This window comes from Myzus persicae, unplaced genomic scaffold (assembly GCF_001856785.1).
Source record: "Myzus persicae strain clone G006 unplaced genomic scaffold, MPER_G0061.0, whole genome shotgun sequence".
Lineage (NCBI taxonomy): Eukaryota > Metazoa > Arthropoda > Insecta > Hemiptera > Aphididae > Myzus > Myzus persicae.
In genome coordinates, this window is record NW_019102958.1 from 31,191 (window position 1) to 150,506 (window position 119,316).

At 32.3% G+C, this 119,316-nt stretch overlaps 2 protein-coding genes across 4 annotated transcripts; both read right to left on the reverse strand.

The window, feature by feature from the left end:
- Positions 1-7,509: 7,509 nt before the first annotated feature.
- On the reverse strand, positions 7,510-26,804 carry LOC111033497 (peptidyl-prolyl cis-trans isomerase, rhodopsin-specific isozyme-like). 2 transcript variants are annotated; one of them, XM_022314252.1, is made up of 5 exons: positions 26,432-26,549; positions 24,296-24,503; positions 12,763-12,882; positions 11,936-12,161; positions 7,510-8,313 (listed from the first exon to the last, which is right to left on the reverse strand). In XM_022314252.1, exons 1-5 carry the CDS (start codon positions 26,468-26,470, stop codon positions 8,202-8,204), a joined length of 705 nt encoding a protein of 234 aa, XP_022169944.1. In that variant the 5' UTR covers positions 26,471-26,549; the 3' UTR covers positions 7,510-8,201. The 2 variants fall into 2 exon arrangements, with proteins under 2 accessions (XP_022169944.1, XP_022169943.1); XM_022314251.1 differs by lacking the exon at positions 26,432-26,549 and adding an exon at positions 26,575-26,804 and having other exon boundaries at positions 7,511-8,313.
- Positions 26,805-27,488: 684 nt separating this feature from the next.
- Positions 27,489-58,726, reverse strand: LOC111033483 (zinc finger protein ush). 2 transcript variants are annotated; one of them, XM_022314237.1, is made up of 9 exons: positions 58,487-58,726; positions 53,597-53,657; positions 41,282-41,677; positions 39,779-39,880; positions 37,918-38,084; positions 33,024-33,527; positions 30,473-31,690; positions 29,832-30,062; positions 27,489-28,616 (listed from the first exon to the last, which is right to left on the reverse strand). In XM_022314237.1, the coding sequence occupies exons 2-9, from the start codon at positions 53,604-53,606 to the stop codon at positions 28,011-28,013; spliced, it is 3,234 nt and encodes a 1,077-aa protein (XP_022169929.1). In that variant the 5' UTR covers positions 53,607-53,657; positions 58,487-58,726; the 3' UTR covers positions 27,489-28,010. The 2 variants fall into 2 exon arrangements, with proteins under 2 accessions (XP_022169929.1, XP_022169928.1); XM_022314236.1 differs by lacking the exon at positions 53,597-53,657.
- Between the last annotated feature and the right edge of the window lie 60,590 nt (positions 58,727-119,316).

The window sequence follows — 119,316 nt, forward strand, 5'->3', positions numbered from 1 at the left end:
GAATCAATTATGTATAATAATTTTAATTAAGTTTTCAGTGTATATATTAATTAGTAAATCACTTAAAGTTAATAAAGATTGATTATATTTTAGATTTTAGTACGATCGACGAAGCTCCAAGTGGATTTAATTTACCTACTGTATCTACTATATCTGGTATTCGAAAAAAACCTTGAAATAAAAATACGGCAAAATAAACCCCAGTTATATGAAAATAAAGCCCCGGAAAAATTGCCTTCAATTATTTTATTATTCTATATTAGTTATTTTTTAATGTCTTATTAGGTAAATTAGATGCAATTTTTTCTTCGTAATTAATGATAAAATATCTGAACATAGTAATAGAAGGTAATTGGAGGTAGTACAACTATAATAAGCACAGCGCATTATAAACTTGCAATAGTATACCTACCAACCTAACCTGTCATCATTTCTATACCCCCACTAAAGTTAGCTACATTTATAAATATTAATTGTAAAAAATCATTTTATTTTTTCATTAATATCTGGGATTGTTTATTTGTTATTGTCTAGCTATATAATATTACCATTATATAATGTGATGATATATATATATGTGATAATCCTGTGTATGAAGTATCGTGTAGTGTATTTTTTACTAGATACTTAAATAGAAGTTGTCAATAAAGTAAACACAAAAATAGTCTTTACCCATTGCAAAAGAATAGACTCATGAAGTCGTGAGTAACGATTTCCGGACGACGATCGCATACTAATAACCGTTTTAGGGGACTTGCTAAAAACAGTATCTAATTGTATAATGTATTATTATAGTATTATCATTGCCCTTCGATCTTTATAAGTACAAAGATTGTGTCTGATATTTCTTATTCTGGTCAACGTCGTTATTATTATTATAATTTTAAATTCATTTTTTGTGTTTTCAGGATTTATTAAATATAAAATAAATCAAATAGAATTAAAATCAGAAATGTGGGTAAGTTAATCAATTATTACAAAAGACTAACAATTATCAGGGGAATTAAAAGCGGCTAAATATAGTATTGTTCGAAAATTCTGTTTTTCCAAATTCATTTAAAATGGTACATTTATCACTTTCTGTTCCAATAAGTTACACATCTATAAAAAAAAAATGGTGATAGAACATTTTCAGCAATGCTAGATCGTTTATCTAAGTTGTTCATATTATAGTTATTGAAAGAGATTTATCAAATATTCTAAATAAAAAGACATTTTAAAAAGATTTGCTAATACCAAGCGGAGGCTTAAACTGTCATGAATGTAAATTTTTTATAAATTTCACTTATATTTTAAGAAATTAAATTAAAATCTTGAATACATTTGTAACTAAAATAATATATTTTAATAAATTAATGTTTACCTCCTTTTTCCGCTTTTTTAAGATTCGTAGTATACAAACACTTTAAGTCTATAACAATAAAATAAAATATTGATCGTACATTTATTAACTAGCTGCGGTGTTACCCCGGCTTCGCCCGGGTTGCAACCCAATATTTCACTTTGAATTTTTTTTTCTTAATAAATGAAGAATTCAGTTTGGTAATGTTATTTTTTTTTTATTCTCTTAATAAAATTTTTTCATTGTTATGTTCGATACTCAATAAATTTCGCTAAAAAGTGGAATTGCCTTTAATGTATACTCTCTAAATTTGACTTTTCGTTTTTCCTCTTATATGAGTGTTCTTTTGAACTACTCAACCGATTGATATGAAATCTAACATTTTTCACCTTTAACTTTTTTTTTTGAAAAATTACTTCATCCATTATTTTTCCTTTTTTTGAACCATTTTAGCTGACACCGCGATTTTTCACTTTTCGCTATATTCTTTTTAAAATACGGAATAAATTGAACGTACCATTAAAAATGCAATATAACGATTTTGACGGTTCAACTTTAAAATTATTAATTCATAAATATTGTTATAAAGTTCAGTTGTGTATAATTAAAATAAGTATGCCATCAAATCAAGCGTAAAAATAAAATATGCTCTAATGATTATTGATTATTTTGTGTGTCGAAATTTCTAAATGAAAAAAGAGAATAAAAGAAAAAGACCGTAAGTATTTATTTTGAAAAAATTTTTTTTCGTTCATTGGAAATTGTTTCTTAAATGTATTTCAAATAAATATTTCTTATTTTTAGTCTTCCATTTTGGAAGTGCTTGGTTTCGGTTCAATTTTTGTTAAATACCAATCATGAAAACTGTAGTTTAATGATTAATTAATGATTATTTTTTAATTTCAGTGTTTTAATCGTTGGTCACAAATTTACCTTTTTATTTTAGAAGTTTCCACATGATAAGTTATAACTGACGATTGTATTAATGCCAAATTTATTTATTGATATTCGTTAACTCTCGCTTTTTCTATTGTTGCTATTGTGTCTTTTTCTGCAATAAAATTTTCTGCATCTTCATTCCATAAAGTCAGTGTAATCTAGAACATGAGGATTATTAATATTTTTAGTGATTTTTTATTCTGATATACACTTGCCTCATCACTATTATAAATTAGTTGTATCTCTTTTTTTTTAAATTCCCTTCCATCTTTTGCAAATACCGTATCAGTGTCTCAATATTTTCGATAACTGCAATGACATCTGAAAGAATTATGTTAAAATTTTTTTTTTTCTATGATTTCAACGTTTTTAATTTTTCCTATTTCTTACTTATGATTGTTTGATTTTCCAGATTTAAAATCTTTTCAATTTTTGTATACATTGTTTCATCTAATTCAGTGTCTTGATTTTATTCTTGACACTCTTCTCTTATTCTGAAATAATCATTCATTAATTTTTCCTATAATTTTTTTATTTTATTTATTAATATCATTAAATAGATTTATATATATACTTTATCGCTTCGGGAATGCCTGGATTTATCGATATTCTAGATGAATTGATTATACATGTGTTAATCCATTTCAATAATAGCTGGTAAATTTTTAGTAATAATTAGTTTCATTTACTTCAAATTGATCGTAAAATTTTTCAACCATGATGGGGCCAAATGCCACGCATCAAATTTCAGCACTTTCATCAGTTAAATCTACATTGAATACTTTACTCTCCCCTTTGGCATTTCTAAATATTCTGACGTTGGATTTATTTGTAACTCGCCCTTTAACTTTCCATCTAAATACCCAAAATTGGAGTTCAATGTAATTAAAGATTTAATAAACAATTTAATAAGTAAAATCAAACATTTTTTTATTTTTTATTTTTTTGTTCTTCGATATCGTTAAAATCATGACTTCTCTTCATTTTAAATATTTTTATTATATTTGTATTTTTTATTATACTCGTAGTGGCTTATTAACAAACAGTTTCCATAGAAACATAATAATTATAAAATATACATTAAAATATATACATGAAGTCGTCTCGACCTGGTGACCGAGAAAGACATCGAGTGGGGTTTTCATGTTGGTTCTGACCTTCCTCAGATGTAGCTGAATATCTATGTTGAATTTCAAGTCAATCAGTCTGGTAGTTTTCGAGATCATAAGGATAATAGAAACCGCCACTTAATTATATATATATATAATTAATGTAAAGTATAGACTATAGGGGCCAGGGGGTGTGAGGGGCAGAGACCCCACTTAATTATTATAAAAATGCTAGAGCTAAAGCCCCCCTCCCTAACTGTAAAGTATAGTTACGCCTATGAGTAAGTCTTTCGATATTTATATTTTATAAGTACCTTTTGTGTATTAATAAAAACGTATAAATGTATATCTGTCTTTCCTGAAGCTCTCTAGTTAGGTACTGTTAAAATATAATTCAAAGGCCTCTGAAAACCCTCACCAAATTATCTAAATATAAAAGGTTTCCCAACTTAATATTTTACCAATATTTTTTCTGAAATATAACATATTACATAGGTATTACCTATATTTAAATTAGAAATTTTGTCTTCACCAAATATTAAACCTTAAGTAGGAAGGTAACATACTAACTTATTGTAAGTTAAATATAATAGTACAATTTTGGTAACACATTCTATGTTACGATGTAAAAAAGTTATTATCATTTAAGGCAACATGGGTAGTGAAACTGGAGATTAAATTACTATGATATATTGATATAGATTTTAAAAAACAACAGAGTTACAAATAAAATTAGCAATATTAAAATGATTTACATTTTGCATGATTATAATAAAAAGTTTTTACCGTATAAAGTATGCTGGAATTATGACACATAAACATTAAACAGTGTCGTCTCATCTTGTATTCTAGTCGTATGACTAGGAAATTAAAATGTTAATGTCAATAACAGATCTAAACAGTAAATAAAGCAATTCAAATATTCAATAACTTGTAAATAAAAATAATATCCTGTTATTCTTTTAACTTGTAGGGCAGAGGTTCCTAACCTTTTTCGGCTCACTTTTTCTAAAAATCCGGAGGCACCCTATGACTACTTCGATTTTATTTAGTACCCAGTGCATATTAAGTACTTATAAACAAAAGTATTAAGACGTAGCTATATAGTATATACATTATACAAATATTATATTTTACAAAACAAATTCTACATTGGACATATGAATTTTCAGTTTCATTGATTTAAATATTTAATGAAATAAATTTCCTCAAAATAATAAATGAACTGCATAAGATAAAATATATACCAGTGTTCAATTAATTTAACATGCTTTTTTCATAAGTTAAATGAAGTTTTTTTTAGTGATTCTAATTTCTAACATAAGTTGAAATTCGGTGGAGGCTGATGCAGGGGCGGATCCAAAAATTCATCAAGGGGGGGGGGAATAAAAATATATCCATCAGATACTATTCATACCTACTTAATAACATACTTATTAATATAAAAATTAACTACTTATTATTTCCTTATTAATATTCACCATNAATAAAAATATATCCATCAGATACTATTCATACCTACTTAATAATATGCTTATTAATATAAACATTAATTACTTATTATTTCCTTATTAATATTCACCATTTAGAATTTATTCTTACAAACTGGTATCAATGACAACATTTTTATAAAATAAACGAAAAAATTCAACCAACATTTTTTTTTTTAAATAAATTTATAAAATTTAAGTATAATAAGCTCAAGGGGGGGGGGATATTTACCCTTTTACACCTCCCTTGGATCCGCCACTGGGCTGATGAGGTGTAAGGAAGCTACTCTCCTTCAAAACGTACAAACAGAGAAATTAGCAAACACAAACATACACTCAGTTTGTCACTAGTCACTATTACATAAATAACAAATACATAGGTAGTAACTTTGAATTAAAATATATTTGGAGAGCAAATAAAAATAAGCACAATTGTCCATTATACCAAAAAAATCTGTGATTAATACTGCTTTCATTTATCTATCTTTCTTATCTCTTCAAAGTAATAGATTAAAAATGCAAATATAATACACATGCATATTACAATGAACTCGTATGTCATATATGTATGATTTAGGATCTCTGAAATAAATGACACTTGGGTTTTTCGTGGTGTTAAAACTAAAATGATTTTTGCAAGCCTCTGAGAGTGACTTTCATATGCAATTAATGTATTAATGTATTTTTCAATATCATCCCCTTGCTCCTCTGCTTCTGCTCCCATTTCAAATTATATCTCATTTTCGTCTATGGATTTTAGCAGTTGTGTACTCTTGTTTAGTATTTTAATTTTTTTTTTTTCTTTATTTTTAATTTTTTTTCGCTAATCGGCTTTTATTACAATATCAATATAATTGTTTTAACAAAACAAAATGTTAAGGATTTATAATTAATGTATATGTTAAAAATTAGAATAAAGACGATAAGTGTGTCTATAAGTACAAAATTAATGCAGATAGTTATTAAATATTGACATAATTCTTGTTAGGGGTACATTTTTTTCAACATTTCTTCGGGCCTAGTATTGTATGTAAAAAATTCTTTATTTCGAGTATTACCAGGGATGCGAGTGTTGAGTTATTCCAGCTAACGAGGGGCATCGATGCTACCAACAATACCAATGCCTGATGAAAGCTACAGCTTGAAGCTAAATATAATTCGACGTTCAGTATTGTACGAATTTGTACCTAATATAATATTTTGTTCGAGCGATAGTGTGAAGAATGTTCGAATGTACATCTTATTTGTCGGGATATTGTATATCAATATTATCAATTAAAAATATTCCTAATGGCTAATAGAGAATATTTTATTGATTCTAGATACATTGAATGTATCTATTACATTGTACGACCTGACATGTTTTATAACAATCAAAGCAACTAACAATATTCTTTTTGGTAAAGCTGTGGTTCAAAAAAATACCGCACTTTTAATATGAAAATAATAATGCTCATATTTCAGTGGTAGCTCTGTTTGAACTTAGAATCGACTTTGTGTTTAATAGACATATTTTAGCTATTCTTCGTTACAGCCACTTTTTAATCGATAGATAGCGCTAAAATTACACTTCTATACATTTTATCATCTCTGTCCATATAAGTGAAATAATAAATTCTTCTTGAAGTATACTCAAGTTGTAAGTAACTGTCCTCATATGTGTCTACTGACCCAGAGTTCAGCTAAATCAGCGTACAAATGTCTATCGACATAGCCGTTCAACATGCATACCTACAGGCTACAGGTAGCAAAGTGAATTGTATAAAAGAATATTATAAAATTAATTGAGCCATTATACATCTACATGTATATGTATCTTTATATCTTTATCTATGTATTAAATATATATACTTACAATAATAATAATATGTTACTACATAAATATCAGTGTGTACATTTAAGGTTTCATTTCTTATTATAAAGCCAAGTTTTGTTTTCAACTTGGTTGTATTGTTAGATCTAAACTATAACCAATACATTAGTCATCAATTTACTATTTTTCATGACTACATACATAATTTTAATCTACATAATTAGTAAGCAACTTTTTCATTTATTTATTTGTATATTATATTCAATATTGCAATAAATTTTGCTTGGAATTTAATATCTATTTTAATAATACAAGTTAATCACTATTAAACTAAACTACTAATTAGATATAAAAATAAAAAACGTAGATATTGCTATAAATGTCTAAAAAAAATATTTTGTAATAAATGAGTTACTATATTAAATGAAAGTTAAGTAAAATCTATTAACTTACTATAGGTATTCATCTTCAGTTTGATAACAAACATTTTAATTGCAAATAATCAATAGGTAGAAATGTAAGGAAGATTAATGCAATTTTGTATATCAAGAAAAATGTTTGATTAAACGAAATGGAATTTGACACAAATCTAATGAAAATTCTAAAATAATACTTACTACAATTGCAATAACAACTTCATTTCCTCACATAAAATAATGACTATTTCAATTAAATTTGAAACAATTACTTACCTCCTTTTGGTTTCAGATAATCATTAAATAGGAACATTATTTTTACATTATTAGTGAATCAAATAAATTGTTAAAAGTATACCTTTATATATTTTAATAAAATTAAATCAAAAATGTGGGAAAATCTAAATAAATGTTTATTTTGTTGCCTATCTAGCACCTAGACACCTAGTGAGAATATTATATTCCATCACACAAAAAATGTTGGGTTTTGAACTGGTATATCATTATTCTCATGAAATCAATTTAATTTCCAAGGATGATTCTAATTGCTAACTAAATATAAGTATGATTTAAGCACATGCCTAGAATTTTTAGTACTAACTATGTAAGTTTATAAATACCTAGTAAATAAATATATATATATTATATATTGTATACATATTAATATATTATACATTATTATGGAATTAAGAAAATAAACTACAGAAAAACAGCGTTACATGGAAATATATTTGAATTTTAAATGAACGAAATACAAAATGTGTTATGCACATTATTATTAGGTAAAATATAAAATATAATATTAAGGTATGTGTAAAAATATCATTTGCTTGTTATTTCTGTCTACTCTTTGAACGTTTTCAGTATAATAGGTCTACAGTCGACAGATTAGGTACAATAACATTATGCATTATGGAAAACGTTTGATTTTTGCCCACTTTTATGGGCAACAATAAATAGTATTTAGTAGATTGTTATTGTATAATATTATGTAGATTGTTGATATATCATATAGGTAGGTATGCGTCCACGTGATGTATCTATGCCGCGTATTGTGCACTGGTATAAGTTTATTATTGCAGAAAAGCCTCATTAGATGATCGCTTTGTTGATTTGAGCAATCATCCACTGGAATAATAACAAAATAGCAGTGGACATCGAAACCGGCAGAGCAGACGCAATTATCCATTTCCAAACATTCGAACTGTAATGTGAATAAAACAAATTATTTAAATCACCTGCAGTATTTACAGACAACGCAGAAAACTTTATGAATTATGATTGATCGATGGTTCATTTCAGCCAATATTTTTCTTAAAAATACCAAACTACCAAACTATTTTTATTTTACAAACTAAAAAAATATACTCATGAAACATACATCTTAAAACAATTGACACTATTGAAATTGAATAAGCACATTATTTTATGTAAGATATTTAATTTAAAATTTAATTCATATAATATTTGATTTCTCATAGTATTTACTTGTATAACTTAATATAATTGTTGTTCATTATTAATTTTTGATGTTTTTTGTTTCTTATTAACTATTATATTTTATTTAATGCTAATATTTCTCTTATGTCATTAAATGTTTCTGTCATATAATTTCTTGGCTACCAACATGTACTTTCAATAAATAAAATAAATACCTAAATAATTTATTATTTTGAGTTTTTACCTATTTGAATCGTGGTTATCAGTTAATAATATTATATTATTTTGTACCTCGGTAATGTACCTATTTACCTATATATAATACTTAGATAACATTAAAAAAATATATATGACGAGGAATCTCCTTCACAATACTGGTAATAATCCTAAAATACCTGGTATCTATATCCGACATTTTCACTATTTACAGTTAAAATTAGAGAATTAAAGATCTATTTCGTAAAATGTATCTAAAAACAATTTATTTTTGTTATCGTAGACGTTTTGTATTTTAAAAATAAAAAAAAATGTTCAATTATACTATAGGTCAGTGGACAGTAGTCTTATTTATTAGTATATACTTCTCAAATCCGTAGTACATATTTCCAATTTCGGATTACACACTACTCTTATCAGTTCACTAAAAAATAGGGGCTGGTTCGTTTTTATACAAATTACATCAATAGATAATAATATTATATTGATAAATCTGTTGAATGTCAATACCGAAACAACTAAAATAAAGGGTTAGAATATTATAGTAAAATTGTATAAATCGTGTATAATGACATTGAAGGGATCAGGAAAAATATGTCCAAATAACCGATAGTCATGTTATCCGAAATTAAATCCGACATGTCGCCACAAAAAGTGTCATTATAAAGGATTACTATTGCATGTAGGTATTATTGATGTTAAAATAAATTAAATTAGACTATATTAAAGTTCAGTCATCTCTTATTTTTAAAATAACTTTCGATTTCTCAGTATAGTCGCATAGGCATTATAAATTGAACAATATTATAGGGTGATGTTTAAAGTATAATGTATACTATTGTGTGATCATACAATAATTGTATTAATTATTAATCTTTATGAAGTTTAACCATCGTTTAACCGCAGAGTTTCTTAGGCTAACGCTGAGTACCTATAACATTATGTTTTATGCACTTATAGGCATACATCGTTTTCGGGATGTGGGATAAAGCTAATAATGATTTATTTTCTGCTTAGCTTAAAGTTTAAAGTTTACAAGCTTTAAATTATACTTTATTCTCAAATAGTGTATACCTAATATTATGTACTACAAAGTGCTGCAGACTGCAGTAGGTGCAATTAACATTTATTAACTAAAATCACCGTCGCGTGTTAATGTAATTAATAGATCTGATTATCATGGGATATACTGTGAGCCAGTGTGGGGCCATATTATTTTAACGTAAATTGGTAAATTAGTAATAACTAATAAGTACAAAAAAAAAAAAAAAATATTGCAGTGTATAAGCCGAAACATGTACAACTTATAGTAATTTATTAGTCAATCCTAATTTATAGATATCAAATATCAAAATAATAGATTGTGGATGTAACACCTTCAATTCCACGGTCGACGGGTAGTCGACATCTATATAACATTGCTCTGGGCGCCGGTGTCGACTACCCGTCCACAAGTATAGTGTTCACTTTGATGGTTCATAATTTTGACTAGCGATGAGTTAACGTTTTCAATTATATTGTAGGCGATCGTCTACTGTCTCAAGAATCTAATGATATAATTGGTTTTTATTTGTGTTTACTTTTAGTGGGTGTATTTGCTTTTTCCCCGAAATGACGATGTCTTCAATAACAATAACATACCATAAATGCTAAATTTTTTTTCTCTTTATTGATTAAGCATCAACCACACAGGTTATTAGCTTACAAGTGTTCATTTTAACATTACAAATTATATACTGTTATACAAATTGAATTTTTTTTAATATGAAATTATGTTTCAGTATTTCGAGAATGGATCAATTATGCATCATACAAGCTGTACGTGATGTTGAAGTCTCTTCTGGATTCATTGAAGTTGGGGCAGTGGATGATTATATGCTTGATAGAGTAGTTTGTATTGCATGTTGGGCATAGGGGTGGATCTGCCTTTGCCATAAGAATATAAGATGTCCGTGGGTGAGTTTCGTGTAACCAATTCTGAGTCGATTAAAAATTACCTCATTTTTTCTCTTTAGATCAGTGTATTTCGGCCAGAGTTCAACAGAGTGCTTAATTTATTTTAATTTATTTTCAGTGGTCGTGTGCCAAAATGAGTTCCACAGATCTATACAATATTTGTTTACATTTCTTATTTTATCTACGAGTGAAGAAAAAGGAATGATTTCACTGTCTGGATTATTGATTGCATTTCTAGCAGCTTCACCTACCTTCTCACTAAATTATTGTTGTTAAGTCTGGATATAATTAATTTAATAACATTAATACATTTAAAACTTTTAACGTAACATATTTTCTGATGTATACAGAGTGTTCCTTCAATAAACAGAGTGATTGAAGAATATAAAATATTTTCATCAATAATTATTGAATTTATTTTTAACTTTTATTTTATTTACGATTATTTCTCCTGCTGGTGGTAATTCTTATTGGTGAGCGAACCAGTGCGTATGCCAGAATAACTATTGTACCACGAAAAATTAGATACAGAGGATATATACAGTTTGCCGAGCGAGAGTCGTCGGTTTCCACGCATAGTCGACCAGACGTATTTTCGGCACTGCAACACGGGCTACGCGCTCCGATAATAGCTACGGAGCTCAGCGTGTTTAGGTAGGTAATTACCAATCCACCTTTATACGTTATAGTTTTATAGTTTTACCTCATAAGTTATAATATTGTATAGTACCTATATGATGACAATAGTGAGAATAGTCATTTGATTATTAATGCAGTAAAATCTATTTTTAAGAAGTACATTTTCCTTGCCATCACCAGCTTTACAGTGAAAAAATGTGTTTGATTACCAGTCGGTCACAAATTTGTTAATACCTGTCACTGATGAAACATATTTAAACATTTTATAGAGTGAGGCCTGAAGCCACCACGTCCACCTGTATTTCTGTTCGTTATAAAGTACAGAAAAACAAAGTAAACACAATGGACCTGCACTATGTACTCTGTGGACATATACTCTATATTATACTATCGTAGGTAGAAGAGTGCTCAGGCATTTTGAATGGAGGGGAGGGCTTTAACTTTTTTCAATATAATAAAATCCATATACGTAATGAATTAAAATTATAATAAGATGTAAGAAGTAAGTACCCTCTCCCCTCCCCCTGAGCACGTCCCTGATCTTAGGTATTCGGATTCGGACCGATCTGTCTCACTTGCGGGGATGGTCGGTGACTTCGAATGGCGGCCGTCGGTTCAGCAAGCCGCATCTCGATATTCGTATCTCTTTGGTGGGCCTGCCCAGATGGTCAGTTAGCTGCTGTTCGATGGCGTGTATGACTTCCTGTCCTTCGATCACGATGCCAAACATTACGTGCTCGCCATTCAGGCTCGGCGTGGATCTGGTCGTTATGAAAAACTGACATCCGTTCGTGTCTGGACCTGCGCCGAAGAGGAAAAAATCTGTCACTCGACTACAAATATGAGTATATGACGTGTACAAGGGAATTGATTTGTTACAACTGTTACAAGGGACAAGGGCCCATCGATTCACGCTGATGAGTTTGCTAACATTTGATTGATTCTGAATAGTAATATTTCAAATCCCTTGAGGTAGATTGTCTAGTAACGTAACGAAAGTAACAAGTTATGACACAGTAATGTATAGCTACGTTACTTTGTTTGTGTATAATATGTTTTCCAATCAATGAAAATGTAATGGAAATTATTTTTGATTATTTCACGAAACACGACTAAACACCTTAAACTCAATAGTCCCACAGTCCTTCCCTTATCCTCTCGACGAATAATAATAGGCTGCAATCGAATGCAATGCAAGATAAAACTAATGAAGTTATGAGTTTATGACCAATGGTTTTTTTTTCCAGTTACTAAATATTTTGCAGCCCGTTGGTCCAAACTTGTTGGTCCACCCCGTGTGTACTTTATAGAGGCATGACTCTGTCATGTACGCCGTATAGTATTTATGCATATTATGTATTAGTTATTGTTATTAATTATATAATATTTTCGAATCACCCACCAGAATTGGCCATTCCCACAAATCCCGGTTTTGTGCCGTTCACTTTTAGATTTTCGTCTGGAAAAGTTTCGCCGTATATGCTTACGGACCCGCTTCCATCGTTATTCAATATATCTCCACCTGTGGACAATACATCATATGATATTAGCCATATACTTATAAAGTGAATACGCATCGTATATATTTATTTATTCGGATGGTTTTTTAAATTTCAAATAATCAATAATTTGTTAAAAAATAAATTCGTAAGAAATTGCCAACACATGAATCAATCATTTATTCATAAATAATACATTATAATAATATAACAACAATTATTTATAGGTATACCATAATACAATTTCTTATTGCATAATATGTTTAAACATTTTTTGTGCTCACAAAAATGTACTGTAGTCTGTTTTGCAAATATAGCAATACGCGTGTATTAAAAAGTCTGTAGTGTACGGTTACCACCAACTTAGACATGTCATTATTTTAACAGTATTATTATAGCCAATGTTAAATGCGTATAATAAAAAGGATTTAATGAAAACCTTTAAGTATTTTGTATTGATTTTTTTATACAAACAAATGAGTATATCATACAAATTATAGGGTTAAATAGTGTTATTGATTTTAAATTACCTGTGAAATATTTTAATTCGACTTATTAATTTATACTACACAGAATATATTTTTGTTGAAAGTATATTAAATATGTTTATACTTCATAGTAATTTACGATGTATCCACGTACTAGTAGTATATAAGCCACGATAGCGGATTAGATACCTATACCTAACACCTAAATAGAAAATTCACAATACTTTTCAAAATGATCAGGAAAAATAGAATATTTAAGCAATACCAGTTTTCAAAAAGAAATGTTTTTAAAGACTTGAAATATATTTCAAACATTTCTATTAACGTCTCATAGACCTGGTATAATTTTCAAAATATTTTTTGAAATTTGAAATGTTTTATTATTATTATTATTATTATTATTATTATTGTTATTTCTTTAAGTGTTGATTAAAAATTATGCGATCAGCTAAACAGTTTTAAAATGTAATATAAAGTTTCTCATAAGTTATTTTTATTGGAATTAAAAAAAAAATTGAGCATAAATCCGCAACAGTTTACAAAAAAAGTGTTTTTGAAATAAACTTAGATTTATAGGCTCACTAAAAGTTTCATCAAAATTGTTGTTCGTATGCGATGGCCAACTATTTATCATCAAAGTCAAATTTATCTCATACATTACACTATAACAGGGAGTTACTCAATGATGAGGTACCTACACTCGACACCGATACTGTTAGAGCTGGCCTACAGTAGACCTACTTTCTCCCTTTTTAAAACTCCAGTGGATTGAATTTTTTTTCTCAATTTATTTTATTGATATTCAAACAATATCAATCAGAGAGATTTAAAGCTTTTTACCGTCTCGTACATTGTATTATTTTCTATGCTCTATAATATTTTTTTTCATGTATCAATAATGATATAAATATCTTAAAAAATAGAAGTTGACACATCGTCACTGCTCAGAAACATTGAATACTCATATCATCAATGAATTTAAGTTTAACACATACATAACAGTAACTTCTAAACTTCTTACACACCGGGCAGTGGACACGAATTTCTCGGTTTTTTAAAGTTATAATTATAACATAATTATTTTTAAATATAGATTTCTGTATAAAAATAAATAAAAATAAGCATGGTAAACTTACGGTACTAGAACTATTTGGTATCAAACAGATTTGAGAATGCCTTGCGGCTACATCTTCATCTGTATTCATATTTTACTTGTCTATAGAAACTTTTTGTTATATACCAAACCGATCGAAATGAACTGAATCAATAAAATATTTTACGGAATATTAAGATATATATTATATTTTTTAAACTACAGTTAAGGTACTTCTAAAATCATGGTAAGTTGGTAATTAAATTTAATAACGATTGTAAATTTGAACCGTATGCCTACTAAAGTTTTAAAAGTTCAATAAGAATTTTTCACATATTAAAATTTTAGTTAGATGGTTTTTCCAATTGAGAATTTCGAAAAATTACCTCTCTAAAGTACAAATCTGAGACATTTTTTGATGTTAAGATGAGAGGTATAGATACATTTTTATTTCAGTTTATCTACTGCAGTCTTTCTCAAAGAGGTCGATGGCGCCCTCCCTCCCCCGTAGTCGTTGGTAGCCTCCAGGGGAGGGGGGGGTATAAGACCCTGAGGAATTTTAATTAATCACTGGTAATAGAATGCTGTCTATTGGATTGTGACGAAATAAATATTGACTAGCCATTTTTTTTTATATTTCCTTTTAACGCTCTAACACTATTTTATAAAATCCTTAAAAAGGCCTTTAGAAGGATCTAACACACACACATCCGACATACCCTTGAATACATCTCTAAGTCTACAGAAGATAAGTTTAAAATATTTTGGGGCGCTCTAGAAAGTTATTGATTCTCAAAGTGGGAGGTGTATAAAATAAGCTTAAGAACCGGAAAAAACGTGTACACAGAATAAAAAAATAATAAATAAATATAATTTTGAAATCAATATATGTCTCACACTCAGATCTAAATTATAATTTAATATAATGGACGATTTGATGTAAATTAAATTTAGGCATTTAAAATAGGTCCTTATTATTATTTTATTTTTTTGGAGATTATTTGGGAGTGACATGTCCCCTCTCCCCTGTAATCTACACTTTTGAGTACCAATATTAGGTCATATACCTTTAATAAAATATCGTATTGGTATGTAAAATTTTATAAATTAATATTTCGAATTCCAGTTGGAACATACTATAAATGTATTGGACTCAGGGTCAGGAACCCGCAAAAACCGAAGCGATTTTATAAATGACGGCGTTAAACACGCTTCGGCAATATAATTTATATCAAGGAATGCGCATTTTATAAACGATAGACATTGCCGGAAATCTCAATTTACCGTTTCGAGATTATTTCACAAATGTATGAGTAGTATATTGTAGACATATATAATATTAATACCTACGTATGCGTCATAGATATATAATAATATGATTATTATGTTCACTGCAAATACCTATTATATATCTGTTGCCACGAAATAATCGATCGAAAAGAGATAAAACGAGACGGAAAATAAAAAGGAAACCGATATTCGTTTCGAAAAAGATTCAGAGGCGTATTCGCATTATTATTATTACTATTACTAGCTATAACTACTTTTTCCCCAGATATTATTAAAAAAAAATAATGTATTCCTATTGCGATCGGACGGATTCGATTTAAATCGTTTTATTATGTCTCGCACTCTCGCTGCGTTTACACGCGCCCGATTGTCGTATACGATAATCGCTAGACGGTCCGGTTGTACGTATAATGTGATACGCGCGCATAATAATATTATTTCAGTATAATAATATGTATTATAAAAAATGAACATATTTATATAGGTACGTGTACATAGAGGGTACTCGAGCGTACGTATCGTATACAATATCAATTCGATATAACGTCGCACGAAATATAATAATAGTAGTATACTATATATCATACGAGGTTATTCAAAATGATTAATCTGCCATCTCAAATGGTTATATAAAATTGTGGTTTTAAATTTTAGTATCATAGGTGTGCGCACGAGGCGAGCCTGTCGAGCCCATGATCGACCTGAAAATTTTTAAGGGAATGGTAAAATTTGAGTACCTGAATATTTTATTGTAATAATGCATATAATAGTATAATATTATGTTCGTGGGGATCGTGGACATTTTGTTCATCGTGAAAGTGTAATAAAATCAAAAAAAGAAGGTAAGTGGATGGATGTCGGCTCTGCTGTACAGTGGGTTGCAAGTGGTTCACTGTAATGGATGGTGTTGAATTTGAATTCAATGATACGAAATCATTGCATAAGAAAAAAGATTCTGAGCGAAGCCTGAAATATTACTTATTAGTAATTTAATATATTTGATAATATTATTGTGATTTAATAAGGTTAAATTAAGTTTGTGTGTGTGTGTGTGTGTCTGAAATATTACTTATTAGTAATTTAATATATTTGATAATATTATTGTGATTTAATAAGGTTAAATTAAGTTTAATAAAGTAATTTATTTTAATATTAAACATTAGTACCTACTACAGTAGATAAAATTCATTTTCATTTTTGTTAACAAAAAAAAAAATACATTTGAAAAGTCATTGTGTGTATAAAATATAATAATATACTCTAAAAGTTTCAAGTAGGTACTCACAAATAATATTTTTCAATTACAACAAAATAACTTAAATCATTATTCTCGGTTATTTACTATGTAATTTCGTCCACATTAAAAGAGCTATAAAAAAACTTCGATTATATAATTTTAGATTTCTTGGTTACAGAATAACCTACTAACGGGGAACCTTGTTTTAAATGTTCAAAATTTGTCAAAATTTGAACTTTGAATGCTTATAAAAAAAAATCAAGACTGTATTTTTAATATTTTTTAAACTTATATTGTAACAATATATAAAGATTCTTGTATTAAATGTTCATGCTTTTTGACCCAACCAAATTTTATCTCGTACATGAATTAATAATATTAACATATTTGGTGTAAATTTCAAGTATCATCTACAGTTATTCGTTTTTGAATTACCTACAGCAAAGTAAGAAAATCTCTATATGAGAAATATCCATTTCACTCCAAAGTGAATATCCAATAATGTAAAAATATCAACTTCAAACACTCATAAAAGTTCAATTTAACTTTTCGGTAGAATTTTTTTTTTTCGATAAAGGTAGACAAACTTATAAGAAATCTTGTATAGAATTTAAAAATCTTAGATATAAGAAAAACTTTTATGAATTTCTAACTCCAAATAATTTTCAATTTTTCGTGATTATTATGAATTTTGTCAAAATTCTAAATTCAAACGCTCATAAAAAACGTGTGAACTTACGCACAACTTTTTTTTTAATTTCCACTAAAAACTACTTACGAGAAACCTTGTATTACATTTTCAAGTTTTTGATAGAGTAAACCTTTTTTTATCGACATTAATTTAAAAAAAACTAATAATAATCGAAAACTTTATTTGCTTATAATAATAGTTTAACACAAGTCAAAATATTTTGAAAATTGTATGGTGTATAGAAATGCGGATATAAACATTCAGTGAAAATGTCAAAAAGTATCAAAATAATTTTTTTTTAGAATTACGTCATAAACCAAAATCAATTTTGTCAATAACCGGGTTGCCTTAAAATTTTCCGTTTTTCCTTAATTGTTTGTTTGTTTTTCCTGCCGCTATTGAAAACAATTGGAAATTTTTTACTTTCGACCCCTCGAGTACCAACTAGATTCACTTTCCTACCAGAAAAGATACTGTTGAAGAAAATCGAAGCACTTTTTACTGCCTAAAAAAAAGGAGACAGACACAAAAAAAACCTTTGCTCAGAATCAAATATTTGTGTACCACTACGTGCATTTTATTCCACAACAAAACCATTGTACCTATACAAATGCATTAATTATAGAGTGTAGACATTTAAAGACATTAATAGGTTAATACATTTGTGGCCCAAAGCCGGACCCTTACCAGCTCGTGGATGCACAGGTCCACGGAAAAGTCTAAACGTTTATAATAAGCGGCTTTCGAATACTTAACCACTAAATAATCTAATTGATGTCCACATTAGCTTTTTATTATAATATTATAGTGTTTACTGTGTTCAGTAATATTAAGATTTTTGACGTGCACCGTGTCGTTACTCGTTATATATTAAGGGACGCATTATCATGATTATAATTAATTTTATTCCTATCGAAATCATTAACACGGTTATTCTTCATTTTTACAATAGATGTAAATGTTAATGTGTTAAAAAAAAAAATAGGGGCACTGACGAAGTATTAGCGCACTACAATAGTCATCAGTCATCACTATGATGTTCATCCAGGCTCGGCCAGGAATTGAAGTCCTATTTTTAGTATACTATTGGATGATTAATATTTTGAATAACTCTGTATTATTATTATTATTATTATTATTATTATTGTATACCTGTTTTGTAATACGTCTCCCGTCGCCCTCGTTATTTTATTTATGTAATAATATTTACGCATTACGCGTGTAGCGATGCTTGTCGTCGTCATCGTTGTTGTTGTTGTTATCGTCGTTGTCGTTGTTGTTGTAGTAGTTATAATATTATTGTACGCTATCTTTCGTTGCCGGGTCATTTACCCAAATATAGTAATACAAGGTGAAAAAAACTTGTAAACCCGAACGCACTCGTGTGTGTGTGTGTGTGTGTGTGTGTGTGTGTGTGTGTGTGTGTGTGTGTGTGTGTGTGTGTGTGTGTGCGTGTGTGTGTGAATAATATAAGGCCGACCCGGCGATTGGACGGTATCACTGACGGGGATCTGAAATTCAACAATAAAAACCGTCCGGCAGGAATACACATTCGGCGGCGATTTCGATCAGCGATAGTCATCAGAGTATAAAATGGCAGTCGGCAGAATATAAATTGACTAGATTTCAATCTGCGATAATCGTCGAAAACCGACTGCTTAGTTATATATACGAGTATATATATATATATATGTGTGTGTGTGTGTGTTATATATACATACGTACATACATATATATATATATATTTATGAATATATATGTATGGTTATTTGGCGGAATGAGAAGCAGATTTTAATCGAGCTGCAGAGATAAACATCACAGCCGAGTTTCGAGGCGGCGGCATACATAGTGGGTGGGTGGGTGTGCGGGTGGACAGGGGACATCAGATATTTGATCATAAAACGAAAAACGAAAACGACTGTGGTAAAATACAACCTGCGCCGTACGAATATTTGTATAATAATAACAACGAAATGTGTACCTAAATAAGCAATGCCGGCTCTATGATTTGCAGTTTATAAAAGTGAGCCCCCCCCCCCGCCACAGCCCAATGCGAAAATGCGAAGCCCTGTGAAAAGTTAGCATTTTCTACTCACAACCTTGCGCTGGCCCTTGGGCTCTGCAGCAATAAGAAATAACTAGGGGTACCCAAACTATTTATGTTTCAAATGAGTTGCACTCGTTGCGAAATTCCTATGTCTGACTAACGCGAGTTCAAGCAAAATGCTGCAACACACTTCCCTCGTGCTGTATGTCTAGACGAATTATCTGAGAGTGCGTCCAATTGAAGGGGTCTTTAACTTTTTTGATAGCAAATTTTAGAATTTTTTTTTAGAATAATAGTATTATTATTATACATTTTTGTTTATTATAGGGTTGCTATTGGTTACAAAAATTAATGTAGATGAATAAGAAGACGTTAGCAATAAATTGGTTATTATAATAATAGGTAAATCGATTAAAAAAATTCTTTCACCTATACATATAGCTAGAAATGCGAGAAAAAAATTGTCACTATAATTGACTATAATTTTGGTCTTGTATTACATATGATTGTGTTAAACATATTAAATGGTGTAAATCCACGGGGAATTTGTCGCAGAAATTTTAAAATCGCTTCTATGGGTTATTAAATGATGACGAATTGAACACACATTTTGAATCATATAGAGTTGGTATTTTCAACGGTCAACGAAGTGCACATTATCAACTAGTAAAAATATAAATTACTGATAGCCATATATTTAATACAATACAATATTTTTAAAAACATTATATAGGCTGACGCAGACCGTTTTGCGTTCAGAATCGTCATTCATCTTATACAATGATTTATCATTGAATTCAAATTTAAAACATTCACCTTACAATGATCTATTTAGTGACAAGGAACTTACATTTCACACCTTCCATATTATACAGCAGAGCGGCTTTCTTTTATTTTAGGTTTTTGTCTGTTTGACCTAGAAACGCGTTAACTTTAAACTCCAGTTTCCGACAAAATCTATTTTGTTTTTTTTTTATGCAAGTCAAAAACGAAAAATTTCAAAATTTCAGTACACAGTTACTCATAGGTTATAATACATACAACAACTTACTTGCATGTTCATACAGCGATTTTGTATTATTATTAATGATCGACTATTGGTTCATTCTTCACGAATCACGAGAAAATGAACATTTAAATTATTTTGACTATCTAGAAGGTATATATTAGGAAAGTAAAGTAAAAATAAGCTGAATTCTAATAACTGTAAATCTATTATGCGTTTTAAACTTCCACCTCTTTTAAGGCAACACCGTGAACGTAGATCAAGAGTATTTACGAGTATAAATATAATAATAGTACTCTCAACTATTGTTACATATTGGTAAGAAATAAATTATAATATTAAAGCTACAGTAAGTTCATTTTAATTCCTTAGATGTATCAAATGACAATTCTATGTACAATAATTTTAATGTATTGTGTGATATTGTACATAAGTACTCTGCAGTATCAGCGGTCTTTGAAAGGTCATTTTTGCTCGGACCCCCCCCCCCCTTACACGGGAATTCCCGCGACGTCCAACCACCGAATGTATAATATAGTATTGTAAAATCAGTGTATAATATTATAACGATACCGCCGCCGTTTCGGGTTTAGCGGTTTAGTTGAAAACGTAGAGAAAAAAATTCGAAATCACATCAGACATGTACCCCCCCCCTCCCTCGTACGCATACGAATTACGTGTGCATAATATAATCACAGCACAACTGCACAGAGTTTACGTTTGCAGTTCGCGACGCTTCCGTTTAAGGAGATAATATAATAATATAACAATATACAGCCACTGGCCAGAGTGTTATTGGGGGGGGGGGGGGGGGGGGGGGGGGGGGGGGGGGGGGGGGTCGACTCAGCGACTCGGGACGACTACACGGCTATAATAAGACGGTAATGGTATAAATGTATAATATTGTACAAAAAATAATATTATTATGAACTGGCTGTTGCCAAAAAAACGCAAGCGTCGAAAACCGAAGGCGATCGGAGTGAATAGAGCATATTACTATTGTGAATAAATAATATACGGTGGATGGAAATTGTTTTGCGCACTGCAGAAGCTAAACAATATTATTATGATTATTATACAACGTTGTACGCGTACGCAGTATCTATACTTCTGACGAGAAAACAATGCACATATATGTCACACGGGCAATGGTAATTTGCGAAGCCTATGAGCAGGTAGATATCATATTATTATAAAATATTAACATATTATGTATTTTGCTCCATTTCTTACCTACTCGGATGGTAATACTGCAGGGGGCCACTTTATACTCGATTTAAATTATTGCGATTTGCGTGGCATTGACAAATGAATTGTTATACCAACGTAGGAAACGGATTAATACGTAAGGGCTAGGTCAGGTTTATTCACCATGTACCAATATTTTCTACAGAAGTGTACACTTTCGTAGTGCAAACGTTTACACCACGGTGTCACCGTATTGTGAAATCTGTAGCCTAGATAATACTGGTGTATCTTCCTGTTAATATGTAACCTTCAAATAAAAGTAAATGTTTGTGCCTTATGCTTTTTGATAATTTTACCGATGTTGAGATTTATATAGCCCATTGCAAATTACGTGAATTTAGATTTTTAAATTTACGTTATTGAGAATAAAAATATTTTCAAAATGTTATTACGAAAAAATATGACAAACTAACAGATTAATTCTTTAACCCAATTTCTTTGATATTTACAAATAGTTTTTAAAAATAGATGTGCGGCTTAAACTACCCACATACATGGTTATTGGTCGTAGCAAAGGTTAGATAATATATTATTGATTTTCGGACGTGGCGCATATTACATATTTATAGGCGCTTTTTTAGAGTAATTTTTGGGCCAAATAACAAACTTCCATGCACATCACAGGATTTGCGATGTAAATAAAACCAATTTTGCCAATTATATTATGTTATAGCCGGTATCCGGCCAAAATAGCGAAACAATTACCGCGAATGTAAAAATCGCAAATTGATAATAGCGTAAATAAAAATAGCGAATTGTAAAAAAGAGCGAAAATACATAATAGCGAAGAGAGAAACATCTGTCTGATAAAAATTTGAATGAAATTTATTTCGATTAAAAATTATAATATCGTTAAATTCTTATAATAATTATTTATAGTAGTAATAATAATAATTTTAAATAAAATAATTATATTCAATTTAAATATAATTATGTCTAGGCATTCAGTGACAAATTATATGCTATACCTATTATGAAGTTCCTATTCTTATTAGTATTATAATTTGTAACTAATGCATGAATTCTTTTATTACAGTCCTTGTACTTTTTTTTTCTGTGGTTGTTCTCCAGCATTATACTCCTCTAATTTTAAGTTTCGTTATTATGCATGATCGCTTATTTTAAAATTCGCTGTTTTTATTTACGCTATTATCAATTCTCGGTAAATTGTTTCGCTATTTTGGCCTAGACCCGTTATAGCCATCGGTTCTGTCATCTGCAGCAGTACCTGTGTAAACTACATGAAGTCATTCATATTTAGGGGAGAGCAAAATATGTTGCCTTGGGGTGCAAAATGTTCAAATATAGCTCCAAGCTTACTAAATTGTCAACTTGACATCTAAAGCTAAACTAACACTAGTTGACTCGAGGATGATTTAAAATAACATAACCTGCTTGATAAGTTGTGGACTAGGATATTGTAGTAGTAAAAAACTAGTAAAATTGATGCAACATCGAACAAAAAAATACCAACAATCGCAGTAATTAAGAACAATGTTTTCCATTTATAATTCTCTATTATTCATTTATAAGAAACATTATTCCACTATTAATTTCATCTTTCTTTTTTCTTAAATAGTTTTTAAATTCTACAAAAAAAATTTTAAACGTTGTCTTAACAATCTAAACTGTACACCGACATAATTCAATTAGACTAAAAGAGTTTGTTTTAAACATTCATTTGTCGTCAATTTGAAGCCAATAATAAGTAAAAATATACGAAAAAATAAAATAGTGTGCACCAAGTACAATTATACAAACAGGATTCAAAAATTGTTTTATAAATGAGTAAATTCAAGAAAAATTGCTAAAAATTGCACTTAAAATGTTTAGATTTCAATTTATACTAACAAAAATAACAAAAAAACGAATTTAAAACTTGCTTAGCATTAAATTGCAACAATAGACGAAATGTTGCAGATGCAGCAACATCCTTCACTTATGAGTTTTACTGCAAATTGCATTGTTCTAACATCAGTAATATATTGATAATTATGCAGATTGCATGCTAAATAGAGTTTATTCGTATGCTTTATGTATGTGAGATTTTTTTCAAACCTTTACCAATATAGTTTACTGGCCGAATACGGACATATGGTTACTGTAAAATACAGAATGGCTTACGAAGTTATAATGTATACACACTTATATTGGCCGAAAATGGAAGAGATTATTTCAACCTAAGACATGTTCCGTCCGAACATATTCGGTCAAAATTACCATAAAACGATTGCATGCGGTTTTCTGTGCGCAATGTTGACGTGTATAGCAGCGCAGTATAGAGTCGCTTTACATTTTTCTAAATAATAACTTAACAACTTTTTAATCCAACGAACCTTGGATGACGAACTTGTTGTACACCCGATGGAATTTGGTGCCTGCGTAAGTGCGGCCCTCAATGCCCTCCGTCAGAATGGTGACAAAGTTGGCCACAGTTTTCGGCGCGATTTCGCCGAAAAGACCAATCTCGATCGTACCCAACTCGGTGCCGGCAACCTCCACATCCAAGTACGCCACGTCGGTCACCGTGAAAGTCTGGAGTTCCTATAAATGTAAATAATATTATGTGCGTGTAAGTATATCAAACGCTGTCGCCGTGCTTGGTGCCATAACTTGGAGGTGAATTTTATTTAGGGGTTGAATTCAGGTGTACCTACAACGAGTGTTGGCCAGAAAATTAACAGATGATTAAATAGTTTGTATAAAGACTTCAATCACGATCATTCGATTTAAGGGCATGCAGATTAAGACGATGATGTAATATTGATTAGTTAAAATATAAAAGGTTTAATATAAAAAATGTAGTTAGTAAAATTCATGAAACTCCGTGGATTCATCAAACGTTAACCACGATTGGTTTTGTTTAGCTTTATTTTTATTAGTTACACAATTATTATTTAAGTTTATCCAATGACATTCGTCCACTTTTATTGAAACGTAATTTATTATGAAATTATAGACAGGTCATAGGTGTAATCCTTATAAACTTTATAATCATAGAGTTGTTTGGCACAGAACTGTGTTCAATTTCCATACAGACCTTTAATCATCCCCGCTAGACTGAGCACTAGTATTATTTTGATGATTGCAGTAAGTTCGAGAAGGTGGGTACTATTAAATTGGGTGATGAGTTAAACCAAATCAACAATAAGTTGACTAAAAATTGCTTTTCGATAAAAAAAAGACTTCTATTATTACAAAGAAAAAAAAGTGTAATAATGTAACAATATTATTTGCAATTTTTGACATACTCTTTAACATTTTAAATATATTATAATATTATAATGTATGCATAAATTACAAGTAATTAAAATAAACAAATTCGATAAAATAATCGTTATAGTAATAATTCATTTTCCATAATGTATCATATTGTTTATTTATATAACTATTAAAATGAATAAATTATGTCAAATAATTGTCAAATTAATATTTTGTCAAAGTGATTAAGCAATGTTCATGCAGTTGTTCATCACAATCTTGTTTTTAGCTTAAATATTTACAAAAATTTCTAGTCTAGTAAACGTTTTGCGTTATTGTTCTTACAAGTAAATCGTCATTAAGACTTGTTAAAAAGTATAACTTTTGAACTCGTCACCCGGTTTTACAGGTCCTCCAAATATGTGTTGACATTCAAAAAAATATAAAACTTAAGACAGTGAAACGATAAAAAATTGTAAAAATGAAATTTTTCCCGATTATGTTGTTTCGCAATAATTTATTGTTTCAGAATATTAAAATTATGTAAAAATATTAAAACTTTTTGAGACAATGAGTGTTTAAACACTTCTTAAGTGGGTCACTCATTGTACAATAGAAGTTTATAACAACTATTTTAAATCGAAGAATATAATTGAATATATAGTCGCATAGAGGTGTGTGTGACAAGAGAGTCTGTAGCAATCGTTTTCGAGAGTAAAATAATTTTGACCAAAAAATGAATAGTCCATTTGGATATTCATTTATACCGTTTGGGCGAGTGAAATTATATCTACCCGCGTCGGCGATATACACTTTAAAGCTCGAGTGATTTTGTTATTTTGCAATGGTTCACTGTACACTATACTCCAATATAATACCACTATACCAAGATTACTTATTTTTGAAGCCGGAGTCCATAAAAAATTGTAAATTATACATATTGCATATGATTTTATTCTATTAATTTTTTACTTAATGTAACTTTACTATGTTACAATACTATACCTCCATTGCAACATGGCAGTATTTTTTTAAAGAAATAGAGTTCGTTATTAAGTATCGATTTACTATGGAATACTCAATGTGTTTTTCTATTATTACTTTTTTTCCCCTTTAATTGACAATGTACATTACTCTACAGTTTATCGTCATACATTGATAAACCTTCACCATACTCAGTCGACCAAACGATATTTTTGGCGCGGAATAAACACTCGCCCAAACAGACCACACTTTTGGTCGATTTTCCCAACGATAGTGATGCGACCTACCTGCAGACTACCGATTTTCGACGAGGCGAGAGTTTTCATACCAAGTACCGGTACGCACAAACGCCTTTTGAATAGTAGACGGACTCCGTCGGACCACCCTCAAGTCAAGCTCAGAGTTCATACATCGATATTATTATACTTACGCCAGCCCGGCATCCGCCGACGACGATGGCCACTAACGCGCACACGACCGCGGGGAAATTGAAAACCATCGTTTGCACGCCGCACAGACGACACCGATGCCGAAGGAGGAGACGAAGACAAAAACGACGACGACGACGACGACGACGACGATAATTATTAATATTATTATTGCAATTGTCGTGCACGACGTGTGCTGGACGACGGACTAGACCGAATGGGTCCGCGTAACGTAGGTTCGTGCAGGGTGCAGATTATCGTTTTTCTACGGATTCTTCTGTATATAATACGTTCCGATCGAGGGGATAGAATTACAGCGATTGGGGCACAAAATATAAGACGCAACACCGATACCACTTCTATACTGGCACAGCAACAACAACAACAACAACATATAACGTCGGGCACGTAAACGCATAATGCAGCAGGACTATTTATTATAATGTTATTATATTTATATACTTTAAACAGTCTATAGTAAAAACATCAAACGTTTTTTTTTTCGTTTCCATAATAATATTAATAATAATAATTATACCATAAAATAAGAACATAATAATAATCGCGTTGTACAATATATAATATAATATACGAGGATGGATATTTGTATATATATATAGTTACCGCTTATAACATAAATACTACTTTAACTCGTTAGAATCATAATAATAATAATAATAATAATAATAATAATATTATATTATATAGTAATAATGATAATATATGTAAGAAATAATATAGGTGTTGATTACTCTGAACAATATTAACTAAAAATAATAATAATAATAATAATAATAATAATAATAATATAATAATAATGCAAATAATAGTTAATAAAGAAACAAAACAAACACAATATAATATGAAAACAACGTTTGGAAATGATACATTTTTAAATTGTTTAATTATTCATATTAAAAAAAAAAAATTATACATTAAAACATGATCGATTCTAACATAATATTACATCGTATTACATGAACCTTCATTATGACACGGCATGTAATCGGTATATTATAATATTTAAATTTTATAGTAAACATATAGATGATAATAATCATGATAATTATCATCATCGTCATAATAATAATAATAGTTAATATATGGGGGTGTATACGAAGAATAATAGAGTAATCGTCTTGCAGTACGATAACCGTTTATATAAGTACAGTTTGTAACAGGTTGTTCGTCAACTTCGTAGTCATATTAATATTATAATGAATAATATAACAATATTATAATATTATATTTTATAGGATCGCGATCGCCGGCGAGTTGTAAGCATATATAATATGATAAATGATAATATAATAATAATAATAATAATAATAATAATAATAATAATAAATAAAAATAAAAATAATGATAATAATAATAATAATAAAAGTGTGGTACGACAATCGTACGATTTATAGGTCGGGAGCGAGTTACGCGTCACCTAGGTGACGGTCGCCGTCTTGGCATTTTCCGTGTTGCACTTGTACTCGGTGCTGTTCCGGCAATAGTACTTTTTGTGCGCGATGAACGTGGACAGATAGTTGAACGATATGTCGCACGCCTTGCAGTATTTCGCGGTCACGCCGGTCCGCTTGTTGCCGCCGGCGGTCTGCATCTGCAGCTGTGGCGTCGGCGGCGGCGGCGGGAGCTGTTGCTGCAGCAGGTCGTCAGACGGCGCCGCGGCCGGCAGTTCGTGCTGCTGCTGCTGCTGACGGTAGCCGCCGGTGGCCGGCTCGTCGGTCGTCGGCGGCGCGGCCATGCCGTTGACCGGTTCCTGCTTGACGACCACCAACTCCTTCGGCTCGTCGTTCACTACGACGGCGGCGGCCGCGGCTGTGGACGACGAAGACGACGACGGTGACGGCGACAACGAAGACGACGAGGCCGCGGCGGCTGCGGCGGCTACGGCGGTGGCAGTCCTCACGAGAACGGTGGACGGCGCGGACGGCTTGTCCACGGCATCCGAAGTGGTCGGCGTTTTGGCGCGTCCGTCGACCATCGATGATGCTGAGTTCTCGTCGATCAAGCACGTCACGTAATCTTCTTCCTGCGCAAACAAAAAAGTCAAATTTGTCAGACACTTTACATGATGTTTCAACAGTGGCGTATGCACATAACTGTAGGAGAAAACCAGGGCCGAATTTAGGGGAGGGCGCAGGGGCATCTTTACATAATGGAATTTTTTTTTTATGTCCTGATATATAACTTCATTAGGTACAGCACAGTTTTATAAATTTTAAAATACAAATAGAAATCATAATTATTGGAAAGCAATAAATGTTCAATCGCCCATCGTATTAATTTAGAGTTGTAATAAATGCGTAAAAATAAGTTTAAAAAAATGAGGTTAGTGGATGTCGCTCTACTGTACATTAGGTGTCTAGAAAGTCGCTGTAATGAATGGTATTCAATTTGAGTTCAATGATATAATATTATTGAATGCGGAAAACGATTCTGAGCGGTTATTATATGGTTTAAAAAAATGATGATACATTTTTCAATTTTAAAATCGAAAATAATATAGCTCTTTGGACAAACTTATTGGAATTTCATGACATTGGTTTCGCTCGGAGATGATATAATATTAGCGTCAGACAAAATAGACGGCCGCGTAAGACGATTTTTTTTTAGTGTTGCTACCTTAATAATATTAAAATGATATTGCCAGTTACTGGGATAATATAACATTAAACGTACCAGTTATCACGCACGAACCTATTGGCATATTTTTTCTCAAGAAATCATCTCTGATTATCAATCACATATTACATGATTATTGATTGGTACCCATATCTCAGATGATATTTTCGCAATAATTTGACTGACTTATGATCTATGAACTTGAACAATTATCGATACCGGATCAATGTTAAGTTTTTTTTTAAACAATTATGGCACATAAGATATGTATACTTATATAAAGTCCTAATAAAATAATTTATTTCTATATTATTATATGGAAAAAAAATGTCCATAGGGATAGAGATGGTGTACATCCATCCCTGAGGATTTCTACTTTAAATATGCGCATACAAAATAATATACTTATTTAAAGTGATTCTAATGTATTAAGCATATATACTAACGTTTTGTATATATAACGCAATCATATAGGGAGCGACAAACTTTATTTATCGCGTCGCACAAAAAATATTAGTCGCTAAATGCGGGAACTTGCCCAGTGACTTAAGCAAGTAAGATGATAATATATCATTATAAAAACGAAGCGCTCGGAAAACGGCTCGTTGGGATTATGGCTCACCATGAGATCCGGAATCATCCGCTTGTTGAAGTGCATGCGGATATGCGTTCTGAGACCCCTGAGTGTGTTGCCCTTGTACTGGCAGATGGTGCACACGAACGCCCTTATGCCGTTGTGGTTGTCCAAATGTTTCTGAGCGGCAGACGCACTCGAGCACACGGCGCCACACACCGGACACTTCCAACAGTTGGTCGGCTGACACTGGTGGTGATGTGTCCCGTCGACGGTCATCTGCGGAAAACGTCCGTGGTTAAAGCATGTCATACATACATAGATAGGTATTTTACTCAAATGGGTTATTTTTTTATCGTCATCTACTGTAGTATGCACCGTCCCAGGTCTTACTGTATTTAGTTAGGTATGTACACATCACCATATCAGGGATCACCAATGAAATTGCATTTAGAAATTCGGAAAATTCAGAAAACAACTTGTTCGAGGGCCTTCGGATAGAAGAGTCTACCCTCGCGAGCCGCCGCATCATGAAGGAACTGTCGATGATAAGCCCAAATTTACAACTAATGAAATACGTAATGTCGGTCCCCCGACGCAGACTTTGAAAAATTTGACGGCGATGGCCGTTCCCGCATTGTCAACCCCCGATCCCCATCCCCGATTTAACCCAAGTTCGACACACTTACTTTGCACTTTGGACACTTTGACGGTGGCGGTGCCACCTTATTGTCTGCCGCCGGTTCCTGCAGCGCCACGGCCGTCCTGTTCGGGCAGTAAAATGTCTGATGCGTAGTGAGATTGTCGAATGACGAGAACTTGACGCCGCACGTGGAGCATATGAACTGAATCATGGGCGGCTTAAGCACCGGCGTGGGGCTGACACTGTCCTTGGACGACTGTGGCGACGAAACCGTCAGCGGCTTTGGTCCGGGCGACCCTTCGGGACTCGTCTTGTCCGCTTCACCGTCCCCGCCGTCCGGGGGCGGGCGGGATGCGCAATAGTGCTTCTTGTGGGCCAAGAAGTTCTCGTACTTGCAGAACACAATGTTGCAGCTCTCGCACTTGGACGGGCCCTGTTTCAAGTAGAACTGATGGTGAGCAGGTGGCATGCCACCACCAGCACCATCCTGCGCCGAGTTCGGAGTCAGTCTGAGTGTCATGTCAGGCGCAAAGTACGGCAACACGGCGGCCGGGCTGAGAAGTTCGCTGATGCCGCGCGGCTGGACGCCGGGTGGCATCGGGGCCACGGCGCCTGAGGACAGCAGCGACTTGTGCATCGCGCTGAACCTGTGGTGCATCATGTGGTGCGGCGACTCACCGTTGTTGGCCGGTTCCTGCTTGATGCCATCCTGCAGCCGACTGCCGGGCGCGTGCAACAGACTAGATACGCTGAACTTTCCGCCGTTCCGGTCGATGCCTTCGTAAGCGGCCGCTGACGGAATATGTTTGCCGCTGTGCTGCACCATGCCGTTGGTCGGCGGCTGCAGCGGCAGCTGGTTGTGACTGCGATTGACGTGCTGCTGCTGTTGCAGTTGTTGGTGGTGCTGCAGTTGCTGTTGCTGTTGGTGCTGCTGTTGCAGTTGCTGGATGTGATGGTGATGGTGCGCACCGGACCGGTGTTGTGGGGTCCTGTTTCCGCCACTTCCGTCGCCGCCGCCACCGGAAGTCGGGGAGGACGACGGCGACAGTATCATGCACGGGATAGACGGCGCGCACACTATGTCCTCGGCGTCCGTCACATTACCATCGCTCCGCCTGTTCTCCTTTTCCTCCTCTCCGTCCGTGCAACCGGCGGCGTCCTGCGACGATTTTGGCACGCGTTTCAGCCGCAGGTCAAGCGGCGACGATGGTTGCGCCGCCGGTCTCACCTTTGTCTCCGGGCTGATGGACTCCGCCTTTTTGGGCTAGAACAACGACGACAGTGTAAGTCAATTATACACTTGTATCGAACACGTTTTTATATCCTAAATAAGGGTTGTATATCTGTTGTTTTTTACAGGCTCATACAGTACAAGGTCTCATTATGTCGATTATCAAGAATAGCAGAAATAAGTTTGAGACATCGAAACTTAGAAATGTTAAGTCGTTTCAAGGTGATATCAATCCCATTCAAGATAACGAATAATTTGACATAATAATAGAATTTTCTATTGGGCTGTGAATTGAATACACTAAATTATAAGATGCCGCGGTATATTAAATACAGCGTGACTTTCATAGTACTAAGTCTTGTGGGCAATAAAAAATTCATATTATAAAGTATTTCGTTATGTAGAATTAAATATATTTGGTTCGGATTTATTTTGGTTACCAAAAATATATCGTTCAACAGAACATTTTGTTGAAAATGGTGCTATCTTTGAGAGTATGTCCTAACCTAATTTTTGCATAGTTGCTGTCTGTTCAAAACATGAAAAAAAAAGTACTTAAATGCGAGAATATTTGAAGACAGTATATATTTATAGTAACAATTTAAAACAAATTTTGATAAAAACTGACTCTTTTTCTTGGAAAAAAAAATCATTAAATTCGCTGTGATATCGAGCAACATCGACAAGTATATGGCATTTGTTTATATTTCGTTTCAGCATAGATTTCGACTTCTCTTGCATAACAACTATTATAGGTAATAGAAACGCCAGAGTTGCTATGATAGTATACTTGGTTCTGAACTTCGTCCAACCGTAACGTTAATGCAATAATAATGATTAGAATATAATATTATAATAATTCACGTGGAAAACGATTTTTGTCAAGTTCTAATCGGGCACGTTTTTCGAAGCGAATCACAAACGAATTTACAATATATAATAAAATATCAGGTGTTATGCGCCACGCGCATAGGGCACATTGACCCTGTGTCACATATATATTATATATGTCAAAATGTTTTTTTCTCAGGTTCACAGCGAGGTTTGCCTAAAAATTAACTTTGTCCTACACGACACACTATTTTTGATGACCATAAGATAAATTCATAATATATTATGTTATACCTATATAATATGATGGTCTCGGAGACCCTCCACGGCGACAAAAAAAGTAAATAGCTGTACGCGAGTGTATGACTTGAAAACCATTCAAGTGGCGCTTTATTGACAAAACGTACCTATCACATCATGTATAGGGTAATCCATAAACTTCCCTACGTAGTGACGCCATATGACGAAAATTACGGTTTTTGTACTGGCACTCGACCTGATAATAATTAAGATTATCACTATTGCCATTACTTACCGGCGAAAAGAATTCTTCCGGCGGAGACTGAGAGTTGTCTCTCTGTATGTTGTCGCTGTTGGCGATCATGCCAAACTTCGTGGGCACCAGTGCCTGCGCGATGGGCTGCAGCGTGCCGTCGGACAGGACGATGCAAGCGGTGTCGGTGGGCGGGGACGGGCCTATATCAGCCGACAACGCGGACAGGACGCTTGCGTTTTGTACGAGTGTGTAAGGAACTACTATGACAGGATTAGTGGGCAGCGCCAGGTAAGTGGGCACCACGCCGGTGGGCGACGGGTTGTTGGGCATCGGCGAGCTGGACGGGGTCGGCTTGACCACGTGCCGCGTGTTGCAGTAATGCGTCTTGTGCGCCTGGTACGTGCGCAGGTTAGAGAACCGGATGTCGCAGTTTTGGCAGTAACGGTCCACCACCGACGGGTCCGCGTTGTCCGACGGACACGGTGGCGATTGCACCGACACCGGAGATATGGAATGCATGCGCATGTGCCTGTTCAAGCTCACCTGCGGAAATACGAGCAGACATTTTAATTTCGATTATATTATATCGCGAGGTTAAGTTCGCGAACCCTGTGAAAGCACTCAATATACTGTATATGATATTATATATAAAAGTACCCTCAAACTGACTTCCCACGGCCACGATATTATAATATTATTAATGTGATGGTCGGGACATGCATTTGTGACTGTATAATCTGTACAAAACTCTGTACCTATATCTAATGCAATAAACAACAATAATAATATGCCCAAAAAATATCAAAGCTTGCTCTTAAAACCATATTATTAAATACATGACATACTTTGAACGAATAATATACGTATCTATATACGACTGACACTACCTATGAGTATAGGTACTATAGGTGGAACTCAATTTTTAATATAATATAATACTACAAATTACAATATAATATGTATACAATTTGCTAAAAAAATGTCCTATAAAATAAAAAAATGATAAAAATTGCATTTATGGATAAAAATGCTATATTATAATAATATAAAGATATGTGAAATAATATTTAATTCAATTGTTGCTATGCCATACCAGACAAAATTTGGTCTACAATCGTCATCATTAATTTAAGAAAAATATATAAAAGTACCCAATATACAACACTATAAATATAGAAAAGTGATGTTTTTATTGATAATAATAATAATAAGTATGCTTTTTAATTATAGGAATATTTTGTCTTGATGAATTGTTTTGACAAGGAATATTTTTATCTATCCATTTTATAGGCACCTACTTTGAAACTATATCATTGATTATATGCATAGACAGGTTATGGTAGTAAATTGAACTTGTAGGTGATTTCTTCGTCGTGGATCAGGCAATAATAATAATTTAGAGTAAATATACAAAGATTTATATTTATTTTAAGAACAAATTTTGATTATCATAGAAAATTGTAAAAAAGTGTGTTTTTAAAAGTAAGAAAAATATCATTTATATAAATATTTAAAATGTCGAATTTTCTACGATATTGGCAGATCCATGATAAAACAATCACTCTGTATGCATGTATTGTGTAAGTGTGTGTATATGGGTGTGTTTGTGTGTGTGTCTGTGTCCGCGTGCAGGTTATTTTCATATAGCTATAACATAGTTATTAGTTGCCCAATTTTTACAACAGTTGTGTAAAAAGTATTATCTAATATTAATCATCCACTACCACGGTTATTTTTAGGCCGTGTTTTAAAATGTAAACTTAATTTGTGAATTATAATTGAAACATAATATCAAAAAAGTTATTCAGCGATTTCAAAACACGTGACTTGTATATTTTCTATAACGTTGACTAATTTAAATATTGATCGATTAGACATGTATTGAAACGTTTGCTAATATACCAATAACCTCATGCCAAGTCATCATGTCTCAGTTAATATCAAAATCGAAGATGATACCACCCAGGATATTGTGTTTTCTCTTTCACGCTCGTTATAATATTATGAACGTATGAATAAAATAAATTATATTATTGCTTTATACATTTATAATTTGTAGCTACTATTATAGCCACTTAACCGAGTAAACAAGTAAACACATTATTTTGATTTTGAACGAAAGCAAATATCAATCCGATTGATTTATGAGTTAAGTACCTATACAATAATATTATATGTAAAACAAAATCGAAAAATTAGTTATTTAGATACAATGATATAATATAAAGAAATAACAAAATGTTCACATCTCTGTGTGTTTTATAGTATGTAAATTGCTGTAATAATATTATCTTTAACTTATAAGCCTTCAGTTTTGGATTTACCGAACGGGATTTAACTACGTTATTATACGTGCGTGAGAAACAAAGATAACAGATCTTGGCATGTCGTCACGTATTTTATTTATCTCTAATATATATTATTTTCTTTGTTTTCATTTCATTTGTTGTGTTTCATAATTATTTTCGGGACTAAGCAAATCGAAGCAACAATAATAATATTATAATGGTCCACAGTACTGGCGAGCAGACTGAGTGTTTTTGAAATTATTGAGACTAGTAAATGCATAGCACAGCATATTATTATTGTTGTCTAGAACGTTCATATTATTATGATTTGTAAATTAGTATTAAAATATCTATGCATTTAACCGAGATAAAAAAACAAAAATACTTTATTTTGTTTGTTACACAAATAGGGGTGTTTTAATTAAATTGTTATCTACCATCAGTTTATATTTTCTCTATTATACATATTGTATTAAAAGGTAATTAATATCTACCCATAATGGTATACATATTATAATGTTTAGCTGGTAACGATATTAAATATGTATTTACTACATTTATCTCTCTTAATAATACAGCATTATGTAGAAAATACAATTTATACAATATGTGCTAGGTATGCCTAAATTCAATGTTTAAACGAAAATTATTTGTGAGATAATTGTACCAACATAACAATGTACAAAATATAATATACAGGGTAATAATGGTATGTATAATCAATTTATTTATTTTAAATTTCTAAATTTACATTATTGCTGTTTGAAAACGATTCAAAAACTTTTATTTCATTTGCAATTTGCATTTTGCATTTTGTAACACAACATTTCTAAAACCATAATATTTAGTTCAATCGTGTTGGTAAACGGAAAACTGGTAAGGTCTTTATAAACGCGGAATACTGGTACGGCCCGCAATAGTCAAGGTGCCCTAAACTTTTATGAAAAAAAGGACTAAAATATCAACAATTATTTTTAATTTTATTTCACCGACGATCGATGGGAAACTGAGATGTAATTATATGATTGTATGTGTACAGAGGATACAGCTGTAGCAGTCGGAAATTTTTCTTCGTTAAAACGAAATATTCGAAATTACCGCCATACCTAGAGAACCAATAAATTCTGATTTCAATATCTCCGAAGAGTGGAAAACTACAATGGGGGCTGAATCTATGTCATTCATAATATTTGTCAGTGAGCAACCTGATTCAATAACTTTGTTATTTGCTTCTGACTTTGCCATGAATATTCCAACAAAATCTGAATCATGGTTTATGGATGGTACATTCAAGTGTTCATCTAATATGTTTTTCAACAAATGTGGGTGATATACTAGGAGAGTATAATATAAGTATCTACTTGTGTGTACTCGTTTGTATCAAATAAGTAAAAAAAACCATATACAACTGTCTTACAAAAAGTCATCATTAAATGCATTCAAGTTCCTCAAGTTTAAAAACAAAAATATGTAATTATGGATTTCAAAATCGCTGCTACGAGTGCAACAAATGACCTGTTTGTTGAAAAAAAAATATTTTGCAAGACAATTACATAACGAACATGAGAGCTTCAAAAATAAAGAAATTCAAATAGAACAATTTTTAAATAATGTAGCAAAGTATATGAAATAATAATTATTAATCATAAATTATATTATATTATATTTATTGTACCTATATTTTATATTAATTTAGCTGCCGGCTACTTTGTATGTACCTATTTGTGTTTTTTGTTCATTTCGATTGCTAACATTATTTTTTTTTGTTTTAAGTATTATTCATATTTAACTTGTTGACGATTTTAATTTATCAAAATTATATTATTATAAACATTGTAAATATTTTAGAACCCCTGACAATTAAATTTTGAATAGTACCAGTTTCCCGCGTTTTTTTTTCTCTTGTTATAAATTGTATGGACCGTACCAATATTCCAAGCATCAATCGTGTTTTTCTATTTTGTATATTATGTTATATTCTTATACATAACCACGCGAACGATGTTAAAATATTTTAAAGAGGGAATGCAAATAATTAAAAAAATTAAATATTTTGAAATTTAGAGTATACATTTATTTTAGTAGGTATTTAGTATTTACATAAAATTTTAGTTTTTGAGAGAATGGCCCATATATTTATTCTCTTTTAAGTTAACCCTAATAATTGTGATTTGGTGAAAAAGCATATCATAATACATTCTAATTGGGAATAAAATATACAGTTGTTACTTTTGACAGAAGTCATTGAAGAAACATAAATTGATACAAGTTAGCTCGAATTTTTTTTTAAACATAATCCTAACAATTTTTGGGTGAATAGGTATCGTTGCTTTAAAATTCACAATACACTAGTAACCATAATCTATTCCACTATTCTTCGCTTAATAAAAGCTAAACATTTTTTTTTTTTTTTGCAAGAAATCGAGTAAAATCAGGGTACCTACCTAGATTTCACCGTTTCAAAGAAGTTACATTTCAACGTTATGGTTATTACAATAATTATAATAAGTAACTTATAACAGTGTGCGCATTATCATATTATATTGCATTGCATATTTATATTATCATCGAATAATAATTAATCGATCATAATCTCGTCCGTCAAAGTCACGAGACGTCAAGTCCAAAAATAAGTAGACACGTACTTTCTTGTCGGCGCTGTACGAACAGTGAGGGCACTTGTACTGTTTCCCAGTTCTCATCGCCTTGGAAGACGGCTCGACGGAAGACGGACGGCTATCCGTGTCGTTGCCCAGAGTCATTTCGTCCGATTCAACGGCCATCGGTAACTTGACGTCGTCCGACTCCGAATCTGTCGATGGTAAATAATTTATCACATAAGCGTAAATGTTAAAATAATATGTTATACGCAGTGGGGTGTCGTCGGCAATCCGGTCACGTGATAATCCGACAAGTCCAGTAATCCTACCACCTTTTTATTTCTTTACATAATAACTACCACAAATAGTTCAGTGACGTAGACGTGGTAGGGGTCTGGAGGGGGGAGCTGCAGTCCTCTTCGAAATTTTAAAAACTATGCTTTCAGAGTTCTATACATTACGCGTAAGCGTTGCAGACCAGGTATATTTAAGTTATAATTTTGTCCGGAGATTGCTGCAAAAATCTAAAATGTTTAGTTAATAAAGAGCCTTAAGAGTGACAAATTATCAGCAGCTCCTCTCCAAGAAAAATCATGGCTACGCCAAGTTTACAAAATCTATAAATTCAACCCGATAAACCGATAATATATTTTATCTGAGAAAATTTGCAAGACCATGTGACCAGGAACATATTGATACCGGGTAAAAAACAAAAAAAAAATTAGATGATTACAATACGATAATAATTATGGAATGTAGTATTTTATGATTAGGTACCTATAATTATATATTATTTACGATACGCACTAAAAATTTCCGTATTGTAGGAAGTTATTTTTTATATGAAACAATAATAATACGAGTATCTTTATGTAAGTAATTATTAATACATTTTAAATTCTTAGCGGAGCTATGGGGAGCAAAAGTTTTTTTCGCGATTTTAAGTAATTTATTATTTTATTTCTACACTTTTTCTATTATAATATGATGATGTCAATATGTCATTTTACGGGGATTTGATCCCAAATGTGTTCTATACCAAAATATACCTATAACTGTATACCAATTGTAGGTCATGTCACTGACTATCTTGGTAATTTAATAAAATGCCTGATATATACTTTAATTCGTATTAAAATTAACTTAAAAAAGAGTTAATAATTTTCATTTTTTTTGATATTGATATTGAACTCTTATAAACTCTTCAAATTGAGCTTTTTATGTTATTAAGAATATTTAAATGTGAATCATGTTAAACTAAAAGGTAAAAAAACTAAAGTCTATTTGAAATAAACTTCATACAAAATTAAAATATGTTTCTTGAAAATTTTCCCGGATTACTGTATATATAGCCTATATAGGTTATCAAATACAATTGACAAAAGATATTTCTATAGGCCCTCCAATTTATTAACAAAATGTATGCCTATAGAATACATAACGTCGTATAACTTAACAGCAATTGTTATATTGTTTATCATACCGAAGTTTGCTCAGAATTGTATTATATTACAGAATGCAATAAAGAAGTGCATCCGATAAGCAGTGGCCTATATACTTAACGATGGTGTAAGTACATTCAAACCCTACAGTATAGGTAGCAATTACTATGCAGCTGCAGATCGAGTATCCCGGTTTTTAATTTTTTAATAAAAAAATTCTAAGAATTCGGAAATTTAAACCTACACCAGTCCCATATAATAATATATTGGAATATCGATGTGATTCTTCCGAACCTACATACTGCACCAAAGTCCGGAAAGTCCGATAAATTTACGAAGACTCTGAAATTGCACCGCAGCGATGCACGTCTACAATATAGGTGCATTCTACGCGTTTCTACGAACTCAACGTTTTTTTTATTTTTTTTTTTCACATATAATACTATATATTATTATATTATTACCTTTTTTGTGTCTGCGCGAACAATAGTACGTCTGATGGGCGTCCAACGTGCTCAGCGAACTGAATCGTATCCCGCACGGATTGCAGATGAATATTTGAATTGCTGCAAACAAATACGCCACAGATATAATATGATATGTGGTGAACGTACGATTTATGATTATGATAATAATAATAATAATAATAATAGTAATAATAATGATAATAATGATAATAATAATAGGCAGGTATCTGTTACAAGCGCGGACGACCGAATACGTTTATATTTTAACGTGTGGTGACATTTTGAGACGGATGGTTTATTTTTATTAACTATTAGCTGAATTAGCCATTTTTCACCTAAAAAACGATACAGCATCAATAACATTTAGCTATCCGTATACTGACGTAGAGAATAATATTATATCATAAACGCATACATTATGTGTATACGCTTACATATTTTGGAATGCAACACGGCTTGCAGTTATTCTACATTTTATTTTATTAAAATTATTATTGTCGTTCGATGTCCGGGAATTTGGAAATAACTACTATACAATTTGATATAAATATGTTCACAAAAAAATCTAATATTTTACCGTTATTTTTATTGTAAATTCTAATCGAGCACTTAGTGTAGAGTATATCAACAATTCGCTGACTAATATTGTAAAAACAATTAGTTAAGAATACGATAAATCACTTCGATAAAAAAAAAATTCGACCTGGAAAATTAGTTTACCGGGTTAGATAGACATGTTTATAAAAATATGTGTGTAATATTATATCAGTACGGATTTTTTTATACAATTTTCTGTGTACTTGACCTAAGTATTGCGTTACTCTATAAATATACATATAGATATATAAGTACATATTCGATATGACGAATATGTAAATTATTAACATCTGTAATTTGGTTGATAGCATTTGGAAATGATAAAAATGTTTTTGAAAATATCAACAGTTTCTAAACAATGCTCTATGCTACTGGCAGTACCCAAAAAATTAAAAACCATCTCAATAAGTCAATTATATTTTAATGATATCGAGACTATTTCATATTGTTTGTGAAATCCGTTTCGCTCAGAACCACTCAAGACCAGGTTTAAATACGAGTATACGACAATATTTTGTGCATCGCGGTGTTTTTGTGATTTTGATTTCGTATTGACAAGAAAACGTTTTTTAAGTGTGTGAAACGTAACAATATTAACATTTTTTGTGTTTAATGATCATATAATATCAAAACTATTTTTGAAAGTTATAACCTCGTGCGTAACTACGTGACAGCCAACAATGGCAAGTTATGGACCTCAACTCAAGTAATAGTTACTTTAAATTAATTTTTACGTAGTTATACTCATACTCAAGATTTGACAATTTAATTTACTTTTTTCAAAACTGTATTAAAATTGCCTATATCAAACCCCTTAAAAAGCGGGTGGTTCCCAATAAAGAGGCGTTTTCAGAAACAGCAATGTTCAAAAAATGTAATATGTTGACCATAATTTATGCATACCTCTAGGCGCGGTAATTGTTACCACGTTATGAGTCGGATCGCCAATCGCCGATGACGACAGCGACGAAGACGAAGACGACGAAGACGACGTGGAAGATGCCGATGATGACGCGGCTGCGGCGGACGTTACTGTCGCCGTAAGCGGCGGTGGTGGGGGCGGCGGAGGTTCGGGAGGTGACGGCTTGTCCGCCGGAGACCATCTGGCCGGGTCGGTAGCCAAATTCGGATTGAGTCTTAGCGTTGGATGCGGGTTGCTGGCCGGTGTTGGCTCTTCCGGTTCCGGTCGCGACGGCGGCGACGGTTGCTGAATTTGTTCTGTTTTCACCTCACATTTTGCAGTCGCGTCGCTACCGCCGACCACTTCCTCGTTCGTCACCCATTCGCTGTCCTCGCCAGCTGTTGAAATCGTAAAAGACAATTTAAGATTAGTTGCACTGACACAAAAGACTGATATGGGTACTTATAATCTATGTATCCGCTGTCACTTATTTTGAGGGGAGGGAAGGGGGAAAGAGCGCTAATATCATACTAAGTAATTTTCACATAATATTCTTATACAACACCGAGAAAATTATATTGTCTGGAAAATTAATTTGGTGTTTAGTTTTATCCACGCAACCTGCATGGCTGCATGCATATGACTTCTACTAAATACTTACACTGCAAACATCAAAATGTAATCATTATTATTGCACGTTCAAACGTCTGTCTTCATATTTTGTGCAACCAACTTCAGTTTTATTTTAGAGGAGCGACAGAATTCACACAAGTATAAAATTATTTGTGAAAATAAAATGTTTGATCACATTTTCGTTTACACGATTATCATAATGTAATCGCGCAAATCATATACCTGCACAAGCCGTCCGCAGTCTTTAAACTTTAATAGTTTTCCAACCATATAAATTATTATATAGATCGTTTTGTGGAATTATACATGTATAGAAACCTTAGTAATAGCGCACCAACCTATAAATATATATTCGCGTCTAGATATATAAGTACAACTAACTCCAGATAGAACTTTTAGGTATATGTACCCACATTAAAACTATATAGTAATGCGGAATAATACGAAATAGAAGTCTCATAGAATTCTATTTTTACTTTGCTAATTCTTACGAATTCCACGATCTTAAACGATGTTCTTGGGACTTACGGAACGAATATATTATTATACTAGGCATATTATATAATAGTGCGGGCTGAAAGCTTCAACGGGAAATATTGGATTTACTATTGTATCGCGTTAGCTTTTGTTTCTTCCGTGGCTTGCGATGTAATAATATACCGTAAGAACATATTATATTGTTAAATTTGTATTGAAAAGAAATAATAAACGTCCAAGTGTACCAAAAAAAAACTTAATTATCGCAATGATTTTTTTTTTAAATTTCTTATGTCGATTTAAGACCGTCTAGACGCGTCTGCAGAAATGATCGGTGACACATAAAAAAAGTCACCACCCAAGGTGATAAAAAATGTCCCCCTGCCCCGTCTGTCGTTTGAGATTCACGCATCATATTTTATTCGATTACTCGACGTGTGAGATTCCGAACCACCGAAATAAAGATCGAGCACGACTTAAGCACACGTGATGATGATAATAATAATATTATTATTATAATTATTATAATAAACCGCGACGAAAGTTAAATAATATAATATTATTTTATTATTATTATTATTATTATTATTGTTGTTGTTGTTGTTGTACCTACCTGTTGTACACGCTGCAATCTGTTTGGTCGACAATTAGTAAGCCGTCGATATATAATAATATGTATTATAATAGGCACACGGAATACGAACCTATAAACCGCGTTGGCTATTGTCTCGAAAGCCATCCAACCGGTTTGGTATTCGGTTCGACGAGATGATATTTATCTATTATATGATATTCATACAAATGTTCGATACGCGAACGATAAGACAAAAGTTTACCGAGATTTTCGTTTTTGTTTTTTTCCACCCGTTCTAAACGACTCTAATGCCTATATATATATATATATTGTATTATGTACATTTTTTTTCTTAATAACGCGCAAAATCACATTGTGCCCGTTTACTTGCAATATGCCATATTATACCTACCGATCGTTCATATTTTTTTTGTTTTTTACCAAACGATATTTTCCGAGGAACTTGGACGGATCGTGATTGGCTCTCAAACAATAGCCGATTAAAAATGAGTGTGTGCGGCGAGATACCTACGACATACATATATATATATACATATGTATACATAATATTATGTACATATATATTATTTATATATAGTATTTAAGATGTTACTTAAGATACGCGACGAGTAATCTAGATGATGGAAACTATGCTAGATGCCGTTAAAACTCCATGAACAACTAATTAAAAACGAATTTATGTACACGCGGCACACGGTCGTATAGCATAGAATATCGTTTGGAATCTATATGCGCCTATAACGTGAATAATACAATATTAATCGTAAATAGCGATTTTCATTAGGCTAATGCGTCGCCGTGGAATTTTTTTCTATGTAAATAATTATTGGGTGCCATCAAACGATCGAAATATCATTAACGAAACATTTTTGTAATTTTTCTATATAGGTATTTGTGGTTAAGAAAAAAATGTATATTTTATACAGGCACGTACAACATGTTCACGTTCATAAGACTAAAAAAAAAAATATATATATAAGCCACGATACCACCAAAGTGGATATGCGTTCCCATTGGGGGAGGGGGGGGGGTGATTAGGGGCCCTATCCTTCTTGCACGAATGATAATAATGTGAATAATACAATTTGATTATACGAGCGTTATTGTAATATGGTTATTTCTTTAAATTTTTTTTCTGTATTTATCAAAATGCTTTTAGCTGTTTATACAATAAGTATAGCTGGTATTCATTATTATTAGAAGAAATGGAATGTAATTGCTTATTATTTACATTCGTATAAAATGTTGAAATAACACTAAACATATTTATTTAGTTTACATTGAGAAAATTCTTTTTTTTTTAGCCCCACGTCTAAAATGTTGCCTATAAGGACACCCATGATTTTGTCTCTCGAAATATTTCCAGTTTACCTACCTATATGAAAATATGGTGTGTGAGTAAAAAATATATAATATATTAATAATGTATGCATCCACACAACCCGTTAAATCAATATAATTTAACGTCTGATCAATAATAAATATCACAATAACGTATAATACATCGGATCGATATATAATAATGCGACGGAGTCGACCGCAACAATAATACGTGTCATCGTATTCATTCATCATTTCGTGTATTACAATTATTAATTTATAATAACTTATGTTTTATTTATAGGTAATATGCGCAAAAACTCTATACTAATCGCACTTTGAATTCGGGGGAGGGTTTGTTGCACCATACTTGCCTAACCGTAATTGAAATGATTGCCCGAGTTTGCAGGAATTAATATTTGTGCATTATATTTATGATTTTCTAATATTATTATTATAGTTGTGCAGCTGGAGGGGGGATTTGTTTAAATTTTGTTTTTAGCAATATACAATTTTTTAGAAATACTTCAGGCTTAGGAGAAGGAGGCGATCCCAAGGACCTTCCTTGCGCCGACTGGTACGCTTCGAAAGTTCGAATGTATTTCGTAAAATAATAGAAAAATGCGCCGATGAGATGCAATGGAGTGTATTCGATACCGAGCGTTTTTTAAGGAGTTTAATGTACATGCGCTTATTTAAGAAGATTTCACACTTAAGTTTTTTAGAGCAAAATATTAGAGCTATACACGGCGTTACTGACTTAACTCAACTCCGATGATAACTTTTAAAATATTTTTGGATTTGTTTTTAATTCTATCTTTTGAATCTTTAGAGAATTTTTTAAATTATTTAAAACTATATTTTTACATCGAAATTTCTAAAAAAAAAAAGGAGATTTTTTCTTTTTCGAAATAATAAATGATAAATGGTGTCTTGAGGGATCCCCAAAGTTGCCTATAAACGTCAAAATAAAATCTGTTTTCAAAACTACTATCGGGATAAAACTCGATTCGCTGTACGTAGGAACTAGATTAAAATATGCAAAATGGTATTTTTAAGTTGAACATCTCAAAAAGTGGAAAAATCATGTTCGAGTAGGTACCTATATAATAATAAATACATCAAACATGATGTTTTCAGACTTTGATCCGTGGTTATAAATTCTAGGATGGTATTGTATGACAAGTATACCTATACTAGAGTAATTGTCTCCAGTAAGTGGACAATATCGACATCATATTTGATGAGTGTGTTGGGGCAAAAAACTGCACACAGCCGGGATCGAATCTCCTACGTATACATTAACGCTCGAGAAATAAGGCCTCGTATTTTTGAAAAACTCTCGCACACGTGTGGGGCTCGCGCGACCTGTACATAGGTAATAATATCATATTTTTACGTGTCGACAAATTTGGAATTATTTTTTACCAGTCGATTCGATTACCCATTACGGAAACACACCTGTACCGACTGCTGCTGCAGATACACCAATTGCAGCCGGTGTTTTTTTTTTTCATTTATTGTAAACACGCGCGTATCGGCCATAAGACGACGACGATACACATTAAATATACCTACATATTATTATTATATTGTAAAGATAATAATAATTATTATTTTACACAGGTGGGTTGGGCGCGGGTACACACACACACCGAGATAAGATAACGAGCGCCGACCGTGCGATACCGTGTACGGTACAGGTAAACGCGTTAGCTATGGTATAGCACTAAACACAATAATATTGTAGATATACATTGTTGTAACAACGCGGCGTGTGTTGTATCGCTCGTACGGACTTGTAACATACGTTCGGTTTCAGACGTTTATTGTTTTTTTTTTTTTTTTAAGTATATTTTAAATTGTAAATTATATATTTTTTCAAACGAACATTATTGTTCTTTTGCCACCTCCGCTCCGAAACGCGCGCCCGCCAAACACGGTTTTTCTTTATTTTTACTTCGAGTGCTGGTGTTACTTATTATATTGTTTTTTTTTTTATTATTATTATTATTAATTTTATCTAATCGCGTCGCGTCGCGAACGCGCAATGATACGAGGCGGGCGATAAGCGTTGAAATTTCCACGTTTGAAAAAAAAAAATATACACGTTAGCTATTCGCGATTTTAACGGTATAGGTACACAGGATTGCATTAATAACAAAATGTTAGACATTAATATACATAATATGCAATAATAATTCACTAGCCGCATGAATGGCACACGGGGATGCAGGAGACCGCACTGACGACGGCCGTGAGTGGGACGATGTGGGAATGCGGTAGACGGAGAAAAAAATATGTTTATGTCAAATCGACTAATAATAAATAAATAAATAAAACGTATCGCAAAATGCTCGCGTCGCGTAATTCAGTATGTTATGCTTAAACAATTAGGTGGGTACACTGCAGCGTCTCTGTGTGAGAATTATCATATAATGGTATTATATTATTATATGATAATTCTCACATGGATAATATATATATATAATACCCCTACATCAGAATACGCTTTCTCATCGTTTTTGTGTCATTTTTTTTCCAAGAGAATACTACTATACAGCAACGCTTACCTACCTATATAATAATATGTGATATCCGAACGCATGCAATATAGTTGCGCAGGCTCGAGGACTAAAATCTGCGTCCCTGACCTACAAACAATAATAATATAATACGACCGTTTTGTGAGTGCTTGTAAATTTTTTTTTTAAACATAAATATTCACACAATACTTACTCGTATACAGATGGGGTAGGTATTAGCTGATTAGTGATTAGGTACAAAATGTATGTTATTATGTATACGTGCAGCGGCTGACTATGCGTTCGCGGTGTCTGTAGGGGTATTTATAATAATAAACCTAATATTATAATATAATATTATGTATAGTACTCGACTATCCTGGCAGGATTCGCCAGGAATAATTATTCCTTATCGCAAATGTGCAGTATATCTGCAAGTGGATAATCCTTGATGCTCGCGCGCGTACACACCGTTTTGCCGAGTCACAATCACTTTTCATCCCTATTATTTTAATCGGACCGTGATTGTTTTTTTTTTTTTTTTACTACCTACAATGTATTATTTTGTTAAATACGCTTGATATGGGTATTTTTTTTTTTAAGTTTTTTTTTAAATCGATTTCCAGTTGCAATTGATATTTTGCTGACCGAGCGGATATTGTAAAATATATTATTTCAAAATCAACACATTTTTCCAGTCTTCACATTATTATACTCGAGTTCTCGAACCGTCGTTATTAAATATTGGTTTAATTTTTTCGTAAACGAACCTCTTTCCTTATTTATATCCTAAATACTACAAATTGTAATGTAATATAATATGCGTAATTGCGTTAACTGTGCACACAAGTCAGAGTCATTCATATTATAGCATATAATAAATTGATTTATATCAATCGTTGGCGTATAATATAAGCTAAAAGATAATAATATTTAATATAGAGAGAAACACACAATTACACATATAAAAGTAAATATACGAAAGATGGGTACAATACTGCAGTCATTTTTCTGCTAATATAAATGTATACGTTTAATAATATATAATTAATAATTACTAAATAGGTATACATAAAGCTACACAGTAATATGAGTATATAGGTATCTCTGAAAAAATCTTTTTTTCTTGAAGTAGAAAAAAACTATACTACATATATATGTACCCAGAAGAACCTAGAAGTATAAACAATAGTTATAAAACTAACCGAACCCACTGATATATACTATTATATTTATCGTATTAAATTTCTCACGACATGCAGTATACCTAGTATACCTAGTACAATAATATGATACATCCAATATTGTCGACTCGGGTTTATAACACTACGTAAACTGAAATAATGACCAACAAACATTTTATACACTGTATAGCTATCACACACTATGTACGGTTTCTGTTTTACTATAAACACATATCATATATATATATATAGATGTGTGTGTACAATGGAAGATATTATTATATCTATTTACCGAGTACGATAAAATATATGGTACAGAGAAGAGCCAGCAGTGGAAACGTCGTTATATCCCCACCGCTCACTGTACCTGTATATTATACTATTATGTACAACCAATAGTATAATATATTATTGTATAATGATATCATCCACGTGTGTGTCACCTGGTTCATTACAAATCGTGTGGCTTTTATCATTTAGTTTTGGAATACTTAAAATCGAAACGAACCACCTATAAATCACGTCCGATGCGAGGAGTAAGGACCCGCACCACGGCGACTCGCCCACAGTGTATATGTGTATACATTCGTGTAAAATAATGTGTAATATATAGATATAATATATTATATGTTTAGTGTTTTTATATGGTGGCGACCGGCTTATCCAGAAACCGTTATCGGCGAGCGCGGTCCTTCTTCACTGCTGCCGCATCGTGATATTGGTCCGAGTACCAACCAAATATAAAATTGTGTTGGTTTTCGGGACCGGATTATAATATTATATAATATATCGGGTGATTGCCCCGAGGGAAAAACTACCATTTTGCTGCTAAAACCATGGAAATCGAGTTTTTTCTTCCAAACCACAGCCTACAGAGACAATCCGTGCAATATGAATATCTAATATTATTGTTGCTCTTGAAAAACATATATATTTATACATAGATATTATAACTATAAAATCAAACGGTTTTTTATAATATTATACAACGCGAAACACACGAGAGAAAATTTGTTTTCATGAAATGTTGTTCTATTTTTTACAGTCATAACATAACCTAATACATTGCATTCTACACGCGTTACATATTTTCTTCGACTTCAGTATTTGTGATTTTCTCTTTGTCCCAAACGACATATATCTATGCACACACATAAATAGTAAATAATCTGTGTGTCGAACCGACACGTGGGGTACTATATACTTATTTAAGCGTTATTATTGTCAAAGGTATAATACGATCTCTATTTCGTACGGTACGATGAGTCGATGAAGGTTCCAAGATATTATGACTTTGTACCCGGTCATAAACCATTATTATTATAATATTATAAGCCATGTAATATAGTGTGTGCACGCTTAATCAATATCTACCAAATAATGCACATATTATGAGTAATGCAGGCGCGTTTGGATCACAATATTGTATCGTAATACTCGGACACACGTTTATTATATAATATTATAATTACGTGTCGATGGTTTATGGATATTAAAAATATTATGTAGTGAGGGACACTAGTAGTGCAACACAAAATATAATATACTATATAAGTATATAACTATCTCAGGTGGTTACCGAATCCAAAAGTCGTAACATGTTATACAGCACGGACAATAGTTACAAAACAATATACTAACACAGTAACACAAAACAAATACCTATTACACGGGGACTTTAGGTTAAGCCGCAGAGGTATTCAAACTTTTTCAGCCCACGGCTCCTTTGAGTCTTCACAAAATATTGACGGCTAACAATAATTATAAATGACAAAAAAATCAATGCTCATATGAATCTAATTTATGTTTTATAATTCATACTAATTAATTATTTACCATATTACATGTATAAAAAAAAATTAAAGCTTAATTTAGCGAATGATTATTGTAGACAATTCAACGTTTCCCAACCGGTGCGTCACAAAGATAATAAGTAATAAACGTTTTTCTTAAAAATATTTATTGGTTTTCAATAACCGTTTAGGACTCTAGGTTAGGTTATACAGTACTTATACACTGACACATGGTGTCGCTAATTACTGACAAATTACTAACAGTTTGTGCTACGTCCATCGATAGTAATATAATGATATCGAGATATTGTTATGAAAAATCAACGAGCATTCAAAGCACCCACTGAAATAGGGTGTAAATAAAACAATAATTATACATTATATGTGTATTCATTATTCAACGAGTTTTAAATTTTTCTTAAGAGTACACGCCACACCCGCGGCACGTGTTGTCTCATACAAACGCGTACAACAAAACAAATATTAGTTCCGTAGAAACAATTTTGTGTTTTCAGCTGTACATATATATAGTACGGTTAATTATTATAGAGGAGTGAATCGATGAAACCTAAAGGTGATAAGGATAACAGATTATTTATTATAATCAAATATTTGTTGTTTTTTTTGTTGATTTGTTGATTTTTTGCAGCGAGTTGTGACATTGCAGTGAACATTTTTACATTGTTACGATTTACCATTATAGTTAATCATAAATCGTCGAGTTTCGTGTAATATAGGTCAAATCACAGATTTACAATGTTTATGATACATGGCGGATTACATATACAACACGTGCACAACGAGTGTGGCGCTTACTCTTGTAGTAAATATCGTACAAAAAGTGATGCCACTTAATATCTGGTCACATATAACATGCACACACAATTATTTTTATACTTGACGAGCCATAATACATTAAGTCGAAAAACAAATGTTTCTCCCAGCCCGATCGCCAGCGATGATGTGTACAAACAATTTAAATATTAAAATGTATGGCCACGCCAGCACCGTATGTGTGCGTGTGTATGTGTGTGTGTGTAGGCACCTCGCAAGTGTACGTAGTGATCGTGTAAAACAGTCATGTCGGGAGGCATATTGTACGCGTATGTACATATCATGTACAATATTATTATACACATAGTCGCCGAGCGTATGTATTTATCATTACGCACTGTGTAATATATATATATGTATATACGGCGAGTGGGTACCTATATACGCGTAATATTATAATAACATATATATATATATATATATATAAGAGGTATATACGAAACACGTTTTGCCGATCGCGTGTCCGCGTCCGCAGATAACCGCGGCGCGCATTAATTTTCGAATTTCCGCGCGCGCATTCGGGCGGCGGCGGCGCGCGGTACCGCGGGGTGAGAGAAGCGACGACTCCTATGTCCCGCCGCTGGCTTGTGTCCGCGGCGCACTCGTTAAACGCTGCGTATATACATATAACATTGTGCGTCGTCGTCGTCGTCGTCGTCGTCGTCCGCTTGTGTGCGGTGCGCTTGCAGGACGGCGACGGCGACGACGACGACGACGACGACGACGACGGGAGAGGAGCTGATCGCCGACGACCGATATCGGTCAACGGTTTTCGGGCTGCCGCCGCCGATACGTGCGAGAGATTACGGCGGCGAGGCGGCGGCGGCGGCGGTCCCGCAACATTGTTATATAACGTGTATACATATATATAATGCACTGTGTGTGTGTGTTTGTGTGTGTGTGTGTGTGTGTGTGTGTGTGGGTACCTCTTCGCTAACGCGATAATCGAATCGTGACAAAACCCTCAGTAATTAGCTCGGAGCTAACTATATACTTGTCCGCCGTGCGTGAGTGTGTGTGAGCGCGCGCGCGGTAGAAACGAGTCCTGTAATAATAATAATAATAATAATATATGCACGTTGTACTGCGGACTTGGTCGCGGAATACGATAATATACCTGATATCGTTGCGAACAAGGGGGAAGGGTTTTTCTGTTTGGGGATGTTTTGCTTGTAAACAGATGTATATACAATACACGGGGTGATTGGCCAAGTGCGCTCGCGAGGTGTTTATCCTTTAACAGTAGTACTTACAATATTTATGATGGTTATTGAATTATGAATTTTATTATTCACTTATCGATGCGCGTCTATTGAAATTTTGATTTTAAAAACGATTGAGTGCAGCAGCAACAGGTATATATTTTCAAATAATACTTGGACTTTTGCGTCTTAAACAGATAAAACAGGAGAATCCTGTGGACATATATTATGTAATATGCAAACTTATTGTGTTTTTCACAGTGAATTGTTCTTATATACTTATATTCTAAGACGATTTTTAAACATCTAAATCAAAATAAAGACCAGGAGTTTCTGAGTTATTACACTTGATGCGTACTAAATAGGATATACTATTAAAGTCTTTAATATTATTATAAAGGTTTTACATAAAATATTAATAGTATAATATTATGTGCTACTTAAATAGTTTAGTATTTTATAACCTCTGATTATTATTCTCAGATATTTTTAACAAATTATAAAATATAAATACATTTATACTAATTAGCAATATTTATTAAAATGTTCATATCATCATAGCCACGTCAGCAGTCCTACCCAATCTTCTCCTATTATCTTCAGACACATAAAACTTAAATAGGTAACTCAAAAACTACAGGTTTTCGATTTCGATAAGTAATAGGTCCATTTAAATCTTCAAAACAATCATCTGTTGAACGAATTACAGTAAAAAGAGAGGTATTTATTGGAAAGAAATCCAAGTTTTTCGAAAGTAATGTAAAAACATACATAAAATATAAAAATATCACTATGTATACAAATTGAATGCAAAATTCGAGTGAGATTAAGTGAGAATCACTCTGAATGATGATCGGCAGCAATTTTCATGAAGAAAAACGCGAGAGACGTCGACATTGGTAACTACAGGGCTTACTATAATATTTAAAACTTCTTATAGTTGAAGTTGTTTCCAAGCAATCATTTTACAAATAAGTACACTACGTAATTCAAATTTTTTGTTCCTAGTCTTAAGACAGATTGTGACAGTATAGTTTGTTTTTCTCGAGAGCTCTTTAACTATAAGAAAAAGCCGATAAAGAATAACATTTCTGCTGTTTTGAATTTCTTTGTTTTATCCCTCAATGCGTTTTAATATAAGGTTATTACCATCATTATTAATTATGTATTAATTTTTGTGATCACAAATAATTATAGTTTTATACTCATTTATTTCAGTAATAGTTTTAAATTTTTTAATATTATCCACAATTGCGTTTTTTTCATATCGTTTGTTCTATGTCAAAAGTACTTCATATGCCGCTGTTCATAAGTTCAAATAAATAAGTAAAATAATATACGATAGATATCTAAATTTCTTATTTTTTTAATTTGCACATGGATTCATTTTTTATTTTATATAATACTTATATATAGGTACCTACACCCATTACTGGAAAAATAATTTAAAAATATATATATTGAAGTCGTAACTCTTAAAGTTTATACGATTTGTATTGTTGTTCTAAAACTATAATAATAGATAATTATTATATTGCAGTGTATAGTCTAATACTGCTCGTATACCTATATACATAATAATAATATTATTATTATTATTATGATAATATGCGTTCACGATAGTTTGTCGCACTATAACATTAATGAATTTGCGACATTTTTACACGTCGTTCTGAGACGACAATAGAAAACATGACCTTACCCGCTGGTCGTTGCGTTTGTCGAAAATTATTTTCCGTCGATATAATAATTACCGTTTAGCATGTTGCTGATTACGTAGTGACGCTTAGACCGATAGGTACGTGAATACACAAACTGAAAATCATAAAAATCAAAGTCAGAGGTTACAGGGGGTGAAACGCACAATGATTTTGGTGTGAAGTATTTATCATCATCGTCGCCGTCGTTGTCAGAAGAGTTTTCACGGTGGCAGAAAAGACATTATACTATTACGATATAGTCACTGCTATACATTATACAAATATATCCCACTATTATCTTAGCTATTCAACAATATTACAGACACAACGTGTGCAGACGGGAGTGCAATTTCAATATTTTCAGTTGTAGTCGTGGATCGTTGTGATGGCCGACTTCGGCCACCTCCCTTCCAAAAACAGCATAAAAATAAATAAATACCAATTGAATAATGACTTTATATTAAATCTGTAGGTCGTGTTCATTTATATTATACATCGTGTGTCCACAAAAGTCAAAAACAGGGTACACTCTTTAACTTAGGAACTTATATTACTCGGTACTCTATAGGTATTAGGTAAATAATATTTTGAATTCTATTTGAGGAACATATGAGACTAAATTATTGGATCATAAATTCCTATGACTTTTTTAACGTATTTTGCACTTGGGCAATAACTTAACTTTTCTGAGTAAACACCCCGTTTTTGCGGATATACCGTAATTATATAAAATATAAGAACTAGTATTAACCATATAAATGGCGCGTGTTTATTACGAGGAGGCTAATTTTAATATCCCTTCCTTCCCTCCACCAAAAAATGCACCTATTTATTATAATATGTTCACGGGGCGTTCAAAAGTTTTTCCAAACTTTGTGAACACCTGCAGCAGGTTGTATGATAATATCTTACGTATTTGGGCATGTTTACGGTGTATAAACATATTGATAGTATCGGAAAACAGTGCATTTTTTCAGCGTTCATCATCACTCGCATAACACATGCAGTAGGTACATATTGCACGGAGACTGCGCTTACTCGCCATATTTGTGTACAATATATATATATATTTGTATATACATAAATATTATATTATGTACACGTGCGACACGCAAATGACATTCGATTTTCGTGACCGGGTCGCTATTATTTCGTTTTGCTTAGGTAATTGTTTATTTTTTATGTTTTTTTTTTCATATACATATGTATATAATATAAGCGAATTTTCAGACTTGCCCACAAGTCTGTCTGTTCGTTAATATTGTAAACCTATACTATATATACATTTATATATGTATCTAGTTTCACCGTGGTCAATAACCTACCATTAAACGTATGTAAGGCTTCAATTTATTGATGACATTAAATCTATTTAATATTTGACAAGACGAGACATTCGCGTGGCGTTCGATGGGTAGGTATCTATATAGTAACTATATATAATAAATACGAATCTGTATTAGTGCATAATATTATGTTTATATTATTTATTACCATACCGGACTTTTATTAACATCTTATATATTATTGAAGTATAGGGGTATTATCAAAATATAGGAATAATTAATAAATTGACGATTAATTTAAGTAACCCTGAAACATGTAAGTCTATTAATTATTTGTATTATGATATTATGTATTAATCGTTGTACAATAATTAGAGGTTTTTAATATGGTCATTGATTTAAACATTAATATATATATATATATATATTATATATATATAGGTAGATATGTAAATAAATTGTCGAATAGTTTGAGTTCTGAGATAATTTGTTATTATCAGACTCCGATAAATATTCATTTTTTTATTGTCATATTATAATATAAGAGGAGATAACGCTTAAATATTCAAGGTGAAAAATATAAATGTATGCAATATTTATAGATACATAATCCTACTATTATAAATACAAATTAAAATATTATATTATGTATATTGATAATGCAAAATAAAATAATGAATTGTGTTCCGAATTTCCGATCACTTTAATATTATATTATATTATACTAACAATATTATGTTTACACTAGGTACCCATTACACTGGCCATAATATTATATACCTAGATATTTAAATTAATTTAAAATGTAAGCGTTTTGAATTTCTTGTTTGTTTAATATAATATATATATATTATATTGGAAAATAAATTATCATTTGATCTCAAAATTCCGTTAGTTCTCGTGATCGTGACACCCACGCGTGAACGAAACCGTGATTATAATGAATAGGAAAAAATCTAAACGAATTTATTTTTAAAAAAGAGCACAAAGTGTAGGTACCTTAGGTATTATAAATGTAGGCACTTTTGGCGAATGCAGATGTGTAACGACGATATTATACGTTTCTAGGGTCAATGATTTATTCGACGTAAAATATTCGATGCACATACACACGAAACCGAGTTCTTATAATAATATTATATTATATACTATGAAACATTAAAAATATAATGGTTTTTTATTTATTTATTTATTTTTTTTTTTATCGAACTCGCAGCAGATAACAGGGAAAACGAAATGGGTTTCTCTTTAAAAGCTTATAATAATAATAATAATAATAATATCCTAATCTTTAGATTTTACGCGCGTTATTTGAACACCCTGAGTTTAAGGTTATAACAGGAAATTCGAAAAATTACAGACAGAAACTATGAGTCGGTTCTTCGGAGACGCTAATAAATACTTATTATCTGATCCCAATCTCCTGCTTACCGTGTTGGAATCCTTTCACACACATAAATGTATTATCGCCGTAGCAGTGCACAAGGAACGCACAGATAAAACGTTGGTTATCTAACTGTTATCTACCCTACTAAAATGGTGTATCGGACGTAGAAATGGGTTTTAGTTGCATTATGGATTTTGTGTGTGGCCATTACAAATGAAATGTAGTGGGAGACTATCTCACGTCAAAACGCGATTGGTATACACTAGACATTATATATTATAATGTGCATGTGTGTGTGTGTGTGTGTGTGTGTGTGTGTGTGTGTGTGTGTGTGTGGTGTGCGCGCACTACAGTCGTGTGTGGTGTAGATTATTTAAAATAAATGTTGGATTTTTTTTGCCAGAGGTGTATAACGATAACTCATAAAAAAAAAAAAATGCTAAAAAAAAATTAACGAGAAAAAAATCTATTCATAATTTCGTGATACGGGCGTGAAATCATTGATTTTCAATCATTACAACTGAGTGTAACGCCATTAAATCGATCGACAAAGGACTACGTCGTTCGGTACAGTGAAAAATCGTGTAATTATCACACACGCCATAATAATATAATATACAGATAATGAAGCCTAATATATTCGAATACAGATTACAGGTATGCATGACTACAATATGGGTCCCGCGGACCATAATCGCGTGAAAATAATTAATGCAAGTTGGACGGAAAACTTTTGTAAGCACCTATACTACATCGAGTCGTTGCCCGTCGTTGTTATACAACATTTATATCATTATTATAATGGATGACTATCCTACATGGGTGTATTATGAAGTTGTTTCGTCGAAACAGTGAAAGGTTTTCCGATTTGAACTCCGATGACTGCGTTTTGTCGGGCAAAAGTCGAACACTGCTTAAAGAATATTGCATCTATAGGAATTATTATTGATGATTGTTATCAGAGTTATGGCTACCTATCTTGACTCGACCTCGAAGCGTTATAATTTATATCGCACTAATCGGTCAAATCTTATCAGTGGCATTTGGAATTCGGCCGGCTGCCGGTGATATTTTCCACCTGACTTATCAGTTTTTTCCCAGTGATATAGTGGCAGCGGGAAGTGTATCGGCTGTCCAAATCAATATTAATAATCGACTTTATTATACATATTTTATACGCCTACCTTTATCAAGTCCATTATAGTTATTATTTTTTTTTCCGATTTTGTCTATCTGACAATTAAAAGTAACTATATGCACCAATTTGTTCACGTCCTAACGTAACAATGTGTACCTTATACGGTATCAAGTTTTCAGTATAACGCGTCCATATTGTACGTATAATATAAAACGTAATAATATATATGAATTGAAATGTATAGACTTCCGCGGTTACCGGAAAGATATTCGTTTAATTAGACGTGAGTGTACTAAAAATTAATTAAAAATATTATAGTACGTGTACCTCCCGTTAACAATCACATGGTTAAACCAACTTATAATTATTCACTATTTATTTATTAAGAATAATAAACTCTATGTCTATATGCATGGTATTAATTATCAAATAAGAAATATTTTACTAGTTATTTTTTCACTATACACTATGCCAAAAGCAATAGCACTGTCGTAATCATTTTTTTCGCAGTTAATTGTAATTACTATACAATTGTTTAAGTAAATATTTATAATATTACTATACTCAAATATTTTAAAGTACGAGCTGATAACTGTTTATTCTATTTTGTTTTGTTTTAGTGCCTAATGTATATATTTGTATCGTTAATTATTACGAATTATGATTACACACATATTTTATATTTTTACATGATATTGTGTTCATTATTAAAAACGAACGTAGCAGTTACCCTCATACAACGATGATTAAATAAAAATCGGTGTTTTTGTTTACGCCTTTACGGTATTGTTAAAACACGGTACCACCAGCTGTAATGACTTATTGAATCGTAAACCGAATCGTAGTCAAACAAAAAAAAATAATAAAACGGAATGTAAACATTTTGTTTTCGAGATAATGAGATGTACAAACAAACCTCTTGTTGATTGGGCAAAAAATAATTGAATACTATACTAAATAAATATTAGTAACGATAATCTGATGTCAGCGATAAATAAATAATAATTATATTGTCCCGATACCGAATGCAAATTGACTGTATTTGTAAAACGAAAATCAATTATTTATTTGTTTTTTTTTTCACTTTATCAACTTGTACGATAAAATATTTTATTAAAAACCATATTGCTTACTTATGCTTTTGATTGAATGTCGGATCACTTTCACCATCTTTAAATTCGTGTCGTCAAAATAAGCGGAAAATCCTAACGGCAAAATAATATGTTTAATTTAACTGCGAGAGACGGCGAAAAAAAATTTAAAAAAATTTAAAAACAAAAAACAACTACTCGGGCGATGTGCAACTAGAACAAGACCAATTCAATAGGTTTGTGTTGGCTTGTCGGTACGGTTGAAAACGTATTCAAACGACAACTGAGCGCGATATGTGCGTGACACATACAATATATACGCGGATACCATCTAAGACCACTAGATGCGTCAACAGATTAACCGCAATATTAGAGTCGTACGCGATAAACTAAATAATAACGATAATGAATAATGATATAGTAATAATAATACGTAGAACGCGCGCTCGTTTGATAAATATTCATCGGAACTAAATAATAATAAATTCAAAGTTTTTTTACTATAAAATGGGCGGTGAGAGAGCCATGACTTCACGAGAGCCACGCGAGACTACAACACTGAGTAGAATAACAATAATATTAATTATATAATTGGTTTTGATTGATTTTGATTTTTTTAGTATTATAACGTTTCCGCGCAGAACGGAACATATAAAATATACAAATAACAATAACAATATTGTTATCCCGAAATCCGTACTAGCGTACACTTACACACACACACACACTCGTATATATATGTGTGCATAATAAATAGGTACTGTACGGGCAGATAGAGTTCAACAGAGCTGTAGAATTTTTTTTATTTTACGAAAGTTACTATTTGCTAAAACGTGACGCAGAATACGAGACATGTCCGTACACTTTGAACTGCGATTCCGAGTGTCAAAGTCAATGTTTGTAGAACATTATAATGCGATATTATTATTATGACGGTCTATCAACGAACGCGTCATTATCGCTCGTCGTCGGGCAACAGAGCTATATCACATTGTACAATTATATTATTATAATACTATATAAATAACCGGAACAACTACACAGGCGCCACGGTCAATATCAGTTTATTTTATTAATATAATAGCATAGTATACGAAATGGTGTAATACAACACGGCCGACGACCCTTGGCCATATAGACAGAATATTATTCAAAAAGAGTGTTTTTGCACACTGCGCTATTAGTTTTTCGCTAATGGTCGATTTCCGAACGATATCGATACTTTATTATTTCTATGACGCATCAAATAATTATATTATTATTATTTAACTCGAACGCGACGCTTTTAAGAGTACGTCGCACCCACACGTGTTGTCTTCGTTCAACTAACGCAAATAATATACGCCATACTAAAGTGTATACGTTCAGCAGTTCCAATTTTGTGTCGCTGGCTCAAATATATGACAGTGAATTTACTTATCACAAATATTGTTGTTACCCATCAAAATTAAAGGCCACGTTGGTTTTTAACACCGTTTTAATTTATAAGCGAGTTATTATGAACACGAACGACGATTATTAATTATTTAAAAATGATCATCAACTCGCTAGAAAATTAAAATATAGTAAAAACTAAAGAGAGAACGCAGACAATGCTCTTACCTTTAAATTTAATAACAGTGACCTGTTATTTTTTTGTCAATTAACCCAAAAATATTCTTAACATCACAACATTGGTGCTGCTGAACCCGAATTTGGTTAATAAATAGTATTTTTTGGAGTTTACACGTGCGAAACCATTTGGTCCCAGTCTGGGCAATACACATGCGTATATACTACATATATATATATATATATATATAATGTGTTATGATTAATGCGTGTACGCAATATACATATATTACATATCATACATATTTGTTTTGTAAGATTGTTTTATTCATATTTTTGTGTACGTATCTATATTTATTATTTTAGTTATTATCGTTTCGTGTGCGTCTCAACCGACCGAATAACGAAATATAGAACGGAACCCACGAATAAAGTTTTTATTTATATTTATTTATTTTATTAATCTATAGATTTTGGTTTTTTCCCCAACCGTTCGGTACGCATAGCATGAAGGACGCCTACAACAAACATGCGATTACAACGTGTACAACAATAATCGTGTATAATGATGGAGTACTAAGGGGGACTTACAAATGTGTAGAAAAACCAAACGCGATTTTTCGCAAACCGTCATTTTCTGGAGACGAATATCAATCTGCCTCAAGAGAGAGAGAGAGAGAGAGAGAGAGAGTGAGTAGGTGGTGAGAGAATTGAGGGGCGGGGGTAGGTATAGCGCCACGCATACACGTCACAACGCGATCGCGCGTATATTATAATATCGTGTGTAGGATATTATTATTATGTGCAAAGTATAGGTATTAGGTACACTGTTGCCGGCGAGATAACCGACGATTGGCGACCGGAGGTTGGGGTGGAGGGAGGGGGGAGCGGGTTGGTGTGTATACGAATAGCATCGGTAACGACGACGATGACGATAATAATGATGATAATGATGATAATAATAATAATATAATAAATCCCGTCGCGTCGACCTACGGCGGTAATATCATATAGCACTATACATATATATATATATATATATATAGCAGGTGCCTGTATCCTGTATTACACGATAATGATGACGGCAACAACGACAGCAGTCGCGTACGACTCGGCCCGGGTGCGCGAGAGAGATCCACGAGAGAGAGCACCACAAACGTAAATACGGACTGAGGGTGAAAAATAAAAAAACCAAACCGAACCGACGGAAGAGCTGATAACGGTGGCGAGGCGGTATATTGACATAACTCTATATACCGGCCGGGGAGACACCCCCGCCTTCGTAGGTGTAGGGGGGCGAGACTGCGTGGATGAGTGTGCGGGGGAGGGGGGGGGAGAAACACAGCTCCAAGATTTACAGGACCCGCGACAAAATAATATATATATAATATATAAATGCTTATCGGTCGGTAGCAGCGATCTGTTAAAGGGAATTAAAGAATGAGAGAAAAAAAAAAATGATAATGGAAGGACTTCCGCGAGCGGCGGCCCGCCGGAGGAGGATATATCTATCTATATCTCTCTCACTATGTATATTATAAATATATATATAAATGTATACGTATATGTATGTATGTGGCGGAGGGAGTGGTGGACGAATTTAATTTACTACCTGACGTCGTGTTGAGGTGAGCTTAATTCTGGTAACCCTCACCGCCGCCGCCGCCGCCGCCACCAAACGTCCACCCACCTGCTCAACCCCTATACTGTACCACTTCGTAGGTATTTATATATATAATGTATGCTGCAAGTGTATCGGTAACTCGCACTGTATACATACTATATAGTATATATACGTGTATATATATATGTATGTACAGTCTATATAAAGGCGAGACCCGCCTCTGGGCCGCCGCCGTTATCTCGGCGTTCCAGGCCAACCGCCTTTATCGCCCGATGCCAGGAATACACTATAACGGTCTCTCACGCAGGGCGGCGAGGTTTACACTCTCTCTCTCTCTCTCTCTCGCCCCGGCCGCCCTCGCCCGTCAACCCTTTAGAAGCGGAGATATTTTCAACGGGGCGGCGGCGGTGTGCGCGGGGGGTGACGACGAGGTAGGTGCACCCTATATATATACGTACACCACTCGGACGCGAGTGCGTGTGGGCGCGCGGCGTATAGTTATATAATAATATAACATAATATATAATATAATATATATATATATATTTGCGTATGTACGTATACGCACACTTGCGTGGAGCTTCGGGTCCCCGCCGAGGCGTTATCGGACAACGTTCGGTCAATGTAAACACTAAATAGGCTTAAAGGGATATTTGAAAAAAAAATATATAAAAATAACGTGTGTATGATAATAAAATGTTTTTTTTTTTATTATTATTATTATTATCGTCGTCCCATCGAAGGGGAATAATATATTTCTGCACCATCTGTCTTCTTACCTCTCCCTCTCGTCACACCGCACCCCCCCCCCCCCCCCCCCCCCGCACGCTCCTTCATCAGTCATCTCTTGCACCCCCTCCACCCTCCGCCACCGACGGCGAGACTATACACCGCGGGGAAATTGAAAATATATAACATATATACGTACGCACTCGCATATATGCGAAATTATGTATACGATGTAATAAATATTATATATATATATGAGGTTAACATAAATACATATATTTTCCCGACCGCAGCACACTTATCTGTACGTACCTGATGGCGAAATAAAAAAAAAAAACCACTTTCGTGTGTTTAGGTACATCATCGAAATATAATCCGTCTAAAAAGTATATATTATAATATTAAACAGCATACATACATATTATATAAGTACATACATATTATACATACATTCATACTTACGAATACGAGCAGTACGGGTTAAAAATGACAAAACGGCAAAAATCGATTTCGCATCGGATCCGATTGCGCTTTATATACATATATATATGATCACATACTTATATGCATAAATGATATACCGTAGTCACGCAGCAGTGGGTTGTACTAAGAAGCATTTGTATACGCCTCTAGAGAAATAATAAGAATATAATTCGTCTCGATATCCCGTCGGCGGCTTGAAAAAGAGCAAAACATAGGTATTCCGATTATCATAAGAATAATAATTATTATTGATGACAGTATTCCAATGTTCGCAAAGAACGAGTATGGATAAATCGATAGGTATAAAGCAGCATACAGATAGGTACAACGTTGTTTATTATTATTAATTTAAAATTTAGTGGAAAACCTGTTTTTAAGTTTTTATTTACTAGATACCTATGGCAAATTAAAAAAGAATAATCCGCAGTCCTTTTTTGGTATTTCTTAATGTTTTAAATTAGGAATTCGAAAACGACTGCAGATAACATTAGCGGTTATTTTTTAACATTTGATTAGTGAACTATATAAGGGAAGATTGCTTGAAAATCTAAAGTATAGATACTATAATGATATTTTTATGAACATGAAAATGGGTTCATCGTAAACGAGGTATAACATATTAATCTAATATTATACTAATTTTTAATGTAAATTACTGAATTCTTACAATGCGATTTGAATATGGCTAATGCACATTTACTTCTTCAGTAATTAGTTATATAAATATTTAAATCATCGTGGCATTTAAAAAAATGTGATAATTAATCAATGTAAACAACTACATATACCCATCAGTATAATATTAAGGTTAGTTAATCCCTTGTGACTCGTAAGTAGATTTCGCACAAGTACATAGGTATATATACAAATTAAAATAATTTTTACTAGATTTTTATTAAATTTTGTTTTAGTTTCTTAATCTAATACGACGTGTTATACAACCCATTCGCATATTGGATTGTATAAAATATGTTCAAGGTTCTCAGATATTAGTTTATAGTAAATTAGGTAATATAATCGAGCTGACAAGATAAAAAACTCGTTAATCACAGATTTGTTATTCTTATCCAAAATAATGTTAAACAGTGAATTATAATTTATATTTTTCATTTCGTATACTATTTGTAGCCAAATCGAATTTTCTTTTTCACTTATTTGTCTTCTAATTGTAATTTTTTTCACATTTTGATATCGAGGAAGATGTTTTGTATGTGGGTTTGTGGAAAGGGACAAAATAAAATCTAAAAATTGAAATTGTATACAAGACCTAAACAAATGTTAACAGTTAGTTAGTGAGGGGGGGGGGGGTTGTAAAATGTTTGAAATCTATTTCTTCCTATTTATCACATTATATATATCAAATATACCAGAGATAGAAGATTGACTTGAAGTAAAATCATTTAAACATATATAAACATATAAACGACCGCACAAATTATTTCGATGATAACGAACTATAACTTTATACAGCAAATTATTATATGTAATAGCAATAAAACCAGAGCGAAAATTATAAATTAAAATAATTATGTTTAACTACATCTTTTAATTGTTTGATGTTTATATTTCAATCATAAAAATTGAAATTAAGAAATTTAAGTGATTAATACTTAAAATTTGATAGTTTCAAAATATTCAACACAGTCTGTGCCGTGCGACTGTATCGCTGCAACCTACGAATATATAACCATGCAAATAGATTATAAGTTGTTAGGCATATATAATAAATGGCTAGAATTCAGTTAGAAAGGAAAAATATAAACAATTCAAGTAATTAATAGACGACGTACTAACACAATAGCAGAGTGTTCGAACCAGTTGCGATGACAAAAAATAGTGAAATAATTTGTTTTTTAATTGTGAGTGACTATGACGGACAAGCTTGGGGCATGCCTTAACGTCACATATATTGTGAATTGGACTTGAATTAAAATAATAGATAAAAAAAATTTATTGAAATCGTTTATCTGTAACGAAATGAACTATATAGATTGTAATTTTCTAATATTGAAAGAGATAAAATGTTATAGCTTGTACATCTCGTAAATCGCAGCTATAAAACATTTAATCTTAATAGAAGAAAAAATTATACACACAAGTTATTAAGCAATAATAATAATTACTTGTTTTTCTATGATCCACTCAACGATATATAATATTATATAAAATTTAAATATAGATAAATTTATAATTGGTTATGATTTATGCTGTATACAAGTTTGATAAGTTGACGAACAAATCAGCAAAGCTAATTCAATAATGAATTAATATAAAGTAATAGGACAATTCAAAATTTGAAACGACATACGAAATTCATTTAAATATGTTATATATGAACATTCTATAGATTCTATAACATTCTTAATAACAACTTTTATTGTAATACTTTTCCACTAATCTACTGCTTGATACCTTTTTAGGCGGATTATATTATACCCATCTAAAAAAATGACTTTACATGAAAAATTCTCACGCCTCATTGGTATATCGAATTTCGACTATTTTTTTTTCATCTAAAAGCTGAGAACTTTTTGAGGATCCAAGCCCGAATTTTCATTTTACTTCAAATAGGGCTAGAAAAATATGTTTGAAAACTAACAAATATTGTGCATTATTCAAATGCAAATTTCAGCTTCCGTAATTATAATTTTGAAAGTCAGGCGTTATCCGACCTGTGAAATGTTCGCTTCTTTCAAATGAAAAAAAAATTAACAAAATCCAAGTATTCTATAGGGCGGGAGAGTTTTTCCTGTAAGACATGTGATTGCACTAAATGTGACGGAACCGACGACCTTTAACAATTACATATATTTTATACTTATTTTCAAATCGGAAAAAAATGAGATTAACAATAGAACTACGTGTGTGTCGACAGTCAGGAAGAAAAACATAAAACAACATACTTGCCTTCTAGAATATAGGTATACTATACAGTGCTATATTTTGTTATCAGAACGTGGAATATTATAATAATCACGTCTTAACCAATTCCCGTGTGTCTTCATTATGCATGCGCTATATTATCTATATTACATAGGTACCTACTAATACAACGACTGCGTGTACGTCTGTATCGCATATGTATATAAAATATAACCTACCTATCTATATACCTATAAGACACTGGCCATGGAACTAAACCATACTGCAACGATATCGCTAACAACCGTGGTTGTTAATCATTTATATAACCTCGTCTAGTCGTCTGGTGTCCGAGATAGTGTTACAATACAATATGTATATTATACAAATCGATTGTTGATAATAAAATCAAAATACACTGGAGAAGGCGGTTAAAGGTTACCGCACAGTATAATATATAGGTACGCACGCAACCATTATTATAGGTACCCATAAACGACTACACAACGCAGCACACGTGGTGTAAAATCAATTATTATATCATTTTTCAGTTGCATATAATATAATAATTATATTATATATAGACGCATACTGCAGCACTGCAACGCGTAGGCATATATGAAACAAAAATGTTGTCCGTAATGCAGTTTTAGCGCCGACGACGAAGACATTGTCGCGGAAATACGTGTTTGCTAAAAAAACGAGTGAATATTTTGTGGCTTCTGGGTTTTTTTTTTCATTCTTTTATAAAATTGCACACATAATTGCATAATTATATTATATACTAAACGATATCCCGCGTCGGCAAGATAAAATTCTCTATCAGTGACCGACATTTTCAGTAGCCCCACACAATTATTACATACGTAAGCAAGTACAATCGAAAATATCAAACGACAGCGGACAGAGCTGATTATCGTATGGGTACAACAAATTGCACTTAAGTGATAAAATTACTAATATGCAGTATTCTCCGTAGACGTCATCGCGGCGATTAGAACTAAAAAATACACTAAGTACCTATCACGTATGTGTGTCTTAATTGTGAAATTAGAAAAATTATTTTATTACCTTTATATTTTATTTCAACGGTTAAATAGTGTTAGGTACGATAGTCTAATACTATAAATTATAATATGGGTTAGTCTGCACTCGGCAGCTGTTTGAGTAATATATCCTAGTAGAGGGTACCAACTGAATATTTACGAGCAACTGCGAATGGCGGTTGATCCATCACATAATAATTATTATTCAATAAAGATTAGGCCCACTACCTAATATAATATATAAACGGTTTTATGAATAGTTAAACATATTATATTAATAGTCGACTTTTTTTTTATTAAACTATATGATACAAATAAATATTCGGAGTTAAACGAAGGTTATCTCGATTCATATTTTAATTCGACGATTATAATAATAAACAAGCAGCTACGAAATATTACACAATATTATTATAGTTGATCTATGGCTACAAATGTCGTCTGGCATTTATAAAAAATAAAATAATATGTTTGATAAATATTTCAGAGCTTGCGCTGCTGTGATTGATTTAACATTGTAGATAGGCAATAAAATTATGTTGCAAGCGGTTTCTTTTTAGTAAGTACACTTTATTACATTTTCTCACTTATAAGTTGTTTTATAAGTTTGTATTTATTCATTTTTGTTAATCTTGTATGGTTTTAAAAACGAGATAAAACTAAATAAAAAAAGCCAACAAGAAGTTGATTATTATAACCGTAAGCAAAATTACTTAAAGTTTTAATCATTTTTTTTTTTTTGCTACTGCATACTTATTCAAATTTTACATTCTAAACAAAAATGCGCTGGGGATTAAACATTTTACCAATAAGTTCATAAAAGTAGTAAACCCTACTGCTTGGAAACGAAAAAGTTGAATTCAAAAGTCTTGACCTTTTAGTTCATATAAGACCTTATCGGAGAAACTCTATCGGACACGTGTCTATGTAGGATATATTATATTTGCACCCTCTCCGATAGCCGTTTTAAACGGAATTCACATTCCATCTCGTATCCGAATAATACCCCTAACCATTCCCCATACATCGAGTGGTTTTCTCGGGTCTGGCAGTCAGGATTTTTCGAAATCATTGTTGAAAAGGAATTGATCAGATAGACAAAATAACGGCGTCGAAGGAGTTATACAACACGGGCAGGGGGACGAAGGCGGGTATTCGGTGTGTGTTTTGGTGGTGAAAAATTGCTTATCCAACCGTGAAGAGTGCTCATCGTCAGATAAGGTAATCACCTTATTTTATATAGTGTATATAAGGTTCGGGGAGGGTGGTGCAGGCGCGCGGCGGTGGTAGTGTGTGTGTTTTTCTCATCCCCTTTTCACCCGACCACCTACCCTTTTCCTGCTGGCGGCAGTGGCTGGCCTTACAGGATGCACAGGATAATAGGCGGCGGCTACCTGATGTCTATTTAATTTTCTCTGTTATCGAACCCCGTCCTTGACTTAACTCACTATCAGTGGATGCGCTAAACGTATCCTTATCGCGCGGGGAACACAAAAAAAAAAAATAAAGTAAACAAATAAAGATAGGGCTTGAATAAATGGACACCGACAATAGATGACGTGGAAAAAGTAACATTGCCAAAAAAAAAAAAAAAAACGTATGTACATGGACGCATAAATATACTACAATATACACATATGTATACATTATACAGTACGTAATGCGTGTAGTGCGTGTGAGCATGCGCTCGTTTGCGATGTGTGACTAACTGTTCGAACGACGCTGTATAGTTATCATTACACATAAATATAATATAAGTCATCATTATTGTTCCTAAAACAGCAACATATGAGTGTCAAACAGTTTTTTTTTCCGTATATCGTTTTGAGCACGGACCATTCTTTAACAGACAGCAGGTTTATGAAATATGCTCTGCAGTATGGTGGGATATTATAGCCTACACCCTATATATATACTAGTGTGTGTGTATTCTATTTTATTAAATTCAATCAGATACACTACGTCATATAAAAACGTTCATTCAGTAGACGGTCTGAACTTATTCAAAATACAATTTCAACAGGACAGTCGTCGCTATCTTAGATCGTTTTTTTTTTTTTTTAGTGTGGATAAAGTGGAAGACAGAGCGAGTAGGAATTGAGAGATAAAAATGTAAGGTGCTGACGGAATGAAAAATTATATATGAAGTATCATGTGTTAAGCTCGACGAGAATTGAAATTCTCTACCCGCGACCCCATTTCTTGTTTTTGGCGTTTATCTCACGGAATCGAACTCGATTTTATACTGCTGAAAAAAAAAAATAAAAATAAAAAGAGGAGAGATTTTCTCTCTTATTTTTTTTTTTTTTTTAGCGTTGGCGTAGGACTTGTCGATGAAGTATCATGATTGCAAGCCACCAGAGTATAATGAAAATTCATAAAAAAAAGAACAGTCAATGAATCTAAAAAACACACACACAAATATATAACCACTCTCAGGGGTCTGCATGACGATAGATATAGCTTAGACCACTCGAAAAATGATTATCTGACTTGGAGTGTAGGACGATGAACGTGTGGTTATATATACTTATTATATGTGGCGCAGTAAAATACGATGTTTTTGTCGAAGTAGCAAGTCCATAATGTTTTTATATTTAAATGCATGACTACACCATTAAAAAATTGAGATCACGTTTATTTGTTCTCGACACGCCGTCATGAAATTGTTTAATGAACCCTCTTAAACGGGCTGAGTTGGGCTTTAAACTTTTTTTTTAATTATCGTCAATACAATCTTTTCGAGTAAAAAAAACTGATTGTTAAGTATTAATTTATGTACTTGAACATCACATTTAGGGAACTTGAAGGTCGCGCAAACCCTTGAAAATCCGACTATTACTCCTCAAGATGCGACTTCATAATTAATGGCAAACTTGAGTTTTGGGTGTACATAAAAAGGGACCGTAGAGTTGATGTAAGAAAATCACCTGACTTTGATAGCGATGTAGGTATACCTACTATATTATACTATTAAACCGAGCATTTTAATTTATAATAATTAATATTGTAAAGGGTAGCATTCAAATACTCAACTTTACGGTAAATATGATCGCTGCTCACGTCAGATCGATAGTAGAATAGTATTATAATATTTTGTCACAATTCGATATTTAACACAGAAAAAGAACGATGTTTAAAATATCAGAGCAAATCATAATTCGAGTTTCTGATAACAAATTAATTGCTATATAATAATTATTATTCTCACACAATTACATAAACAAACATAATTTTATGTGTTCTATATATATTTTATTTTATTCGTAGCAGTATTTAACTATAATTATGATCGTTTGATAAATTAAAAATAACGACTAATTATAATTTGTTTTTTTATTTTGTACACAATGGACGTACGCGAATATCGTACATAATAATTACAATATTATAATATATCAATAACAATTAAGAGTAATTTTTTTTTTAAATTTTTTTATGAACAAACAAATAAGACGATATTTAGGTCATTGGCTCTTATTATATTATGACGTATAAATACATGTTACGATAACGGAGAAAGAGTTCCGAGTTGAGTCCTCCGCCGCGTTTTAATCGGCTAAATCGGTACGCGACAACTACAACACGATAATCGCGCGCGATATGCAGAATCGATCGCGACGTGCGTCGACCAAAACGCATGTCGGACCGACTTTCGCGCTCGTATATAATCCTTTCTCCTTTGCCGAACCTGATGAAAATAATGTACGCGGTAGGTAGGTATATACGATGATAAGCGATGCGTACGAAAAAAAATATTTCCCCAGTAAATCTCAGTAATCTCACGTTTAATGGACGTTAAGTAGTAAAGTAGTTTCGGTTTGTTTGGCCCAATAATTCCCCGATGATAAGAACGAGAACGACGACTGCAATCGGTGTCCGTGGCGTGACTATGGTGACGATGACCCGACCAACTCGTTTTAGGCATGCGTATTATTATTATAATATATTTTTTTATTATTAAATTTCAACCGGCAAATGGTATTATAGAGATTTCAATAGTAATTATTGCTCTCTGTTCCGCGTTTGCGGTTTTTTTTGTCCATAAATACAAATGTCATGCGCGTGAAGCACGTTTATTTTAAGTAGATATTATATACAATTTCACAGTCTACAACAAATGCGTGATATGACGTTTGACCGATAACGGTATTATTTTGGACCGTGTATAAATTAAAAAATTTAAGCCACGTCGTATGGGTTTTGGTGGAAAAAATGCACCTGATTGATTTCATGACTTGTTTTATACTTATATAAATTTATCATTATGCAAATAATACGTACATTTTTATTATAATGCACAAGACTCCTAATATATAGTCATATAGGTTTACCTACCTATGTTTCAATATACTTAACTGATTATGTAGTATTTTATATTATAATACCATATAGAATGGCATAAATTTAAACGATAAAAATCGTTACAGCACATAAAACAATTTTAATGCTGTATATTTCAGTTCAAATTATTGTTGATTATGCATAGCGGTGAAATAATTTCAAACAATGATAATATTTTCATTAGCATTTAAATAACTCCTACATTTGTTTGAATTTATTTGATAACAGTAAAGATATTATTTATAAAAAGGAAGAAAATATCAAATTTCATCAAGATTGAAATTCTAATCATCGTTTATTGAAAATATATGCAAAATGCATAAATTTATTTGGAGTAATAGATAATTTTCCATGAAATAATTTATCATGATATCATTACAAAAACGTTTAAAAATGTAATTTAAATACAGATTTCAGGCGTAAACTTTTTATAATATTAAGACTATTTCTAAACCCATAATTATTCTGTTTTTATCATGGAATACATATAGTCTGTACCTACCTGTAATATTGCACAATAAATACATTTGATCATATAGTAGGTACATTTCTTATGGATACTTACATCAGGAGGAAAAAAAACCCATCCATTGATAGAACCCAACAAGTATTTAATTTCCACAACATGACAATAATATTCGTAATGTACAATATTTTAAATGATTGAATTGATGATTCGCACTTAAAAATATATTTAAACTGTAATTTAAGAGATTACACTCTTCTAAAATCAATTCAATTATTTAGGTCATTAGTGTAAGTTTGGAAGTATAATTATGATATATATGTATACACAAACACAATTATAAAGAATTAGTATAATTCATCGATTCAGTAGTTTAGACCCACGTTGTAATTCATATTTTTTTTTAAAATTAAAATCACGGGACATTAACGTAACTCTTATAGTGCATACGTAGTGATGCACTTTATAGCAAACAATAATTATTTAGGTAAATCAATGAAACATAATAATACATGTATTTCTATTTCAGCGTAATTATGTAGATACGTCGTAAGTGATTTAAATAAAATTGTTTATTTAACAGTCCATTATGAACAGACGTATCAAATATAAATATGATTATAAGTGCAAATAAAATTAAAAAATACTCAGAATTCCGAGGAAAATTATAAATGATCCACTTATAATATTATAATGTGCGTATGCATAGTTTTAGCAACGTTAGTATTAACTAACTACACACAACAACAAAGAAACACTATGTATCACATATTCGCATAATTGCATAATATAGTGTGTATAATATATTGTGTTTATAAACACACAATAATAGTCACAATAGTGTGCAAAAATTCAGACAGCAGACAGAGATGATTTTGAAATGAAGAAACGCCACACGATTATTAATAATAATATACGTATTAGGTGTTTAAAACCTATACCGATACGTTTTTCACAGCACATAAATACATAATAGTACAATATAGATTGGCATCAATAAAATATAATATTATACAAACACGAGAATAAGTTATTTCACCACTCGCGGGGTCATTAAATTATTGCTATACACAATATATTTATAATACCTATAAATAATAATATAATGAGTAATGACAATTTGATACGCCGTGACATACATATTTTCAATCAGACGTTCGAGGGAAAGAACGAAAGAAAGAAAGAAAGAAACGATGTCGTTTTAAAGGTTTACAAAGGTGTAAATCGTCCAAGTGACACGCGGATTTAAATAGTATACTTATGTATACCGACATACAGTATACGTGATTTTATACATCATCACGATTGGATTTCCGGCCACAGTCACTGTGCTTTCGGTTCGTACCACTACGTATTAGATATATATATCTACTTACCTCCTGTACATAAATATAATATTATAATGCACACGACTGTATTATGTCTTTATTGTTTACGGCGTGTTTTCGGTGACATTTCAACAACGCGCAGTGACGATATGATGCAATAATAATATATTATTATATTATTATAGTGCAGCGATCGAAACGCCACACACATATTATAATGCATAATGGGTAAAGTAAAAAACACAATATCGTAATATACATAATATAATATGACCAATATTTGGACGTATAGAGGTTGTACCTACATGGCAACTATATATGATATTATATTATATACACCGCAGAAATGCTGCGCAGGAAACAAACAAGAGCCATTATAATATTATAAAACAAAAATAACATTTTTACACTCTGTCCGATCGCGCCCGGACGTGAGCGATACCATATTATATTATTACTATACCATATACCTACACGATGGTAACATAATACACTACCCATAGGTACTTGTTGTTACCGCGCTCGGTCCCGAACCGGTAAACGGCGAATATAATATACGCGAACGCACCGGGACGGGACGTGACGGCGAGCAGACCGCGTGCGATTCGGCCGGCGCTGCTGCAGTGACCAGTGGGTCACGATTCACGACTATAATGATAATAATAATAATAATAATATCATAATATTATAATATTCTTTATATGTATTATACGCACGCGCGCGCGTGTGTTTGCGTATTGTTGTACATTCGAGGCGAGCGATTGCCCCGTCCGCCGTGGCCCTTACTACATTGTGATATATTATAATATAATATTATTACTATATGATTCCGGTTCGTATTCGGTCTTCGGTTTTGGGGAAAACTAGGAAGATTTTTCTCTAAAACTCGGACGCTCGTTTCGATATTTGCGTATTATAATATTACTTTGATATATAAAGGTCAGGTTGCGTCTGACAATAGCTGGTGTATAACGATCGATGGATTCCGGGAGTGGTAAACTGAGTCCCAAATAATTGGGTGGATATTAGGGCTAGGTAAATTGAGTCCGGAGTAATAATATTTTTCGAACAAATAATTTATAAATAACGAAGATAACTTAAAAGTATAAAGTCTCTATACATTCAACGAGTACTGTATAGTAACTATATAGTCACCAATTAGTGATTATCGATTACCGATTTGTCGATAGTGTTTGGAAAGACCTTATGAGCACTAAAATTATCATACTATATTATCCATTTATCGATTATCAAAAAAACATATCGTCAAATAATACGTCAATTATACCGATGACTATGACAATTTGTCACCGGTTGTAGTTCAAATGTTCAACTTCAAAATTACAGTTCTTAAAATTATTTATTGCGAAAGACAGTGTGGTTTAAAACAATGGATTTAATGGACAAATGAACGAAACAAGACAATTTTAATAGTTGACGGAATGACGGACATAAATTTCTCTGTAAAAGTGGGAAGGAAAATATGCTTTTTGGAAACTAATTCGGGACTTGGTTCACCTATACCCTTTTCAGACCCGGGACTCGGTTTACCACAAAAATGGTATTTCGGACTCAATTTACCTAGCCCCATGGATTCACATCAGAATTACAAATAAGACTTTACAATGTACCTATAGGTAAGTACATGGTACAAATATAATAATTGCAATAGTTGGGAGGTATCAATGTAACTTTTTTTTCATCTTGTTTCGCTAAAACGTCTAAAACGACAGTTCTTATGAGGACGCTACATAGGCATTTGTTGTCTCCGTCTTACAAGTGCGTAACATAGCAAAATTGTATGTATTCTCTAAGTATATTCTACATTTCCTTTGTCTGGAGTTAAAACGACGATCGATACGTTGTTTTAAAATTATAACTTATGCAAAAAAATGAACGACTGTTAAGTCGGCGAAGAATAAGAATTCAACTGATTATACAATATTTACGATGCGAATACTAAATAGTATAATAAGTAATGACACAATAATTGCAATATGTAAATTACAATATTATAATAAGCTTCATTTATAACATAATGAAATAGTATTATCTGAATATGTTTGATAGATGAAGAATATATTGTACGATATGTATTGCGGGTTTAAAATTTTGCTCGTTTCGATAATTATTTTTTTATCTTATTTATTTTTTATGACTTTTTTGTCAGACACGACTATCAATACTCTATTAAACATAACGACTTTTTAATCGGCCGGATTTTCGAACAACATAAAAACGTATATGTTCGTCATTTATATAATATAAAACGTGTTCATTGATAATATAAATACTTGAAAATAAAATGTATAGTTTTAATTTTTTTTATGAACGAATAAAAAAAGTTTAATAATATTACGTGTGCTGTTTTCTTATGTGATTTAGGTCAAACGCTTAACTGCTGTTTTCCGAGAGTGAAGACGAAGTCAATTACGCCGGTCATGCAACGACAACATTTACACGAATACCTACTGTTCCAGTCTGCAGTATGAGATAAACATTTTTCACAGATTCAAGAGTAAGAAAAAAATACGAAAAACACATACATAGCTACACAATTTGTTACATTCTAGGGACGTGAAGGTTAAGGCTAACTATGCTGAGGGTAATTTTCGACTAAATACATTTGTGTATATAATATTATGTAATTAGATCATAGAGTTCATTAGATAATTTTGGGACGGAAACCATGCTGCAGACGGCCACCATAATGTACGTGATATTATAATAAGTACATAGGTATATCATTCGTACCCATTTAAATAGTAAAATGTCTAATCGGTATGTATACACGCCACTTGACGATGATACGGTGTGAAAATTAATGGATTGTTTTCTCGGAAAAGTTTTCCGACTCACACAACAGCCAGCTCAACTCTCTCGACCGCAATAAACTTATCTCGCTCTGGCCGGATTCGGTAGAGATGAAATCATCGGGTGGTGGTAATTCCATAAAATATGTGGTCGGTGGATAATATTCTGAACATTCAACGGGAAATCTTATCTGAGTTGATAAAAAAAAAAAACTGATAATGGATAATTTATCAAAGGGTAGATAATAATAACGATTCAGAAAGTTATCTGTCGGGAGGAAAAAGATATTACGCTTTTTTTTTGTAACTGATAAAAAAATATATACGTTTCGTTGGGGAAGAGTAATGTTTCCGGTCGAACGACCGGATGTGCGTCGGAAGTGAAATAATGATAAAAATCTAAGCGTACAAATGTTGTAGTATACTTATCTATGTAGATATTTTTCATTTAGTCTGAAGATACTTGAGTAGAATGATAGAAGTACAATACCAATTATATTTTATTAAACGCGTGGGAAATTGGGAATGACATTATACGAATGTCTAGAAATAAATAAAGAATGACTAGACATAGAGAACTGCAGATGATATATCTATATATTATTATGCTGCAATTGGCATATTGAAAAATTATTATAGGTATTATAACAGTTTTGGTCGAACAGATATAAAATGCTATTAATCTTACTAAAATAATCTGTAAGAATAAAATCAAAAAATAAAAACGAGTACTTTTTGAGACTTTTTGAAGTCACAATATAAATAAATAATAAACTTTGATAAAAGTACATTGGTAAAACTTCCATTAATCTAAATACCGTCGGAAATTTAATCGAGTGGTACTTAAATTTGAACCCACCAACCGGTTTATGTACATTTAATAGTGACCTCACACGTATATCAGGACATCGGGTAAGAATAAATCATAATGTGCATAATACAATTTTGCTCGCAGCAGCACTGATACGACCGATTTAAAAACATACATTATAATATATCGCCCTGTCCAATTATTATCGATCGAAACAAAATAATAATAATTATTATTATTATTATTCCAAACATTAACGAACGGAACTTTCGATGCATTTCATATTTGCAATAAAAGTCCCTTTTAATGGTCTAATAAATTCGCGTGCGCCATCAATGCATCTGATAACGAACGGCACACGATAAGTAAACGGGAAAAAAATGAAAGAGAAAAATAATAGAGGGCTGTATATAGTAGCTGGTGCGGATCGATCGAACGTGTTTGGTAGAGAGTGGAAGTCATTAGGACGTTTTCCTTCCCAGATAGAAAAAAAGTAATAATAAATAAACATAGATACACGCGAATATAATAATATAATGTATAACAAACCACATTGTTAATTATTATAAGACCAGACACATTATTTAAAAACCCATCACGATTCAAAATGTCAAAATAATTTAATCCTTGGAACAGACAAGCAACAAACACCTATAGTTAACCTAACCTAACTATCTGCTTACATTTCTAACACCGTATCCAATTTTTGAATTTGGGTGGATAGAGTATTCCACATATTTTCTGATCAATACACGATTTGCACGAACAATAATTCAAATATTGTCTTCATTTTATCGTGTACTATCGAAATATTTTTAAATTTAGTTTTCAAGGGCACTGTCTAACCTACATTGTATACTTTATTTTTGAATAACGCGATATACCGTTTGAAGATTACGCACTATAAACAATCCATAAATGATGAAGTTATTAATAATTAATATTATCAACAATTAATATTTATGTTATCTATTTTTTGATGATACAAAATCCAAGCAAGTTTGGAGAAGTAATTATAATGAGGTGCATCCGCATCCCATTAATTGATACGCATATACACTTATTCACATCGATAAGACATATTAATTTAGGTATAGACTCGTGTAGACGGTATGGTGGAAATAATATTAAAAATTGATCTTAGACCGTAATAAGTACAATATATGTATAATTTTAATGATTTGAATTTAAAAACAATTTAGGATTATGAGACGCTACACAAGTACCTACGTAATAAATAATGAATAACGAGAAACAAATGTGTTCCACCTTATTATCTTAATGATATGGTTTTTTATCTGTACACAATATATTATCTCATTTAATTGGATCCATATTACGACTAAACTGTTACTGAAAACGTTTTAAGATTCTCTCTTTCGACATCGGTAATCAATATCGATTAAAATCATTTCATATAATATATTGATTTTTATGTTTTCTATGTACCCGTGTATTTTAGCAATTATATTCAGACATTTATTCCAGCCCGTAATCGACCAAATGTACAATTTAATATTTATTATACGAATTATTTATTTTTTTCTCATGACTATAATGCCAATCAACGAATCTTAATTATCTATATACCTATTTTTATTTGCAATAGTCACCTTTCTATTTTTGAACTCATAACTTTACGAGTGGTACACGCTTTTAAATAACGTCCTCCGATGTTGATTAAGCATTATGTAAAATAAATAAATAAAATAACGACAATTTACCCCCTCTCGTTTATTTTTAGATACCAGATTTCGTCACCAATTTCATAAACCCTGCAGTACACACTTATGTGTATTCTATAGACACAAAATATTGTTATCTTGTCATAATTACGAGTATAGCTGGTGTGTTAAAAAAAAATGTTTAAAAACGGATTAAAATACTGTCTGTCATCATGAGCAGTAATCTTGCATACCTATATAAATTCAGCGTAAAATAATAATCGAATACAAACGCCATTATCACGACAAGTGTTTTCGTAAATTTCAATTTGTCGATACTAGTAGGTACACGTCATAATAGAATTAAAACAATTAGGTATATCGGGTAATTCTTAAATACTCATTGCATCGAAAAGTATAAAAGTTTTTAATTTTTTTTTTTTTAATCCTCGGCATCTAAGGCTATTGGCTGCAACGATTTTACAAGGTTTACATTAAGTTATCTTAAAATGCATTAATATTAGTGTAGTAGTTACAAATGATTGATTAAATTAGTCTTAATCATAAATGTAATACATTTTTTAAAGTAATTACAAAACTACATATTATTTGAATGACAACATACATTTCAATGTCATATATTTTATGAGCAGAATATATTTCCTAGTCTCGATCTATAATAATTTAATTTCCAACAAGTAGTGATAGTTAATTAGTTATAACTTATATAAGTTAGCACTCCTAATCTCTGATTTTACTAATATGTACATAGTTTTCGAAAAAAATGATTGTCCTAAGTCGGATTCTCACTACACCGTGTCGAGTAGAGCTGAATATATTGAACCTGTAAATCGTAGATTACATTTTACCAATATTTAGTGGCCTATAACTTACTTATAACTTATAAATATTAAATATACGGCACACGACACGGCACGACACGACACGACACAGATTTACGTTATAAAGGAATCATCGGTTATTAATGATCACGACGAACGTCCGGGTGAATCTGTGTATGAAATAAAAATATATAAACATTATAAACGTGAATTAGCATAATTCTTACAAAGTTCCACATTCGAATCAAAAAAAAAACATTTTTTCATAGTTGCGAACTAATTTTAAATCCAAATACGGATATAATAATAATAAAATCATGTAGGTACGACTGTACGAGGTAAGTACCGTATACTCTAAATAATATATATTTAGTGCTTAGATACATACAAATATTTTATGCAAAGGAAATATTATTTTTATTGTCTTAAGAATGATGTATATAGTAGCCGGAGTATTAACGAAAATGTGTACTGAGAAATTTGAAATTTGAAATATGATACTATATAATAATTTATATAATTTTCGTATGACCGAATTCTGTTCGTTAATACGATTATACATTTTACGACAATGAAGAAAATCGACAAAAATAAATTTAAAAGTAATGGTATGAAAAACCTGTTATATCTAGTCGTATACTTTTCAATACAGGTGAGTAATAACTAATAAGTAATAACAATTAAAAATTATACTATTCATATTTAACCCGTGTACCCCCACATATTATAGGTATACGCGAGTATTAGTTAGGCACTGCTTGTAAAAAAATTAAATGTATAATAAGTACAAACTATAAATTTACTAAACAATTTAATGATAATAATAATTATTAATATATTTTTGTATAATATAAATAATAAATATAATTTATAGCTATTATTATTATATTATGGACACGTTTGGTATAGAATTAAAGTTATTCAATCGTAATAAAAATAAAACCAATACAATTTTTTCTTTATCCCACCTTATATTATGTTCAACCGGCAACAGATATATAAAGCGTAGGTATAATATAATAGGTATATTATATTTTCATTTCAATTTTTATCAATGCACTAGACCTGCCTACTTTTTAATGATGTATCCCTGGCTGTAATAAGATTTACGAGGTGTACAACGTGTACGGTATTTTCGATAAAACGACCTGTACGAAATAACACCTTTTCGCCCCGATTTTTATCACCCGACGCCTTACCGGGCGAAATTGCGTGACACGGAGCATCCAATTTTCAATGTTCGCCGCGATTGTATCCATGGGCACGGTATTACCTATATATAATATGATATTATTATATGTACCTACTACCAAATTTTTTTCCTACAGTCGTTTTTAATTATTTCGAGTTAAATAAAAAAAAAAAAAAACAACAAAACAAAACAAAACAAACAAACCGTTAACGCACAGCAGATACATCAATAACCTGCGAGCGTTCGTATTATATATTATATATATATATCAAATGTACAAGCGGGCACGATAATAATAATAATATATTCAACGTACAATTATATCACTATATACTTACCTTGGACCGTTCCGTGTTTTCATTATAATAATACGCGATGTGTAAATGTGATTTGGTGTTATTTTCGAATTTACGATTTAATGAAGAGATCTGGTCGAATGTTTTAATAACATTTAAATATTATTCGATATAGTCTCACACTTGAAATAAACATACACACACACACACACACACACACACACACACACGAACTAATATATATATAGCTGAACATGTATCGATTGTCGAAATCAACGAGCCCCATCTACCACATTTCCCATACACGTGAAATAGCATGCGACCTCGACGAATGCGTTAAACAAGTTGTTCGATAAAGATCGTTTTGTACACGTTAGGTTTATTTAATTTTTTTTTTTACTCAAGTCTGTACGCCAGCAGATCCTAACGGAAACCACCAACGGATTTCTCTAAAAAGAAATTTCACTTTAATATAATATATATTTGTCCATAGGTCAGATGAAATATTAATGTGTAATGCGTATAGTGTATAATGTCGAAAGGGAACTATAGGCAGGTACATAATGATCTATTGTTTTTGCATATTTTACGAATGTGAAATAAATAGGCGATTTATTGTAACGACTAACGAGAAATAAAATACTTCAAACGTAGATAAAAGCCGCTCGAAATGTGTCAATTTAATGTAAATTTCAAGTTTTACCGTTTATTTATCTGATTATCATTGAGTGACTGGTGTTGTATACACATGCGTGTACATTATACATATATATATAGAAAATGAATTAACTATACAGAATTAATGTGTTATATTATCACAGCACACTATTCTCTTATATAGACTTCAACTGTGCGGACATTGTGGACAGATAAATATTATGTAACAACGGGAAATTTTTAAAAAAATTATAAGAATATATATTTTATTTATTACTATATAATATATAGTATATACTACCATATACCTACGTACTACTATCGCACATACATAAAATTAAAAAAATGTTTAGTTCCCGAAAGACTAAAATATGTAAAATGATTTCGTTATACGTCATCAGTATATTCAGTCTAATATCTATAATATTATATATTATCGGTATTGTTAATATTGTTATTTTAACATGAATTCATATGGTAGATACCTTCTGATCTATATATACTATAACAGTCGTCAGTTGTCAGTCAGATAAAGTTATAGGTAAATTTCAAGCGTGGAATTTGTTATGCCATTTAATGAGGACTGTCCTATCATGTCTTCCGCTGCAGAAAAAATTATTTTTCCCAAACGATAACCGCCTTTTATAACAATACGCATTAATGAGGTGGTTTCAAAAAAAAATTGATGAAAATATGCAAATTCTGTATAAATCGAAATTTGAACAACTATATAACCTATGTAGTTCATACATTATTAAACTTTATATGAACCAAGAAAGTTTACTATTGTCCATCATAATAATAAGTTTAGAAAATATGGGGCTATGAATTTCGTACATGGTTTTAAATAACTCAGCCACCACTTACAACAATATTTACGTTTAACAGATAGGGTGGTTTATTTCGTTTGAAAAAAGTAATGTCTACAACTACATTGCGCTCGTCAAATTAAATGAAAAACTTCTTATTAGTATGTGTGAAAATATAATGTGATCAGAGTATACTAAAAACTCACAAAATCGTTCGATTGAATCAATAGATACCTATATATTATGGAAGCATAAAATATAGCTGGAGACAGCCGCATCACTCGAAGATAAATCACTCATCTGTATACACAAAATACGAATCTACGCTCGCTCGTGCATAATACGGGAAAATCAATAATAAATACCTACAATATAATAATAATAATAATAATAATAATAATAATAATACGTCGAGTGCACTGCGAGACGTATATATTATATTGTACACACGTGCACCTATAATACTGCAGCAGAGTGCAGATTTTACACGCTTTTCGAAAACAACTGAATCCGGTATAGGTCGCAAAGATGGAAATCTTTTGAGTTTTTTTCCCGCTCATATTTCCCGCGGCGCGAATGAGGGGAAGTGTGGACGGGGAAAAAAACTATCGGCGTATCTCACACACACAACTACTTTATACTCACACACATATATATATATAATGCATATATATATATATATTATATATATATGGTTTATACAAACGAGCGGGATTCGAGAGACGGATAGAGTTTCTTCGGACTCTCGGTGCGTGCGCGTTTATAAGTATTACACTGCGGCGATTGCTGTGTACCCATATAAACACACACACACACATACACACACATATATATATATATTATATTATATTATCATTACACGTACCTATATACACGAAACGCGCACATACCGACGAGATAATAATGGAAATCCAATTGGCCGATGACGGGACACCACCCAATATTAACTGCGCGCCCCGTCCAAAGGATTTACGATTCGTCTTCGGTGTATTTGTGTGTGTGTGTGTGTGTGTGTGTGTGTTCATCGTGCAGCGTGTTGTACTCGGAGACAGGAATAACAAAACGGATATGTTTTAGATTGCAATCGACGCGAACGGTTCGAAAATGTCAACGCCGCCGCCGGTGGGTCCGTGAGTGTGTGTGCGTCTTTATATACATATATACACTATATAGGTGTAAGTATATTGCGTGTACTTGTATTTACTTTGTATACAATATTATATACACGTAACTACGTGTGTGCTCGAGCGCGAGTGTGTGTTGCAAAACGGGATCGGTGCTTCAGGTTGCTTGTAAGCATAATATTATGTGTGTGTGTCTGTGCGTGGAAAACACGACCGATACCTCGCGCGTCCCTCGTCCGCCTCGTAAAAAACAGTTTTGCTCGAATTTTATCGACTCGACGAGTCGTGTACTGCAATATTATAAAATAGCCAAGCGCGTGTACTGTGTACATATCACATCATATATTATAATATACGATGAAAACCCACACACCTGCGGCAGAGATTTTCGTATGGGCGGGAGTATATTTAGCCGAATTCGGCGGAAGACATTATATTATAGCCTGTGCTCAAAGAATGACATGTTCCTACAACAGCTAGAAGGTACACCGAAATGCAAAAAAAAACCACAGACAAGACCTTTACGAAAACACGTTTATATATAATATTATGCAGAAATACTTCGCCTATACCTATATTCATGTTGGCGGCAATATGTTGATATTTTGTCGTTTTAGTGAATCACTACATAATCTGGTCATAACAATCACAATGACTATTTTGCCAAGTTAATAACGTCATAACACTCACAACGATAGTTCATTAATAATTTTCACCTATATTAGTCTTTACAAAAATAATATATGAAATCAAAATTATATGGTGCACGGTTGTTTTCTAATTTAAATGAAAATATAAATATTTTGACACTTCAAATTTCAGTATATAATGTATATTTTACTACAATATCTACCTATAGGATTAATAATGTTATCATAATATACAAATTATTTATAAAATATAAATATTATGAGATGTAATGATGCGTTTTTCTTCCTAGATCCATTAAACTTAAGAAGTTAAAACTATTATAACTACCTATATTAAATTATTGTGCGCATACAATCTCAGTCAAAACTGCACTGTCAACGGAAAATCCAAGCGGTGATAACTTCATATAATCTAAACCAATATGGCATATAAGTATACAAAATAAAATAAAAATTTAGATATGACGACGGACTTGGCGATCATTTTCGTTATCGTGACATATTTGTAATACACGATCAGGAAATACCGACAGTGCCTAGTCAATATATACATTTAGAAAACTGCCTAATTTATTAAGCCAAAGTCAGTGCACTATATTTTGTTTTCTCTCTTTGACCCACGCACGACATGGCAAAATATGTACCTACGTTCGGCAGAACCAATCATGTGTTGTTATAGCTTTAGTATTAGAGTGAATTGACCTATTATCAAACATAAATTTAACGACATTATCTGTGTCCTTGCGTTGGATTTTTTACGATATTTCAATTTGTACACGCGAGTTACTGCAAGTATGTAAAATGTAACAATTTAAAAATGCTCAAATTATCTTACTTTAAAATATTGAAATATCACAAAAAAAGGCTACGCGAGAACACGGATTATATATTTGTGTGTGTGTGTGTGTGTATTATCTTACTTTAAAATATTGAAATATCACAAAAAAAGGCTACGCGAGAACACGGATTATATTATTTTTTTAAACTTTAAGTTTGATTATAGGTCAATTCACTCTATAATACTAATTTTAACAACACAAGGTTGGTTTTGCTGAACTCCAATTTGCTATTACGTTCCGCGCGGAGAGAGAAAGCAAATAGTGCGCTGCTGTCATCCTCTTATTTATAATAGTCAAATGTCAACGACGTAAATTATCTTGGAATATCATTATTTCGTATAAAATATCTCTAGTCTCCAATGCCTATAGTAATTGTTGACATTGTCTGAATTTATCTGATGAATTTACGTCATTGCCTCTATGACGTACAACAGATTTACTATCTGTTATACTATACTACCGATAGCCACCATCTAAAATTCAAAAAGTAATCAAGTGCTTTATCGCATACGACGAAAAGCGATCGAGACGTTTCCCGGACGCATATAATATTATTATCATAATGACGATGTGCCTTGTTTGCGTTAAACTGTCGTTACAACGTCATGTGCACAGCGGCCGAGTGGCAAGCCACCATACCAATAACCGTCTGTATATAAGCATTGCTCGTAGTGTTACACCAAGCTGCAGTGAGTATTGTCTGTGGTGACAATTATATTATATTATTCGATTACTGGGTACATGTATTATGTCTGCGTCGTATTCCAATATAATATATAATAATATTATATCGCGATATTTACGTGACATAAGCCGAACATTCTACGAACGCATGTAGTAATATATATAGTTACGAATCGCGCGAACATATTTCCTACGCGCCGAGAGAGCTATTTGCGATATAGTCACACATACAACGCGATCTCGAGGAAACTCTCATCGTTATATGCGCGAGAAATTATTATTATTATCATTAATCTTTCGCCCAAACCTCGGAGTGGTTATAATTTGAAGGTTCATTATACCGTGGTGTGATATTTTTTTCACATCGGTTTGGAGTTTGGACCAACGACATTTCCCGATGAGGCACTTCACACTATTATAATAAATAGGTTATCTTATCTCGGGGTACACTGTACATACGGATATTTATGTGATATTAATTATATAACTACTAAAACACATCTAAATTCGTATACCTAAATACAATTTATGTATCATAAAAAAAAATTAGTGGTGCTCAAAAAGTTTTAGGTGACACATCATATTATATTGTTATACTGACCCATAAAATGTCCTATTTTTCTGCTATCAATACCCACCGAGCCATATTTAAGGTGTTGCCTGAGCAACATTTGACGCTACCCTAAACGCCACTGCATACAATACATATTATTATAATAATATTACCTACCCATGTTTCGCGTGATACACAACGCACATATTGTTTAGACCACCTGCAATAATCGTTTGATTAAGATCGTCTTGAAAATATGAAACGATTCAACGATAAATACATATATTTAGATTGTCGAATATATAAGAACGCTCTACAGACAACGAATGAATCCCGCGATCGGTGAGTGATAAACGGTCGTTGATTCCCCGCACACCAGGGAGTCGAAACCGCTGTTTGAAAGGATATTTCGAGTAACCGTTTTTACCCCCCAATCCGTAACTCGAAATCGTCCAGTAATATAGGTAAATTACTAGTGATAATATTGATTTATTCATAGACATATTATATGTATCCACAGCGTCGAACACTGATGGGATGGAGGGTTCAATGGCCACCCCCTCCCAAAAAAATTTAATTAGCCAGACAAATGAATTTAAAAAAAAGATCCTCTCCAAAATAATTGTATAATATAACATAGAACCACTATAGTATCGTAGATTTAAATATCACTATGACTGATATTCAACGGAATCCCGAATCATTTAGGTATCGCTCGTCAATATAATTTGGATTCGACTCACCAGTGACGTGAGTTGGGAAATAAGGATCCACTCGTCTCCAGTCATTGTGCGCTACTATATAATAATATTAGAGCAAGTCAAATCCGAATTAAAATTATGAGCAATAAATAATTGTATAGGCGTTGCCTATACTTATTGTGTATTGTACTTAATCCATACGGATTTGACTTCGAATAAATAATAATTATTAGCACAACCTGAAAAGCGCAATCCTGTGTGCACTGCTGCAGGGGGCTCAAACCGAATCCGCAATTGACGAATTTTAATCAGAAAAATACGCGTGGTCTCCGTTAAATTATAAAAATATTATATACCTATAATCTATATAGATACATTAATGATATTATACCGCGGAAAATGTGCGGTCTCAGAAACCGGACGTCCGACAGGTGGTGAAGTGGGAGGGGGCTGCATCGGCGGCGACTCGTTTCATGTGAGCCCCGGACAATGCGAGGCATATAAAATATAATAATAATAATAATAATAATAATAATAATAATAATAATAATAATAATAATAATGATAATACGCTGATCGTCACAGCAGCAGCAGCACACATTGTCGTCGTCGTCGTCGCCGCCGCCGCCACTGCTGCCGCCGTCAGATAATAATGGAAAAGACGCGCTCGTCTTGTCCGGTGAGCCGCCATCGCGCTATTATTATTTGTCGACGGCAGCGGCGCGCGCACTCTTATTCATACACACACGCGTGTATATATTTATATAACGTCGCCGACGACAGGCCACAATCGTCGCTGCGGCGGAAAGGGTTAAGTGAGTAGCGCGCGCGCGCGCGCTCGAGGTTTAACATCAAATTAGTACATAGTAAAACGACCGCCGCCACCGCCGCACATTTGTGCGATTTTCCACCGGTTTTATATAAATAATAATATACGCGTTTTATATAGCTATCAGCGACGGCGGATCGGCGCGCGAATATAAATTGTCCGCCGCTCGTCCCGCGGCGGCGGCTCTGATAAGACGGCTGGGACGTTACGCGCGCGCGACCGACCGCGATCCCCCGGTCACCGAGACAGCCGCGATCTTTGACGCGCGCGCGCTAAACGCCGTCCGGCCCGCGATTGTCGGTGGCCGCCACCGCCGCGACCACTGCCTATGTGTATATGTATGAGCATCCGTACACTGTGTAATGTGCACAAGAGAGATTTCGCTCAGAGATAACATATTATAATATATATAATATGTATTATATTATGGCTTATATATATACTATTTATCAAGTATATAAGCGGGAATTATTGTATATATGTGTGTAAATGAGTGTGTGTGTGTGTGTGTCTGTATTATATACATGCGGTTATAGACACACGTCGATGTACTGCCGTACATAGAACGATCGTTTAATATGTGTATAAGACAAAAAATTAATATCAAATCCGCCATACGTATATTAGGTATGCACCCATTCGCCGACAAAGAATCATCGCAAAACTTTACTAATTTATAGGTAGGTACTGCTGAACGTACCCCTGTAAATTATTGTCGTAGGTAATAGGCACAATAATCGCGAGTCATTATTGTATAGGTAAACTAAACACGTAATAAATATTAAGGGCACTCGAGCACCGAGGAGGATGTGTGCAAGTCTCGTCCTCTGACTTTAAGCGAGTTTAATTTCAAAATTTGTCAACACTTTTGTAAAAGCACCCCTCTGTTTCGGATCAGAATTCAAAACTAGGTAAATAGATTGAAAAAATGAGATCACGAAGAGCCAAGAGAAAAAACATTGGATTGCACGCTTAGGGGTAAGTAACTATGACATTCCCCACAAAACAATCCCAAATAATGCGAGGGTTCTTCCTGTGCAGTATATGCATATTATTAAAGTTAATAAATATAATATTTGTCGACGTGTCAATACATTTCAAAAAAATTTTTTTTGACAGTTGGGTGGGTCGGTGTACTGGCTACTGGATTATTATATACGTGTTTTGTGGTATCTAGGATTTTGGACTCTAAGCACTGTAAACAAGCGTTGTTTTTGATGATATCGCTTCAGGGTAATATTATTATGATGAATTGATTTAGTACACGCATATCACTTTCAAATAAATTCTGCACAAACGCGTTTGTATAATGTTATTACTATCGCGACAATACCAATATTATTGTTTTATCTACATACGACTGTTCACGGAATATTTGATTTCAAATATTTTTATCCAAACAATACCGCGAGATATATTATAAATCGGTCGGCAGCGCGTACCTCTATATTTATATATATATATATATATATATATATATATATATATACATACACGATAGTTATATGTATATTAACACGGGAATCCATAAACCACATAAACCGCACGTATGTGTATAAAAACCAATGTGCCATGCCGAACAAAAATTAATAAATTATATTATATAGGTACAGTTGAAATGTGAAAAAACATTTATCACCGTAAAATGTTGGTTGCGAACCATATAATATACCGCGCTCGCATATATACACTCTAATATTGACACGTGATCGCGAGTGCTGATTGTTTCAGTGAATGCGTTATAATATATATTTTATAATAATATATTGTTAGAACATTTATAAATTAAAAGTGCAGCGTTCTCTACGCGGTGGTGTATGCCATATACCAATACGCCTATATATAATATATATTATAACGTTTATATTACAAACGTCCCCGCGCCTATCAACTCCTACATATCGAAATGATCGTATAAAGTATGATTCACGGTATTTCAATATTATAGTGTCGCGTTTCTCGCCAGTATGTATCGCACTGATCTAGATAAACACACATATAATTCCGTGTGCTATTATATTGTTGTGTGAATGCGAATTCGCGTGGGTACAATATTCACAGTCGCAGTGTACATATATATAATGTATATATGCAAAGCATTTTTATTGGTACTTGCGGTTAGATAATAATAATATAATTTTTTTGCTCCAAGGTGCGAGCAAATTCCCGCCCGGTTTCGACTTGCTAGCGATTATTCCCTAGCTATATACAAGCGGTATACTGCAGCAATGTCTATATTATAATATCTTATCGATCAGTGTTGTATTATATACGCGATTTACAGTCGTACTTGAACTTTCGTAATTCGTACATACAGTCAACTGAAACTTGAAAAAAAAGGGTTTTAAAGTCATTATAAATGATAGTAGATAGCACGATTTTATAAGATAGATTTACGATTAATGTTTACAAAAGTATTTAATATATAGTAATATACAAAGATTAATTTTGGAACGCAAAAATGATCATACAAGTGTATAATATACAATTATATACAATAATTATGAAATAGGTACCTATGTATAGAAATATTCGATTCGTTTATAAATATAACATAATAAATATATTATACAATATTATACTATATTATAATATATATAATATATATCCGTAATTAGAAGCATGTCGAGTATAAACAAAGGTATTGAAATATGATAGGTAATTATTGTAATGTAGGTGCGCGTGATTGTATTCAACAAAAATTTGGCCAACAACAGTTATGGCATTTATTGTAATGTCCGTGATCATTGATCATGACTGAGTATACTTATAATCGTATCAACGTTTATAAATCGTATTAATTATTCTTTGATTATTGCTATCAAGATGTTCTTTATAAGATTCCTCGAAATCGCTATTACGGCGCAACGTGAAGTTATACGATACGATTATAAAATATATGCTAATATCGTCGATCGATAAGGGGGGGAGGAGGGACATTAAAAAAAATATCAATGATCATTGCTGGTCCATTATATTATATTAACTGCCATTCAATAGGCTATTAACTATAATAATTTGTATGGTGTATATCTTAGTTTTATCAGTTAATTAACTCATCGGCGCGTTCAAATGAGACTGAAATCTATGTGTGCAACGATTCCATATTATTATTATCAACATAATCTAACTATAATAATATTAATGTTATTGGTATAATAATATAACACAACTACTGTTTTTGCATTCAAGTCTCTACAGTATTATGTATAATGTATATACATCCAATACCCATAGGTCATAATTTTGGAAATACATGTTGATTTAATGCCATATCTAGTCTAAATATATGTATATATAAACTAATCATTATAAATAATGTAATACACACCACAACGCTTCTCAAAAGCTTACAAAACCTATATAATATAAAACTTCGAGACGTCATCATGTACAGAAGTTCTCTTGAAAGGTTTTTGAAAAACTATTCTCGACGGAAGACTTCCTGCATGACTCGACTGACGTTTACAACAATTTAAATAGTTTGACGACGATATAATAAATATTATTTCCTGCAAGATATTTTGGGTAAGCGGCCGGTCAGAGCATTTTTAGAGGGAAGCAAGTAGCAGGTATAACCAACGCCATCGCGCAAGTGCGGACTTGGCCGGACTATACAGCATCAATATAATATTGTAATAATAATATAGATATGTGTATAGATGATTATAAATATACTATAAATAATATATAAAGTTGTATATAGGTGATGATTGCATATAGGTTTATGTGATCCAAATCACTAATATTAATATACATTATGTTGAAAACACAAACGGTGCTATTTAAGGGGTCGTTTCGGAACCCAGAACTACTGCAGTATACGACTTCACACTCTCCCCCCCCCTCTTAATTTGACGGAGGCCTGTGCAACGTGTCAATACTCAATCCGCAGACGCTTGCATACGAAAGCCGCGGACGGCCCGAGCGACGAACTTCACGTATCAGATAATAATAATATATTCAAATGCCAAAAAAAATGGTGACTCTTAGCCCCCCGNGCGGTATATGATAATAATAATAATACGGCTCTAGATCTTCGGCGGCCGGCGATGAACTAATTTAAAACCCTCGTCACACCGTGTGTCCGAGAGAGACCCGATGATCAGTCAAGCGAATATTTTCTGACTCGTCGTTCATCATCTGCCCGATGCTGCGGACTTCCACGACCGCCGGCCACCCCTTGCCCCCTCCCCGTCCAATCGTTTTTCGTGGGAATGCTGCGAGAGGGGGGTTGAAGGGTTGTCCCACGCGCCATCGCCTCCTCCGTATATGCACGGTGTTTCGTCACCCTCCCCTACACCACCGACGACCCCCCTACGGGCGCGACGGCGATCTCATCGGATTTCGCGTGAGCCTGCAGACACGGTGCCCTGCACGGTCCGGGCCGTGTATACCCTCCGTCGCACACACACATATATACACGTACATATATTTGTGCGTGGGGGGGGGTGCGATTCGGCGGCGGCGGGGGTACATATAATGTACGCGCGCAACTGCCGCTGCAGCGTGCCGCCTTTCCAACCCTTTTTCCGGCGGCGGAAACGTCGCGGCGGTGCGGGGTCGCACAGGAAATGAAAACCGGCCCGCGCGTACACGCGGTATATGATAATAATAATAATACGGCTCTAGATCTTCGGCGGCCGGCGATGAACTAATTTAAAACCCTCGTCACACCGTGTGTCCGAGAGAGACCCGATGATCAGTCAAGCGAATATTTTCTGACTCGTCGTTCATCATCTGCCCGATGCTGCGGACTTCCACGACCGCCGGCCACCCCTTGCCCCCTCCCCGTCCAATCGTTTTTCGTGGGAATGCTGCGAGAGGGGGGTTGAAGGGTTGTCCCACGCGCCATCGCCTCCTCCGTATATGCACGGTGTTTCGTCACCCTCCCCTACACCACCGACGACCCCCCTACGGGCGCGACGGCGATCTCATCGGATTTCGCGTGAGCCTGCAGACACGGTGCCCTGCACGGTCCGGGCCGTGTATACCCTCCGTCGCACACACACATATATACACGTACATATATTTGTGCGTGCGTTGTTCAAAAACGGATAGGATGAGAGCTGCGATATTATAATAATATATGTTCGGGAGTATTACCTATATATATTATAATTTATAAATATAAGTATTATCGCATGTCGTATAGGTCCGCATCATCGTATACGCTGTTTAACCGGCGTTTCATATTGCCCTGCAAAAACGATATTTTACTCGCTAGAACAAAGGATATATACTGTTGCAGCGGTAACGAAGTGGGAAGGAAACGCGAAAAAAAATTGATACCTATTATATTCGTTATTTCGTTGTTGCATATATTATATTATTGTAACACATTGCGTTATATCGTGACATATCGCAAAACATATACACCACGCGTTTTAATAAATATTGTTATTATTTACTATATACGCTGCAGTCACAACAAATCATCGACGAAACGGTCACAAGGTTCCCGAAATGGGATTAGATTTCCATTTTACAGTGGTATATTGGCAACGGCATCAGCGTACGCACATATTCCTATACATATTTGTTTTGCACAAAGGATCGTATAATATATTTATCCCAAACAAAGAACGTGTTCAAATTTGAACATGATATAAAGGCCATCACACATATATAGGTACGTATAATAATATACCATTTCACTAAATCAAAATTCCGATTTTATCGTTTTTTACGTAATATATCTTATATTAAAATATAATAAATATAAAGTACCTACCACCTACCTATACATCATACAAGCTGAAACGTTGTGCGCGGTAACAAAATGTTATATTTTAACTTATTGACATCATTACCTATGTAAGGGTTGTACATTATATTAATATTAGCTCAATAGAGACTTGCGTATGGCAACATAAATATTCGAATAGATTATATTATAGAAGTCAAATGTTCGAAACTTCGATACTTTTGTAACACAAGTGTAAGTTAACATTTAAAATGTACACGAGTGTCAAACTATGTTTTAATCCAAATCACTTGTATTTTGTATTTTTTTTGATTAAACGTTTAAACTTTACAATAATTCATTTTTATGGTTGGAAACTTTTCATATCGTTGTCTATGTTTATCTACAACATGTATTAGTCATACATATAGGTATTTAAAATAATCGTGTACGAATAAATAATATTATACCTTATGTTTTAGCCTGAAAGCTAATCGAGCACTTTCAATTATAAACACGCGTTGGTGCACAATTATAAATTATAATAGATATATGTTTATATATACTCCAAGCATTAAAGAACATTTAATAGCTAGTATTATATAATATGATAACTCATAGTAATAAGTTCCTAGTTACCAACCCAACATAAGAAATAATATTAAAAGAGTATAACAATAACCTACCATGAAATATAAACTTTCCAAACTATACTAGTTTGGTCATTTTTTGGAGCCAGACATTAGAAATTCTAGTAGTTAAAAACTCAAGACATTTGTGCATTTATAATTTATATGAAATGACATTTTTTTTAATTGTTCCTATATTTCGGTTTAAATTTAAGATAATTTTTTTTATAGAACTAAGTAACATAATGTTGATATTTAAAAATGTATTTGGATAAATAATTTAACGGATCCATTGTAAGGGTAAGAACTTGTAAGTCTATATCACGGGATGCAAACAAAGATGATTAAAAATACAAAGAGAATACAAATAATTTGTAGTCATTGGCATGTCAGCCAAAGCATGTCCAGTGCTATAAAATACTGCGTATGGATACAGATTTATCTGATCTTAATACCTTTTTAGGTTAAGGTTTTATGCGTCTCCGTGAGAGAAGGTTTACTTTTGCCAATCGCGATTACATTTTGCAAATTTGAACTTTCACCATTCGTGTGACTATACAGCGTTTAACAATATAAAACGAACTCAAATTAGTGCTGACAAGTGATCGTTAAAAAATATAAATAAATTAAATGTTTAACTTGATTGCAGTTACATATGACAAATAGCCATTGGAGCTCGGAATTTGTTCGTGTGACGAATAAGACTATATATAAAGTACAAATATATAATACGCATAAGATGTTATAATGTTATAATCTTCGTGATTGGACAAGTTTAATCAAACTCATGAATTATAAAAATAAAAAGAACATATTAATATATTATCACATAATGATATTTCATCATGGCATCTATTAATTTCGATATTATCCTTATCGGGATCATTATTTATACAGCGGTCGGTATCACCGATTAAATGTAAGCAATCAACTAATTGTAGGAGAATAACAATTTTCGAACACGATATTATTATTTACAATTAATTCACAAAATTGTTTGCTATTATTTTGCATTAAGAGGACGTCATATTCTCAAGTGTCGTCTCAGTCTTCCACACGTACGATATAGCAAATTTTCGTACACCAGATTTAATAGGGCGCTGTTACTTTTGATATTACCTAGAGGGAATTGACCTATTTACAATTTAAAGGTAATAGATTATTATCTAGGGCCCCGCGTAGATTTCTGTGGACATTATCGTTTTTATGTTAGTTATGGTCATTTTAAAATGTAGTTTCAAAAACGTCATAACTTACTTAAAAATAATAATATAAATAAGAGCCTACGCAGGGAGAGGCAACTTCATGTACTATATAGATATGTATGTGTACATGCTATGTATATGTGCATAGCATGCGACAAACGGTTTTATCCAACAATTTCGAGTTCGTCAACTAAATAATATTGTGTTGCACAGCTATAAAGTTTAAAAGCTATGTTGTTCACTAAAGTGTGATATACCCGCATGGCCGCATAGAGCATAATATTAAGTATATGAATATATAGTTTGGAAACAAGAAAAAAAACGCAATATATTTTAACATTACGATATTATAATGTATACATGAGTTTTTTTAAATTATCGTCTGTACACGTCTTTTATAATATAGTTGTTTTAATCGAAATTAACCATTATAAAGCGCCAACGCGATACGAGAAATGTACATATTATTATTAATTATACAGCAGGCTGTACATACGGACACATACAATATTGTTTTAAGACTTATCTGTTTACTATATGTATACACTATTACACTCGGATAACGATGATTACAAACGGAACGCAGTGTGCGGTTTGAACAGCTTAATTTATTAATCGCGAGGCAATAAATTTGATAAAAAAAAAAAATTGTAAAAAAATGTACGAATACATTAACGAGCCACCTATACGTATTATAACGCCAACAATACGAATACTATAATATATACATTGTACACAATACATTACGGTCGTGTTTGATTAATCGGAATGATCGATTCGTATAAATAATAATTCCGGGATCAATCGATTATCGTCGGAGATGACACGGTCGTGAAATCAAACGGCCGACGAATTCGATCGGGTGCGATACAACACTCGAAATTCGACATGCCACACACACACGCGCCTCGCACCGTCACTCGCTCCCGCCTGGGCGGCGTATGCCGGCCCCTATTACCATATTACAGCGCCACCGCCACGCTCGTAAAGTGCCTACCTGCCCGTCTGCCGTACGGAGATACTTCCTTCCTTCCGTTACAAATCGTCATATTTAACAATGCGTGTGTACACGCGCGCGTACCTACACATTATTACATCTATGTACATAATATATTGTATTGTACGAGCGTATTATTGTATTCGGCGTGCGGCAAAACCACACAACCGGAGGCGCTTTAATCCGCCTCCGCCGTCGGCCGCATATAAGTCATGTTCACACGCGCGAGCGAGCGGTCCACACAGTGTAATAATAATAATAATAATATATTTCCACCGCCGCTCCCCGCCACCACGACCGGTATCGCGCGTCCGTATTACAAACCGTCGTCTTCGAGTCTATAATATCCACCCAGCGGCGGCTGGGAAAAGCGATAATTCGATATCGTAAACGTAATAATAATAATAATAATAATAATAATATTGTTATTAAGTCGTTCGGGCAGCGTCGAGAGCCTCACCCCCGCCCATCACACAGACTCGCGTCTTCTCTCGCGTGTGCAGTCTTATTTGTTCGCGCGGACGGTATGGCGCGCGTGTGCCGAGGGACTGCACACAGAGCGTCGTAAGGAAAAAAAAATAGTATTAAAGAACAAAAAAAAAAACTCGCGCACGTGATATTATGATACCTATATAGGTAATACAGAGGTATACACGAGTATATATGGGAGAAAAAAAAATAAAGAGAGAAAAAAACCGACACGTACGGAAAAAAATATATAAATAAATGGTCTGCGCCCGGACACCTCGTATCGTGTACGACGATATATATACTCGCGCGCCTATGTATATAATATACTGGACGCGGTTTTCGCCCTCCTCTGCCCTCCGCTGATCGTCGCTTATCTTCCTTCTCATCGTCCGCCGCGCGCGCACGAGCTAGTGTGTGTGTGTGTGTGTATGTGTGTGTGAACCCAATAAACAATCCTTTCGCGAGCGCTGTTGCACATACACATAGAACACACCACTAGCTCAGAGCACCACACTTAAACGTGGTCGGGGAGGTAGGGGGGGCATTTCGACGAGAAGACTGTTGAGTATCCGCCGTTTTGTGGGGGGAAGAGGTTAGTCGGTGTCGAAGGTGTTAATTTCGTGTATTTTTATGATCATCGAGTAACTAACAATTACACGGTTATTATTATTCCGCATTTCCGTACGATCAACATCGACACAATAGCGATTGTATAACATAATATGATGCAATCTGTAATGCTGGTGGGCGCTGGTTCACCAATTTGAAAATTTTGGGCGTAGGTGAGAAGAACATACGCATGACATATTGTGTTGGCGAGAAAAAATTTTAATCGTTTCATCTAGTTTCGCAGTGGGGAGAGACAATACAGTCTGCAGAGACACCAAAACGAAAGCCTATCCTACAGTCTTCATACACTCTCCTCCGACAAATTACGGAACGTGCACGGTTGTTATGTGCTTTACCGGCGTACCAGCTATAATGTGTACATACATATACCTATATGGCTATATAGTATATACCCTACTATATGTACAATGTATATTATACTTTACTTGAGAACGTCATAAACAATAATATATAATAATATAATGCTTTCTCGAATTCCAGATAAGTGTGTATGGGAATTTGAATTTTTACGTGCATACGTGCATACGTTTTAAACGGTTGCAAACAACGCGACGTGCTGCACGGCCAGTCCGTCGAGTTAAATATTTTGACGCGTAAAATTCGCTCTCCAACATTAACTATATGACGTATCTGCATATACTCGCGGCGTACAGTTTATATATAATAATTATTATATTATATAAAAAATACAATAACATTAATATATATGCGTTACATAGACTGTAGGCTTGGAAATGTGCTGTAGACTTGGAAATTATATTTTTCCGCTCAAAAATGTTTAACGACGACGTTTTTTGAACAGACATAATATATATTTTTAAAATTAAAATTAATATAATATAGCGTGTAGTGCACCATTGCAGTCACTATACTTATACAACACTTTGATGTTCGTATACAGATAATTCATGACTATTACTATTTACGTGGAAAACGATGTTTAAATTTTAACGGTTAACACTATAATCAATTTATTACACAATACTTGTACCCACATTTACATATCATACCCGACAACAATAATCGGGTTAGTGTTATTTCTTCGCTGCACACCTTCTAAAGTGCAATATGAGCATTAAATTATGCGCTACACCATCATTAGTGCAAGCCGTACCTCAACGCGCATATGCCAACCTCTAAGAACTAGCCACCCGAAGGGAAATTGGCCCTCGCCCAAACCCCTACTTCTCGACTACTCTTAAGCTGATGATCAAACAGATTTGGTTTTCTACCCTCTTTAGGGATGCTAAATGGATGTAATGAGATTATTATAATAATATTGTGTATTTTAACTTTTAAGCCGTGATTGTATTAAGCAATGTTTCTTTTTAAAATCTTTATCTTATACAGTATAGTATAAATATAAGTCGTAATAGTGCAAGATATTTTTAATTGACAGATTAATTATTTTAAAGCTAAGGAACCTTTCAGTAAGAAATATATTCAAGCATAGGATTTAAAGTAGGTATATGTAGATATTACGAGATTTTTTCAAATCTATTTAGTCCATATATAATGCATTGGTAAAATGACACAAGCTAATATACTCGTATTATTATTTATTACTATATTATGTCTCACGGCTCTTACCGGAGTTTCAAAAATGCCACTAAATTTGCATTTTATTTTTATATACAATTCAAATTCAAACAACCTTAATCTCCTTCAAATGATCGTTCCGACGAGTTTGTTACTATACTGGAAATAACTTTGCATGATAACCCTTTTTGAAATGTCTCGGAGGGTAGCTATATTATGGTTGGTTTTTGCATCACGACAAGTACTTTTTGGCTGAAATACAAATTCCTATAATTCCCCAATCTCCGTATTCACCAGATCTTGCACCATGTGACTATTCTGACTGTTTTAGATAACCTAGCTAAATTAATTGGGGCCAAAGGTGAACGTTTTATACCGATTGAAGACATCCAAGTCAATGTGATAGCTAACTTATGATACCTTACACTCCGGGCCATTCCAAAAGAGGGTTATCAAAGATATTTCTAGAAGTTACAAATTTGTTAGAGTAATAGTGTGTATAATTTATATATGCTGAAGGACGATATTTCGAAGGAGATTAAGTTTATTTAAGCTTAAATTATACATAGAAAACATTAAATACAAATTCTGGGAACTTTGTGATATTATCTCTATAATCTACATAGGTACGTACTTAATACTCAACGTTAATATATTTGGTGTCTAGAAAAATAATGAAAATATTACTATTCATTATTTATTATTTGTGTAATTGAGTAAATATAGGTTCATAAATATTATTCGAGTAGTTGCGTGAAAGATAAAGGTGATTTAGCGAACATAGTATGCTCTGACACATCATTGTATGTACAATATATACTATATACTCACTAGAAATTAATATTTCCTTATCATTCAGTGAAAGATAGCTTATAACTATTTTTAGAGATTTTTAGCGGATAAAATAGTTTAGATTACGAGAGAAAAGAACATTTTTTTAAGCTATAGAACCTATATTATCATTTATCATAAAATGTGTATATTTATTAACCTACTCAAAAGTAATATTTTAAGTATTTAATATATTGTATTGAAAGCACTTTTAGAAGATTTATTATTATTTTATCTTATTCATATAGACATATAACTAACCATAACATTATAATATATAATATGGTATTTAAAAAAATATATATACTTAATAAGTGAAATAACTATAAAAGCTCATCGTCAATGTTATACAATTTTTATTGCATGTATTTATTGTTGACTTTATTCCTTATGTGAATTTAATAACAAAACAAAGTATAATATCAATTTTAAGCTGCTCTTTTATTTTCTCTCTCTCTCTCTCTCTCTCTCTCTCTCTCTCTCTCTAACTCATTCCGTGCTTATTGCGGAGACCATAGTTCACACATGCATTCGATTGTTTATAATATATGATAGCTATAAACAACATCCGATAAATGGCTCAGATAAATGTTGGAAAAGTCAGTAAGCAAAATATAAACTCTCTATATGCGCAAGATAAACCCGAGTAAAAATTAACAAACCGACCTGCATTTCTCGAGGTCTGGGACGTGCGTCATATCACCATAATATAATATATACCATATATATGCATAATAATATATTGTATATTGCTATAAGCACTCATACATTTGCCAGTCCTATGACTATACAACAGAGCAGGGCATCACTAAAAATTTGTACGCCCATACCAGACGGCCTATATTATGCAAACGTCGTTAGCTGCTTCAGCCTAGAATCGGATCGCATAACTTTCTAATTAAAATCGTGATAGAACGAGGGCGGGGGGGGGCTCCCCACCGCGAGTGCAGGGGTGGACGGCTTTGGTGCCATGCATACTATAAGCGGGTGTTTCAACAACATATACTATTATTATTATGGTCACACCTAACATATTAATTGGACAGAATAGGCGCAATGGCGTGCGACAATCGATCATAATATAATAATGTTTACTGTCGGTGTACATTATCCGCCCCGCGCGATAATCGTAGTTATTATATACGCGAATGCGAAAATATCCACTCTCAAACCACAATCACCGCTGCGACGGGTGTGCCTACACATACACGAGCTCTGTTTAACAATAAGTCAGCCAAATATTATTACGTCGCTGTTTTCCATAATTATAATATACTATATACGCACATACGTGTATAATATATAATATAATATATCGACGAATGGACGTCGATATTCGACCGTCATCGTTATATAGACATATACATCCTGTCGTCGCGCAGTCCATACGTCGCTTATATATTATCATATGATGCGCGTTACAATAATATATTATTATTATTATTATTATTATTATTATTATATATATTAGTTTATAACGAACCGCACTGCCCAACAATGCGTAGGTACTTCATGTCATTGCATAATAATATTAGAAAATAATAATATAATATTATTATAATACGCCCGAGACGTCCGGAAGTAGTCGGGGAACATTCGTCGATATCGTAACGCGTATAATATTTGACACGGACGAGTCGCGCGCACGCATGAGAGCTCGATCAATTATTTATCTCCGACGATAAATACGTCAAGTTTTATCCGTCGGATATGCGCACGTGTGTGTGTGTGTGTGTGTGTGTGTGTGTGTGTGTGTGTGTGTGTGTGTGTGTGTGTGTGTGTGTGTGTGCGTGCATATACGTACAGGATAGACCGCGTAGGAAAATCTGTCAAGTTTTATCTGTCGTGGAGGAGACGACGGACGGGAGCGCTTGCATATTATTCATAATATATATACAATGTGTACATATGTATATTATACAATACAAACATGGAAATCTGTCTCGCGTTACACAAAATATGTATATAATGCGAACGGCATAGTATATATATTATAGTATATGCTTTATCGCCACCGATTGATTTGTTGGCGTATATTATAATATTGTATATATATATAATATAGTGTGTACGCCAGCCATATTTTATTATTACCTATATATTATTATTACGTCTATATACCCTAATGCTCTGTAGTTCATTTTATATTATAAAAAATAATAATAATATTATGTAGAGTACTAAATATATACTGCCAAATAAATTACGTGAGCGTACAATATGCACACTATAACCACATATATTATATTAAACACATATGCATATTATTATACATTATTATTATTATAAGCGCTGTATGGTGATAATAATAATATTTTATTTTATATATAGGTATGCGGCGACGTTATCGATTCGATAATTGTTTTATGAGTGACAAATTCGAAATGGTTTAAACTCTATATAGACTTCTCATTCGCGAGCGTATAGAAATAAAAATTCAATAATTCATTAAAACCAAACTGATAGTAAAATTAAAAAAAAAAAACCACAAACAAGTTATTTGAAAGATTAATCACACTGATAGGGTGTTATTTCAACGTGGCGCAAGACGACGTTATTTTATATTTTCAAAAAAAAAAACTAAATGCGTTACAGTGCGATTTAGAGTTGTACATAGGTATACGAGCAGTTTATTTATATTATGTGTGTGTATAAAAATGCTACCAAATAATACATTATTATTTGAAATCACGAACAAAATGCCATTAAGATTATTGGGAGTGAGTGTAAAAAATGTATATAACATGTTGTAGACCGTGTATATAATAATATGTATAATATGTGCGTGTAGTCCAATGTCCATATTATATACGTCCGATTCGTTTGACACTTATATAGCTCCGGATTATAGAGTAACTCGTTAAATTAGCATATCCATTTTAGATGGCCAAATTATAATTTTGTAATTTCGATACTATCTATATATTTATATATTGTATAAATAAGGCAGATATGTTTTTTTTTTTTAATAATATTTTGCATATTTTTGCATTTTATTTCAATAATTGCGTATTTATCACTATATACCTTTACTTAAAACAGTTTGGATTTTATTCGGATACGGAATAAAACATTCATTTCCATACATTTCTTTCATTTACGAACTTAAAATGTTTAAATAATAATTTATACATCATGATGTAGATGTATAGATATATACTACAACATTATTGTATAGATAAATATTATGTTATTGAATGCATTAACGTAATATAGACATTCTATATAATCGATTTGGCTGTTTAGAAAATTCATGAAATCTCATTCATACAGCTATAATATATCCTATAACATAATAATTTCCAATAAATTGGTATCATTTAAATATTAAACGTACAACATGCGCAGTCACACACGCTTGTACACTTCAGATTTCTAAAACATGATATCAATATAAAAGATCTAAACACTATTTGAATTAAAATAAACATAGAAATATTGAGAAAAAAAAGTTTCATGCAAAATAAAAACTAAAATATTTTAATAAAATGTGTTAATCTTATTACTATGACGTAATTTATCAACTGTTTTATATAGTTACAATATTTTTCAAGTATAGGTAAGTATACCTATATGTACTAACTTCTTAACAAAGTATTGTGAAAATGTGCAACAGTATAATTATCATATTATGTTATCATCGTATTATTATATATTATAAATTTATTAATGATTAATATATTTTTTTAATAGTTATTTACTATACGTTTATATGCAAATTTTATAAGATGACGTTATTAAAACAGAGCAATCTCGTTAATGGGTACTATAAAAATTTTAACTTTTCAACAAAAAAATAACCATTTATGTTGCTGAACTGTGATTTGTTAAAATAAAATGCATTTTTACTTACATATAAAAAATGTTTTAATTTATTTTGTTAAAAAAAAAAGGAGAATAAAAATAAAAATTGTATGGTATATAAAAGTTCTTTCGAGATTAAAATGAAAATGTTTTTAAGTAACAAAAATATCATACTAAAAAAGTTTCGAAACAAAAATAACCTGAGACTGTGAAAAAATGGCTATAATAGTTGTTTGAGACTACATTATTTTATACGAAAATAATATTATACTTTCGATTTCAGGTCATTATATATTATCGACGAATTTATAAACACTTAAATGATAAATATTGATAAATATTGATCAATTATGTATAATAATTATCAGTACATATTCATACTATAATATAGTGTCTAAAGCACGTAAGGGATTAATAAACACTCAAAAACTCAAACATCACGGGATTACTACCTACATACAAATGCACACTTTATCTTTCTGTGACTGACAATTGGAACATTGTATATTCGATTTCTACAAATTTCTTAAAAATCATATTTATGTGTTCCGATTGTCAGTCACAGAAGGATGCAGTTTGTGCATATGCGGTTATTGTATCGTAAGTATTAGCATTGAGTATAGACAGTATTGATACTATCCAGTATCCTTATATAAGGTTCTACATTTTATACGATATACCTGTTGATATTATAAAGAGTATAACGGTGAGTGTGTACCTCCTCCCTCACAAGTGATATTACAATATACAATTAAAACACCCCCTTAAAAAATCTTGGTTACGACCCTGGTTTTCACATCCCACGTTCTTCACAACCAGTTTAATAAAGTCCGGCTACATTATATAGGTACATACTAATGAAATCAGACGGACTAAACTTCGCTAACCATTCGAAATTATGACACAAACGCAGATGTTTGATTCACTAATTTAGATTATAAACACGATGACAGTAAAAACATCAATAACTATAGGATACTCAATTTTAATTTTGCACTAACCACTTTAGGTAAAGCTAAATTTCAGACAAAAACCAAAAAAAAAATAACTAAATAAATATTATTTAACTACAATTTATTTTTCAAAGTCAAACTTAAAATGAAATTAAGTGATAAACGATTATTAACAGTTATCAAGTGTATAGTATGTTTACTATTTCCGAATTTGGCTGGACTAGATGATAACGTTTAAAAATCATCCCACTTATTTTCATAATAGGGTGATTACAAGTTGTAATACATTTGTCTATTAATCTTTTTTACTCAAAATCTAATAGGATGGTATACATATAGGTAGAACTTACAGTGATTCGTTATTCACATTTCGAATTTAAAATGTTTTTAACTGTTTAGAGATGGTTAATTTAACAGGAAAAAAAATTAAGTTTCTCGTTTGAACATTGTACGCTTTAAAGAAAAAAATACCAGATAGCAGACATTTTTTTAATTTTGTCAAAAAAGTGTCACGAGACATATCAGTTTTTATACATATATAGTAATTTAAAAATAATAACAAATCAATTGTCTGCATAATAATATTTTAAACTGTATTTAACGGACAACGAGTCTTTAAGGAACTGTACGAATAGGTATAGATCATAAAATATTTGAATAACTTTTTGTACTTCGTATGTTTTTTAAATGTAATTTCCATTCATTAAAACAATTTAGTCAGCTGTGTCGATAAATCACAATATTTGTATAATCCAAATAAATATAAATTGATTTTTTATGCATTGTATTTGTTTATTGTAAAAAAGTTGAAATGTCATCATAACCTAAATAGATAAACGTCTATTAAATGTCACGGGTAAAGTTACCCCTTCAATGATAATCTTAGTTCGGCTTAATTAATAAAAACATGATAAAAACAAACAAAAGACATTCTATGCTGCAAAATATACAGTTTTTTCTCGACGGATTAGACCAGGGTAAACAATAGCGATAACTTAATATCAATTAATAAAGGCCGAACTCTGAAGTTCGTGCAATAAAAATTATTAAAATATGCACCATTTTTAAAAAAATGTAATTCATTTTTATATTTTATTCGTTGCATCTTAGTTTTTGAAGAAAAATAACTATTATTAATAACTAATAAATAATAGCGTCTACATATTCTTAGTATATACTCATAGCGGATTAATCATTTGAAACGTTATGTGTATGATTCGAGTATGTAAATATAACAGAAAAACGTATTATTAAAGGGAAGTGTTATATTTTTGTTATTTTATCTTAAAGAACATTTACATGATAAAAATGTGCTTGACACGACAGTGCAGTTAAAAGATTCTTCTTTTAGAAATTCATTTTATAAAAAGCGTCACCCGAACTTTTCCCAATCTGATATTATTATGTACCTAATAAATGTGTCATAGTTGATTGAAACGTAATTTTACTATATGTTACAAGATTATCCAATATATACAATAGTATATAATGTTATGTAAATAGCCATGTTTTTGAAACGATGTGTACAATATGGGGTGTTAATTACATGATTATATTATGAAATAATTGGAGCTTTAATTGTGAACTTAAAATACGAGTATATTAATCATTCAGAAGGATTTTTTTAGATCATTTATGAAAAGTAGTGCTGGCGCAGAAGTGCTGCAGCTCAAACTAAAAAGAAGAGAAGCTGAGAGAGTGGTAAAGATTACGGATGACTAAACGTCTATACTCTGTAAATCATAATGAGGAAGAAAGTAGGAAATTGTTAAAAACTTGAAATGAGACACACAATTTTTGCTCGGCTAATAAAATAGTGATGGAAGAATTAATATCGAAATAAAGAATTCTGAAGAAAAAGCTGAAATATGCGTTCAGACTGATTACTGTTGTCTGTTAACGCCAAAATATATAATACGATATGAAAAGAATGCGGGCGATTCAAAGACAGATAAATAACGAGAGTCCTGCAAATTTGTACCGACGAGACTATTGGGACTAAACTTCAAAATATAACTTTAATTCGTGTAAATACAAATGATAGAACAGCAGCATTATATACTTTATGGGTGGAGGAAACTTCAATATTCTGCTCCGAGACAAAAATAATATATACATAGGTAATAGGTATGTACGATCGAGGTGACGGATATCCAGATGTCATATTGTGAGCTGATGCAGACGATACAATAATAATATCATGTACTATACCCAAGGTTAGGTGCAGAGGTAACCTGCAATGTCTATAATACATATATATTATGTACCAATATAACGTGATATGATATCGCTGTCGGAAGGATCGTGGACGGACGGCACGAGGTGTTTGTGTACTCGGACGATTTTGTTGCAGAATGCACACGTTCGCAATCGGCCGGGACATCTCGAGCCTGTCGATTCCTGTTCGGCGGAGAGAAGTTTTTCCGTGTGCGGGGGGGAGGGTTATCGAGGTGGTGGTGGTGGTGGCGGCGCCGGCGACCGTCCGACGTTCGTGCTATGCGGGGTGGGTTCCGGAGAACGCGAGCTTGGGGGTTAATCCGCCTCCCCTTCGGCGGCGTGCCGAGATAAAAAGTATACACACACACACGCACACACGCACACTCATGGATATACGTGTATAATGATAATATAATATAATATACGCGAGAGGAGATAACGCGCGGCGGCTTGAACAAGTTGTACGAGGATACGATAAGTAAGTTTTGCGTGTAAAACACGTCCGTCGAATAATAAAATATCAGGCGTGGGCACAGTACAGCGGCAGCATCACACTCGCACACCCGCGATACGATACCTATATAATAATATGTTATGTACTGCACACGTCGGCGTAGTTTTTGAGTAATAATATTATTATTTTGCCAGCCGCCGGCCAGACGAATTTTTACCCAAGTGCGGCGGCGAACCCACGGAAGTATACGATATTTGAGTGTTGCCTGAGATAACGCGTGCGTATACCACACACGAAAATAATATTACTATGCGCAACGCCGATGACACTATATAATAAATATATACCAGTTTGCCAGTGAGCAGTACTGCGCACAATAGTATGAAAAATTCACTTGAAGAAAGGATTGTGTTCTACGTCCTGTAATCGTTTTCGGTTGTTGAATTAGCAAAAACGTGTTTGCCAGGTGCGTGTCTATTAGAGACGTTGGTCAATGGTGTAATTTTTATTTCATTTAAACGTAATTTATGACGAAGTAGGGCATTTCAACACAACATGATTGAGCGATGTCAGAAACGGAAGCAATAACGCATCGGTTGGTGTGCGAATTACTGAATATGGTGCTGCATTCATTGAGAAAATGAGATGTTGACATCAGAAATAATATATATATATTATAATGACGATAATATACCTATAATTAATGTGGACTCGTCGTCGTATACAAGACTGCTATATGCGCTGTTAAAATAATATATATATATTATATATATATGACCGGAAGTATATTGCAATAAACGTTCTTATAACATTATTATAACGAATAATAATGAATATAGGTGTAATAGGTGTAATCAACTAGCACTTGGCAGTACTTACGTATACGAGTAAGGCGCGCCCCGCGTGTTATTTAAACAATATAATATTGCATATTATTACAGGTACATCGTGTCCGCGACTTTAGGTAGGTCTTTGCGATCTCAGCACCGATAAGAGTATTAATATGTTATATCATATTTTATTATTATTATGTACACCGCAGTTTTCGGTTTCTAAATATTTTAACGTTGTGCTTTTGTATTCTTCTGAAAATGATGTATAGAACCTAACAGAAAAAAAGAAAAAAACGAACACTTCAAGTTAAATGATGCAATCTTCTTTCGACAACGACTGCCAGGATTAAAACACTTGGAGAGGGTGATATTCGATAACTTCGTAATCTTGTCGTTTCAACATTGCATTCTTTGTTTTACATTTAATTTTTAAAATAAAAAAAAAACAGGTGATTAATGAATAGTGATAAAATGATAACAAACGATCATTACCAGTTGGCACGAATGGTAAATACTGGGATAGACGCGCAGTATAATGAAAACGTGCAGCCTTATCGACTGATATCATCTAGCATCGTGTACTCTTTTTTTTTAAGTTTTTTTTTTACACAACTGTTTGAGTATGAGTATTATAGACATTCCGGTACTTAAAACGAAAACTTAATTCTATCATTTCCAACAGACTCGACATTGGCACGGAAAGCCTTACGTCCTTACCTATATGGCTGTTTTATATTGTATAGGTATACAGGCATCTTGTTCACAAAAAATATTATTATTACTTTATTAGGTACCTCTAGGTACCAAAATATTATGATGTAAACAGTTATACAATATTATTCAATCTTAAGTTATTAATGCTAACGATAATTATTATAACCGTGGGTACGTATCGTTATGCGTTATGGTTCACGAAGGTCGATATTATTTTTCAAATTTGAATGTTTGATCCGAGTACACCCGACTAAAAATAACGAATTTAATTAGGAAATTGATTAGATAATAGTATACTGTATAAAGCGTAACGGCTGCGTTCTAATCATTATTATTGAACATCCTGTCGTTTATGATTTATAATATATAGTTACCACTTGCCCACAACATCAGTGGCATATGCCGGAGATAAATCATTTTAAAGATAGTTCAATATAGTACCGCCACTATTAAGGGGTTCCATACAGGCAATTTCGTCAAAACATTAAGAAGTATTAAAATTCAATAACTTAAAAATGTACTAAGAAAAAAATGTACCTTTTTAAGTAGGTACCACATTTGGTAGGAGCGTATCTAGGTTTTGTCCTAAAATATGCTCTTCTCAAATTTCTCATACTTCCGCAATAATCGTTGAAGCAATATTTTTGTTTTGTGATACTAAACTATTTAGTTGATTTTGTATTGTAATTATTGTCAAAGGGGTGTTTTTTTAACATAACCAACTAATAAATTTTGCATTCAAATTGTAGATAACTATAAATAATAACTAAGAATGAAAAGGCTATTGTTGAACTAATGTTGAATTAGGCTAGATGGGGGAAACGCATGAATATGAATAAAATGTAATAAAAAAATTTCTAACTTAATGCATCACATATTTACATTCTTTATTCTTGTCTTTTATAGATACTATTACATAATGCTATATATTTGCTACATTTTTTTGTATTGAAGTGACCTGTTATCAAACTTAAAGGTAAGAACATTATCAATTTTTTTTATGTCAGTTTTTTCGATATTTTATTTTTAAAGCGAGATATGAGCATTTTTATATTATGATAATTAAATATTTTACATCATACTCATACCTCGCAAAAAATTTAAAAATCGATAAATCTGAAGTAAAAAAGACAGTTGTCTTACCTTTAAGTTTGATAATAAGTCAATTCAATATATAATGACTAACATCACAAAATTGTAATGACCGAACGCAAGTTTGCGAATATTGTACGTTTTGTTAAAACGGAGACAACACAATATGTGGGAGTGGCATGGCCTTAATAAGACTTGAGTTGACGTTTTCAGACACCTGCGTAAAATGTTGGTCTTGTAGGACCCTAACTTTGAAAACTTGAAGTATCATGACCACTTCAAAACTATATAGAATTAAGACGAATGAACCAATATTGTCCACAATGAATCTATTTAATTTATGCTATTAAGTATTATACGTATAACAATGAGATAACATAATATTATTATCATTAAATCTTATGTCTCCGAAGAAAAATAAATAGACGAATTCATCCGATATGGAAACACAGATAAAATATGTCAAAATTTCACAGACCATCGAATACGGATGAGATAAGAAAAAAGTGTACGTATATACTTTTTTTTTGCTTCTTATCATATATACGTCAGAAAACCCGTAAACAATAGAATAAATGGACCACATTTCGTACATCTTTGTTGTTAATGAAAAAATACGAACGAAAAAAGTGCCAAAAAATAATAATAATAATAATAATAATAATAATAAATATCTATCTCCCGACGGAGTGGTGGCAGTGGATGAGGTGGTGGCGGTGGTCCTGGTAGTGAGGGTGGTGGTACGTTAGATCGACCGTCGTTTCTCGATAACATTGTAAGTACGTATCCGGTGGCTGTTTGATAAAAGCGTTTAAAGTGTGTGCGCAGAGAGGGCGGGCGTCGAGGGATAGGCTGCGAAATTTGGCGTACATACATTTCGAATTGAATAACGCACGAGGAACCGGATAAGAATGACATTCCGCAGATAAACGAAACTCGTATGTGCCCGGCACCGTTAGTAATACGAAATCATAATATACGAAACGATAAAAAAAAAATAGGCGAAAAAAGTTATTATTGACAAACAAAATATTCATAATATTTTAATATATTATTTAATATTATGTGTTTATTTGAATAGAGTGAATCACGAGTAGGGAGGTGATTATTAAGTGCAAGTTAAAAATATTGCAAGTATGAATCACTTAAATATTATGTAATAATTATAATATTTCTGGTGAGAAGTCTATTGAAGGACCGAAGAGATCTCATAATATTAAAATGTAGAGACTGATTCGCCGCACTCTAACCTAAGCACTGCAAATAAATTGGTCACAGCGAAATAATCACATGAATAATTAGGGTACTTACTACTTATAGGTTTATACCACGTGTGCAGTTGGTTACAACGAGTCAATCGATACGAGATCGGCCTTAAAATAGTCTGATACGAAAGTACAATAATATAATATGCATGTTTTATTCATCATTAAATATATGAGGCACAACGATGAAAAAATATTGATCACTCGCAGGAAACCGTATACGGACAACCGTTAAATAGCTGTGATTATCTATCAAATGATTCAAGACAAAGAAAAAGTATTTACTATCCTAAAACAAATTTCCGCCATGTCTAGTATACATTGGACTTTGATCGATCGACTATATTTAAATTCGCAAACATCACTAAAAGTGTAAAAATGTTTGTTTGTTGATGTTTATTTAATTAGTGTAGTTTTGTCATTATTGTTGACCGATTTATTAGCTCAAAGATAAAACATACATATTGACTAGATTATAGCGGCACTGAATTGATCGAAACTTATATTCCCACACAAAATAATAGGATATTAAATAAATTGTGAAAACAAAAGGTGAAATAAAAAGGAAAAATAGAAAATAATGTTTGAAAAATAAAAGTTAAAATAACCACAAGTAATAATGGAATACATTTTATCAATCAGACATATTATGACGACATATAAAAAAAAATTCATGTAAAATAGTTGGCATATAATGTCAGGTAAATCGTTACATTTATGGAGAAAACAAAACATGAAATTAAATTGAATTCAAAATTCTATGATCAAAACCCCTGTTAACGAAATTTAAAGAGAAGATAAGAAATTATATTAAATCAACTACACCAAGACACCAGATAGCAGATTCTTTGTGGTGAGGGAAATACAGCTCCTGAAGTGAAGGTCTAAAACACAACACATTTTAACCAAATGACACATCTACCAATTCCAACTCGACATTGAACATAGGACATCCCACATGTCATCAAGATGTCTCACACGGACCAAACACAGATCAAATACACACATCAAAATGAAAATACATTTGACAGAGTTATTAAAAAAAATCTGTTAGGTTTTTCGTGTAAAATAAAAACCAGATTAAAAGTGTAACTAATAATGACCGGAGCGAACAACTAAGATCTATATAAAAAAAGCTTTTATCTGGGTATATTTTAAAATGAATGGTATCGCAAACACAATGGTATAATAATACACACGGTAAGCAAAAATATGCGAGTTTCCGGAGACATTGGACTTCTTGAATAATCAATTGGAATTAAAATTAAACATCTCGAAAACATGCATTGTATTCAATTTAACTTTTCACTATACGGCAGTTATCACGTTGTTTATTCACATTATGTTTTCATTGGTTATATAAAAATCATCATTTAAACGATATTAAATGTAATTACACAAATTAAGAACTACCTATTTAAATTTCAAGAATGTTTAAATTTTAAATTTTACTAGGTACTTGAGATAATATATTTTTGTATTAATTTACATCGTACAAATATTTGTGAATGCCCCATTTTTTCGTCTAACAATTTAAGAATTCGTTTAAATTCTGATTTTTGGTATTTATAAGTAAAGTCATCATTTTAAAATAGGTACCCAGCTTTTTAATACTATTTAAGGTGTATCTTTTGACGAAAGGTAGAAAGATATTATAAACTGCTTCCTTTCAGATGAGAACCAACCTTTTGTATTGTAAATAGTTAATGAGTATGTGTTTTTTTGCAAAAGTTGATGCATACAAAAGGATTTAAAGTATTAAGCTTTAAATAGTCAGGTACTACGGCTATAATGGCTTAGAAGATATGAGGGCAGATGATTTGAAAATTACAGTAATTAATATTAATTATTCAATTTGTTAAAATTCTATATAATTTTATAAAGGTTTTTAGAGTATTTTAATCTATATTATACCATGCATACATTGTATGCTTAATGTACAACCATTTTCAAGGACAATTACCCTCAGTAGGTGCTAAAGTTTAACAACTCAGAAATTATACGTTCGTACTTCGATTTTAGCATATCCAAATTTGCATAAAAATAACCATCTTAACAATTTACTGTGAAAAAGTTTCTCGTTTAAAAGAAAAGTTTGTACCAAAACAGAACATTACTTAAATGGTTAAAAACCCAAGAACACATTTAATATGGTCTTAAAGTTTATTTAATTACAATTATTGAAGGATAAATTGGGGTGGGCATACGTACAGGTTAATCACTCAGCATAATACAAGGCCAATTAAATAATAATACTACAAATTAAATATATATTGTTGTAATACTTTAAGTCGAAAAGGAAATAATTAATAACCAATAACAATAATATTATAAGAATTATTATAGCTTGGGATTAAAATAATTTTTTTCTGTACCCGATTAAAAATAATACATTTGAAGAAAAAAATATGTTATACTGATCAATAATAAATATTATTGTTATTGGTGTTATGCAACGTCGTTTGCGATCGAACGCTTAACACGACGTAATGGGAGGGGTGATCTTTTGGTCGGTTACCACCATTTGCGTGTAGTATCGTGTCTAGCCAGAGTGAGAGAGTTGTACACAAAGCCGAGATTAGTTGGACCGATTAAGAGAGAAACAAATAATAAATATACCGAGCAGAAAATATTATTATCTGATCGACGTCTATAACCAGATTAAATCGACGGCCAGTTTGCGACCCGCTTTCCACCTAATACGGACCTATACATGCCTACCTATACCGATGTATCAGCGGACAAAAGTCGTTCATATAATTTGTTACTGTGCGCAAGATAAAAAAAAATAATAATAATAAAAAAAATAATAGTCACAACGTGATTAAATCGTAGAGGTTTTATTTTAATTGAGAGAAAGAGTCCATCGTGCAAAGTTGTTATTCTTCTTAGCCCAACAGATGTTGGCATATAATACATCACGATATTTGCTCCCGCAAGTGACCTTTTACCATGACCCAACAAGTGGATAATAAAATTATTTCCTTAGGGAAACATTACCCAACACAACAGTACTAAACATTCTCAATATTATTTTCACCATATGCCAATATAAATGTGCATATTAAGAATAGTCCGTCCTGCTGTTGTAAAATCTAATCAAATGTGGAGTAATATAATATTATTGTTGTTTTACTTATTATAATTGATACTAGCCACCTATTGGTAATGAAATTGTAATTGTTTACGTTATCTACGATGTTTGTTTTTTTAAACTAATAATATTGTAATTTGTTTTAATATAGTATTTTTTTAATTGATTTTTATGGGTACCAAGTGATTTATGAAATTTATCCGTATAGTTTAAATAAAAGAGTTAAAACTTAGCAACTATAATCACTTTAAAAAAAATTATTAATATTTGTTAAAATTAGCTATAACGTTTTTTTACAAAAAAAATTGTAATTAAAATAAATTCACTCACTTGAGAAATACTCTTCGAGTAAATGGGTGAATTTCCGAAACTTACGAGAAGTGTTATTATGGAGGTTAATAAGTTATATACAGAACTAAAGAAACTAAATAAATATTAGGCTATATATGGTGGAGGGAAATATTAAATAAATTAAAAAGTGTATACTAGTACCTAGATTAAATTATAAAATATGATAATGTCAGGATAACAAAATTACAACGTAATATTGTTATAGATTATTTTACTATGAACAAATATCGTTATAGGTATATATTAGGTAGGTAAGACAAAATACTAATCTTTATATACTTTATGAAAAACTCGTCTAGCCATATAAAGATTGATAAATTAATTTTGATAACAATCGTATGCATTTTCAAGACCTATTTGAATATTTTGAGTACAGTACACAGATAGACAATATTATAATATTATATTATGTTGTACTTATATAGATCGAATCGACTAAAACTATCGTAAAGGTACGTACAGTGTAGTGTACATGTTGGATAATATAACAAGAGTACCACTTAATACTATATTTGCTCAACTTGAGAATCTCGAGCGATTTGTAATTAAAATATAATATAATATCTTATTATAACCGGCGTCCGACATATTACTAAAATGCATTTATCATTTTGTTGTGTAAAATGCTTATGACAAAACGCGTATTCATGGGCTATGATAAATATAATATTCACGAATACTAGATAATAATATAACTAGCTAAATTTAGTGTTGTTCACAAGTAATCGTAATTCTATAAACAGATTGTGATTATAATATAATATTCCAAATTAATATGCGACAACATACACTGACGTTATATTTTATTAACACTGATTAACTATAAACAAGTTCATAAAAAAAAGAACGTATCCGTTATAATGGTTGTTATAATGTCGTATACAATTCTGATGTGGTTACAAAGACATTTTAGGCATGTTAAATCATTGTTGAGTGACAAAGTTCGATTTTTGTATTATTATAATATTATGCGTTTGATAATCGTTTGTTTTTTGATTAGTCTAAAGCCTGAATAATATCCGTGGATTTATATTAAGTCAGTTATTCTACATAAATTGCACCTATATACATTGTATTGTATCTAACAATTATTACCTACTATAGTAAACATTATATTTTAATATTTTTACGCATGCATGCAATAAATACAAAATAATAACTACGCTCAAGCTGAGATTTCTGGAAATCACCGATTTAAAAATATAATACATTGATATAAAGGGTACTTCTATGTACAAGATTTCTGTTCAAACTTAGACATTTCTTAGGTAATCGGTGGCTGGCAGCTATCGTGTGAATAATGACACAGCAGTCTGCACTGAAATAAATTGTTTAATAGGCTTATAAAGTTATAACTATTTTCTAGCATGCCCGCCACTTCCGTTATCCACTGACAGACTTCAACGATTTCGGTCCATGAATTAAAAAAATAAATATTACCGACTAGTTGGCGAGGTTAGATAATAATACTATGTTTATTGTTTATATCACAATATATACAAATAATAATGGATTGTAAGGATTTCGGCAGTACGGTCGTACGGTAAAGAAAATTATAGTATAACTATAATATTTTATAGGTAGGTATCAATATTGAGCCAATTATATGTGCATGCACTTAATACGTATATATAATGTTAACCCAGCCTTTGAACCACACATGTTATCTCAATTATAATGTCTAACGTTAAATAATATTATTATTTAAAAAAACAAATTGATTGTACCTGTGTAAAATAGACAATGTAATTCAGTTTCTTAGTTGTTACTGTTACTTATTTTAAAATATCATATATGCATATACATTTCAGGTTGTTATACTCAAACAAAAACAACGTCTATATAATGCCAGGCTAGTAACATTTTACTGTTTTAAGTACTTAATACTATATAATTCTTTATTTTCATGCATGATATGGATCACGGCCTTAGAAGATAAGGTTATATAGGCACACCGCCTGGCTTATCACTGCAGTTGCATGCGTCCGCACAAAATGTATTAGTACTGTTGTTGTTAGTGCAACCATGCATTGCAGTCAAACTTTCAGTATTATATTTCAATAAATCGATGTAGGTACCTATGTTTTTCATATAGTTCCTACTCGTCTTGTTGTGTACAAAACCATTTAAATTTCAAACGTGTAATCGAAAACAATTATTAGCTATTAGCTATGTGAAATCAAAGTTCAAACTAAAATTGGTTGTACACTATTGTACCTAAATAACAGTTTCAATACACGCGGCCGTTTGATTTGTGTCGCTAACTTGGTATATGACATGCACAAACAACGATCTAAACTCAAATGGGAAATTCACTCTCTATACCTACCGTCACAACCGAATCACATGTGACATCATGTTCAATAAAAAGATAAGGTGATGTTAATACCATCCCCGTAGACCTTATAAATTCTAAGCCCGTGATAAAAATATTATATTAATATCAAATTAGGTAACAGATATATAAATACGTTTTATTTAATTACCTTAAAATGTGTCAAATGTTCTATGCAGAATGCAATTGGTATTTTACCATTTTTCGTCGTCGACTGATAGCAATAGACATTTAGTTATTTTATTCCAACTTCAAGGTTTTACAGGGAAATGTGACATACCCATTGTATAGAATACTCCACGCGCATAACTTAGGTAGGAATTTTTATTCATACAACTATACACTTACCTGAAACAAAAAATATTAATTATAATAATTAAAATGGTAAATATTATATTATTCATTATAAAGTAATTTCCCATTGCAAGAATAAAATCAATTGTAAAAGCAGTAAATTAATTTTCAAACAGCCTGATAAGTCGGATAAGCAGGCCGACATCGGACTTTGGCGTTGTTTTGATTAAAACGCAATCTACAGGAATTGGAGAAGAAACTTTTAAAAGCTCTGTTATCTATCCACTGTACACTTATCGTAGCTTCCATTCAGTTCGTATCGACATAGTTTTTGCAATACATACATATATATATATATATTATTTTGCTATATACATATTATAATATATAAATAAGTATATATGTTTCGCTTATTATTATATATTTTATAATAATAATATAGGTATAGTACTATAGTATAGGTACCTATATTAATATATACAGTATTAGCACTTGATATTTTGTAAGACATTGTTGGTCATGTATTTTTATAACAATAAAAGTAACATCATCGAAACCCGTTTGTTTAACGAAATCACAGTATATATTTGGAGATAAATAAAAAAATGCTATATTTTATAACAACAGCCATGTATAGTCAACAAACAATTTTTGGTACTACTTATAAAGCAACTTGGCTTGTATACATTATAATATGATTACTATTGAGTCACTTAAATTGAATAAAACAATCTCTCTTTCTTCTTTCAGTATTTATTATTCAATATTAAAGTTTATATAGGTCGTACAACATATTATATTAAGTACGCTTAATTACGATTAATCCGCTCAATATCAAGTGTCACGAATTCATATGTATATACATAAACATATAACTACATCACAATAACTACACAATACAAACAATTAAAAGTAATTTTAAAATACGATTAAATACACATGCCGAATTATAATCTGTAGGTTTATTATTTTTCCAACTCACGAATTAAAATATTTTTAACTAACAGTGTTTTGAAATTACGAGTGCAAATGTAAGTGGCAATAAATGACAAAAAGGTAGTTAAAATAATTAAAACCCTATGATACACAAAATGTATAGTACGATCGTTCGACAAGAAACATCTAAAAGGAAAATTATTCGACGGCGTGTATTATAAAATTATATAATATATATATTAACGAGAATGTATAGTTACAATTTATTTTTCTACGTTAAATGAATAAATGAATAAATGTTTGATGATGAGTTTTCGAACGAGTTGCCTAAAATTTCATAACCCACTATCGCTTAGTAAATGTAAATTACAAAATTGTTTTTTTTTTAATTATTGAATTCCAGTATTAGGTAGAACATGTAATTTCAAGAACATCATATTATATAATCTTAGAAAATAAAACAATATCTCTTATCAGTTACAGTTCAGTAGAAAAAATGTATACATATACACTAAACTCAGTGTCAAGTACAAAAAGCGTCATCTATTAGTCATTGCAAAACTTCAAGGACAACTGCTCTTCGATAAATCGATTTCACATTAGCGATAGCAAATCAAACAAACCGGTCGAATTGAATAAGACGACGACGGACGTTAATTTTTTTTTTATCACAATTTTTTACATTATCGTCGTAATCGTATAATTTAACTAGGAATTATTGATAGAGTTATTAACTTATATTATTAACTTATTTACTTATGGAACCAATTTAACTCGAAACAAAGTATGCGCATATCATTTTATGTTAAGTTAGGTATTATATAATTGGCAACTTAAAGAGAAGAAAGTAGATTGATTGGGCGCTTATTCATATAGCTGTCAGAAAATAATATAGTAAACGTTATCTGAACGATGATCTCGAATTAGTGTTGATTTTTACCATGATATGAGAGTTGAAAGATCACAGTTTTATTTTTGGTTGAGTAACATTTTTTTTCTTTATATACACCTACTTAGATTACGAGCGAGAAGTCATAACGTGAAACGCATAATGTCCATTAATATGATATTATAATATATCGGTATATTTTTTTTATCAATTCATTATGTATATATATACATAATATATACCCACATAATATATACATAAGTACCTGTATCAGTGACATATAGCTATTTTATTAATGATCAATTTATTCGCTATAAATCTATAACGATATGCTAAATATAATTACTTGATTTAAAGTTATTTTTGGTTATCACACTATATCAGCAGTGGGTTTGTTTATAAAATGTTTATTCGTTTTTTTTTAGTATAGGTCGTCAACTTGCAGAAAAAAAAACCTTACCTAATTAATAATAATTATAAACTCAATACGCAAACGAACACGCGGCTGATTAGATACTAAATATACCTCTACACATCGTAGCCGCAATTACATAAATAACATTATTTTAATGTTCTAACATAGATATACATTTGAAATACGAGTCTTTAAAAAAATTTTAGACCAATAATAATAATATGAGCATCGACAATAATCGATTATATTATATACGGTCATACAAGTGCATTGTGCATATTATATATCATTTCAAGAGAAACGATCCACGATATCCCCAACGATATTGACAGCATAATCTT

Excerpts from the sequence above, each read along its gene's own strand:
- LOC111033483 (XM_022314236.1), bottom strand. The coding sequence starts at position 58,523 with ATGGTGAAAGTGATCCGACATTCAATCAAAAGCATAA. Across the intron at positions 38,085-39,778 it reads TTCGCGCAGACACAAAAAAG|ATTCGGAGTCGGACGACGTC; the intron begins GTAATAATATAA and ends TACCATCGACAG. Across the intron at positions 28,617-29,831 it reads GGATGATTCCGGATCTCATG|GAAGAAGATTACGTGACGTG; the intron begins GTGAGCCATAAT and ends TTGTTTGCGCAG.
- LOC111033497 (XM_022314251.1), bottom strand. The coding sequence starts at position 26,643 with ATGGTTTTCAATTTCCCCGCGGTCGTGTGCGCGTTAGTGGCCATCGTC. Across the intron at positions 24,504-26,574 it reads TCGGCGGATGCCGGGCTGGC|GAACTCCAGACTTTCACGGT; the intron begins GTAAGTATAATA and ends TTACATTTATAG. Across the intron at positions 12,162-12,762 it reads TGTGGGAATGGCCAATTCTG|GTCCAGACACGAACGGATGT; the intron begins GTGGGTGATTCG and ends TCTTCGGCGCAG.